Genomic DNA, 104112 nt, shown 5'->3' on the forward strand with positions numbered 1-104112 from the left:
ACTAGACCATTTGTCCACTGAAATAGGAAGATGCTACTCACTAGACCATTTGTCCACTGAAATAGGAAGATGCTACTCACTAGACCATTTGTCCCGTGAAAGAGGAAGTTACTACTCACTAGGAAGTGTGTCCCCTGAAAGAGGAAGCTACTACTCACTAGACCATTTGTCCCGTGAAAGAGGAAGTTAATACTCACCAGGAAGGGTGTCCCCTGAAAGAGAAAGTTACTACTCACTAGGGATTTCTGCAGGAGGAAATAGAAATTACAATAACGCTACATCGAGGAGTTCAGACAGAGAATCAGGGTCAGAATTCAATCAGCACTTAGTGAAGTCTGCCACTTTTACTGTCAAATGTACAGTACTGAGTCAGGTAACCAACTGTACAGTACTGAGTCAGGTAACCAACTGTACAGTACTGAGTCAGGTAAACCACCAAATGTACAGTACTGAGTCAGGTAACCAACTGTACCGTACTGAGTCAGGTAACCAACTGTACAGTACTGAGTCAGGTAACCAACTGTACAGTATTGAGTCAGGTAACCAACTGTACAGTACTGAGTCAGGTAACCAACTGTACAGTACTGAGTCAGGTAACCAACTGTACAGTATTGAGTCAGGTAACCAACTGTACAGTACTGAGTCAGGTAACCAACTGTACAGTACTGAGTAAGGTAACCAACTGTACAGTATTGAGTCAGGTAACCAACTGTACAGTACTGAGTCAGGTAAACAACTCTACAGTACTGAGTCAGGTAACCAACTGTACAGTACTGAGTCAGGTAAACAACTCTACAGTACTGAGTCAGGTAACCAACTGTACAGTAATGAGTCAGGTAACCAACTGTACAGTACTGAGTCAGGTAACCAACTGTACAGTACTGAGTCAGGTAAACAACTGTACAGTACTGAGTCAGGTAACCAACTGTACAGTACTGAGTCAGGTAAACAACTGTACAGTACTGAGTCAGGTAACCAACTGTACAGTATTGAGTCAGGTAACCAACTCTACAGTACTGAGTCAGGTAACCAACTGTACAGTACTGAGTCAGGTAACCAACTGTACAGTACTGAGTCAGGTAACCAACTGTACAGTACTGAGTCAGGTAAACAACTCTACAGTACTGAGTCAGGTAACCAACTGTACAGTACTGAGTCAGGTAACCAACTGTACAGTACTGAGTCAGGTAACCAACTGTACAGTACTGAGTCAGGTAAACAACTCTACAGTACTGAGTCAGGTAACCAACTGTACAGTACTGAGTCAGGTAAACAACTGTACAGTACTGAGTCAGGTAAACAATTGTACAGTACTGAGTCAGGTAAACCACCAACTGTACAGTATTGAGTCAGGTAAACAATTGTACAGTACTGAGTCAGGTAACCAACTGTACAGTACTGAGTCAGGTAACCAACTGTACAGTACTGAGTCAGGTAACCAACTGTACAGTACTGAGTCAGGTAACCAACTGTACAGTACTGAGTCAGGTAACCAACTGTACAGTACTGAGTCAGGTAACCATCTGTACAGTACTGAGTCAGGTAACCAACTGTACAGTACCGAGTCAGGTAAACCACCAACTGTACAGTACTGAGTCAGGTAACCAACTGTACAGTACTGAGTCAGGTAACCAACTGTACAGTATTGAGTCAGGTAACCAACTGTACAGTACTGAGTCAGGTAACCAACTGTACAGTACTGAGTCAGGTAACCAAATGTACAGTACTGAGTCAGGTAACCAACTGTACAGTACCGAGTCAGGTAAACCACCAACTGTACAGTACTGAGTCAGGTAACCAACTGTACAGTACTGAGTCAGGTAACCAACTGTACAGTACTGAGTCAGGTAACCAACTGTACAGTACTGAGTCAAGTAACCATCTGTACAGTACTGAGTCAGGTAACCAACTGTACAGTACCGAGTCAGGTAAACCACCAACTGTACAGTACTGAGTCAGGTAACCAACTGTACAGTACTGAGTCAGGTAACCAACTGTACAGTATTGAGTCAGGTAACCAACTGTACAGTACTGAGTCAGGTAACCAACTGTACAGTACTGAGTCAGGTAACCAAATGTACAGTACTGAGTCAGGTAACCTACTGTACAGTACTGAGTCAGGTAACCAACTGTACAGTACTGAGTCAGGTAAACCACCAACTGTACAGTATTGAGTCAGGTAAACAATTGTACAGTACTGAGTCAGGTAAACAACTGTACAGTACTGAGTCAGGTAAACAACTGTGCAGTACTGAGTCAGGTAAACAACTCTACAGTACTGAGTCAGGTAACCAACTGTACAGTATTGAGTCAGGTAACCAACTGTACAGTATTGAGTCAGGTAAACAATTGTACAGTACTGAGTCAGGTAAACAACTGTACAGTACTGAGTCAGGTAAACAACTGTGCAGTACTGAGTCAGGTAAACAACTGTACAGTACTGAGTCAGGTAAACAACTGTACAGTACTGAGTCAGAGAAACCTCCAACTGTACAGTACTGAGTCAGGTAAACCACCAACTGTATAGTACTGAGTCACGTAAACCTCCAACTGTACAGTACTGAGTCAGGTAAACCACCAACTGTATAGCACTGAGTCAGGTAAACCTCCAACTGTACAGTACTGAGTCAGGTAAACCTCCAACTGTACAGTACTGAGTCAGGTAAACCACCAACAGTACAGTACTGAGTCAGGTAAACCACCAACAGTACAGTACTCCACACGCTCCAGGGGACTCAGGTAAACCACCAAGGCTTTGTGTCATTTAAATTCTGAATGACAGGATGGAGAATGACGACTTCATATTTGAAAACTACGCAAGAAGTAAAAGCCAGGATCATCTGGATCCCCAAGAGGCTTTTGGACCAGGATGTAATGGTGGTGGTTCATGAGGATAGTGATGGTGATAGAGTTTATCTATTTTTGTTTAACTAGTCAAGTCAGTAAAGAACAAATTCTTATTTACAATGACAGCCCCACCCCGGCCAAACCCTAACACTGGGCCAATTGTGCGCGGCCCTATGGGACTCCCAATCACAGACGGATGTGATACAGCTTGGAATCGAACCAAGGTCTGTAGTGATGCCTCAGCACTGAGATGCAGTGCTTTAGAAGTTAATTTGCAATCTGAATTCACTAGAACCATGCATTGTGCCTTAGACCTTTGTGCCACTCGGGAACCCCAGTAGGAGTTGGCTAGACTGTGTCTTGGCTGACAGAGACTCTGGCAACACCTCAGTACCCCTCAACCCTCTAGGTCAAGCTTCATAAAAGTATCATGCTCAACCACTGTCGGGAAGGAGGTCTGGAGAGGTTTTAAGTTTCATGATGCCAACAGAGAGAATCCTGCTGATAATTTTAGCTATGATTCCAGTCTGCAGCTCTTCGTAAAGGATGGAAAGGCCTGCGCTCGCCTGTATGTGACGAAGTCCTTCACTGACTGGAAGGAGAAGTTAAATAACTCCTGGGTGGGGTTCAACTCTTCCCTTAATAAATCCATGCTCTACTATAATACCTGGCAATGGGCAGTGTCTTTTCCGAAAGAAATACAATCAGATTTTGGAGGGCTTAGCTGAATATAACGTCTATATCTAGTATAGTCATCGCTCCTGTGGTCCCGGTCTGATTTATGCTGCAGTGTAGATCCAGTGAAATAGCCCTACTATGCCTTGCGAGAGAGTTGTGCTCAGACAAATCATATCGTAAAGGGATTATAGATGAGCTGTAGTGACAGTAGAAATTGACAGAGAAATCACCCTGTCATGTACAATGCATCAACAATTTACACAATAATATTATTATTATTATAAAAAAAAAATTGTGTTGGCATTGTGTTGTACGTTATTTGGTTCTTAGATGTGCTTCTTCTGCCTTTCAGGTTTATATATTATTACACAGTATCCTGTTTCATATTGATTACGCAACGTTGATAATGTAGCTGATAACGGACTGTGTAAATACCTCTTGTCAGTGTTTGTTTCATTTCTACACCCTGCTTGTACTTTTTATTGATTGATTTTGCTAATCTGTGTGAAATGTGAAAGAAAGAGAGCCAGTTCCCGCTGTCTGGTCAATCAAATTGGGGGAAAAAATAAACACTTGTGAACAGTCAAGTTTGACTCATCCTCAACATAATGAAAAGCTGACAGGTTCTGGAGCTGGTCAATGCAGATTTATTGAATTCAGTCAATGAAATTGTTCAATTTTGAGCTTGACGCTTTTGCCGATGAGTGTCAAGTATTTACATACTGTATCAGACAAGGTTTTGAAAGAAGCCACCCGAAGACAAACAAACAAACAAGTAAACAAACACACACACAGAGCAATGATTACAGCATCAACGGTGGTTATGATTAGCATTAGCATAGCATGCATTAATAATCTAAACGCTGCATTCACCTTTCTAGATCACTTCAGATATTATGATTAGCATTAGCATAGCATGCATTAATAATCTAAACGCTGCATTCACCTTTCTAGATCACTTCAGATATTATGATTAGCATTAGCATAGCATGCATTAATAATCTAAACGCTGCATTCTCCTTTCTAGATCACTTCAGATATTATGATATGTGAATTGAAATAGAATGATTTAACATCTCTGGAGAGACCATTATGGGGGATTGTGTGTAGATTGATTTAAGAAAAAAACAAAGAATTTAATCAATTTTGAGAATAAGTCTGTAACGTAACAACATGTAGAAAAAGTGAAAGGGTCTAAATACTTTCTGAATGCACTGTAACCAGATACATAAACAGCCGTCTATGGTCTAGCTACCGGTATAGGGACCAACCTATTCCACATGGTAGGGTACTAGGGGCCTTTTGGCAGGGCACGCAAACCATAGTTGGCTGTGCATCCTGCTGGAAACATGCATTGTCGAACCAGAGCCAAGTCACGGTCAATCCGTATAGGACCTTTTCAATCTCAAATGGCAGTGATCCTTTGGCACGTGTTGGGGGCGATGAAACAACAAAGCCCCATTCAATGAAAGGAAGTGGAGTGGGCGGCGGAGCGATTTGCATGTCGAGCTTGGCAAAAGGGGGCATGAATTGTTGACATCCAAACTCATTGTGATGCACTCAGGTTACAAACTAGGTTTTAGACGATTCTTCTTGACCAACATTATCAACATTATTATTACAATTTGTAGTCAATTTTGACATTAGAATACATATTTCTGACTCTAATCGATTAGTTGGTTTTTAGCGGCAGTAGTTCATTAAGTGAAATATTAGCTTGATCTGAAGTTCATTACAGTATGGCAAATCTAATCAAGTTCATTTGCGTAAAATATGATGTTTCTGTTTATTATTTTCAATAAATGTGCAAAAATGTCTAAAAACATGTTGTCACTTTGTCATCATGGATGAGAGAAAAAAAATCTGTTTCGTCCGTTTTTAATTCAGGCAACATGTGGAATAAGACAAGGCTATGAATACTTTCTGAACAGAAGGTTCACATGATGGAAGTTAGAAGTAGCCTAAATATTCATTATTTAATATATAGAATAAAATGCACTGACTATTATGTGACAAAAAATACCTGCGACTAAAACTAGACCGAACTGTTCTAGTTTTAGTTGCCTGAAATGTGACTAAGACTAAAATGAAATGACTAAAATGTGACTAAGACTAAAAAGTGTTTTAAGACTATAACTAAATAAAAAAACACTGGCATGTTGATCAGCTAAAATAGTTGAACAATCTTTTATCAATGGCAGTACAACTACATTTGATATGATCACGTATTATCCATTGTGGTCCTCGTGAAATTACACGAAAACAAAATATACACACGGATTATAACACTGAAAAACTAAAACAATTATCTCAAATACATCTCATCAATACGGAGTAAACCGTAGAAGGAATCAAATTGATTACCAAAAGTAACATTCAATAAAACAATTATCCTTTCTCTAAGCCGGTGCAGTTTTAAAGCATTTTGTCCATTAAACACTTCTTATGGTTTATCTTAAAAGTCCATAATGTATGGATGTATCTTTATAAATTGGTATTCTGTTCCTCTGCACCAGTGTTAAAATGTTCTAACAAGGGACACAAAAGGTTATTTGTCATGCTATTTCATTACCAGATCATATCGAGAAGCCCAGTAGACCATGTCATTTGTTGTCATTATATCCAGAAACATTTATGAGTCGGGTGTTGCACAATAGTCTATCCTACACAAACTATGCACAGAAGAGTAGGTCTCCAATCCAAGGCAAGAAAACATATGCAAACTTAGACTCATTACCTTGATGCTTTCTCTGTTAAAATCTAACAAGACCTTGCTGTAAATCAAGCAGGAAACAACAGACTATCAACATCAATTATTAGATTCAACGTGGATCCAGGAAAAACTGGGTAGTGCGTATGGTGCTGAACTTCCTGCCATCCAGGACCTCTATACCAGGTGGTGTCAGAGGAAGGCCCCCAAAAAATTGTCAAGCACTCCAGCCACCCTAGTCATAAACTGTTCTCTCTGCCACCGCACGGCATGCTGTATCGAGCGCCAAGTATGGGACAAAAAGGCTCCAAAACAGCTTATACCGGGAAGAGCAGCTGCTGTTTTGGCAGCAGCTAATAGGGATCTTTAATAAATACAAGTACAAATACCCCCAAGCCATAAGACTGCTGAACAATTGTTATTATTTTACCAGGTAAGTTGACTGAGAGCACATTCTCAGCAACGACCCGGGGGACAGTTACAGTGGAGAGGAGGGGGGATGAATGAGCCGTTTTGAAGTTGGGGATGATTAGGTGACCATGATGGTATGAGGACCAGATTGGGAATTTAGCCAGGACACCGGGGTTAACACCCCTACTCTTACGATAAGTGCCATGGGATCTTCAGTGATGACAGAGAGTCAGGACAGACTTTTAACGTCCCATCCGAAAGAAAACACCTTACACAGGGCAATGTCCCCAATCACTGCCCAGGGGCATTGGCATATACAGTATTTTTTAGACCAAAATAAAGAGTGCCTCCTACTGGCCTTGCAGCAGCATTTCCAGCAGTTACAATCCATTTCTGATATCTGTATAAAGAATAATGTGATACAAAATGAGGCAATGGTGTGCTTTACGACCATGCCGTGTTAATCCGACAGAAAGAATTTTAAAAAATGAAATGATGTCCCCCCCACTTCTAAAACCGAAGTTGCGCCCCTGGATTTAACAACAACTTACACTGCCATAAATACAAGGAAAGAAAAATTATGTTTTATGTAACATGATTTTGGACAAGTACGTCAAGACACCAACCATGAGAAATGGTTAAACTCGTGAATTTGAAATGGTTAAACTCTTGAATATAGCTATGATCCCGTTTATATCTTAATGTAATGACATGACAAAATTTGGCAGATTATTATCAATGACTTGTCAACAGCTGTAACAAGTTGTCCAGTGTAGGAAATCCTCACTGGTATGCTTGTATATAGAAAGACCCCAGTCCTTAATGATTACAAGAATAGCCATAACATGATTCAGCAACCATGCTAAGAATAGTAGTACTCAGTGATGTCTTCAGTTGGATTTGCCCCAAACATAATGCTTTCTATTCAGTACAAAAAAAATACAATTTCTTAGATTTTTTTTTTTGCAATTTTACTTTAGTGCAAACAGGATGCATGTTATGGAATATGTTGTATTCAGTACTGGCTTCCTTCTTTTCACTCTGTCATTTAGGTCAGTATTGTGGAGTAACTACAATGTTGTTGATCCATCCCCAGCTTTTTCTTATAACATTAAACTCTGTAGCTGTAATAAAGTCATAAATTGGCTTCATGGTGAAATCCCAGAAGGTTTTCCTTCCTCTCCGGCCAATAAGAGAGAAGGACGACTGTATCTCTCTAGTGACTGGGTGTATTGATACACCATCCAAAGTGTAATTATTAACTTCACCATGCTCAAAGGGATATTCAATGTCTGTTATATATATATTTTTTAACAATCTACCAACAGGTGCCCTTCGTTGCGAGGCATTGGAAAATCTCCCTGGTCTTTGTGGTTGAAACTGTGTTTGAAATTCACTACTTGACTGAGGGACCTTACAGATACTTGTATGTGTTGGGGTATATGGAGATGAGGTAGTCATTCAAAAATCACGTGAAACACTATTATTGCAAATGAACTTAATTAGATTTGCCATACTGTAATAAACTCTAGATCAAGCTAATATTTCACTTAATGAACTGCTGCCCCTAAAAATCAAATAATCGATATGAGTCAGAAACATGTATTCTAATGTCAAAATTGACTACAAATTGTATTAATAATGTTGATAATGTTGGTCAAGAAGTCTCGTCTAAAACCTAGTTTGTAACCTGAGTGCATCACAATGAGTTTGGATGTCAACAATTCATGCCCCCTTTTGCCAAGCTCGACATGCAAATGGCTCCGCCGCCCACTCCACTTCCTTTCATTGAATGGGGCTTTGTTGTTTCATCGCCCCCAACACGTGCCAAAGGATCACTGCCATTTGAGATTGAAAAGGTCCTATACGGATTGACCATGCCTTGGCTCTGGTTCGACAATGCATGTTTCCAGCAGGATGCACAGCCAACTATGGTTTGCGTGCCCTGCCAAAAGGACCCTAGTACCCTACCATGTGGAAAAGGTTGGTCCCTATACCGGTAGCTAGACCATAGATGGCTGTTTATGTATCTGGTTACAGTGCATTCAGAAAGTATTCAGACCCTTTCACTTTTTCTACATGTTGTTACGTTACAGACTTATTCTCAAAATTGATTAAATTCTTTGTTTTTTTCTTAAATCAATCTACACACAATCCCCCATAATGGTCTCTCCAGAGATGTTATATCATTCTATTTCACTTCACATATCATAATATCTGAAGTGATCTAGAAAGGTGAATGCAGCGTTTAGACTATTAATGCATGCTATGCTAATGCTAATCATAATATCTGAAGTGATCTAGAAAGGTGAATGCAGCGTTTAGATTATTAATGCATGCTATGCTAATGCTAATCAAAACCACCGTTGATGCTGTAATCATTGCTCTGTGTGTGTGTTTGTTTACTTGTTTGTTTGTTTGTCTTCAGGTGGCTTCTTTCAAAACCTTGTCTGATACAGTATGTAAATACTTGACACTCATCGGCAAAAGCGTCAAGCTCAAAATTGAACAATTTCATTGACTGAATTCAATAAATCTGCATTGACCAGCTCCAGAACCTGTCAGCTTTTCATTATGTTGAGGATGAGTCAAACTTGACTGTTCACAAGTGTTTATTTTTTCCCCCATTTGATTGACCAGATGGCGAGAACTGGCTCTCTTTCTTTCACATTTCACACAGATTAGCAAAATCAATCAATAAAAAGTACAAGCAGGGTGTAGAAATGAAACAAACACTGACAAGAGGTATTTACACAGTCCGTTATCAGCTACATTATCAACGTTGCGTAATCAATATGAAACAGGATACTGTGTAATAATATATAAACCTGAAAGGCAGAAGAAGCACATCTAAGAACCAAATAACGTACAACACAATGCCAACACAATTTTTTTTTTATAATAATAATAATATTATTGTGTAAATTGTTGATGCATTGTACATGACAGGGTGATTTCTCTGTCAATTTCTACTGTCACTACAGCTCATCTATAATCCCTTTACGATATGATTTGTCTGAGCACAACTCTCTCGCAAGGCATAGTAGGGCTATTTCACTGGATCTACACTGCAGCATAAATCAGACCGGGACCACAGGAGCGATGACTATACTAGATATAGACGTTATATTCAGCTAAGCCCTCCAAAATCTGATTGTATTTCTTTCGGAAAAGACACTGCCCATTGCCAGGTATTATAGTAGAGCATGGATTTATTAAGGGAAGAGTTGAACCCCACCCAGGAGTTATTTAACTTCTCCTTCCAGTCAGTGAAGGACTTCGTCACATACAGGCGAGTGCAGGCCTTTCCATCCTTTACGAAGAGCTGCAGACTGGAATCATAGCTAAAATTATCAGCAGGATTCTCTCTGTTGGCATCATGAAACTTAAAACCTCTCCAGACCTCCTTCCCGACAGTGGTTGAGCATGATACTTTTATGAAGCCTGACCTAGAGGGTTGAGGGGTACTGAGGTGTTGCCAGAGTCTCTGTCAGCCAAGACACAGTCTAGCTCACTCCTACTGGGGTTCCCGAGTGGCACAAAGGTCTAAGGCACAATGCATGGTTCTAGTGAATTCAGATTGCAAATTAACTTCTAAAGCACTGCATCTCAGTGCTGAGGCATCACTACAGACCTTGGTTCGATTCCAAGCTGTATCACATCCGTCTGTGATTGGGAGTCCCATAGGGCGGCGCACAATTGGCCCAGTGTTAGGGTTTGGCCGGGGTGGGGCTGTCATTGTAAATAAGAATTTGTTCTTTACTGACTTGACTAGTTAAACAAAAATAGCCTAGTTGCCTAGTTAATTGCCTAGTTAAACATCACCATCACTATCCTCATGAAGCACCACCATTACATCCTGGTCCAAAAGCCTCTTGGGGATCCAGATGATCCTGGCTTTTACTTCTTGCGTAGTTTTCAAATATGAAGTCGTCATTCTCCATCCTGTCATTCAGAATTTAAATGACACAAAGCCTTGGTGGTTTACCTGAGTCCCCTCGAGCGTGTGGAGTACTGTACAGTTGGTGGTTTAGTTGGTGGTTTACCTGACTCAGTACTGTACAGTTGGAGGTTTACCTGACTCAGTACTGTACAGTTGGAGGTTTACCTGACTCAGTGCTATACAGTTGGTGGTTTACCTGACTCAGTACTGTACAGTTGGAGGTTTACCTGACTCAGTACTATACAGTTGGTGGTTTACCTGACTCAGTACTGTACAGTTGGAGGTTTACCTGACTCAGTACTGTACAGTTGGTGGTTTCTCTGACTCAGTACTGTACAGTTGTTTACCTGACTCAGTACTGTACAGTTGGAGGTTTACCTGACTCAGTGCTATACAGTTGGTGGTTTACCTGACTCAGTACTGTACAGTTGGAGGTTTACCTGACTCAGTACTGTACAGTTGGAGGTTTACCTGACTCAGTGCTATACAGTTGGTGGTTTACCTGACTCAGTACTGTACAGTTGGAGGTTTACGTGACTCAGTACTATACAGTTGGTGGTTTACCTGACTCAGTACTGTACAGTTGGAGGTTTACCTGACTCAGTACTGTACAGTTGGTGGTTTCTCTGACTCAGTACTGTACAGTTGTTTACCTGACTCAGTACTGTACAGTTGGAGGTTTACCTGACTCAGTACTGTACAGTTGGAGGTTTACCTGACTCAGTGCTATACAGTTGGTGGTTTACCTGACTCAGTACTGTACAGTTGGAGGTTTACCTGACTCAGTACTATACAGTTGGTGGTTTACCTGACTCAGTACTGTACATTTGGAGGTTTACCTGACTCAGTACTGTACAGTTGGTGGTTTCTCTGACTCAGTACTCTACAGTTGTTTACCTGACTCAGTACTGTACAGTTGTTTACCTGACTCAGTACTGTACAGTTGTTTACCTGACTCAGTACTGCACAGTTGTTTACCTGACTCAGTACTGTACAGTTGTTTACCTGACTCAGTACTGTACAATTGTTTACCTGACTCAATACTGTACAGTTGGTGGTTTCTCTGACTCAGTACTGTACAGTTGTTTACCTGACTCAGTACTGTACAGTTGTTTACCTGACTCAGTACTGTACAGTTGTTTACCTGACTCAGTACTGCACAGTTGTTTACCTGACTCAGTACTGTACAGTTGTTTACCTGACTCAGTACTGTACAATTGTTTACCTGACTCAATACTGTACAGTTGGTGGTTTACCTGACTCAGTACTGTACAGTTGTTTACCAGACTCAATACTGTACAGTTGGTGGTTTACCTGACTCAGTACTGTACAGTTGGTTACCTGACTCAGTACTGTACAGTTGGTTACCTGACTCAGTACTGTACAGTTGGTTACCTGACTCAGTACTGTACAGTTGGTTACCTGACTCAGTACTGTACAGTTGGTTACCTGACTCGGTACTGTAGAGTTGTTTACCTGACTCAGTACTGTACAGTTGGTTACCTGACTCAGTACTGTACAGTTGTTTACCTGACTCAGTACTGTACAGTTGGTTACCTGACTCAATACTGTAGAGTTGGTTACCTGACTCAGTACTGTACAGTTGGTTACCTGACTCAGTACTGTACAGTTGGTTACCTGACTCAGTACTGTACAGTTGGTTACCTGACTCAGTACTGTACAGTTGTTTACCTGACTCAGTACTGTACAGTAGGTTACCTAACTCAGTACTGTACATTTGGTTACCTGACTCAGTACTGTACAGTTGGGTACCTGACTCAGTACAGTACAGTTGGTTACCTGACTCAGTACTGTACAGTTGTTTACCTGACTCAGTACTGTACAGTTGGTGGTTTACCTGACTCAGTACTGTACAGTTGGTTACCTGACTCAGTACTGTACAGTTGGTGGTTTACCTGACTCAGTACTGTACAGTTGGTTACCTGACTCAGTACTGTACAGTTGGTTACCTGACTCAGTACTGTAAAGTTTGTTACCTGACTCAGTACTGTAGAGTTGTTTACCTGACTCAGTACTGTACAGTTGGTTACCTGACTCAGTACTGTAGAGTTGTTTACCTGACTCAGTACTGTACAGTTGTGTACCTGACTCAGTACTGTACAGTTGGTGGTTTACCCGACTCAGTACTGTACAGTTGGTTACCTGACTCAGTACTGTACAGTTGGTTACCTGACTCAGTACTGTACAGTTGGTTACCTGACTCAGTACTGTACAGTTTGTTACCTGACTCAATACTGTACAGTTGTTTACCTGACTCAGTACTGTACAGTTGGTTACCTGACTCAGTACTGTAGAGTTGTTTACCTGACTCAGTACTGTACAGTTGGTTATCTGACTCAGTACTGTACAGTTGGTTACCTGACTCAGTACTGTACAGTTGGTTACCTGACTCAGTACTGTAGAGTTGTTTACCTGACTCAGTACTATACAGTTGGTGGTTTACCTGACTCAGTACTGTACAGTTGGAGGTTTACCTGACTCAGTACTGTACAGTTGGTGGTTTCTCTGACTCAGTACTGTACAGTTGTTTACCTGACTCAGTACTGTACAGTTGGAGGTTTACCTGACTCAGTACTATACAGTTGGTGGTTTACCTGACTCAGTACTGTACAGTTGGAGGTTTACCTGACTCAGTACTGTACAGTTGGTGGTTTCTCTGACTCAGTACTGTACAGTTGTTTACCTGACTCAGTACTGTACAGTTGGAGGTTTACCTGACTCAGTGCTATACAGTTGGTGGTTTACCTGACTCAGTACTGTACAGTTGGAGGTTTACCTGACTCAGTACTGTACAGTTGGAGGTTTACCTGACTCAGTGCTATACAGTTGGTGGTTTACCTGACTCAGTACTGTACAGTTGGAGGTTTACCTGACTCAGTACTATACAGTTGGTGGTTTACCTGACTCAGTACTGTACAGTTGGAGGTTTACCTGACTCAGTACTGTACAGTTGGTGGTTTCTCTGACTCAGTACTGTACAGTTGTTTACCTGACTCAGTACTGTACAGTTGGAGGTTTACCTGACTCAGTACTGTACAGTTGGAGGTTTACCTGACTCAGTGCTATACAGTTGGTGGTTTACCTGACTCAGTACTGTACAGTTGGAGGTTTACCTGACTCAGTACTATACAGTTGGTGGTTTACCTGACTCAGTACTGTACATTTGGAGGTTTACCTGACTCAGTACTGTACAGTTGGTGGTTTCTCTGACTCAGTACTGTACAGTTGTTTACCTGACTCAGTACTGTACAGTTGTTTACCTGACTCAGTACTGTACAGTTGTTTACCTGACTCAGTACTGCACAGTTGTTTACCTGACTCAGTACTGTACAGTTGTTTACCTGACTCAGTACTGTACAATTGTTTACCTGACTCAATACTGTACAGTTGGTGGTTTCTCTGACTCAGTACTGTACAGTTGTTTACCTGACTCAGTACTGTACAGTTGTTTACCTGACTCAGTACTGTACAGTTGTTTACCTGACTCAGTACTGCACAGTTGTTTACCTGACTCAGTACTGTACAGTTGTTTACCTGACTCAGTACTGTACAATTGTTTACCTGACTCAATACTGTACAGTTGGTGGTTTACCTGACTCAGTACTGTACAGTTGTTTACCAGACTCAATACTGTACAGTTGGTGGTTTACCTGACTCAGTACTGTACAGTTGGTTACCTGACTCAGTACTGTACAGTTGGTTACCTGACTCAGTACTGTACAGTTGGTTACCTGACTCAGTACTGTACAGTTGGTTACCTGACTCAGTACTGTACAGTTGGTTACCTGACTCGGTACTGTAGAGTTGTTTACCTGACTCAGTACTGTACAGTTGGTTACCTGACTCAGTACTGTACAGTTGTTTACCTGACTCAGTACTGTACAGTTGGTTACCTGACTCAATACTGTAGAGTTGGTTACCTGACTCAGTACTGTACAGTTGGTTACCTGACTCAGTACTGTACAGTTGGTTACCTGACTCAGTACTGTACAGTTGGTTACCTGACTCAGTACTGTACAGTTGTTTACCTGACTCAGTACTGTACAGTAGGTTACCTAACTCAGTACTGTACATTTGGTTACCTGACTCAGTACTGTACAGTTGGGTACCTGACTCAGTACAGTACAGTTGGTTACCTGACTCAGTACTGTACAGTTGTTTACCTGACTCAGTACTGTACAGTTGGTGGTTTACCTGACTCAGTACTGTACAGTTGGTTACCTGACTCAGTACCGTACAGTTAGTGGTTTACCTGACTCAGTACTGTACAGTTGGTTACCTGACTCAGTACTGTACAGTTGGTTACCTGACTCAGTACTGTAAAGTTTGTTACCTGACTCAGTACTGTAGAGTTGTTTACCTGACTCAGTACTGTACAGTTGGTTACCTGACTCAGTACTGTAGAGTTGTTTACCTGACTCAGTACTGTACAGTTGTGTACCTGACTCAGTACTGTACAGTTGGTGGTTTACCCGACTCAGTACTGTACAGTTGGTTACCTGACTCAGTACTGTACAGTTGGTTACCTGACTCAGTACTGTACAGTTGGTTACCTGACTCAGTACTGTACAGTTTGTTACCTGACTCAATACTGTACAGTTGTTTACCTGACTCAGTACTGTACAGTTGGTTACCTGACTCAGTACTGTAGAGTTGTTTACCTGACTCAGTACTGTACAGTTGGTTATCTGACTCAGTACTGTACAGTTGGTTACCTGACTCAGTACTGTACAGTTGGTTACCTGACTCAGTACTGTAGAGTTGTTTACCTGACTCAGTACTGTACAGTTGGTTACCTGACTCAATAGTGTACAGTTGGTTACCTGACTCAGTACTGTACAGTTGGTTACCTGACTCAGTACTGTACAGTTGGTTACCTGACTCAGTACTGTACAGTTGGTTACCTGACTCAGTACTGTAGAGTTGTTTACCTGACTCAGTACTGTACAGTTGGTTACCTGACTCAGTACTGTAGAGTTGTTTACCTGACTCAGTACTGTACAGTTGGTTACCTGACTCAATAGTGTACAGTTGGTTACCTGACTCAGTACTGTACAGTTGGTTACCTGACTCAGTACTGTAGAGTTGTTTACCTGACTCAGTACTGTACAGTTGGTTACCTGACTCAATAGTGTACAGTTGGTTACCTGACTCAGTACTGTACAGTTGGTTACCTGACTCAGCACTGTACAGTTGGTTACCTGACTCAATACTGTACAGTTGGTTACCTGACTCAGTACTGTACAGTTGGTTACCTGACTCAGTACTGTACAGTTGGTTACCTGACTCAGTACTGTACAGTTGGTTACCTGACTCAGTACTGTACAGTTGGTTACCTGACTCAGTACTGTACAGTTGGTTACCTGACTCAGTACTGTACAGTTGGTTACCTGACTCAGTACTGTACAGTTGGTTACCTGACTCAGTACTGTACAGTTGGTTACCTGACTCAGTACTGTACAGTTGGTTACCTGACTCAGTACTGTACAGTTGGTTACCTGACTCAATACTGTACAGTTGGTTACCTGACTCAGTACTGTACAGTTGGTTACCTGACTCAGTACTGTACAGTTGGTTACCTGACTCAGTACTGTACAGTTGGTTACCTGACTCAGTACTGTACAGTTGGTTACCTGACTCAGTACTGTACAGTTGGTTACCTGACTCAATACTGTACAGTTGGTTACCTGACTCAGTACTGTACAGTTGGTTACCTGACTCAGTACTGTACAGTTGGTTACCTGACTCAGTACTGTACAGTTGGTTACCTGACTCAGTACGGTACAGTTGGTTACCTGACTCAGTACTGTATAGTTGGTTACCTGACTCAGTACTGTACAGTTGGTTACCTGACTCAGTACTGTACAGTTGGTTACCTGACTCAGTACTGTACAGTTGGTTACCTGACTCAGTACTGTACAGTTGGTTACCTGACTCAGTACTGTACAGTTGGTTACCTGACTCAGTACTGTACAGTTGGTTACCTGACTCAATACGGTACAGTTGGTTACCTGACTCAGTACTGTACATTTGACAGTAAAAGTGGCAGACCAGGTGTCCTCCAGGTTTTTACAAGATGCTTCAGACTTTTTTTCATGAATCACGTCTTTATATGGAGTTTCACCTCAGGTAAAGGAGCATTTTAATTTCTATTAGGAGGTTGACATCCACACAGTATGTATAGCTTGGATCACAGCTTCTCCCTCCTGTACTCATCTGGGTGATAATGCTGTGTGATGTAGACCTCACTATGTACTGATTGACCTCTGACCCTGTTACTTTGTAGTCATCTGGGTGATAATACTGTGTGATGAGACTTCACTAAGTGCTGACTGAACTCTGACCCTGTTACTCTGTAGTCATCTGGGTGATAATGCTGTGTGATGCAGACCTCACTATGTGCTGATTGAACTCTGACCCTGTTACTCTGTAGTCATCTGGGTGATAATGCTGTGTGATGTAGACCTCACTATGTGCTGATTGAACTCTGACCCTGTTACTCTGTAGTCATCTGGGTGATAATGCTGTGTGATGTAGACCTCACTATGTGCTGATTGAACTCTGACCCTGTTACTCTGTAGTCATCTGGGTGATAATGCTGTGTGATGTAGACCTCACTATGTGCTGATTGACCTCTGACCCTGTTACTCTGTAGTCATCTGGGTGATAATGCTGTGTGATGTAGACTTCACTAAGTGCTGATTGAACTCTGACCCTGTTTCTCTGTCTGAACTCCTCGATGTCGCCATGAGGTGAAGAACATTCCAGTGACATCTTCAGGATGTAGCGTTATTGTGATTTCTATTCCCTCCTGCAGAAATCCCTAGTGAGTAGTAACTTTCTCTTTCAGGGGACACCCTTCCTGGTGAGTAGTAACTTCCTCTTTCACGGGACAAATGGTCTAGTGAGTAGTAGCTTCCTCTTTCAGGGGACACACTTCCTAGTGAGTAGTAACTTCCTCTTTCACGGGACAAATGGTCTAGTGAGTAGCATCTTCCTATTTCAGTGGACAAATGGTCTAGTGAGTAGCATCTTCCTCTTTCAGTGGACAAATGGTCTAGTGAGTAGTAACTTCCTCTCTCAGTGGACAAATGGTCTAGTGAGGAGTAACTTCCTCTTTCGGAGGACAAATTATCCACTGAGTAGTAACTTCCTCTTCCAGCGGACACATTCCTTAGAGAATAGTAACTTCCGTTTTCACAGGACAAATGATCTAGTGAGTAGTAGCTTCCTCTTTCAGGGGACAAGTTCTCTAGTGAGTCGTAACTTCAGCTTTCTGGCAACAGAAAAGGTAACAGAAGGGATCTTTCAGGGCAATAATTTCCATATAAATAAATGCCATAGTCTCCCCTAGTTGGATCAAAATCAATTCTCATATTGCCATTGTTTTCAATATTCATGTTGTTGGCTAGCCACTGGAGCCTCATCAGTTCATGTTGTGGAGAGGTGTGGCCAAACTCTGTCTTTGAGATCATTTATTGAGGTAATGGTTACAGTGTATTGGCATTTATAGGGCATAATGAGGCCAGAGACAAAAGCAGGATGAAACAACGTAGGAAACCTTTTCCACTTATGGCCAACCGAAGTCAGAGCAACAATTGTGTCAATGTTTGTACCTTCAGAAATGTTTAAATTTTTTGATCTGTAATTGCTTTCTAGTGTTTGACAATACATTAAAAGTGTTCAGGAACATAGTTAAACCACTAGATATGAAAACGTTAGGTCTAAAAATGTCAGAAAAGTTCTGACAACTTTGAATTTGGAGTGAACTGTCACTTTAATCCTTCACAATATGTACCATAAGGTCTTCCAAAATAACATTTGGAAATTTGTTAATTGATCGATACTGTAGTATGATGTATTATTGTCCTCACATCAAAATAAAACTAATGAGTAACCAAAAAATATATAATCTTCCTGTGCAGCCTACCACCAGAATCAAATTTTGACTGTGTTTGTCTCTCTCCTCTGTCTAAAATATGCCTCTGGTAGTCTACATACACAACCAGTAGACAGGGCAGATACGAGACAAGGGTCAGTAAAACTGAGTTTTAAAAAGGCTGATCTACAACACCACTGTTTAACACATGTTTCAAAATAAATTACATTTATCCCTAGAGAGTAATAACTACTTATTTCAGAGGGCAGAGAATGTTATCGGCAGGGTATGTCAGCGTTGAAGCCTACAGTACATACCATGTGCGGACAAACCCACTGGTCGGGAATGGAGGAAGACAGGTTTGTGTCATCGAGGATGTGAGGCCCATTGTTAACCTTAGTACTTCCTGGTTTGGGGGCTTATCTAAACTTATGAAGGGGAAGCTCCAGATAGCCCAGAATAAGTTGATCAGGGTAGTTTTGAAGGTGAGTCCATGCACTCACATAGGCAGCAGCCAGCTGCTTTCAGGAACTAAACTGGCTGCCTGTTGAGCCTAGGGTGTCCCAGATTAAACTAGGTTTGGTTTACAGGAGTATTTATGGTCCTGCGCCCAGATATTTAAGTGATTACTTTCCTCGTGTTAGGGATGCACACAATCACAGCACCAGATCAGGTCATCAGATCAGCTTATACAGGTTCAGGAGTAATACTGGAAAAGGTCATTTCTTGTATACTGGAGCCTCAGAATGGAATGAGTTGCCTATAAAAACAACGTCATCTCTGGACAGCTTTAAAAATAAAGCAAAAGTATGTTTGATGTCTTCTGTGCCCATATGAATAACCCCTATTATGTAACTGGAATGATGAGATATATGTTCTTCTCTGTTTTTGATGAGATAGATGTTCTTATTCTCTGTTTTTGATGAGAGAGATGTTCTTCTTCTCTGTTTTTGATGAGAGAGATGTTCTTCTTCCCTGTTTTTGATGAGAGAGATGTTCTTCTTCTCTGTTTTTGATGAGAGAGATGTTCTTCTTCTCTGTTTTTGATGAGAGAGATGTTCTTCTTCTCTGTTTTTGATGAGAGAGATGTTCTTCTTCTCTGTTTTTGATGAGAGAGATGTTCTTCTTCTCTGTTTTTGATGAGAGAGATGTTCTTCTTCTCTGTTTTTGATGAGATAGATGTTCTTCTTCTCTGTTTTTGATGAGATAGATGTTCTTCTCTGTTTTTGATGAGATAGATGTTCTTCTTCTCTGTTTTTGATGAGAGAGATGTTCTTCTCTGTTTTTGATGAGAGAGATGTTCTTCTTCTCTGTTTTTGATGAGATAGATGTTCTTCTTCTCTGTTTTTGATGAGATAGATGTTCTTCTTCTCTGTTTTGGTTGTATTATTTCTCTGCCATACTGTGTTTGATCCTGTCCAGCCATCTTGTCTCAAGAGGACCACGATGGAAATAAGTCCCAGACTTTATTGTTTATGTGTGCTTGTTTTTTTTAAATGGTTGAATTAATAAACTAAACTAACCGAGCACGAAGGGTAAAGAAAGCTTCATAAAGTTGGAAAACCAATTCACTTACACATGCTTTTCTTGAAATGAAGATGTTATATTTTTAGGTTTAAAACGTCTTCATGCAGTCCTGTGTGTGTGTTTGTGTATGTGTATAGTATATTTGGCAGTTCACAGATGGTTCCATCCTTCATAATACCTTACATTAATATGAAAACTGACTGACTATGGACATTAGTCAACAATCAGCGTGACCAGCTAGCATTATCTCACCCTTGCACTCAGACCATCTTCTAAGTGCTCAAGATTATTTGGTTTTCACAGCTTTTTATTGTGTTTTCACTTCAATTTCATCAATAGTTTATTGAGGACAGATTCTTTATATTTTTATTTTTACACTCTGCACAGATTAGCAATTCAAATCAATCAATAAAAAGGACAAGCAGGGTTCAGAAATGACAAACAAAAATGAACGGAGACAATTACACAATTAGATATCAATGATAATATCAATGGCATATGTAATCAATACGAAACAGGATGAAAAATCCCATAAATAATAATCCATTAACAATAAGCAGAGGATGGGCATGTAAGAACCCGGCTAAACACAATGGACAAAAGCACGTACCAGTAAAAAGTTGTGTGCTTTAAATTGCTGATGTATGTACCTCCCAGGGTGGAGTGCGTGCCTTTTCACCCCCAGATTTCTCCAGCATGAATCGGGCCTGGACCCCAGGAGACATGGGCATACTAGACCTGTACACATAGACGTCATACTCAGGTATATCTTTCCAATCTGAGCGGCTTTCCTCAGAAAACTTCACAGCCCATTGCCATTGGTAGGTATTATATTCATTGGTGTTGTTTTTTTCTGAAGAGTAAAACCCAACCCAGGAGTTATTAAACTTCTCCTTCCAGTCAGTGAAGGACTTTTTCACATACAGGCGAGCGCAGGCCTTTCCATCCTTTACGAAGAGCTGCAGACTGGCGTTAGACTTATAGCCGCTTATATCAACAGGAATCTCTCTGTTGGAATCATGAAACTCAGAACTCCTACGTATTTCCTCCTCAGATGTGTTGTAATTCCCGCATAATTTAAAAAGCCACATTGATTTGTGCGGATGAAGCCTGGCCTGGAGACCAGGGTTGAGGGGTACTGAGGTGTCAAAGGACCCAGAGGCACCGTCTATGACTGAGGAAGAGTCTAGCATGTCCATACTGTCATTGTTCTTATAAAGCGCACAAATCACACCCTTGTCCAAAAGGCTCTTGGGGATACCACTGAAGGTGATCCTGGCACCTCCTCTATTTGTGGTTTTCACCTCAAGCTTTATCGATTTAGTTTCATCATCCTGCATGCGATGCTGGCTTTCCATGGTAATAAACACTTGCTGTATAAATGAGACCTTGGGACGTGCCAAGTACAATGCAATTGCCAAAAGAAGTGCCAGCCCAGGTGTGTGTGTCCAGATGTTCTCCACACTGTTGTCGTTGATCTCTACATTGTGTATTCGTTGAATTACATCTCGTGTAATGGTTGGGAGAACTTGGATTTGTGTTAAGAGGCTGAAACTGACAGGGTATGTATTGTCTGGATCATAGACACTTTCTCTGTTTTCATTTGGCGGGTAATGCTGTGTCATGTAGACCTCATCTACTATGAGCTGATTGGATCCTTCCTCCCTAACTCTGATAATGACTCTGTCTCTGTTTCTCTCAGGTATCCATGAGTTGTAGAAGCTTTGAGTGACATAATCAGGAAGTGCCGTAGCGCCATTATAGTTGTAATTTCCATCAATATTCCCTAATGAGTAGTAACTTCCACTTTCAGAGGGCAGAAAAGGTAATGGGCGGGGTCTGTCAGCGTTTCCATAGAAATTAAAGCCATAGTCTCCCCTAGTTGGGTTGAAATTGAGTCTCATGTTGCCGTTGTTGTCAGTGTGAATGTTGTTGGCTAGCCAGTGGAGCAGCATCAGGCCATGTCGAGGAAAAGTGTGGCCAAACTCTATGCCCCTGAGGTCATGTATTGAAATAAGGGTTTGTTTGATAGTGGATACTGAAGCCAGAGACATAAACAGGATGAAACATCCTAGGAAGCCCTTTCCACCCATGGCCAACCTAAGACAAAGAGAAAGACAAACATGTGCATCTTTAGTAAAAATATTTGTTTTTGTAAGACAACTGGACACATTAATTCAGAAATAGATGCCCATTTCTAGTGGTTGGCAATAAGTTAAATGTTTTCAGCATCCAAAAAACAAAATATTTCCCGTGAACAGCAATGACAGGGGTTCACAGGATGACAGAAAAGACAAAAGATCAGATGATAACAAAGCAAGCACTCTATCATGTAGGAATGATCTTCCTTTACATGCAATCAGTGAAAGCATTGCCATGTTTACCTCTCAATACCACAAGGATGATGCAAGTGGAGTGTAGTATACTGCTATAGGTTGGTTCTCTTTGAATGCAGTAGGTAATCATTGTTAAAGTCATTACTTAATGGTTTCAGTTCATACAGAAATATAAATATTTATAAATACACTGACTGCACAAGAGGCAGGCCTTCCGGTTTCTCATTTTCCTGAATAAAAAGTCACTATGTTCAGAACACATAATAAGGGCAACATTGTATGATTTTATGTGATGATAAAGATACTCTAATCAAAATATTTCACACTGTCTGCATAATTTTAATCAAACATTCATTTGCATGAGACAAAGTCCACTAAAAGTTCTAGAGCTGCTCCATGGAATGCATCTTGACTGGCTGCATTACCACTTGGTATGGCAAACGCACCGCTCTTGACCACAAAGCGCTACAGACGGTGGTGCTGACAGCCCAGTACATCACCAGGGTCGAGCTCCCTGCCATCCAGGACCACTATATCAGGCGGTATCAGGCTGGTGTACAGCAATCTTAGGTCATTCGACAGATTCTCAATTGGGTTTGGGCTTTGACTCGGCCATTCCAAGACATTGAAAATGTTCCCCTTAAACCACTCAAGCGTTGCTTTAGCAGTATGCTTAGCGTCATTGTCCTGCTGGAAGGTGAACCTCCGTCCCAGTCTCAAATCTCTGGAAGGCGGAAGCATTTTCCCTCAAGGATATCCCTGTATTTAGCAGAATCCATCATTCCTTCAATTCTGACCAGTTTCCCAGGCCCTGCCAATGAAAAACATCCACACAGCATGATGCTGCCACCACCATTCTTCACTGTTGGGATGGTATTCTCGGGGTGATGAGAGGTTTTGGGTTTGCACCAGACATAATGTTTTCCTTGATGGCCACAAAGCTACATTTTAGTCTCATCTGACCAGACTACCTAATTCCATATGTTTGAGGAGTCTCCCAAATGCCTTTTGGTGAACACCAAAATTGTTTGCCTATTTACTTCTTTAAGCAATGGCTTTTTTCTGGCCACTCTTCTGTAAAGCCCAGCTCTGTGGAGTGTACGTCTTAAAGTGGTCCTATGGACAGATACTCCAATCTCCACTGTGGAGCTTTGCAGCTCCTTCAGAGTTATCTTTGGTCTCTTGTTGCCTCTCTGATTAATTCCCTCCTCCTTGGTCCATGAGTTTTGGTGGGCAGAACCATGAGCCTCCTATGAATTGTATTGAAGTCATTGTACCCTGAGGAGGACTGAAGCTAGCTGTCCTCCGGCTACACCATGGTGCTACCCTACAGAGTGCTGTTGATGCTACTGTAGATCTTCATTGCAAAACAGCGTGTTCTAATCAATTATTTGGTGACGTGAATATAATTAATAGAGTTTTATCTAATCAATGTTTTAAAAAAATTTATTTTTATGAAATTCACTGAGGAGGATGGTTCTCTGCTTCCTCCTCTGAGGAGTCTCCACTGCTGTCTACAGTACCTAGATGTAGAACCAAGGTGTCTGTCTGCTTACTGTACCTAGATGTAGAACCAAGGAGCAAGGCCTGCTTATAGGGTCAGGGGGGGGGGTGTCAGAAATATTTTCTCTATGTTCACCGTCACAATTATCAACACACTTGCTGATGTTGGCATGAAATTAATGGGTTTTGATGAATAAACAAGTTGTTGGTGTGTCGAGGCTTGGCCCCTCACTGGCCAATCAGAATATTCTCCATTGCGAAACACGTGGTTGCTTCAAGTTGTGTATTTACATTATTGTATGTATTGCCTTGGAATCAACACCAATTCCAATGTTAGTCCTTTATAGATTGCTAAATGGCTTACAGAAATGAAATAACAAAACGTAAACCTATCTTTGCTAAATACGTTAAATTGAATTCATTTGCAGTCCACGTTGTTCTAATAAATGACATGGCTTCAATAGCATTCAAACTGATATAAGGGCTAAGCCTACTGTAAATTGCAGCTGAGCATGGACATAACAAACATTGTTAATAAGCAAGATTAAAGAATACAGAGAGTTTTTTCATCACATTTGGAAACTTGTAAAAAATGATCAATACTGTAAATGATGTAATACATCCTGAAAATAAATATACATATCAATTTAAGAAAATTAGTTCTTAAAGTTCTTAACCCCCCGAAAAAATCTCACCTTCTTGTGCAGGCTACCACCAGATTGTAGTCTTGACTGTGTTTGTCTTGCTCCTCTGTCAACAGAACCCAAGATTGGAACAGGCTAAAATATGCTTCTGGATTCCTACATACACGTAAACAGTGCAGATACAAGCCAGCAAAGCTGAGTTTTAAAAAGGCTGATCTACAATGTCACTGGGTGACTCATGTTTCATCAGAAACGAAACTTATCCCTTGTTAGTGCTCACTTTCAGAGGGCAGACAAAGTAATGTGCTTGTGTTGGGATAGAAATGAAAGCCATGCTTCTCGTAAACACATACCAGGCAGTGGTGGAAAAAGGGCCCAATTGTCATACTTGAGTAAAAGGAAAGATAATAACTCAACTGAAAGTGAAAGTCATCCAGTAAAATACTACTTGAGTAAAAGTCTAAAAGCATTTGGTTTCATGTGTACTTAAGTATCAAAAGTAAAAGCATACATCATTTCACATGCTTTATGTTAAGCAAACCAGACGGCATAATTTCCTTGTTTTTCTTCAGTTGTGGAAAAAGTACCCAATTGTCATACTGAGACATAATTTACAAACAAAGCATTTGTGTTTAGTGAATCTGTCAGATCAGGTAGTAGGGGTGACCATGGATGTTCTCTTGATAAGTTTGTGAATTGGACCATTTTCCTGTCCTGCTAAGCATTCAACATGTACAACTAGTACTTTTGGGTGTCAGGGAAAATGTTTGAAGTAAAAGTACAAGTTGACCAAAATATAAATAGTAAAGTAATGTACAGATACCCAAAACAACTACTTATGTCGTACTTTACAGTATTTTTTACTTAACTACCGATACCTGGTGCGGCCACACCCACTGGTCTGAGCACCTTGGAAGTTCAGATGGGTTAAATGGAATAGTAACTGCAATCTGAACCCTGAATGTAGGTATGTAACCTCTCGCATGTAACCTAATATAATATTAACTGTAGGCCTGTAACCTCTCACATGTAACCTAATATAAAATTATCTGTAGTTCTATAACCTCTCACATGTAGAGTAATATAATACTATACTGTAGTTCTATAACCTCTCACATGTAGAGTAATATAATACTATACTGTAGTTCTACACTGTAAAGTAAAGCATTTACATGTTTTTCTGTGTTTATGAACAATGGTAGAATACTGTGAATTTACAGGGATAAACTTTACTTTCGTCGTGTAGAATAATAGGAAATGTCAGAAATAGTAAAATACATGAAACTTCCTGTATTTTTACAGACATTGCATCCCTTTTTCACAACAATAAGCTCTCGGAATACAGCAATATACATTATGAAGAAAACACAAAATGTAACATTTGTTTATGGATATTTACTTTCGTTTTACGTTCTAAATGCAGATAATTATTGTAAAAAACAACAACATTTCTGATGTTTATAAACAGTATAAAACTATGCAAGAGAATGTAAAAAGAATGCTGTCGTCTGTGATTGTACTGATATTGATCACTACATTACAAACATGAATTCCCTCAATCACTTTCATGTCTGTCAGCCACAATGCAAATAGTCTGGGTAGCCATTTGATTACATGTTCAGGAGTCTTATGGCTTGGGGGGTAAAAATTGTTGAGGAGCCTTTTGGTCCTAAGCTTGGCGCTCCTGCACCGCTTGCCATGCGGTAGCAGAGAGAACAGTCTATGACTTGGGTGACTGGGGTCTTTGACAATGTTTAGGGCCTTCCTGTGACACCGCCCGGTGTAGAGGTCCTGGATGGCAGGCAGCTTTGCCACGGTGATGTACTGGGCCTTACGCACTGCCCTCTGTAGTGCCTTGTGGTCGGAGGCCAAACATTTGCCGTACCAGGCTGTGATGCAACCAGTCAGGATGCTCTCGATGTTGCAGTCGTAGAACCTTTTTAGGATCTGAGAACCCATGCCAAATCTTTCAGTCTCCTGAGGGAGAATAGGTTTTGTCGTGCCCTCTTCACGACTGTCTTGGTGTGTTTGGACCATTCTAGTTTGTTGGTGATGTGTACACCAAGTAGCTTGAAGCTCTCAACCTGCATCATGTACTTTGTTAAAGTAAAGAAATTATTTACTTCCTCAGAGCTTAACCACAGGATCAGGCAGTTTAGCTACCAAGGATCTGATGTGAATTCCACACCCTCAGAAGTTGATGAAAAGGGAATTAAACTAGGTGGCCAGGCAACAGAAAACTGGCCTCATTTGAGGCTCCTCCCTGTGATAATAGGCAAAAAGATTACTGATAAAAAAGATTCTATATGGCAACTAACAATCCTACTTAAATAGCCTGTGGAATTAATCTGTACCCCTCCATTTCTGTGGCTCAAGTTCATTTGCTCAATGTTCTGATTCCTGAGTATCTACAGACAAGAAAATACTGTTTGCCTTCTCAAAAACTGAAACTAAAGCACCACTATCTGATCTACTATCCTGCTTTGATACTAAAGTTTGGCCTAACTTATAAGGCTGTGGACAGCGAGGTTCGAAAGTTAACATTCATATTTCAAAAGATGTGTCCGGAGAGTGCAACATTTAAAAAACGTGTGTCAAACGCTTGCCAATAATCACCAACTTCTGCAAACCGATCTGTACTCAAGTTCCTTTTTTTGCAAGTAAAAGATTAATTCCCTTTTCAATGCTGAGTTATACAATGATGCTTTACACAATGCAGTGGAGGCAAGCTTGCTTAGGAGACCGGATATTGTGGTGTCCACTGAGATACATTTCAAGGGCACCTTTTACAGAAAGGGCCTCTTTCTATGCCTTTGTAATCGTGTGTCATAAGAATTCGAACAGATAGAGCTTCTGTTGATAAAGGAGAACAAGAATGTCTACTTTCCTGTTACACGTCATAGGACTGTATGAAGATCAAAGTGCTGTTGACGGCATGATGTGTCTAAACGCAGAAGTTTGGCTCACTACACCACAGTATGTATTCTACAGAACTAGAGTCATTTCACTGGAACACGGCATAGTAGATGTCATGTATTGTCATGTTGTGTGTTTCTGTCCTTTCCCTTCACCCTGTCTCCCTCTGCTGGTCGTTGTTAGGTTACCTTTTCTCCCCCTCTTTCCCCCAGCTGTGCCTTGTCTCCTCCTAACTACCCATTCACCCCGTTTCCCACCTGTTCCCTTTTTCCCTCTGATTAGGTCCCTATATCTCTCTCTGTTTTTGTTCCTGTCCTTGTCGGATTCTTGTTTGTTGTGTTTCATGCCTGAACCAGACTATCGTCATGTTTGCTGTAACCTTGTCCTGTCCTGTCGGAATCTGCCGGTCTATCTGAGCCTACCTATGTTTGGTTATTAAAGAAGCTCTGTTTAAGTTAGTTCGCTTTTGGGTCCTCATTCACTCACCGTAACAGAAGAATCCGACCAAGAATGGACCCAGCGACTTCGGATCCTCTCCACTCAGCCGTCGAGATCCAGGGAGCGATGCTAGGCAGACACGAGCAGGAATTGTCTGCTGCTCGACATGCCGTTGAGACCCTGGCCACCCAAGTCTCCAACCTCACAGAACAGGTTCACCATCTCCGCCTCGATCCACCGGCCACTTCCAGGGCTTTCGAATCTCCGGAGCCCAGAATCAATAACCCGCCGTGTTACTCTGGGGAGCCCACTGAATGCCGCTCGTTCCTCACCCAGTGTGATATTGTGTTTTCTCTCCAGCCCAACACTTACGCCAGGAGCACTGCTCGTGTCGCCTACGTCATATCTCTCCTTACTGGACGGGCTCGTGAGTGGGGCACGGCAATCTGGGAGGCAAGGGCTGAGTGTACTAACCAGTATCAGGACTTTAAGGAGGAGATGATACGGGTTTTTGATCGATCTGTTTTTGGGGAGGAGGCTTCCAGGGCCCTGTCTTCCCTATGTCAGGGTAATCGATCCATAACAGACTACTCTATTGAGTTTCGCACTCTTGCTGCCTCCAGTGGCTGGAACGAGCCGGCTTTGCTCGCTCGTCTTCTGGAGGGTCTCCGCGCAGAGGTAAAGGATGAGATTCTCTCCCGGGAGGTTCCTTCCAGCGTGGATTCCTTGATTGAACTCGCTATTCGCATTGAGCGACGGGTTGATCTTCGTCACCGAGCTCGTGGAAAGGAGCTCGCGTTCTCCGTTGCCCCCCTCTCCGCATCACTACCATCTTCCTCTGCCGGCTCGGGAGCTGAGCCTATGCAGCTGGGAGGTATCCGCGTCTCGACTAAGGAGAGGGAACGGAGAATCACCAACCGCCTCTGTCTCTATTGCGGTTCTGCTGGTCATTTTGTCACTTCATGTCCAGTAAAAGCCAGAGCTCATCAGTAAGCGGAGGGCTACTGGTGAGCGCTACTACTCCTGTCTCTCCTTCAAGATCCTGCACTACCTTGTCGGTCCATCTACGCTGGACCGGTTCGTCAGCTTCCTGCAGTGCCTTAATAGACTCTGGGGCGGAGGGCTGTTTTATGGACGAGACCTGGGCTCGGGAACATGACATTCCTCTCAGACAGTTAAGGGAGTCCACGGCCTTGTTCGCCCTGGATGGTAGTCCTCTCCCCAGGATTCAGCGTGAGACGCTACCTTTAACCCTCACTGTTTCTGGTAATCATAGCGAAACCATTTCTTTTTTGATTTTTCGTTCACCTTTTACACCTGTTGTTTTGGGCCATCCCTGGCTAGTTTGTCATAATCCTTCCATTAATTGGTCTAGTAATTCTATCCTCTCCTGGAACGTCTCTTGTCATGTGAAATGTTTAATGTCTGCTACCCCTCCTGTTTCCTCTGTCTCTTCTTCACAGGAGGAGCCTGGTGATTTGACAGGGGTGCCGGAGGAATATCACGATCTGCGCACGGTGTTCAGTCGGTCCAGGGCCACCTCTCTTCCTCCTCACCGGTCGTATGATTGTAGTATTGATCTCCTTCCGGGAACCACTCCCCCCCGGGGTAGACTATACTCTCTGTCGGCTCCCGAACGTAAGGCTCTCGAGGATTATTTGTCTGTAGCTCTTGACGCCGGTACCATAGTCCCCTCCTCCTCTCCCGCCGGAGCGGGGTTTTTTTTTGTCAAGAAGAAGGACGGGTCTCTGCGCCCCTGCATAGATTATCGAGGGCTGAATGACATAACAGTTAAGAATCGTTATCCGCTTCCTCTTATGTCTTCAGCCTTCGAGATCCTGCAGGGAGCCAGGTTTTTCACTAAGTTGGACCTTCGTAACGCTTACCATCTCGTGCGCATCAGGGAGGGGGACGAGTGGAAGACGGCGTTTAACACTCCGTTAGGGCACTTTGAATACCGGGTTCTTCCTTTCGGCCTCGCTAACGCTCCAGCTGTCTTTCAGGCATTAGTCAATGATGTCCTGAGAGACATGCTGAACATCTTTGTTTTCGTTTACCTTGACGATATCCTGATTTTTTCACCGTCACTCCAGATTCATCTTCAGCACGTTCGACGTGTCCTCCAGCGCCTTTTAGAGAATTGTCTTTTTGTGAAGGCTGAGAAGTGCACTTTTCATGCCTCCTCCGTCACATTTCTCGGTTCTGTTATTTCCGCTGAAGGCATTAAGATGGATCCCGCTAAGGTCCAAGCTGTCATTGATTGGCCCGCCCCTAAGTCACGCGTCGAGCTGCAGCGCTTTCTCGGCTTCGCGAACTTCTATCGTCGTTTCATCCGTAATTTCGGTCAGGTGGCAGCTCCTCTCACAGCCCTTACTTCTGTCAAGATGTGCTTTAAGTGGTCCGTTTCCGCCCAGGGAGCTTTTGATCTCCTCAAGAATCGTTTTACATCCGCTCCTATCCTTGTTACACCTGACGTCTCTAGACAGTTCGTTGTCGAGGTTGACGCGTCAGAGGTGGGCGTGGGAGCCATTCTTTCTCAGCGCTCCCTCTCTGACGACAAGGTCCACCCATGCGCGTATTTTTCTCATCGCCTGTCGCCGTCGGAACGTAACTATGATGTGGGAAACCGCGAACTGCTCGCCATCCGGTTAGCCCTAGGCGAATGGCGACAGTGGTTGGAGGGTGCGACCGTTCCTTTTGTCGTTTGGACTGACCATAGGAACCTTGAGTACATCCGTTCTGCCAAACGACTTAATGCGCGTCAGGCGCGTTGGGCGCTGTTTTACGCTCGTTTCGAGTTCGTGATTTCTTATCGTCCGGGCTCTAAGAACACCAAGCCTGATGCTTTATCTCGTCTCTTCAGTTCTTCAGTAGCCTCCACTGACCCCGAGGGGATTCTCCCTGAGGGGCGTGTTGTCGGGTTGACTGTCTGGGGAATTGAGAGGCAGGTAAAGCAAGCGCTCACTCACACTCCGTCGCCGCGCGCTTGTCCTAGGAACCTTCTTTTCGTTCCCGTTCCTACTCGTCTGGCCGTTCTTCAGTGGGCTCACTCTGCCAAGTTAGCCGGCCACCCTGGCGTTCGGGGTACGCTTGCTTCCATTCGCCAGCGTTTTTGATGGCCCACCCGGGAGCATGACACGCGTCGTTTCGTGGCTGCTTGTTCGGTCTGCGCGCAGACTAAGTCCGGTAACTCCCCTCCTGCCGGCCGTCTCAGGCCGCTTCCCATTCCCTCTCGACCGTGGTCTCACATCGCCTTAGATTTTGTCACCGGACTGCCTTCGTCAGCGGGGAAGACTGTTATTCTTACGGTTGTCGATAGGTTCTCTAAGGCGGCTCATTTCATTCCCCTTGCTAAGCTTCCTTCTGCTAAAGAGACGGCACAAATCATCATCGAGAATGTTTTCAGAATTCATGGCCTTCCGTCAGACGTCGTTTCGGACAGAGGTCCGCAATTCACGTCTCAATTTTGGAGGGAGTTTTGCAGTTTGATTGGGGCTTCCGTCAGTCTCTCTTCCGGCTTTCACCCCCAGTCTAACGGTCAAGCAGAACGGGCCAATCAGACTATTGGTCGCATCTTACGCAGTCTTTCTTTTCGCAACCCTGCGTCTTGGTCAGAACAGCTCCCCTGGGCAGAATACACCCACAACTCGCTTCCTTCGTCTGCGACCGGGCTATCTCCTTTTCAGAGTAGCCTCGGGTACCAGCCTCCGCTGTTCTCATCTCAGTTCGCCGAGTCCAGCGTCCCCTCCGCTCAGGCTTTTGTCCAACGTTGCGAGCGCACCTGGAAGAGGGTCAGGTCTGCACTTTGCCGTTATAGGACGCAGACTGTGAGGGCTGCTAATAAGCGTAGAACTAAGAGTCCTAGATATTGTCGCGGTCAGAGAGTTTGGCTCTCCACTCAGAACCTTCCCCTTAAGACGGCTTCTCGCAAGTTGACCCCGCGGTTCATTGGTCCGTTCCGTATTTCTCGGGTCATTAATCCTGTCGCAGTTCGACTTCTTCTTCCGCGATACCTTCGTCGCGTCCACCCGGTCTTCCATGTCTCCTGTATTAAGCCCGTTCTTCGCGCCCCCGCTCGTCTTCCCCCCCCCCCCCCCCATCCTTGTCGAGGGCGCACCCATCTACAGGGTCCGCAGGATTTTGGACATGCGTCCTCGGGGCCGTGGTCACCAGTACCTCGTTGATTGGGAGGGGTACGGTCCTGAGGAGAGGAGTTGGGTTCCCTCTCGGGACGTGCTGGACCGTGCGCTGATCGAGGATTTCCTCCGTTGCCGCCAGGTTTCCTCCTCGAGTGCGCCAGGAGGCGCTCGGTGAGTGGGGGGGTACTGTCATGTATTGTCATGTTGTGTGTTTCTGTCCTTTCCCTTCACCCTGTCTCCCTCTGCTGGTCGTTGTTAGGTTACCTTTTCTCCCCCTCTTTCCCCCAGCTGTGCCTTGTCTCCTCCTAACTACCCATTCACCCCGTTTCCCACCTGTTCCCTTTTTCCCTCTGATTAGGTCCCTATATCTCTCTCTGTTTTTGTTCCTGTCCTTGTCGGATTCTTGTTTGTTGTGTTTCATGCCTGAACCAGACTATCGTCATGTTTGCTGTAACCTTGTCCTGTCCTGTCGGAATCTGCCGTTCTATCTGAGCCTACCTATGTTTGGTTATTAAAGAAGCTCTGTTTAAGTTAGTTCGCTTTTGGGTCCTCATTCACTCACCGTAACAGTAGATGCTGAATAGGAAATCAATTTGTATTTTACCTTTATTTAACTAGGCAAGTCAGTTAAGAACACATTCTTATTTGCAATGACGGCCTAGGAACAGTGGGTGAACTGCCTGTTCAGGGGCAGAATGACAGATTTGTACCCTGTCAGCTCGGGGGTTTGAATTTGCAACCTTGCGGTTACTAGTCCAACGCTCTAACCACTAGGCTACCCTGCCGCCCCAATTAAGTGTTGGAAGTGGTAGAAGTAGATAGGTCAAATAACACGAGTTTGGACAAAAATACATTTGAATAGAGACCGTGTGAACAATTTGTATTGAGCGGTAGTCTTTACTTTTTTTTCTTTAGTAGACATGGATGAGCAAGACATTGCTCTTGCATCATTTATATGTTCTTTGCTGCCAAACTCAAGTGGACATCAATCAGTGCTGGATTCTCTTAAGACAGTGGGTGTGGAAGAGCTGGAAGACATGAAGTATGTCCAAGAGGCAGATCTTCTCCATGTCCTGAGGCAAGCAGAAACAAGGAAGCTAATAGCCCAAATGAACACTACGTGTGTGTCAGTTTGTTGCTTAATAAACTCATGATAACTGTCGTTTAAAACATGGTATTGTCACTATGTAAAATGTGTTAAACCTCCTGTTGTGTTCGTTTCATGTTAATTAATACTGTGTTCCCGGTCCAAAATGACCGCCCCGTTATAGCTGGTTATAAATCCATAATAATACATATATCATCACCTAATGTTGTGGTGGATATTTTTATCAACCTAATTAAGTTCTTGTGAACATTATAAGTTTTGAACTTCTATTTGCTATTGATGGCCTGTAGGCCTCATTGACCTGAGCTCATACAACTCATTTTTGAGTAAAAAAAAAGCATAATGTATGGATTATTTTGACTATAACAAATACTCAGATGAAACATATTGTGCTACTTATCACAGACTACTTTGTGTCAAAGTTTAACAAGGACTGTCTCCTCCTCACCATGATATGATCAAGAGCCTCACATACAGTAAAACCTTTGGTCATTGTGCAGCCACAGAATGAATTGTGAGCAAGGCCTCAAAAAAGCTTTGTATACCAGAGCTGTTAGAAAAGTTCTATATATTATTGAAACAATGGTGCGATGAGGTTCCCGTGGGGAAAGATTCCCGTGGGGGTTGGCATGGAAGCCAAGAAGGGGAGTGAGGTGTGTGTGTGTGCTCAAACACACATGTGCATGGGGTCTGGGAGAGGAAGTGTGTCCATCTGATGAATGGGCATGTGCCTGAACTAAATTTTATACACGAATTGTAGTCTCACCCATTAATTTCTAATGACCTGTCATTTTTGACAGGAAACATCACGTGTACAAAAGTTCTTATGGCTTGAATCCCGCTAACGGGAACGATATGACAACAGCCAGTGAAAGTGCAGGACGCTAAATTCAAACAACAGAAATCTCATAATTAAAATTCCTCAAACATATAGTCAAAAAGTTCCATTACAGTTCATAGAAACATGTCAATATAGAATCAAACTTTGGGATGTTTTTATCTTAAATCTTTAACCTCTAGCGACGAGCAATCCCATATCCGGGACCTTAAGTATAGCCTCAAGCTCATTAGCATAACGCAACATTAACTATTCATGAAAATCGCAAATGAAATGAAATAAATATATTGGCTCTCAAGCTTAGCCTTTTGTTAACAACACTGTCATCTCAGATTTTCAAAATATGCTTTTCAACCATAGCTAAACAAGCATTTGTGTAAGAGTATTGATAGCTAGCATAGCATTAAGCCTAGCATTCAGCAGGCAACATTTTCACAAAAACAAGAAAAGCATTCAAATAAAATAATTTACCTTTGAAGAACTTCAGATGTTTTCAATGAGGAGACTCAGTTAGATTGCAAATGTTCAGTTTTTCCCAAAATATTATTTGTTTAGGAGAAACCGCTCCGTTTTGTTCATCACGTTTGGCTAAGAAAAAACCCGAAAATTCAGTCATTATAACGTCAAACTTTTTTCCAAATTAACTCCATAATATCGACCTGAAGCATCAGTTCTGTGGCACTCACAGATAATATCTTTGCAGATTTGGAAACATCAGAGTGTTTTCTTTCCAAAGCTGTCAATTATATGCATAGTCAAGCACCTTTTCGTGACAAAATATCTTTGTTACGGTGCGTGAATGAGGACCCAAAAGCGAATCAACTTAAACAGAGCTTCTTTAATTACCAAACATAGGTAGGCTCAGATGGACCGGCAGATTCCGACAGGACAGGACAAGGTTACAGCAAACATGACGGCAGTCTGGTTCAGGCATGAATGACACAAACAAACAAGAATCCGACAAGGACAGGAGCAGAAACAGAGAGAGATATAGGGACCTAATCAGAGGGAAAAAGGGAACAGGTGGGGAACGGGGTGAATGGGTAATTAGAGGAGACAAGGGACAGCTGGGGGAAAGCGGGGGAGAAAAGGTAACCTAACACGACCAGCAGAGGGAGACAGGGTGAAGGGAAAGGACAGAGACAAGACAACATGACAGTACATGACAGTACCCCCCCACTCACCGAGCGCCTCCTGGCGCACTCGAGGAGGAAACCTGGCGGCAACGGAGGAAATCATCAATCAGCGCACGGTCCAGCACGTCCCGAGAGGGAACCCAACTCCTCTCCTCAGGACCGTACCCCTCCCAGTCAACTAGGTACTGATGACCACGGCCCCGAGGACGCATGTCCAAGATTTTACGGACCCTGTAGATAGGTGCGCCCTCGACAAGGATGGGGGGGGGGGGGGGAAGACGAGCGGGGGCGCGAAGAACGGGCTTAACACAGGAGACATGGAAGACCGGGTGGACGCGACGAAGATATCGCGGAAGAAGAAGTCGCACTGCGACAGGATTAATGACCTGAGAGATACGGAATGGACCAATGAACCGCGGGGTCAACTTGCGAGAAGCCGTCTTAAGGGGAAGGTTCTGAGTGGAGAGCCAAACTCTCTGACCGCGACAATATCTAGGGCTCTTCGTTCTACGCTTATTAGCAGCTCTCACAGTCTGCGCCCTATAACGGCAAAGTGCAGACCTGACCCTCTTCCAGGTGCGCTCGCAACGTTGGACAAAAGCCTGAGCGGAGGGGACGCTGGACTCGGCGAACTGAGATGAGAACAACGGAGGCTGGTACCCGAGGCTACTCTGAAAAGGAGATAGCCCGGTCGCAGACGAAGGAAGCGAGTTGTGGGCGTATTCTGCCCAGGGGAGCTGTTCTGACCAAGACGCAGGGTTGCGAAAAGAAAGACTGCGTAAGATGCGACCAATAGTCTGATTGGCCCGTTCTGCTTGACCGTTAGACTGGGGGTGAAAGCCGGAAGAGAGACTGACGGAAGCCCCAAGCAAACGGCAAAACTCCCTCCAAAATTGAGACGTGAATTGCGGACCTCTGTCCGAAACGACGTCTGACGGAAGGCCATGAATTCTGAAAACATTCTCGATGATGATTTGTGCCGTCTCTTTAGCAGAAGGAAGCTTAGCAAGGGGAATGAAATGAGCCGCCTTAGAGAACCTATCGACAACCGTAAGAATAACAGTCTTCCCCGCTGACGAAGGCAGTCCGGTGACAAAATCTAAGGCGATGTGAGACCACGGTCGAGAGGGAATAGGAAGCGGCCTGAGACGGCCGGCAGGAGGAGAGTTACCGGACTTAGTCTGCGCGCAGACCGAACAAGCAGCCACGAAACGACGCGTGTCATGCTCCCGGGTGGGCCACCAGAAACGCTGGCGAATGGAAGCAAGCGTACCCCGAACGCCAGGGTGGCCGGCTAACTTGGCAGAGTGAGCCCACTGAAGAACGGCCAGACGAGTAGGAACGGGAACGAAAAGAAGGTTCCTAGGACAAGCGCGCGGCGACGGAGTTTGAGTGAGTGCTTGCTTTACCTGCCTCTCAATTCCCCAGACAGTCAACCCGACAACACGCCCCTCAGGGAGAATCCCCTCGGGGTCAGTGGAGGCTACTGAAGAACTGAAGAGACGAGACAAAGCATCAGGCTTGGTGTTCTTAGAACCCGGACGATAAGAAATCACGAACTCGAAACGAGCGAAAAACAGCGCCCAACGCGCCTGACGCGCATTAAGTCGTTTGGCAGAACGGATGTACTCAAGGTTCCTATGGTCAGTCCAAACGACAAAAGGAACGGTCGCCCCCTCCAACCACTGTCGCCATTCGCCTAGGGCTAACCGGATGGCGAGCAGTTCGCGGTTACCCACATCATAGTTACGTTCCGACGGCGACAGGCGATGAGAAAAATACGCGCATGGGTGGACCTTGTCGTCAGAGAGGGAGCGCTGAGAAAGGATGGCTCCCACTCCCACCTCTGACGCGTCAACCTCGACAACGAACTGTCTAGAGACGTCAGGTGTAACAAGGATAGGAGCGGATGTAAAACGATTCTTGAGGAGATCAAAAGCTCCCTGGGCGGAAACGGACCACTTAAAGCACGTCTTGACAGAAGTAAGGGCTGTGAGAGGAGCTGCCACCTGACCGAAATTACGGATGAAACGACGATAGAAGTTCGCGAAGCCGAGAAAGCGCTGCAGCTCGACGCGTGACTTAGGGACGGGCCAATCAATGACAGCTTGGACCTTAGCGGGATCCATCTTAATGCCTTCAGCGGAAATAACAGAACCGAGAAATGTGACGGAGGAGGCATGAAAAGTGCACTTCTCAGCCTTCACAAAAAGACAATTCTCTAAAAGGCGCTGGAGGACACGTCGAACGTGCTGAACATGAATCTGGAGTGACGGTGAAAAAATCAGGATATCGTCAAGGTAAACGAAAACAAAGATGTTCAGCATGTCTCTCAGGACATCATTGACTAATGCCTGAAAGACAGCTGGAGCGTTAGCGAGGCCGAAAGGAAGAACCCGGTATTCAAAGTGCCCTAACGGAGTGTTAAACGCCGTCTTCCACTCGTCCCCCTCCCTGATGCGCACGAGATGGTAAGCGTTACGAAGGTCCAACTTAGTGAAAAACCTGGCTCCCTGCAGGATCTCGAAGGCTGAAGACATAAGAGGAAGCGGATAACGATTCTTCACTGTTATGTCATTCAGCCCGCGATAATCTATGCAGGGGCGCAGAGACCCGTCCTTCTTCTTGACAAAAAAAAACCCCGCTCCGGCGGGAGAGGAGGAGGGGACTATGGTACCGGCGTCAAGAGCTACAGACAAATAATCCTCGAGAGCCTTACGTTCGGGAGCCGACAGAGAGTATAGTCTACCCCGGGGGGGGGGTGGTTCCCGGAAGGAGATCAATACTACAATCATACGACCGGTGTGGAGGAAGAGAGGTGGCCCTGGACCGACTGAACACCGTGCGCAGATCGTGATATTCCTCCGGCACCCCTGTCAAATCACCAGGCTCCTCCTGTGAAGAAGAGACAGAGGAAACAGGAGGGATAGCAGACATTAAACATTTCACATGACAAGAGACGTTCCAGGAGAGGATAGAATTACTAGACCAATTAATGGAAGGATTATGACAAACTAGCCAGGGATGGCCCAAAACAACAGGTGTAAAAGGTGAACGAAAAATTAAAAAAGAAATGGTTTCACTATGATTACCAGAAACAGTGAGGGTTAAAGGTAGCGTCTCACGCTGAATCCTGGGGAGAGGACTACCATCCAGGGCGAACAAGGCCGTGGGCTCCTTTAACTGTCTGAGAGGAATGTCATGTTCCCGAGCCCAGGTCTCGTCCATAAAACAGCCCTCCGCCCCAGAGTCTATTAAGGCACTGCAGGAAGCTGACGAACCGGTCCAGCGTAGATGGACCGACAAGGTAGTGCAGGATCTTGAAGGAGAGACAGGAGTAGTAGCGCTCACCAGTAGCCCTCCGCTTACTGACGAGCTCTGGCCTTTTACTGGACATGAAGTGACAAAATGACCAGCGGCACCGCAATAGAGACAGAGGCGGTTGGTGATTCTCCGTTCCCTCTCCTTAGTCGAGATGCGGATACCTCCCAGCTGCATGGGCTCAGCACCCGAGCCGGCAGAGGAAGATGGTAGTGATGCGGAGAGGGAGGCGACGGAGAGCGCGAGCTCCTTTCCACGAGCTCGGTGACGAAGATCAACCCGTCGCTCAATGCGAATAGCGAGTTCAATCAAGGAATCCACGCTGGAAGGAACCTCCCGGGAGAGAATCTCATCCTTTACCTCTGCGCGGAAACCCTCCAGAAGACGAGCGAGCAAGGCTGGCTCGTTCCAGCCACTGGAGACAGCAAGAGTGCGAAACTCAATAGAGTAGTCTGTTATGGATCGATTGCCTTGACATAGGGAAGACAGGGCCCTGGAAGCCTCCTCCCCAAAAACAGATCGATCAAAAACCCGTATCATCTCCTCCTTAAAGTCTTGATACTGGTTAGTACACTCAGCCCTTGCCTCCCAGATTGCCGTGCCCCACTCACGAGCCCGTCCAATAAGGAGAGATATGACGTAGGCGACACGAGCAGTGCTCCTGGAGTAAGTGTTGGGCTGGAGAGAAAACACAATATCACACTGGGTGAGGAACGAGCGGCATTCAGTGGGCTCCCCAGAGTAACACGGCGGGTTATTGATTCTGGGCTCCGGAGATTCGAAAGCCCTGGAAGTGGCCGGTGGATCGAGGCAGAGATGGTGAACCTGTTCTGTGAGGTTGGAGACTTGGGTGGCCAGGGTCTCAACGGCATGTCGAGCAGCAGACAATTCCTGCTTGTGTCTGCCTAGCATCGCTCCCTGGATCTCGACGGCTGAGTGGAGAGGATCCGAAGTCGCTGGGTCCATTCTTGGTCGGATTCTTCTGTTACGGTGCGTGAATGAGGACCCAAAAGCGAATCAACTTAAACAGAGCTTCTTTAATTACCAAACATAGGTAGGCTCAGATGGACCGGCAGATTCCGACAGGACAGGACAAGGTTACAGCAAACATGACGGCAGTCTGGTTCAGGCATGAATGACACAAACAAACAAGAATCCGACAAGGACAGGAGCAGAAACAGAGAGAGATATAGGGACCTAATCAGAGGGAAAAAGGGAACAGGTGGGGAACGGGGTGAATGGGTAATTAGAGGAGACAAGGGACAGCTGGGGGAAAGCGGGGGAGAAAAGGTAACCTAACACGACCAGCAGAGGGAGACAGGGTGAAGGGAAAGGACAGAGACAAGACAACATGACAGTACATGACAATCTTGTTTAAAACGGAACGTTTTTCATCCAAACATTTTAATAGCGCCCCCTATGCATAACTGGTTAATAATGTTCCAACCGGAGAATTCCTTTGTCTGTAGAAATGCAATGGAACGGAAGCTAACTCTCGCGTGAACAAGTGTGACAAGCTCATGCCACTGGCAGACCTCTGACTCATTCAGCTCCCATTCCCCCCCTTCACAGTAGAAGCATCAAACAAGGTTCTAAAGACTGTTGACATCTAGTGGAAGCCGTAGGAAGTGCAATATGACCCCATAGACACTGTATATTCGATTGGCAATGAGTTGAAAAACTACAAACCTCAGATTTCCCACTTCATGGTTGGATTTTTTCTCAGGTTTGTGCCTGCCATATGAGTTCTGTTATACTCACATACATCTTCCAAACAGTTTTAGAAACTCCAGAGTGTTTTCTATCCAAATCTACTAATAATATGCATATCTTAGCTTCTGGGACTGAGTAGCAGGCAGTTTACTCTAGGCATCTTATTCATCCAAGCTACTCATTACTGCCCCCAGCCATAATGAAGTTAGGGTTCGGTGTGTCCCCCACCGGACAGTTAAGCTAACATAGGATAATATGATTAGCATGAGGTTGGGCAGAAAGCTTAAATTCCTGTTAATATAACTGCACTGTCCAATTTACAGTAGCTATTACAGTGAAATAATACCATGCTATTGTTTGAGGAGAGAGCAAAACATTGCACATGCACTGCTGCCATCTAGTGGCCAAAATCTACATTGCGTCTGGGCTGGAAAAATACATTAGGGCCTTTCTCTTGCATTTCAAAGTTGATGGTACAACTATTATCTTATACCAGATGTAATTTGTTATAATCTCCTACATTACTTTCACATTTCCACAAACTTCAAAGTCTTTCCTTTCAAATGGTATCAAGAATATGCATATCCTTGCTTCAGGTCCTGAGCTGAAGGTTAGATTTGGGTATGTCATTTTAGGTGAAAATTGAAAAAAAGGGGTGGATCCTTAAGAGGAAAGAGCTTTTTCCATGACACAATGTCCCAAGAATGTCCTCTGGGACAAACCGGGGACTATACTAAACCTCCAAGGGATCATGACGCAACATCCCAAGAATGTCCTAGAAATGTCCTCAGGGATATCCCGGGACAAACCGGGAACTAGACAAAACCTCCAGCGGACTATGACACAATGTCCTAAAAACGTCCTCAGGGACGTCCTGGAACTAGACAAAACCTCTAGATGACCATGACAGAACATCCTTAAAACATCCTTGGGGATGTTCTCGGGAATTAGACAAAACCTCCAGGGTACCATGACACAATGCCTTGATAACGTTAGGCGACAATTTCGTGACTTCCTAATGACTAGGCTAACATATAGAATTGTTTTAAGGTTGTCGTACCATGGATCATTAAGCTATTTGATTTTGAATTTAGGACCCCTTCAGGTATAGAATAAATCAAATGTAGAATTTTTCCTTTTCTGCTAACGCCCATAGAAACGCATTAGATAGCACATTCATAAAATGAAAAAATTCTGGGAAAAAAAATATCAAAAGGAATAAGGTTTTGATGTGTCTGTCCTATTTCTAGGAGATATAAGAAAGCTCAGGAAATATTTTAGATTTTTTCGTACACATATTTAACACCTTATTTTTGTTGGCACAAAACTACCTCCATACTTCCATTCATGTTATGAGTCACCTTCAGACAAGTCCTGTGAAATATTAGTTTGTAAGCCACACAGTTTTCGAGAGAAGGTCTGATTTTTCGGGATGTCTCAAGCTTGGCCACCTTCCACCACAGATAAGGAAGGCCGACATAGGAGGATGGATTGGATTGAGACACAGCAACAACAAAAAATACCTCTAATTTAAAGGTACAGATTATTTTATTACATTACTTAGATTGAAGCACGGGTGCGTCAATAGACTCTTATTAATGTAATATCTTTTATTACGCTTAGAGGAAATAATTTTTCTATTAACCGCTCAACATTTTATTACATTTACCGGGTTTGTTTTGTTTTCCAAAAGATTGAATACCGAAATATCTCAAAAGCTTTTAGGTTAGTCAGTCCCACTAACCCTAATCCTTGAGTGGCATTAACATATGGTGGCATAATAGGTATGTACATATCACATTTTAATATAAAGTGGTTCCTCTTAGTTATAGTGCTATAGAAATACATCCGGTAGAATGCATTTATCATCGTGTGGTGCTCCCTTTGCATCATACCGGCTATAAAACTATACCAAAATATAGTTTTTAGGTGGAATTGTCCTTTAACAAGCAGGCCACTTTGTTAGAGTGAGGGCTGTTCGTGGCTAATTAGAGCGGCCCTGGGTGTGTGTGTGTGTGTGTGTGTGTGTGTGTGTGTGTGTGTGTGTGTGTGTGTGTGTGTGTGTGTGTGTGTGTGTGTGTGTGTGTGTGTGTGTGTGTGTGTGTGTGAGTGTGTGTGTGTGTACGTGTGTGTGTGTGTGTGTGTGTGTGTGTGTGTGCTCCAGGGAACAGGGAAGGTAGAGTACAGCAGGTCATTCCTCTCCTACAGCTGCCCTGCCTGTTGGGTTCTGTTCTGTCCTCACTGTACTGTCCCCTACCCTTTCCCCAGCACTACAACCCACTATGAGCCGGCCTCTTGACACGCTTCTGACAAATGGAATGGTCGTATCATAAAAAGGGATGTTCATGCAATCATATGGAATGTTCATAAGATCAAATGGAATGGCCATATGAGGAAATGGAACGGTCATAGTGTGAAATGGAATGGTCATATGATGAAATGGAATGGTCATAAGCTCAAATGGAATGGTCAAAATATCAAATGGAATGGCCATATGAGGAAATGGAATGGCCATATGAGGAAATGGAATGGCCATATGAGGAAATGGAATGGCCATATGAGGAAATGGAATGGCCATATGAGGAAATGGAAAGGTCATACAATGAAATATTGATACCATACAATAACAGCGAATGTCGATACATTGTATTGACCCCCTCATTTTTTGATGTCCTTCAGCTAATTAACCCCCTTTCACTTACTGCAGGAGTAAATCGCAGCATTAGAAGCAGTGGAATATTTTCTTGAAAACGGTGATAATGTGACTCGCTGTGCACCTCTCCCAATCAGAACAATTTCATCATAGCAAACAACATAGCAATGAATGCTCTATTTTAAAAAAAATATATATAGAATTATTTAGGCAAATGGACACCTGTATGTGAGTGGAGTGGAGTTGTAGTATAGTGACGAGTGGAGTACACATCATTTGACTGAAACACAGAGTGGATAATATTTGTATTTATCTCCCACTCCCATTTTCGCTCCACTGTCACTCAGCCACGAGTTCTGCTCTGCGCAAGCATTTCTTGTTTCCTTCATCAATATTATTTTAATTACACCTATTACGTTGTGTTGATCTAACTCACTGCCAGTGATGTGCAAAGATGTTGAGTTCACCAATAAATTGGTAACTGACAGCCTGTGTAATTGCAAGACAAAACGAATTTGCGCTTGCTGACGTTTTGATTTCAACAAGGCTATTGTTAAAAAAAAGATGATAGTCAGTCTATGTTTGTAACAGTGCTAAAGTCAACAGCTACCTGGCTGGCTTGTTCCTCCTGATTGATTTAGAGTTAGCATGTTGTTTAATAGCCTGTACCGAGGGTTCCCAAGCCTCTTCTTGGGGACTGGATAGAGAGTCTGTTGTGATGAGGAGACTCAGCAACGATGTGTAGTAGGGCTGGATAGAGAGTCTGTTGTGATGAGGAGACTCAGCAGTGATGTACAGTAGGGCTGGATAGAGAGTCTGTTGTGATGAGGAGACTCAGCAGTGATGTACAGTAGAGCTGGATAGAGAGTCTGTTGTGATGAGGAGACTCAGCAGTGATGTACAGTAGAGCTGGATAGAGAGTCTGTTATGATGAGGAGACTCAGCAGTGATGTACAGTAGGGCTGGATAGAGAGTCTGTTGTGATGAGGAGACTCAGCAGTGATGTACAGTAGGGCTGGATAGAGAATCTGTTGTGAGGAGGAGTAGTTAACTATGGTGTAAAGTACTTAAATAAAACTACTTTAAAGGACTACTTAAGGCTGAGGCGAGGGAGCCCAAAGAGCCGGCCGAGGCGCGGAAGGTTGACAAGCTGGCTGAGACGCGGGAGCCTGACGAGCCGGCTGAGGTATGGGAGCCTGACGAGCCCGGCTGAGGCATGGTGTGGGAGCCTGCAGTGCCAACCGAGGCTTGTTAGCCTCTCGAGCCAGCTGAGGCATGGGAGCCTGACGAGACCGGCTGAGGCATGGTGTGGGAGCCTGCAGTGCCAACCGAGGCTTGCATGGCCTGCAGTGCCAACCGAGGCTTGTTAGCCTCTCGAGCCAGCTGAGGCATGGGAGCCTGACGAGCCCGGCTGAGGCATGGTGTGGGAGCCTGCAGTGCCAACCGAGGCTTGTTAGCCTCTCGAGCCAGCTGAGGCATGGGAGCCTGACGAGCCCGGCTGAGGCATACCGGTTGCTTTTGAAGCGGCACCTGGACCCAACATCACCAACAGAAATATTTAAAAAACTCCCTGATAATTCCAATTGTGGTGTCTGCATTCTATAACTGTTCCGTAACTACAGACGCTGGGAGACGGGAAGCAAGTACAGGGTGAGGATTTAACAATAAATAGACAAGGAACTGAACAAGAACAGCGTCTGGACAAGAGAAACAAATCAACATCAATGCAGACACGGGGATGAAACTGAGGAACTGACAGATATAGGGGAGGCAATCAATGATGTGACTCTTATTATCAAGAGAACATCCCTGGTAATCCTTAACGGCTCTGGTCTGGCGGACTCACTAAACACAAATCATTTTTCTGTAATTGTTGTGCTGGAGTGTGCCCCTGTCTATCGGTAGTAAATCTGGTTAAATTAATATAAGGCATTTTAAATTATTTATAATCTTCATTTTAATTCTGATACATAAGTATATTTTAGCAATTACAATACCTTTTGAGACGTACCTATACTTAAACCAAATACTTTTAGATTTTTACTTAAGTAGTATTTTACTAGGTGACTTTCACTTTTACTTGAGTAACTTTCTATTAAGGTACAGTATATTTACTTTTGATATTTGGGTACTTTTTCCACCACTGGTTGTTGATACAGGGACATCAATTTAGATTGACACACATATTATTTCAATCGTATTTACCTCCACAGAAAGTATACGCACCAAGTACTTTGAGGGAGCTCAATGGAAATACAATACATGACCAACAGGATGTGGACACCTGCGCATCCAACATCTCATTTCAAAATCATGGGCATTAATATGGAGTTGGTCCCCCTTTTGCTACTATAACAGCCTCCACTCTTCTGGGAAGGCTTTCCACTAGATGTTGGAACATTGCTGCTATAACAGCCTCTACTCTTCTTGGATGACTTTCCACTAGATGTTGGAACATTGCTGCAGGGACTTGCTTCCATTCAGCCACTAAAAGTATTAGTGAGGTCAGGCACTAACGTTAAGAAAAATATATATTTTGATTTGTTTAACAATTGTTTGCTTCCTACATGAATCCACATGTGTTATTTCAATGTTGTAATGTCTTCACTATTATTCTACAATGTAGAAAATAGTACACATTTTTACAAAAAAATGAAATTAGTAGGTGTGTCCAAACTTTACACTGCTACTGTATATTTCTTAATTAGCAAATAAAATAAATCAATCTAATCTGCGTGTTAAACATCCTACTCCTCACGCTCTGACTCCACTTGTTTGACATGTGAAAGGCTGCAAGTCGATGGCTGTTTCTGAAAAGGCACAAATGTCCCAATATTTTGCACTTTTTTTTTTTTTTACCAGGGCACTGCTGCTACTCACTGTTTATTATCTTATTATCTGTGCATAGTCACTTCACCCCCACCTACATGTAAAAATGACCTTAACAAACCTGTACCCCGCACACTGACTCGGTACCGGTGCCCCCTGTATATAGCCTCCACACTGACTCGGTACCGGTGCCCCCTGTATATAGCCTCCACACTGACTCGGTACCGGTGCCCCCTGTATATAGCCTCCACACTGACTCTGTACCGGTGCCCCCTGTAAATAGCCTCCACACTGACTCAGGAACCAGTGCCCCTGTACATAGCCTCGTTATTGTTACTTAAATTATTATTTTATTATAGTCTATTTTCTTAACTCTCCTTGAACTGCACTGTTGGTTAAGGGCTCGTAAGTAAGCATTTCACTGTTGTATTCGGCGCATGTGACGAATACAGTTTGATTTGATTTGATTAGTGCAAGGCCGATTTGTTTTAAGACCGGTTCGTTTCTACTTTACCTGAGATGCTTTGGAGTCACAGGCAACGTATGACTTCAATTAGGTACAGTGAAAATCAATATTACACAGAATGTGATCAAGCCTAACTATAAAAAACATATTTTTTTCAGAGAGTGAGATATTTTCTTGTAAAATCAATAAATGTTTCAGATTATTTTAGTAAAAAGAAGAGGAACGATAGTCTCAGCACTGGCAAGATGGCCCAAGGAACTTAACAAGAGACATTTTGAGAACTTTTGAGAAATTTTGAGAAATTCCACAAATTATTTAAAATGTAGATGAGGCTATGATTAATATTCTGGAAGTCTACATCCCGCGTGGCACCCTATTACCTATATACTGGAGACAGAGAGGAGACAGAGAGGAGACAGAGAGGAGACAGAGAGGAGACAGAGAGGAGACAAAGAGGAGACTGAGATGAGAGAGAGGAGACTGAGAGGGGACAGAGAGGAGACAGAGAGGGGACAGAGAGGAGACTGAGATGAGATAGAGGAGACAGAGAGGGGACAGAGAGGAGACGAGTCAAAACCGAGAACGAGAAGAGACCGAGACGAGACCGAGAGGAGACAGGAGACATGGAGGGGTGAGATGAGAGAGAGGAGACAAAGAGGGGACAAAGAGGAGACTGAGGTGAGAGAGAGGAGACAGAGAGGGGACAAAGAGGAGACTGAGATGAGAGAGAGGAGACTGAGAGAGGACAGAGAGGAGACAGAGGAGACAGAGAGGAGGCAGAGAGGGGACAGAGAGGAGACAGAGAGGGGACAGAGAGGAGACTGAGATGAGATAGAGGAGACAGAGAGGGGACAGAGAGGAGACGAGTCAAAACCGAGAACGAGAAGAGACCGAGACGAGACCGAGAGGAGACAGGAGACATGGAGGAGTGAGATGAGAGAGAGGAGACAAAGAGGGGACAAAGAGGAGACTGAGATGAGAGAGAGGAGACAGAGAGGAGACAGAGAGGGGACAGAGACGAGACCGAGACGAGACCGAGACGAGACCGAGACGAGACAGGAGACATGGAGGAGACAGAGAGGGGACAGAGAGGAGACAGAGAGGAGACAGAGAGGGGACAGAGAGGAGACAGAGAGGAGACTGAGAGGAGACAGAGAGGGGACAGAGAGGAGACAGAGAGGAGACAGAGAGGGGACAGAGAGGAGACAGAGAGGGTACAGAGAGGAGACTGAGAGCGGACAAAGAGGAGACTGAGATGAGAGAGAGGAGACTGAGAGGGGACAAAGAGGAGACAGAGAGGAGACAGAGAAGTCAGAGAGGGGGCAAAGAGGAGACTGAGAGGGGGCAAAGAGGAGACTGAGAGGGGACAAAGAGGAGACAGAGAGGAGACAGAGAGAAGACAGAGAGTAATGTTTACTGTTAATTTTTGTTGTTTTTCACTTTATATATTCACTTTGTATGTTGTCTACCTCACTTGCTTTGGCAATGTTAACACATGTTTCCCATGCCAATAAAGCCCTTGAGTTGAATTGAATTGAGAAGACAGAGAGGAGACAGAGAGGGGACAGAGAGGAGACAGAGAGGGGACAGAGAGGAGACTGAGATGAGAGAGAGGAGACAGAGAGGAGACAGAGAGGGGACAAAGAAGAGACTGAGATGAGAGAGAGGAGACAGAGAGGAGACAGAGAGGAGACAGAGAGGAGACAGAGAGGGGACAGAGAGTGGACAGAGAGGAGACAGAGAGGGGACAGAGAGGAGACTGAGAGGAGACAGAGAGGAGACAGAGAGGGGACAGAGAGGAGACAGAGAGGAGACAGAGAGCGACAGAGATGAGACAGAGAGGAGACAGAGAGGGGACAGAGAGGAGACAGAGAGGGGACAGAGAGGAGACTGAGAGGGGACAAAGAGGAGACTGAGATGAGAGAGAGGAGACTGAGAGGGGACAAAGAGGAGACAGAGAGGAGACAGAGAAGTCAGAGAGGGGGCAAAGAGGAGACTGAGTGGGGGCAAAGAGGAGACTGAGAGGGCACAAAGAGGAGACAGAGAGGAGACAGAGAGGAGACAGAGAGGAGACAGAGAGGGGACAGAGAGGAGACAGAGAGGGGACAGAGAGGAGACTGAGATGAGAGAGAGGAGACAGAGAGGGGACAGAGAGGAGACAGAGACGAGTCAAAAACGAGACCGAGACCGAGACGAGACCGAGACGAGACCGAGAGGAGACAGGAGACATGGAGGAGACTGCGATGAGAGAGAGGAGACCGAGAGGAGACAGAGAGGGGACAAAGAGGAGACTGAGATGAGAGAGAGGAGACAGAGAGGAGACAGAGAGTCGACAGATACGAGACCGAGAGGAGACAGGAGACATGGAGGAGACAGAGAGGAGTCAGAGAGGAGACAGAGAGGATTATAATCACAGTCGTGTATATCGCCCCCCAAGCAGACACATTGACGGCCCTGAAAGAACTTCATTGGACTCTATGTAAACTGGAAACCACATATCCTGAGGCTGCATTTATTGTACCTGGGGAATTTAACAAGGCTAATCTGAAAACAAGGCTCCCTAATTTTATTAGCATATCGATTGCGCAACTCAGGCTGGCAAAACCCTGGATCAGTGTTATTCTAACTTCCACGAAGCATACAAAGCCCTCCCCCGCCCTCCTTTCGGAATATCTGACCATGACTCCATTCTGTTGCTCCCAGCCTACAGACAGAAACTAAAACAGGAAACACCGGTGCTCAGGTCTGTTCAATGCTGGTCCGACCAATCAGATTCCACGCTTCAAGATTACTTCGATCACGTGGACTGGGATATGTTCCGCATAGCGTCGGACAGCAACATTGATGAATACCCTGATTAGGTGAGCGAGTTTATTAGCAAGTGCATCGGTGATGTTGCAACCAAACCTTCCCATATCCAGAAACCGTGAATTGACGGCAGCATTCGCACAAAACTGAAAACGCAAACCACTGCTTTTAATCTGGGCAAGGCGACCGGAAACATGACCTAATACAAACAGTGTAGATATTCCCTCAGCAAAACCATCAAACAAGCTAAGCGTTAGTAGAGAGACAAATTAGTCACAATTCAACGGCTCAGACACGAGAGGTATGTGGCATGTGACTACAAAAAGAAAACCAGCCCCTTCGCGGCCCACTACCAAAACCTGTGGACTATCCTTCACTGCAGCCAACGTGAGTAAAACATTTAAATGTGTTAACCCTCGCAAGGCTACCGGCCCAGATGGCATCCCTAGCCGCGTCCTCAGAGCATGCGCAGAACAGCTGGCTGGTGTGTTTACGGACATATTCAATCAATCCTTATCCCAGTCTGCTGTTCCCACATGCTTCAAAGGGACACCGTTGTTACTGTTCCCAAGAAAGCTAAGGTAACTGATCTAAATGACTATCGCCCCGTAGCACTCACTTCCATCATCATGAAGTGCTTTGAGAGACTAGTCAAGGACCATATCACCTCCACCCTACCTGACATCCTAGACCCACTCCAATTTGCTTACCACCCCAATAGGTCCACAGACGACGCAATCACACTGCACACTGCACACTGCCCTAACCCATGTGGACAAGAGGAATACCTATGTGAGAATGCTGTTCAACGATTACAGCTCAGCATTCAACACCTTCCAAACTTGTCATTAAGCCTGAGACACTGGGTCTCGACCCCGCCCTGTGCAACTGGGTCCTGGACTTTCTGACGTGCCGCACCCAGATGGTGAGGGTAGGAAACAACATCTCCACCCCGCTGATCCTCAACACTGGGGCCCCACAAGGGTGCGTTCTCAGCCCTCTCCTGTACTCCCTGTTCACCCATGACTGCGTGGACAAGCATGCTTCCAACTCAATCATCAAGTTTGCAGACGACACTACTGTGTTAGGCTTGATTACCAACATTGATAAGACGGCCAACAAGAAGGATGTGAGGGCCCTCGGAGTGTGGTGTCAGGAACATAACCTAACACTCAATGTCAACAAAACAAAGGAGATGATCGTGGATTCAGGAAACAGCAGAGGGAGCACCCCCCTATCCACATCGACAGGACAGTAGTGGAGAGGGTGGAAAGTTTTAAGTTCCTCGGCGTACACATCACGGACAAACTGAATTTGTCCACCCACACAAACAGCTTGGGGAAGAAGGCGCAGCAGGGCCTCTTCAACCTCAGGAGAATGAAAAATGTATCTTGTCACCAAAAACACTCACAAACTTCTACAGATGCGCAATTGAGAGCATCCTGTTGGCTGTATCACCGCCAGGTACGGCAACTGCTCTGCCCACATTCGTAAGGCTCTCCAGAGGGTAGTGAGGTCTGAACAAAGCATCACTGGGGGCAAACTACCTGCCCTCCAGGGCATCTACACCACCTGATGTCACAGAAAGGCCTAAAAGATCATCAAGGACAACAACCACCCGAGCCACTGCCTGTTCACCCCGCTATCATCCAGAAAGCGAGGTCAGTACAGGTGCATCAAAGCAGGGACCGAGAGATGGAAAAACAGCTTCTATCTCAAGGCCATCAGACTGTTAAACAGCCACCACTAATATTGAGTGGCTACTGCCAACATACTGACTCAACTCCATCCACTTTAATAATAAAACATTGGATGTAATAAATGTATCACTAGTCATTTTAAACAATGACACTTCATTTAATGTTTACATACCCTACATTACTCATCTCATATGTATGTACTGTACTCCATGCCATCTACTGCATCTTGCCTATGCCGTTCGGCCATCGCTCATCAATATATTTTTATGTACATATTCTTATTCATTCCTTTACACTTGCGTGTTTAAGGTAGTTGTTGGGAAATTGTTAGATTACTTGTTAGATATTATTTCATGGTCGGAACTAGAAGCACAAGCATTTAGCTACACTCGCATTAACATCTGCTAACCATGTGTATGTGACAAATAAATAAATAGAATATCAAAATTTGAGATAAGACAGAGAGGAGACAGAGAAGCCCCCAAAGCAGAGATTTTCATTACCCTGCTTTAAAATTAACAACTGTCTTTTTAATTGAACTCCCTGTTCTCCTCAAGCTTTGAACAACAAATGAAATTTTCTTGGCTACATTGTTCCTGTCTTGTGAGTAGCCCAACCTAAAGAAAAGCCAATAGATGTAGCCGTAGAGTTATTGTGGTCTACAGGGATGTAAATTCTCTTCTCAGGCTGTCACATTTTTATCTGTGGTAGATGGCTGACTTTAGCAATGTAATCAGGGACATTTTACAGCACCTTCCTGCCAAATTGACTATAAAAGTATGGTTATAATTCATTAACAATAGCCCCTGTGGATATCTTCCTTAGAATAGGATACCTGCTGTGGACCTGAATAGTTGCTGCTATATACAGAGTCCCTTAATGAACCACTTCCTGAATTGCATGAAGCCATAAAGAGAGAGAAAAGAGGACGATGGTAATCTTTTAAGGACATTCTATCTTCTTTGACCCAATCTATAATGAATGATAAAACAGCTGACGTATGCACATGTCTATCAAGTTCAGATTGGTTCCTTGAGTTGAACATTTTTACTCAGATTCCAACACATCACTAATAATAAATGTGTTTTACAGTTTTACAGAATGAAAAGTGTGATTTATAAATTTATGAACATCATCTGAGCAGATGATAATGTCTGTGTGTGTGTGTGTGTGTGTGTGTGTGTGTGTGTTCGTACGTGCGTGCATGTGTGCGTGCGTGCGTGTGTGTGTGTGTGTGTGTGAGTGAGCAGATGATTAATCTGCAGTAGCACCTTATCCTGTTCTCAGCTGTTCTTCTGCATCATGCTTATATAAAGACCATACCAGCTGATGTCTGCGTATATAGAGTATATAAAATAAATATCCGTCTCTCTTTCTCTCTCTGCCTCCCTCTCTCTCTGCCTCCCTCTCTCTCTCTGCCTCCCTCTCTCTCTCTGCCTCCCTCCCTCTCTCTGCCTCCCACTCTCTCTCTGCCTCCCTCTCTCTCTCTCCTCCCTCTCTCTCTCCTCCCTCCCTCTCTCTCCTCCCTCCCTCCCTCTCTCTCTCTCCTCTCTCCGTCTGAATGTTTTTTCTTCTGCAGCTGCATGATGTAGATTGGTGAAATAAACCAGTCATTATGACTGTAATTATAATGTAAAAGGGAATGCATCAGTAACTCACTGCATAACTCAACAGGCCAGTGCCTCATCATCTTAGTACTTCCTCAACTGAAGCATGGGGAATCCCAGGTGTGGAATCTCAGGTGTGGAATCTCAGGTGTGGAAACCTCAGGTGTGGAATCATGGGGAATCCCAGGTGGGGAATCCCAGGTGTGGAATCTCAGGTGTGGAAACCTCAGGTGTGGAATCATGGGGAATCCCAGGTGTGGAATCTCAGGTGTGGAATCTCAGGTGTGGAAACCTCAGATGTGGAATCATGGGGAATCCCAGGTGTGGAATCTCAGGTGTGGAATCTCAGGTGTGGAAACCTCAGGTGTGGAATCATGGAGCATCCCAGGTGGGGAATCCCAGGTGTGGAATCTCAGGTGTGGAAGCATGGGGAATCTCAGGTGTGGAATAATGGGGAATCTCAGGTGTGGAATCATGGGGAATCCCAGGTGGGGAATCCCAGGTGTGGAATCCCAGGTGTGGAAACCTCAGGTGTGGAATCATGCGGAATCCCAGGTGTGGAATCTCAGGTGTGGAATCTCAGGTGTGGAAGCATGGGGAATCTCAAGTGTGGAATAATGGGGAATCTCAGGTGTGGAATCATGGGGAATCCCAGGTGTGGAATCTCAGGTGTGGAATCTCAGGTGTGGAATCTCAGGTGTGGAAGCATGGGGAATCTCAGGTGTGGAATCATGGGGAATCACAGGTGTGGAATCATGGAGAATCCCACATGTGGAATCTCAGGTGTGGAATCATGGGGAATCCTAGGTGTGGAATCTCAGGTGTGGAATCTTAGGTGTGGAATCTCAGGTGTGGAATCATGGGGAATCATGGGGAATCTCAGATGTGAAATCATGGGGAATCCATGTGTGGAATCTCAGGTGTGGAATCATGGGGAATTATGGGGAATCTCAGGTGTGGAATCATGGGGAATCTCAGGTGTGGAATCATGGGGAATCCCATGTGTGGAATCCCAGGTGTGGAATCATGGGGAATCATGGGGAATCCCACGTGTGGAATCTCAGGTGTGGAATCATAGGGAATCATGGAGAATCATGGGGGATCCCAGGTGTGGAATCATGGGGAATCCCATGTGTGCAATCCCAGGTGTGGAATCCCCAGAGTGGAATCATGGGGAATCCCACATGTGGAATCATGGGGAATCCCATGTGTGCAATCCCAGGTGTGGAATCACGGGAATCATGGGGAATCCCAAATGTGGAATCTCAGGCGTGGAATCATATGGAATCATGGGGAATCCCACGTCTGGAATCATGGGGAATCACGGGGAATCCCAGGTGTGGAAACTCAGGTGTGGAATCATGGGGAATCCCAGGTGTGGAATCATGGGGAATCATGGGGAATCATGGGGGATCCCAGGTGTGGAATCTCAGATGTGGAATCATGGGGAATCCCAGGTGTGGAATCATGGGGAATCACGAGGAATCCCAGGTGTGGAATCTCAGGTATGAAAATCATGGGGAATCCAATGTGTGGAATCATGGGGAATCACGGGGAATCCCAGGTATGGAATCTCAGGTGTGGGATCACGGGGAATCCCAGGTGTGGAATCCCAGGTGTGGAATCATGGGGAATCCCGGGTGTGGAATCTCTGGGAATCATGGAGAATCATGGGGAATCCCACGTGTGGAATCATGGGGAATCCCAGGTGTGGAATCCCAGGTGTGGAATCCCAGGGCTGGAATCTCAGGTTTGAAAATCATGGGGAATCCCATGTGTGGAATCATGGGGAATCACGGGGAATCCCAGGTATGGAATCTCAGGTGTGGAATCACGGGGAATCCCAGGTGTGGAATCCCAGGTGTGGAATCATGGGGAATCCCGGGTGTGGAATCTCTGGGAATCATGGGGAATCTCAGATGTGGAATCATGGGGAATCCATGTGTGGAATCTCAGGTGTGGAATCATGGGGAATCATGGGGAATCTCAGGTGTGGAATCATGGGGAATCTCAGGTGTGGAATCATGGGGAATCCCATGTGTGGAATCCCAGGTGTGGAATCATGGGGAATCCTGGGGAATCTCAGGTGTGGAATCGTGGGGAATCATGGGGAATCCCACATGTGGAATCTCAGGTGTGGAATCATAGGGAATCCCACATGTGGAATCATGGGGAATCATGGAGAATCATGGGGGATCCCAGGTGTGGAATCATGGGGAATCCCATGTGTGCAATCCCAGGTGTTGAATCCCCAGAGTGGAATCATGGGGAATCCCACGTGTGGAATCATGGGGAATCCCATGTGTGCAATCCCAGGTGTGGAATCACGGGGAATCATGGGGAATCCCACATGTGGAATCTCAGGCGTGGAATCATATGGAATCATGGGGAATCCCACGTCTGGAATCATGGGGAATCACGGGGAATCCCAGGTGTGGAAACTCAGGTGTGGAATCACGGGGAATCCCAGGTATGGAATCTCAGGTGTGGAATCACGGGGAATCCCAGGTGTGGAATCCCAGGTGTGGAATCATGGGGAATCCCGGGTGTGGAATCTCTGGGAATCATGGAGAATCATGGGGAATCCCACGTGTGGAATCATGGGGAATCCCAGGTGTGGAATCCCAGGTGTGGAATCTCAGGTGTGGAATCATGGGGAGTCACGGGGAATCCCAGGTGTGGAATCTCAGGGAATCACTGGGAATCACGGGGAATCACGGGGAATCACGGGGAATCTCAGGTGTGCTAAGTTGCTACACAACAAAAGTGTTTTTAAACTGAATAATTCATCATAAAAAGTCTGATCCTATAGGCGTATCATTTTCAATTGTGATCACCATTTATAGCAGTGTGTTCCTAGACTTCTTACCTGGTAAAGTAATGGTTAAAGACAGGAGACGTGTCAGTGGAACATCTGCAGTGAGGGCCTACTACGCAAACTCATTAGTGAACAAGCACTTCTAAGGAGACATTGGATGCACTATACTATACCATACTATTCTCTCCTGTGCTGTATTGTACTATACTGTACTTGACTATACTGTACTATACTATACTATAGTGTACTATACTATACTGTACTACACTGTACTGTACTCTATTATACTGTACTGTATTATATTGTACTCTACTGTACTATACTATACTGTACTATACTATATTGTACTATACTGTACAGTACTATAATATATTATACTGTACTATGCTGTACTGTATTATACTGTACTCTACTGTACTATACCGTACTATACTATGTTCTACTATACTGTACTGTATTATACTGTACTATACTGTACTATACCGTACTATACTATATTGTACTATACCAAACTATACTATACTGTACTATACTGTACTATACTGTACTGTACTATACTATAATATACTGTACGATGTTGTACTGTATTATACTGTACTCTACTGTACTATACCATACTATACTATATTGTACTATACGGTACTATACTATACTATACTATACTATACTATACTATACTACACTACACTGTGTTTTTAAACTGCGAGCAGGTGATGCATCTGCAGCAGCACCTCACACTGTACTATACTATACTGTACTGTAGTGTACTATAATATAGTGTACTATAGTGTACTATACCGTACTATACTATGTCAATGGTAAATAATGATTAAAGTGCCAGTGTACTTAGCTGTGCAAGGAGTAGCATAGTTACGGTAGCCGGGGAACAGCAGTCGTACCAGATGAGTTATTAAGACCTTCTGAGTTGTACCAACAGTCTTTCAGATTATTCAGTTGGCCTGAGTCTGGGCTAGAGTCTCCGAGCACCTTGGTCTGTAATCCAAAACAACATCCAAACAACATCCAAATCCAGCAATGTGTCTGATTAAAAATATAATCAAACAAGAAAGAAAATCTGATGCCGTCAATAAAAATCAAATCATTTTCAATTTCCGGGTGCTATTTAACTGTGTCATATGATCTCGGGCTGATTTACCTGGGATTATAGGCATTAAAATTAACAGTTGACATAGCCTTAAGTATCAGTGGAACATCTGGTGTGAGGGCTGGTGAGGGTCTCAGTCTGCCTGTATCTAAAGATAGACCAGTCTGCTGACTGCTGTATCTGTGCTGTAGTCTCCAGACATATTGGCCCTTATTTGTACTGTTAAAAGTAGTATGTAATCTCCAAACACCGACCTTGTTTCTATGTAATCTCCAAACACCGACCTTGTTTCTATGTCATTTCCAAGCACCGACCTTGTTTCTATATAATCTCCTAACACCGACCTTGTTTCTATGTAATCTCCAAACACCGACCTTGTTTCTATATTATCTCCAAACACCGACCTTGTTTCTATATAATCTCCAAGCACCAACCTTGTTTCTATGTAGTCTCCAAGCACCGACCTTGTTTCTATGTAATCTCCAAACACCGACCTTGTTTCTATGTAATCTCCAAACACCGACCTTGTTTCTATGTAATCTCCAAACACCGACCTTGTTTCTATGTAATCTCCAAGCACCAACTTTGTCTCTATGTAGTCTCGAAGCATCTGTAAACCAACATCATCAGCATTCGTCAGGCTTTGCCAGGGGGTTATTGCAATTCTCCAACCATGTCTAACATCTGTTTGATTTAGGAAGAGTGCATCTCTCTCACACAAGACACACTGGTAAAGGTCAACGGAAGGTAATGACGGTCGAGCTTGAGAGAGCAGAGGGAAACAGATAATGCACAATGCACCGTAACCACGGCTGGGGTTCCATTTTAATAATTCAGCCAATTCAGGAAGTGAAATTCACATTTCAATTCCAATTTTGATCAATGCTTTCCTATGAGAGTTTTTTTTGTTTGTTGACGGGATTCAAAATGGATTTCGATCCGTGCCCTGACCGTAACCAAATCAACCGTATATCTCCTTGTTCCGTTCAAAGTGATCCCGTCTTAACACAGATGACGAGAGGCTCAGTTTGTGCTATACGGTACCTCAAAATGAGTCTTCAGTACACTTTGAAATGACCTACATAAAATATGCTGAATTTTCTTTGCCACACAAAAAGCTATCTATTATTCATAGGCTGTGCCTCATCTTAAACTGTATGTGTGTGTGTGTGTGTGTGTGTGTGTGACAAGTGCGCAATATCTAGAACAAAAATAAGCCTGGTCCTGTTTTAGGAATGTTTTCCATATCCTCATGATACACCTGCTGTAAACACAATGGCTTCAATGGTTTCAAGTTCCTTGATGTCCACATCACCAACAAACTATCACGGTCCAAGCACACCAAGATGGTCGTGAAGAGGACACGATAACACCTTTCCCCCTCAGGAGACTGCAACGATTTGGCATGGGTCCCCAGATCCTCATGTGGCAGGACTTGTAACATGGCTCATATAGAGAGGTTTGCTACAATATCATTAGTTGAAGTGATTATTGAATGGCAGTAACTATTGTCGATTGCAATTAAGGAAATGTGGAAATACAGATATTTAAAACTTGGGCTCATCAAGTAATTCAAAATAGGCCAATCAAGGTCAGGAGTACAGAAGCCAGAAACCTGGAGATTTTACAATATTTGAAGAGTGAAGCAAACTAATTTCGAGACATCTCTTGAAGACTGTAAATTCAAATTGCTTTACTTTTCCTATTTAATAAAATATACTTAATTTTTCCATATATGATGGAAATGTGTGTTCTGTCTTCCAACCCCTCCGATATACACATATACAGTACACACACTGTACTGGTGCCTCTGATATATAGCCAAGTAACCATTACTCTGTACTGGTACTTCTGGTACCTCTCATATATAGCCAAGTTACCATTACTCTGTACTGGTATCTCTCATATATAGCCAAGTTACCATTACTCTGTACTGGTGGTACCTCTAATATATAGCCAAGTTACCATTACACTGTACTGGTACCTCTCATATATAGCCAAGTCACTCATTGTCTATTTATGATTACTTTACTTTAACGTGGTAATACTTGTCTATTGTTTATCTATTTTCTTTCTCTCTGCATTGTTGGGAAGGGTCTGTAAGTAAGCATTTCACTGTTAGTCAACACCTGTTGTTTACGAAACATGTGACAAATACAATTTGATTTGACAAACAAAAACACAGTCTGGTCATTCCTCTGAGGTGTCCCTCTCAGCGGGTGTTCCTAGCAGGGCTGTGTTCAGCATCACAGGGAAGTGTCTCTCTCTCCCTCCCTTCCTCTCTCTTTCTCCCTCCCTTCCTCTCTCTGTCTCTCTCTCTCTCTAGGGGTGCTCTGCTATCATACATCCCCTGCTCTGCTTGGCTTTGTTCTGCCTGTTGTAAAACACACTGTGATCTGCTGCCTACTTTGATGACAGAGAAAGAGGAGAGGAGAGGAGAGCGAGAGGAGAGACCGAGAGTAGAAAGAGAAGAGAGGGAGAGGGGAATGAGGAGAGGTTGTCCTCTCCATGCTGCTGAGGCATAAATGTGTGGCTCTAAGATAAAACGGGTAGCTAGGCCCAGAAGACATCCCTCAGCCTTCACCATCTGGGAAGTATTGTTGTTTTACTGTAGTTGAGGTTCCAAGGTTCCAAGGTTCCAAGGTATTAAAGAAAGACCTGCTTTTGAAATGCTCCCCTCTGAACAATAAACGACATGCATGACCAGAATGTATGATAGTGTACCATCAGAGAGAGAGGGGATGAAATAGAGTGAGTTAGAGAGATAGAGAGGGGAAGAAGCAAGAGAAAGAACCACATCGAAACAAGCTGAATTCAAACCATGGAGCAATGCCGCCCCCTGCCTGTGCTATCTGGGTGCTCTTCTAAATACACAGTGCATCAATTTCATATTTCCTTCACTCACAGTATAGCCTAATCAACCCCTAAACTGGCTCTAATTTCTAAGCAAGTGCTATGGATAAATGCTAGGGAAGATGAAAGCCCACTGCTGATTGCTTCAGTTTCACACCTGTTACACCTACATCTAGTCTAGTTATTACCAACCCAAGATGGAGCTCTGCAGGGCCATTTATCTGTATTTGTATTGAAACCATGGGTGATCAGATATCATTGGCACGTCATGGATACATTTTGCAGTCTCAACTTTGCGATTGATTTAGCCAATTGTGGGGACGTCATCCCATATCTCCGTTTTTTTTTTTGTTGCTGTGACGCTGTTCCTTTAAATATCTGGAGTCGCCATAGTTACACATTCAGGAAATGGTAAATTCATTGGCAGCATGCCCACTGCTAGGCCTACGGCGACGTCTAGAACTGTTTTTACAGTCATTTCGCCGTCTGTAACCGAGGGGAAAACAGTGCACACACAACACAGTAAGCTAGGACATCGATATCTAGCAACCCTTGCTGTTCTATATTGACATCCGAGGGGAAGGAAAACGGTCCAACTGGTTGCTAGTTTGGTGGTTAGCTAGCTACCGCTAACTCCACAATCAGCGGTGAGTAGCTAACGTTAGCTAGCTTGCTAGCGTATATAGCAAACGTTAGCTGGCTTGTCAGCTTTCTTTACATTCGCCTTTTTCCTCCCAACCTGTCTCACCCAATAATGATTTATTTGAATGAGCTCAATTCAGTGATCATTGCAATCTGAGTGTTATGTAACTGTCTTTTAGCTTTGCCGCAGCCACACAGACGGGGCTAGTTCGCTGTCCAAGGTGCTGAAGTTGATCATATTTGCGTTGCAGCCATAAACCAAGGTTAGTGTTGTATGATTTTCATAAAGCCATCAAAATGTAAATATCAGTTGAGTTTGGTGATGTTTGAAAAAATTGTGTTAGATTTGAGTGCTGTCAGTGCTGTGTGTAAATTGACTATGCAAACAATTAAGCATTTCTAGCACATTACTGTTTCTTATAAAAACAAGAAGGGATGTAGTCAGTCTTTCCTCAACTCAAGAGAGACTGGAATGCATGGTGTTAATATTAGCGCTCTGATTACAATACTTGACTAGGGCCTTCTTTGCAGCACTTAACTATATGACTGGACAATAATCAACATAATATAAAACTAGAACCTGTGTGATGTAAAAAAAAAATACAGAGCATATTTTTTTATCACGGACAGACCTCTCCCCATCTCTTTATTACAGACAGACCTCTCCCCATCTCTTTATTACTGACAGACCTCTCCCCATCTCTTTATTACAGACAGACCTCTCCCCATCTCTTTATTACAGACAGACCTCTCCCCATCTCTTTATTACAGACAGACCTCTCCCCATCTCTTTATTACAGACAGACCTCTCCCCATCTCTTTATTACGGACAGACCTCTCCCCATCTCTTTATTACTGACAGACCTCTCCCCATCTCTTTATTACTGACAGACCTCTCCCCATCTCTTTATTACAGACAGACCTCTCCCCATCTCTTTATTACGGACAGACCTCTCCCCATCTCTTTATTACTGACAGACCTCTCCCCATCTCTTTATTACAGACAGACCTCTCCCCATCTCTTTATTACAGACAGACCTCTCCCCATCTCTTTATTACAGACAGACCTCTCCCCATCTCTTTATTACAGACAGACCTCTCCCCATCTCTTTATTACAGACAGACCTCTCCCCATCTCTTTATTACAGACAGACCTCTCCCCATCTCTTTATTACTGACAGACCTCTCCCCATCTCTTTATTACAGACAGACCTCTCCCCATCTCTTTATTACAGACAGACCTCTCCCCATCTCTTTATTACAGACAGACCTCTCCCCATCTCTTTATTACAGACAGACCTCTCCCCATCTCTTTATTACAGACAGACCTCTCCCCATCTCTTTATTACAGACAGTCCTCTCCCCATCTCTTTATTACAGACAGACCTCTCCCCATCTCTTTATTACAGACAGACCTCTCCCCATCTCTTTATTACAGACAGACCTCTCCCCATCTCTTTATTACTGACAGACCTCTCCCCATCTCTTTATTACTGACAGACCTCTCCCCATCTCTTTATTACAGACAGACCTCTCCCCATCTCTTTATTACTGACAGACCTCTCCCCTTCTCTTTATTACTGACAGACCTCTCCCCATTTCTTTATTACAGACAGACCTCTCCTCATCTCTTTATTATGACAGACCTCTCCTCATCTCTTTATTACAGACAGACCTCCCCTCATCTCTTTATTATGACAGACCTCTCCCCATCTCTTTATTACAGACAGACCTCTCCCCTTCTTTTTATTACAGACAGACCTCTCCCCATCTCTTTATTACGGACAGACCTCTCCCCATCTCTTTATTACAGACAGACCTCTCCCCATCTCTATATTACAGACAGACCTCTCCCCATATCTTTATTACAGACAGACCTCTCCCCATCTCTTTATTACTGACAGACCTCTCCCCATTTCTTTATTACAGACAGACCTCTCCCCTTCTCTTTATTACAGACAGACCTCTCCCCATCTCTTTATTACTGACAGACCTCTCCCCATTTCTTTATTACAGACAGACCTCTCCCCATCTCTTTATTACTGACAGACCTCTCCCCATCTCTTTATTACTGACAGACCTCTCCCCATCTCTATATTACAGACAGACCTCTCCCCATCTCTTTATTATGACAGACCCCCCTTCATCTCTTTATTACTGACAGACCTCTCCCCATCTCTTTATTACAGACAGACCTCTCCCCATCTCTTTATTACGGACAGACCTCTCCCCATCTCTTTATTACAGACAGACCTCTCCCCATCTCTTTATTACAGACAGACCTCTCCCCATCTCTTTATTACTGACAGACCTCTCCCCATCTCTTTATTACAGACAGACCTCTCCCCATCTCTTTATTACGGACAGACCTCTCCCCATCTCTTTATTACTGACAGACCTCTCCCCATCTCTTTATTACAGACAGACCTCTCCCCATCTCTTTATTACAGACAGACCTCTCCCCATCTCTTTATTACAGACAGACCTCTCCCCATCTCTTTATTACAGACAGACCTCTCCCCATCTCTTTATTACAGACAGACCTCTCCCCATCTCTTTATTACAGACAGACCTCTCCCCATCTCTTTATTACTGACAGACCTCTCCCCATCTCTTTATTACAGACAGACCTCTCCCCATCTCTTTATTACAGACAGACCTCTCCCCATCTCTTTATTACAGACAGACCTCTCCCCATCTCTTTATTACAGACAGACCTCTCCCCATCTCTTTATTACAGACAGACCTCTCCCCATCTCTTTATTACAGACAGTCCTCTCCCCATCTCTTTATTACAGACAGACCTCTCCCCATCTCTTTATTACAGACAGACCTCTCCCCATCTCTTTATTACAGACAGACCTCTCCCCATCTCTTTATTACTGACAGACCTCTCCCCATCTCTTTATTACAGACAGACCTCTCCCCATCTCTTTATTACGGACAGACCTCTCCCCATCTCTTTATTACAGACAGACCTCTCCCCATCTCTTTATTACAGACAGACCTCTCCCCATCTCTTTATTACAGACAGACCTCTCCCCATCTCTTTATTACTGACAGACCTCTCCCCATCTCTTTATTACTGACAGACCTCTCCCCATCTCTTTATTACAGACAGACCTCTCACCATCTCTTTATTACGGACAGACCTCTCCCCATCTCTTTATTACAGACAGACCTCTCCCCATCTCTATATTACAGACAGACCTCTCCCCATCTCTTTATTACAGACAGACCTCTCCCCATCTCTTTATTACTGACATACCTCTCCCCATCTCTTTATTACAGACAGACCTCTCCCCATCTCTATATTACAGACAGACCTCTCCCCATCTCTTTATTACAGACAGACCTCTCCCCATCTCTTTATTACAGACAGACCTCACCCCATCTCTTTATTACAGACAGACCTCTCCCCATCTCTTTATTACAGACAGACCTCTCCCCTTCTCTCTATTACAGACAGACCTCTCCCCATCTCTTTATTACAGACAGACCTCTCCCCATCTCTTTATTACAGACAGACCTCTCCCCATCTCTTTATTACAGACAGACCTCTCCCCATCTCTTTATTACTGACAGACCTCTCCCCATCTCTTTATTACTGACAGACCTCTCCCCATTTCTTTATTACAGACAGACCTCTCCCCATCTCTTTATTATGACAGACCTCCATTCATCTCTTTATTACAGACAGACCTCTCCCCATCTCTTTATTACAGACAGACCTCTCCCCATCTCTTTATTATGACAGACCTCCATTCATCTCTTTATTACAGACAGACCTCTCCCCATCTCTTTATTACAGACAGACCTCTCCCCATCTCTTTATTACAGACAGACCTCTCCCCATCTCTTTATTACAGACAGACCTCTCCCCATCTCTTTATTATGACAGACCTCTCCCCATCTCTTTATTACTGACAGACCTCTCCCCATCTCTATATTACAGACAGACCTCTCCCCATCTCTTTATTATGACAGACCTCTCCCCATCTCTTTATTACAGACAGACCTCTCCCCATCTCTTTATTACGGACAGACCTCTCCCCATCTCTTTATTACAGACAGACCTCTCCCCATTTCTTTATTACAGACAGACCTCTCCCCATCTCTTTATTACTGACAGACCTCTCCCCATCTCTATATTACAGACAGACCTCTCCCCATCTCTTTATTATGACAGACCTCCATTCATCTCTTTATTACAGACAGACCTCTCCCCATCTCTTTATTACAGACAGACCTCTCCCCATCTCTTTATTACAGACAGACCTCTCCCCATCTCTTTATTACAGACAGACCTCTCCCCATCTCTTTATTACTGACAGACCTCTCCCCATCTCTATATTACAGACAGACCTCTCCCCATCTCTTTATTATGACAGACCTCCATTCATCTCTTTATTACTGACAGACCTCTCCCCATCTCTTTATTACAGACAGACCTCTCCCCATCTCTTTATTACAGACAGACCTCTCCCCTTCTCTTTATTACAGACAGACCTCTCCCCATCTCTTTATTACAGACAGACCTCTCCCCATCTCTTTATTACTGACAGACCTCTCCCCATCTCTTTATTACTGACAGACCTCTCCCCATCTCTTTATTACAGACAGACCTCTCACCATCTCTTTATTACGGACAGACCTCTCCCCATCTCTTTATTACAGACAGACCTCTCCCCATCTCTATATTACAGACAGACCTCTCCCCATCTCTTTATTACAGACAGACCTCTCCCCATCTCTTTATTACTGACATACCTCTCGCCATCTCTTTATTACAGACAGACCTCTCCCCATCTCTATATTACAGACAGACCTCTCCCCATCTCTTTATTACAGACAGACCTCTCCCCATCTCTTTATTACAGACAGACCTCACCCCATCTCTTTATTACAGACAGACCTCTCCCCATCTCTTTATTACAGACAGACCTCTCCCCTTCTCTCTATTACAGACAGACCTCTCCCCATCTCTTTATTACAGACAGACCTCTCCCCATCTCTTTATTACAGACAGACCTCTCCCCATCTCTTTATTACAGACAGACCTCTCCCCATCTCTTTATTACTGACAGACCTCTCCCCATCTCTTTATTACTGACAGACCTCTCCCCATTTCTTTATTACAGACAGACCTCTCCCCATCTCTTTATTATGACAGACCTCCATTCATCTCTTTATTACAGACAGACCTCTCCCCATCTCTTTATTACAGACAGACCTCTCCCCATCTCTTTATTATGACAGACCTCCATTCATCTCTTTATTACAGACAGACCTCTCCCCATCTCTTTATTACAGACAGACCTCTCCCCATCTCTTTATTACAGACAGACCTCTCCCCATCTCTTTATTACAGACAGACCTCTCCCCATCTCTTTATTATGACAGACCTCTCCCCATCTCTTTATTACTGACAGACCTCTCCCCATCTCTATATTACAGACAGACCTCTCCCCATCTCTTTATTATGACAGACCTCTCCCCATCTCTTTATTACAGACAGACCTCTCCCCATTTCTTTATTACAGACAGACCTCTCCCCATCTCTTTATTACTGACAGACCTCTCCCCATCTCTATATTACAGACAGACCTCTCCCCATCTCTTTATTATGACAGACCTCCATTCATCTCTTTATTACAGACAGACCTCTCCCCATCTCTTTATTACAGACAGACCTCTCCCCATCTCTTTATTACAGACAGACCTCTCCCCATCTCTTTATTACAGACAGACCTCTCCCCATCTCTTTATTACTGACAGACCTCTCCCCATCTCTATATTACAGACAGACCTCTCCCCATCTCTTTATTATGACAGACCTCCATTCATCTCTTTATTACTGACAGACCTCTCCCCATCTCTTTATTACAGACAGACCTCTCCCCATCTCTTTATTACAGACAGACCTCTCCCCTTCTCTTTATTACAGACAGACCTCTCCCCATCTCTTTATTATGACAGACCTCTCCCCATCTCTTTATTACAGACAGACCTCTCCCCATCTCTTTATTACAGACAGACCTCTCCCCATCTCTTTATTACAGACAGACCTCTCCCCATCTCTATATTACAGACAGACCTCTCCCCATCTCTATATTACAGACAGACCTCTCCCCATCTCTTTATTACAGACAGACCTCTCCCCATCTCTTTATTACTGACAGACCTCTCCCCATCTCTTTATTACTGACAGACCTCTCCCCATCTCTTTATTACAGACAGACCTCTCCCCATCGCTTTATTACGGACAGACCTCTCCCCATCTCTTTATTACAGACAGACCTCTCCCCATCTCTTTATTACAGACAGACCTCTCCCCTTCTCTATATTACAGACAGACCTCTCCCCATCTCTTTATTACAGACAGACCTCTCCCCATCTCTTTATTACGGACAGACCTCTCCACCATCTCTTTATTACTGACAGACCTCTCCCCTTCTCTCTATTACAGACAGACCTCTCCCCATCTCTTTATTACAGACAGACCTCTCCCCATCTCTTTATTACTGACAGACCTCTCCCCTTCTCTCTATTACAGACAGACCTCTCCCCATCTTTACAACCATGTAATCTATATGTTTTGACCATGTCAGTTTACAATCTAAGGTAACGCCAAGTAATTTAGTCTCCTCAACTTGTTCAACAACCACATCATTCATTACCAGATTCAGCTGAGGTCTAGATATTAGGCAATGATTTGTATCAGAAACAATGCTCTTAGTTTTAGAGATGTTCAGGACCAGTTTATTACTGGCCATCCATTCTAAAAACGGATTGCAACTCTTTATTTAGGGTTTCAGTGACTTCACTAGCTGTGATAGGGTTGAATCATTAACGTAAATAGACACGCTTGCTTTATTTTAATGCCAGTGGCAGGTCATTGGTAAAAATAGAAAAGAGTAGAGGGCCTAGAGAGCTGCCCTGCTGTACACCACACTTAACATATTTAACATTAGAGAAGCTTCCATTAAAGAAAACCCTCTCTCAGTTCTATTAGATAGATACTGTAGCTCTGAATCCATGATATGGCAGAGGTTGAAAAGCCATAACCCGTGACTTTTTTTCAACAAGAGATTTTGGTCAATAATATCAAAGGCTGCACTGAAAACAGTACAGCCCCACACAATCTTCTTATTATCAATTTCTTTCAACCAATCATCAGTCATTTGTGTCAGTGCAGTACATGTTGGGTGCCCCTCTCTATAATTGTGCTGAAAGTGTGTTGTTAATTTGTTTACAGAGAAATAGCATTGTATTTGGTCAAACACCATTTCCCCCCCCCAACAGTTTGCTTGGAGCTGGCAGCAAGCTGATAGGTCTGCTGTTAGAACCAGTAAAGGCCACTTTACCACTCTTTGGTAGTGGAATGACTTTGGCTTCCCTCCAGGCCTGAGGACAAAGACTTTCCTCTAGGCTCACATTAAAGGTATGACAGATAGGAGTGGCTATAGAGTCAGCTACCCTTCTCAGTAGCTTTCCATCTATGTTGTCAGTGCCAGGAAGTTTGTCTTTATTGATCAATAACAACCATTTTTCCACCTCTCCCACACTAACTTTACAAAATTCAAACATAAAATTGGAATTATTATTTTGCTATGCATGAATACGACGGCTCACTGTTCGTTGTTGGCATTTCCTGCCTACGTTAGCCCACTTTGCCAGTGAAGTAGTCATTCAAATAATTGGCAACATCAACTGGTTTTGTGTTGAATAAGCCAACTGATTTGATGAAAGATGGAACTTGAGTTGAATTTGTCTTTCTGCCCAATAATTTCAGTCAAAGTACTCAAGTGTTTTTCCCATCATTCTTTATATCATCGATCTTGGCTTCTTAATACATGTTTTTTGTTATTTTTCTTGAGTTTAGTCTCATCATTGATCAGTTTGCAGTAAGTCAGCCAGTCAGATGTGCAGCCAGACTTATTAGCCACTCCCTTTTGCAGCATCTCTTTCAACCATACCGTTTTTCAATTCCTCATCAATCCAGCCTTAACAGTTCTAACAGTCAGTTTCTTAACAGGTGTATGTTTGTCAATAATTGGAAGTAGCACTTCAATAAATGAATAATGTGCAGCGTCCGGATGCTCCTCCTTGAACACATCAGACCAACAATCATTTTTAACATCATCCTTATAAGAGTCACTTCAAGATCTCTTATACTCTATTTTAGGCCCAGCTTCGGAAAACTTTGTCTTTCCTGGATATAGCCACTATATTGTGATCACTGCATCCAATGGGTACAAGGCTCTAAAAATGTGATCAATACATGTAGATGATCTTGTTCCCGTAGTGTTTGTAAACACCCTGGTAGGTTGATTTAATAACCTGGACCAGATTACAGGCTGTGGTTACAGTGAGAAGCTTCGTCTTGAGCGGACAGCTTGATGAAAACCAGTCAATATTCAGGTCCCCAAGAAAGTAGACCTCTCTGTTTACATCATATACACTATCAATCATTTCACACACATTATTTAGATACTGGCTGTTAACACTTGGTGGTCTATAGCAACACCCCAAAATAATAGGCTTCAGATGAGGCCTGTGATCCTGCAACCACAACACTTCAATTACACGTGACATAAGAGCTTCTCTGCATAACAGAGAAATGGCTCTGAATATATATATATATATATATATATACAGCAACACCTCCCCCATAAATATTTCTGTCTCTTCTATTGTAGTTATATCCTTCTATTGCTACTGCTGTATTATCTAAGTGAGTCTCAGAAATGGTTAATATACTATCTGAGATTTCATGAAGCCTTTTTTCAAAAGCGACATACACAGAGTGGACAAAATATTAGGAACACCTGCTCTTTCCACGACGCAGACTGACCAGGTGAATCCAGATGGAAGCTATGATCCCTAATTTAATCCACTTCAATCAGTGTAGATGAAAGGGAGGAGACAGGTTAAAGAAGGATATTTAACTCAATATTAGGAGTGTGTTATTAGTGTTTTATAAACTTATTATTATTATTTAACCCTTTCCTGGGTAGTATATCAAAGATGGACATAATATGGAAAAGTACAAACAAAGAAAGTGTGTGTGTGTGTGTGCGCGCTGCGGGGTTGAAGCTACTAACCCATAGGCTATGCCCTCTCATCCCCTCAAGGCTTTTGAGAGGGTTGAAGCTACTAACCCATAGGCTATGCCCTCATCCTCTCAAGGCTTTTGGGAGGGTTGAAACTACGAACCCATAGGCTATGCCCTCTCATCCCCTCAAGGCTTTTGGGAGGGTTGAAGCTACTAACCCATAGGCTATGCCCTCTCATCCCCTCAAGGCTTTTGGGAGGGTTGAAGCTACGAACCCATAGGCTATGCCCTCTCATCCCCTCAAGGCTTTTGGGAGGGTTGAAGCTACGAACCCATAGGCTATGCCCTCTCATCCCCTCAAGGCTTTTGGGAGGGTTGAAGTTACTAACCGATAGGCTATGCCCTCTCATCCTCTCAAGGCTTTTGGGAGGGTTGAAGCTACGAACCCATAGGCTATGCCCTCTCATCCCCTCAAGGCTTTTGGGAGGGTGGGCAATGAGCATGTCATAGCAGATGTAAGCATGATTCTCCTGCTCAATCATCACATGATATGTCCTGATTTATCTGGAATTCAATTATTATAATTTTTTTTTTTAAATTACATTTATCCAAATAGAAACAGATCAGGTTTCCCAAAAATCATCTTAGGGCTAAGTTCATCCTTAGAACTTGCGTGGGAGCATCGTTAAATCTCATAAGTTGTTTCCCAAATCCATCGTTCTTAACGTTGCACTTGACAACGGTGGTAATGTAGCGCCACCCTCAGACCACCTCTAGAACAGTTAACGCGCGTCGCCAGATGCTTTTAAACCACCGGAGATCTCCGTTAAATATAAAATCACTTGGGTTTTATCCATCTCTCTGTGACCGCCAAATAACTTCAGAACAAAGTTGACTACAAATAAAAAGTTTTCTTTGCGGTTGATACAAACCAGCAACGTATAAAATAAAATATGCTTCATATGAGATGACTGCAGTAAAATAGTAAGCGGAAGTCTAGGCTATAGGCCTATTTCAAACATATTTAAATAGCCTACATTTCATGTTCAACCAACTTAGTTATATTTTGCTACTTGTAGGCTACTGTCTGTAATTTGTCTCTATATATGTCATGATGTGTAGCCTAACATGCGTACAATGATTTGCCAAATCGGTGATTTTGTGGATTTTTATGAGGAAAAGCAGTAGAATAAGATCCCTCAATATTTGCAGCCGTAGGTGGTAAATACAATAATCCAAGAGTATTGGGACAGTGACACAACAGTATTGGGATAGTGACACAACAGTATTGGGATAGTGACACAACAGTATTGGGACAGTGACACAACAGTATTGGGACAGTGACACATCAGTATTGGGATAGTGACACAACAGTATTGGGACAGTGACACAACAGTATTGGGACAGTGACACAACAGTATTGGGACAGTGACACATCAGTATTTGGATAGTGACACAACAGTATTGGGACAGTGACACAACAGTATTGGGACAGTGACACATCAGTATTGGGATAGTGACACAACAGTATTGGGACAGTGACACATCAGTATTGGGATAGTGACACAACAGTATTGGGACAGTGACACATCAGTATTGGGATAGTGACACAACAGTATTGGGACAGTGACACAACAGTATTGGGATAGTGACACAACAGTATTGGGACAGTGACACAACAGTATTGGGATAGTGACACAACAGAATTGGGATAGTGACACAACAGTATTGGGACAGTGACACATTTTGTGTTGTTTTGGTTCTGTAGTCCAGCACTTTGGATTTGAAATGATACTATGAGGTTACCGTGACGACTGTCAGCTTTAAATCTGAGGGTATTTTCATCCATGTCGGGCGAAACTTTTAGAAATTACAACACTTTTTGTACATAGTCCCCCCCCCCATTTAAGGCCGTTTTTTGAGGACAAAAAAGTATTGGGAGAAATTCACTCATGTGGATTGAAGTAGTGAAAAGTATTTGGTCCCATATTCCTAGCATGCAATGGTTACATCAAGCTTGAGCAAACTTGTTGGATGCATTTGCTGTTTTGTTGTGGTTGTGTTTCAGATTATTTTGTGCCCAATAGTAATGAAAAAAATAGAGGGTGAATTAGCCCAATAGCAATGAATGGTGAATTATTTATTGTTACGTTTTGGAGTCACTGTTACTGTAAATAAGAATAGAATATGTTTATAAAAACTTCTACATTAATGTGGATGCTACCATGATTACAGATCATCCCTAAACATTGTGAACGATGATGAGTGAGAAAGTTACAGACACACAAATATCATACCCCCCCCAAAAATGCTAACCTCCCCGGTCCCAAACACAAAATCTTGGGGTGTAGGAACCACTAGGAACCAAACGGAGCCAAACTTGGAGGGACCTACGTACCTTGAATTTATCCAATAGATACTCTCACTTTCGTTGCAAAACTTTTTCATTACAGTGTTCGACTAATGAATACACCCATGATTTCCCTGTTTTTTATAGCTTGTCCTCCTCATCACATCCCAGATTTATATTGTAACAAATTCAGGGAGGCCAGGTCCAGTGGCAGTCGACCACCTTAGCCGTTACGCCAAGAGATCCACACGTGTTGGATTAAGGTCTCTGCAGTATGTTGCTTGATTCTGCTGCTGACTCCTTTCTCAACAGGAGTATTAAGATGAGTGTCAACACTGTTCCCTGTACTGATCACATCCCTAATCTTTCAACAGGAGTAGCTAATAATATGAGCGTAAACACCGTCCCTTGTACCGTGAAGCCTACTGTCACCTTGCAGATTGGAGATGCTGAGACTGATTCATCTCGTCCCGGTGTCTATGTCATAGACGTTACACTTCCTATAGGACAGACTGTCAACGTGAGTCAATAAAACCTGACGGTCATTTTACTATTTTTTCTTTTTTCTTTTCTACACTGTGTTTTCCTCCACACACTTGGTCAAATGATAGGCTATGTGAAGTAGGCTATTTTTCTTTCAAACTGAGTCACTTCGAAATCTCCTCTGAAGCTCAAAGTGGCTTCCTTCGAGGCCGGGCTTTTCTACAACTTTCAAGCTAGACATCATTGCAACTCAACCATTGTCCACATGCTGTAACATACAGCACCAGTACAGAGTTTGGACACGCCTACTCATTCCAGGGTTTTTCCATATTTTTACTTTTTTTCTACATAAAACTATGACATGAAAACTATGAAATATCACATATGGAATCATGTAGTAGCCCAAAAAAAGTGTTAAACAAATCTAAATATATTTTATATCTGAGATTCTTCAAAGTAGCCACCCTTTGCCTTGCCTTACAACTTTGTACACTCTTTGCATTCTCTCAACCAGCTTTATGAGGTAGTCACCTGGAATGCATTTCAATTAACAGGAGTGCCTTGTTAAAAGTACATTTGTGGAATTTATTTCCTTAAAATGTTTGAGCCAATCAGTTGTGTTGTGTCAAGATAGGGCTATCTTCTGTATACCACCCCTATTTGGTAAAATACCAAGTCCATATTGTGGCAAGAACAGCTACAAATAAGCAAAGAGAAACAACAATCCATCATTACTTTAATACATGATGGTCAGTCAATCTAGAGAATTTCAAGAACTTTGAAAGTTTCTTCAAGAGCATTCGCAAACACCATCAAGCGCTATGATGAAACTGGCTCTCATGAGGACAGCCACAGGAAAGGAAGATCCAGAGTTACCTCTGCTGCAGAAGATACGTTCATTAGAGTTACCAGCCTCAGAAAAATTAGCCCAAGTAAATGCTTCACAGAGTTTGTGTGTGAATCAGGCCTTCATGGTCGAATTGCTGCAAAGAAACCACTACTAAAGGACACTAATAAGAAGAAGAGACTTGCTTGGGCCAAGAAACACAAGCAATGGACATTAGACCGGTGGAAATTTGACATGTATTGAAAATTCAAGGCACACTTAACCAGCATGGCTACCACATCATTCTGCAGTGATACGCCATCCCATCTGGTTTGCGCTTAGTGGGTCTATCATTTGTTTTTCAACAGGACAATGACCCAACACACCTCCAGGCAGTGTAAGGGCTATTTGACCAAGAAGGAGAGTGATGGAGTGCTGCATCAGATGGCCTGGCCTCCACAATCACCCCAATCACCCGACCTCAACCCAATTGAGATGTTTTGGGATAAGTATGACCGCAGAGTGAAGGAAAAGCAGCCAACAAGTGCTCAGCATATGTGGGAACTCCTCCAAGACTGTTGGAAAAGCATTCCAGGTGAACCTGGTTGAGAGAATACCAAGAGTGTGCAAAGCTGTCATCAAGGCAAAGGGTGACTGATTCCATCTGTGTTATTTCATAGTTGTGATGTCTTCAATATTATTCTACAATGTAGAAAATAGGAAAACATTAAGAAAAACCTTGGAATGAGTAGGTGTGTCAAAAACATTTTTTTTTTCTGGTACTGTATATATAATCTGTGTCTTATTCACTCCTAGATCCAGGAGATCTCCTTTAAGAACTACTACACAGCATACGTGTCTGTGCGTCTACTGAGGAGAGATGGGGAGGGGGCTGCTAAATGGACCACATGTCTGAGGAACCACTGTCTGATGCCCAGCCCACATACTGAAGAGGGTTCACAAGACTACTGCTCTGTCTACCGTCAACAGGTTAGGGGAGAGAGAGAGAGAGAGAAAGGGGAGAGGGAGACAGAGAGAGAGGGGGAGAGGGAGACAGAGAGAGAGGGGGTGAGGGAGAGAGAGAGGGGGTGAGAGAGAGAGGGGGTGAGGGAGAGAGAGGGGGTGAGGGGGTGAGGGAGAGAGAGGGTTTTGAGGGAGAGAGAGAGATGGTTTTGAGGGAGAGAGAGAGGGGGTGAGGGAGGGAGGGAGAGAGAGGGGGTGAGGAAGAGAGAGAGAGGGGGTGAGGAAGAGAGAGAGAGGGTGTGAGGGAGGGAGAGAGAGGGGGTGAGAGAGAGGGTGAGGGAGAGAGGGTGAAAGAGAGAGGGAGAGAGAGAGAGAGTGGGAGAGAGGGTGAGGGAGAGAGAGGGTGAGGGGGAGAGAGAGGGTGAGGGGGCTGCTAAATGGACCACATGTCTGAGGAACCACTGTCTGATGCCCAGCCCACATACTGAAGAGGGTTCACAAGACTACTGCTCTGTCTACCGTCAACAGGTTAGGGGAGAGAGAGAGAGAGAGAGAGAGGGGGAGAGGGTGAGGGAGAGAGGGGGTGAGGGAGAGCGAGAGAGGGTGAGGGAGAGAGAGGGTGTGAGGGACAGAGAGAGAGGGTGAGGGAGAGAGGGAGAGAGAGGGGGTGAGGGAGAGAGAGAGAGGGTGAGGGAGGGAGAGAGAGGGGGTGAGGGAGAGAGGCTGAGGGAAGGAGGGAGAGAGAGGGTGAGGGGGGGAGAGAGAGGGGGTGAGGGAGGGAGGGAGAGAGAGGGGGTGAGGGAGAGAGAGAGGGTGTGAGGGAAGGAGAGAAAGGGTGTGAGGGAAGGAGAGAGAGGGGGTGAGGGAGAGAGAGAGAGGGTGAGGGAGAGAGAGGGTGAGGGAGGGAGGGAGAGAGAGGGTGAGGGAGAGAGAGGGTGAGGGAGGGAGAGAGGGTGTGAGGGAGAGAGGTTGAGGGAGGGAGGGAGAGAGAGGGGGTGAGGGAGAGAGAGAGAGGGTGAGGGAGGGAGGGAGAGAGGGGGTGAGGGAGGGGGAGAGGGAGAGAGAAAGGGAGAGAGGGCGAGCGAGAGAGAGGGGGTGAGGGAGGGAGATAGTGAGGGGGGAGAGAGAGGATGGGGGAAGAGGGTGAGGACGGAGGGAGAGGGTGAGGACGGAGGGAGAGGGTGAGGACGGAGAGAGAGGGTGAGGACGGAGAGAGAGGATGGGGGAGAGAGAGGGTGAGGACGGAGAGAGAGGGTAAGGACGGAGAGAGAGGGTGAGGACGGAGAGAGAGGATGGGGGGAGAGGGTGACGACGGAGGGAGAGGGTGAGGACGGAGAGAGGGTGAGGACGGAGAGAGAGGGTGAGGACGGAGAGAGAGGGTAAGGACGGAGAGAGAGGGTGAGGACGGAGAGAGAGGACGGGGGGAGAGGGTGAGGACGGAGGGAGAGGGTGAGGACGGAGAGAGGGTGAGGACGGAGGGAGAGGGTGAGGACGGAGAGAGGGTGAGGACGGAGAGAGAGGGTAAGGACGGAGAGAGAGGGTGAGGACGGAGAGAGAGGATGGGGGAGAGAGAGGGTGAGGACGGAGAGAGAGGGTGAGGACGGAGAGAGAGGGTAAGGACGGAGAGAGAGGGTGAGGACGGAGAGAGAGGGTGAGGACGGAGAGAGAGGGTGAGGACGGAGAGAGAGGGTGAGGACGGAGAGAGAGGGTAAGGACGGAGAGAGAGGGTAAGGACGGAGAGAGAGGGTGAGGACGGAGAGAGAGGATGGGGGAGAGAGAGGGTGAGGACGGAGAGAGAGGGTGAGGACGGAGAGAGAGGGTAAGGACGGAGAGAGAGGGTGAGGACGGAGAGAGAGGGTGAGGACGGAGAGAGAGGGTAAGGACGGAGAGAGAGGGTAAGGACGGAGAGAGAGGGTGAGGACGGAGAGAGAGGGTGAGGACGGAGAGAGAGGGTGAGGACGGAGAGAGAGGGTGAGGACGGAGAGAGAGGGTGAGGACGGAGAGAGAGGGTGAGGACGGAGAGAGAGGGTGAGGACGGAGAGAGAGGATGGGGACGGAGAGAGAGGGTGAGGACGGAGAGAGAGAGTAAGGACGGAGAGAGAGGGTAAGGACGGAGAGAGAGGGTGAGGACGGAGAGAGAGGGTGAGGACGGAGAGAGAGGGTGAGGACGGAGAGAGAGGATGGGGGAGAGAGAGGGTGAGGACGGAGAGAGAGGGTGAGGACGGAGAGAGAGGGTGAGGACGGAGAGAGAGGGTGAGGACGGAGAGAGAGGGTGAGGACGGAGAGAGAGGGTGGGGGAGAGAGAGGGTGAGGACGGAGAGAGAGGGTGAGGACGGAGAGAGAGGGTGAGGACGGAGAGAGAGGGTGAGGACGGAGAGAGAGGATGGGGACGGAGAGAGAGGGTGAGGACGGAGAGAGAGGGTGAGGACGGAGAGAGAGGGTAAGGATGGAGAGAGAGGGTAAGGACGGAGAGAGAGGGTGAGGACGGAGAGAGAGGGTGAGGACGGAGAGAGAGGGTGAGGACGGAGAGAGAGGATGGGGGAGAGAGAGGGTGAGGACGGAGAGAGAGGGTGAGGACGGAGAGAGAGGGTGAGGACGGAGAGAGAGGGTGAGGACGGAGAGAGAGGGTGAGGACGGAGAGAGAGGGTGGGGGAGAGAGAGGGTGATAGGGGGTGGGGGGGTAGTTTAATTATAAAAGGTGGTAAAGGTCATATAATATGGAAAGAGGAAGGGTGAAGAGCTATAGCAGAACAGGTCAAGACATTAGGAGGTATATTCTGATGAAGGCTTTATTTGTACTGTACATCAGGCTAAAATATTCATCACCAAATGCTCCTGAGCCATTTCATTATGAACCTTAAGAAACCTTGCTGTGATATGAGTAACACAAAGCCAATGCATTCACATTCTGTAAATGTATCTTGCTTTTTTTTTTTTTTTAAGCATCACAGCTCAGGTTTGCTTAGTTTTTGGTAAGCTGATCTTGGAGGTTAACCAAATTATAGTTTGGCTTAATTCAAGTAGCAATTAAGCTCATTTACATAATTTGTGGAAGTCGTATTTCCTGATTGGTTCAGTATGTGTGTTATGGTTGTTAGATGCTGATTGAACCAGACAATGTGACTTCAGTGAGACTGATCCTACGACAGCCGTCATCAGCCTGGCTGAATTTCAGCGTGGAGGACATCAAAATACACCCCTGTTTAAACGAGGTAAGTTTCTTAAAAATGTATAGAGGGGGTTGTACTGTATGATCAAATAGAAAGAAACCACAATCATTGTGCCTCTGATCACCAGGACTGCAGCATAACTGGCTAAGGTTGGGGGTGTTACCTGAGTTGTGGAGTTGAGAAACACTGCCAATTAAGATATTTCCACAATTTTAAAGTGCATTCATTCACTCTTCTTCCAGGATTCAGAGTGGGACATTCCTGATTGGTTGTCAGACCTCACACAGGTGGACCAACTGTGTGATTTACAGGTATGGCTCTTATCAACCAGTTGGTTCTCTTCAGTAGAACTATCAGCCCTTATAGACTGTATTCCAGTGTTCAGTATCATTTCCCCCTTAGGGATCCCTCGTAGTCCAGTATCATTTCCCCCTTAGAGATCCCTCGTAGTCCAGTATCATTTCCCTCTTAGGGATCCCTCGTAGTCCAGTATCATTTCCCTCTTAGGGATCCCTCGTAGTCCAGTATCATTTCCCTCTTAGGGATCCCTCGTAGTCCAGTATCAATTCCCTCTTAGGGATCCCTCGTAGTCCAGTATCAATTCCCCCTTAGGGATCCCTCGTAGTCCAGTATCATTTCCCTCTTAGGGATCCCTCGTAGTCCAGTATCAATTCCCTCTTAGGGATCCCTCGTAGTCCAGTATCAATTCCCCCTTAGGGATCCCTCGTAGTCCAGTATCATTTCCCTCTTAGGGATCCCTCGTAGTCCAGTATCATTTCACCCTTAGTGATCCCTCGTAGTCCAGTATCATTTCCCTCTTAGGGATCCCTCGTAGTCCAGTATCATTTCCCTCTTAGTGATCCCTCGTAGTCCAGTATCATTTCCCTCTTAGGAATCCCTCGTAGTCCAGTATCATTTCCCTCTTAGGGATCCCTCGTAGTCCAGTATCATTTCCCTCTTAGGGATCCCTCGTAGTTCAATATAATTTCCCCCTTAGTGATCCCTCGTAGTCCAGTATAATTTCCTTCTTAGGGATCCCTCTTAGTCCAGTATCATTTCCCTCTTAGGGATCCCTCGTAGTCCAATATAATTTCCCCCTTAGTGATCCCTCGTAGTCCAGTATCATTTCCCCCTTAGGGATCCCTCATAGTCCAATATTGTTTCCCTCTTAGGGATCCCTCGTAGTCCAGCATCATTTCCCTCTTAGGGATCCCTCGTAGTCCAGTATCATTTCCCTCTTAGGGATCCCTCGTAGTCCAGTATAATTTCCCTCTTAGGGATCCCTCGTAGTCCAGTATCATTTCCCCCTTAGGGATCCCTCATAGTCCAATATTGTTTCCCTCTTAGGGATCCCTCGTAGTCCATTATCATTTCCCTCTTAGGGATCCCTCCAGGTCATCTATAAGTCTTAGCTAGGTAAAGCCCCGCCTTATCTCAGCTCACTGGTCACCATAGGAGCACCCACCTGTAGCACGCGCTCCAGCAGGTAGATTTCACTGGTCACCCCCAAAGCCAATTCCTCCTTTGGCCACCTTTCCTTCCAGTTTAGTTTAGTTTAGTTTATTTTTTATTTTTACAGGGACAGTGCACATTAATCAACGTTTCAGTAAAAGTGCCGGTTTTAGCCAGCCGGCTAATTTTCAACCGCAGTCCCTGGGCAGGTTATTAAAAACAATTACAATATAGACAATAGCAACATAGAACAAGCAAGACATAGCAACATAGGACAAGCAAGACATAGCATACAGACAGAGCAACATAGGACAAGCAAGACGTAGCATACAGACAGAGCAACATAAAACAAAAAGCAGTTGCTGCTGCTGCCAATGACTGGAGCGAATTGCAAAAATCACTGAAGCCGGAGACGTATATCTCCCTCACTAACTTTAAGCATTAGCTTTCAGAGCATCTCATAGATCACTGCACCTGTACATAGCCTATCTGTAAATAGCCCATCTGTAAATAACCCATCCAACTACCTCATCCCCATACTGTTATTTATTTATTTTGTTGCTCCTTTGCACCGCAGTATCTCTACTTTCACATTCATCTTCTGCACATCTATCACTCCAGTGTTTAATTGCTCATTTGTAATTATTTTGCCACTATGGCCTATTTATTGCCTTACCTCCCTAATCTTACCTCATTTGCACATACTGTATATATACTTTTGTATTGTGTTAATGACTGTACATTTGTTTATGTGTAACACTGTGTTGTTGTTTTTGTTGCACTGCTTTGCTTTATCTTGGCCAGGTTGCAGTTGTAAATGAGAACTTGTTCTCAACTGGCCTACCTGGTTAAAGAAAGGTGAAATCAATAAATTGCGTCTCAGTGTAGGCAGCAGCCTCCTCTGAGTTAGTGATTGCCATAGTCTCTGCTCCTGGAGCTTCTCTTGGAGTCAACGGGCTGAGAATATCAAGTCTGAAGTTCCTCTGCCGGGTTGAAATCCACTGTTCTTTGGGATAGGAGTCTGTTTATCCTGCGGTGGCAAGAAGGGGAACGCGCTGTAGTTGCCACAGTCCAACCTGTCCCCTTTCTTGAAGATGGTGACGATGATGGCATCTTTCAGGTCACTGGGAAGATCTTCATGACTTCATCATTCCAAATCCTGACCATAAGGGAGTGCAGGGGCTGTATTAGGCATTCTCCTCCACACACAAAAACTGTCTTCTTCTGGGAGAAGTTCTCCGTTTTACTGGTCAAAGACCTTTTATAAAACACATCATAAAAGAGAATATGGAAACACAGTATGTATTATGTTGTTGTGTCTCTAGGGTCATCCAGATCCTCAGACGAACACGGATAGCCATCTTCCTGGTCAATTACTTTTAGAAAAACACTAGCCCTTTATACAACATGGCTACATAAAAGAGAAAATAATATCCGTTACAATATTTTTTGTTTTGTTGTATCTCTAGGGTCTTCCAGATCCTCAGACGGTATCTTCCAGTATTCAGCAGATGTGGGCGTTAACAGAGGTCATGCAGACCAACCAGACCACTGCTTCCATAGGCCGCTTCGATGTAAGACGTGTTCGTATTGTTTATTTACACATGGAGTCAAACGTGCACATCACTTTTCCTGAGGTGGTGGGAGAGAAAGATCTAGAAAGTAAAAGAAGGGACCTGTATGCTTCACCACTTTTTTTAATTTATTGGTTAAACAATGTTTCAATCCAAACATCTCTGCATTAGTATCCTGGACCCAAGTCTTTGTCCGTTGGTATCGACTCCATTTTGTTTTCAGCTGGTTTACGGTCGACTCGTTTAATGTTCATTCTTTCTTCTGTGTTTCTGGGCAGGTTGATGGCTGCTACGATATCAACTTGTTGTCCTTCACTTAACAAGGACTTGACTGGAGGTTAATTTTACATGGTGTTGGTCAAATGTGAAGATCACCATTGTTATCTCTCCCAACGTGTATTTGATTAATTGCCTGACGATGTTATATTTAAGTTTTCTGAAAAGTATAAAAAAAAGTATATTTATTTGTGATTTTTTTTTTTTTTTAACACCTAGGCCACCTTTGCCACTCATGATTGTAACTTTGTTTATTATACAAGTCCAATGGAAGTGAGATGCATGGTGGCCTTCAGCCAGATGAGGACAGTAGTGCTTCTTGAATGAGACCAAGGAGCCACTGTTAACTAACTATCTGAGATGTGGATATATCATACTGGCTGGGGTTCTGGGTGGTTTCCAATTCTCTTTTTTTCGATAAAAAAAAAAAACAAGTGACCTTTTTATTTAACTAGGCAAGTCAGTTATTCTTATTTACAATGACGGCCAACCCCTAACCGGGATGACACGGGGACTCCCGATCACGGCCGGTTGTGATACAGCCAGGAATCTAACCAGGGTCTGTAGTGACGCCTCTAGCACTGAGATACAGTCCCTTAGACCGCTGCGCCACTCTGGAGGATAGGATATAGCATGCTGGCTGGGGTTCTGTCTACAATTCTCTTATTGTAAGTTATTCATGAATAATTATGAATGTCTCATTTCCCTTCAATGCAAACAATTTACATCAACGTTGTACTTATGAAAGAAGTGAAGGAATCGTTATGCTATGTATTAGTGGCTGTATAAGATGACATCATTCATGCTCATATAGCAAGTCATTCATTCAACACATAGGCTCTGTTATTATATCCCAATGATATTCCTGTATCCTGCAAGCAACCAACTGTTAGAGCGTTAGGTCGGTCTTTTACGGAACTAATTAAATAAATGTCAATTCCAAAAAAGCAAAGTTCAAAAGATTCTCTTGTTTTGCTCCAATCGGAATCGCCCCCCCAGGGGGTAAGAGAGAGACATTGACTCAGAGGGGATTTACACCAGAAATGGCCACCTATCCTCGACATAGTGTACTACTTTTGACCAGAGCCTTATGGGTTCTGGTCCAAAGAAGTGCACTATGTAGGGAAATATAGTGCCATTTGGGACACATGGGTAGACTGATGTAGGGCTTGACTTTTCTCTCTAATAGACTGCAGTACGAATCTCTCTCCCAACTCCTGGTAATATATCAAGTAGAAAGCTCTCTCCTCCCCTCTGTTTTTGTGTCTTTTCGACTGACGACCTTTAGAGAAAGTAGAAATCTCTTGAAGACACCCCATACAGTGCATCTCTTTCAACCAGGGCCTTTATCTTTCCAGGGTGTGTCAGTGGCAGTATCTATGACATTTTTGAGGTCTCTGTTCTGCAGTCTGTCTGTCCTGGATGTAAAATATTGGAGGTCTCTGATCTGCAGTCTCTCTGTCCTGGATATAAAATATTGGAGGTCCCTGTTCTGCAGTCTGTCTGTCCTGGATGTACAGATTCCTTTCGAAGATACACTACCTTACCAAAAATATGTGGACACATGCTCGTCGAACATCTCATTCCAAAATCATGGGCATTAATATGTAGTTGGTCCATCCTTTGCTGCTACAACGCCTCCACTCTTCTGGGAAGGCTTTCCACTAGGTGTTGGAACATTGCTGCGGGGACTTGCTTCAATTCAGCCACGAGTATTAGTGCCGGGCGATTAGGCCTGGCTCGCAGTCGGTGTTCCAATTTATCCCAAAGTTGTTTTATGGGGTTGAGGTCAGAACTCTGCGCATGCCAGTCAAGTTCTTCCACACGAACTCGACAAAAAATGCCTGTATGGACCTTGCTGTCATGCTGAAACAGAAAATGGCCACAAAGATTGAAGCACAGAATTGTCTAAGATGTAATTGCGTTCTGTAGAAATTTCCCTTAGCCCAGTCTAGGCTAAGGGGCCTAGACTGAATCATGAAAAACATCCCCAGATCATTATTCCTCCTCCACAAAACTTGTCTAATGGAGAGAGAGAGAGAGAGCAGTTATTTATGGACAGATGGCACATTTCCGGGTCATGAATCTGCACTGCAATCCTTAATTCAGATGACTAGACCTGGAAAGACCTCTCTCCCAAATGTCGCCCTTATTCCCCTATATCAGTGGTTCTCAATCCTTGTCCCGGGGACCCAAAGAGGTGCCCATTTTAGTTTTTCTTCTAGCACTACACACCTGATTCAAGTCAACAACTCCCAGGACCAGGATTGAGAACCACTGCCCTATATAGTGCACACTTATTTTTTTTATTTTTTTACCAAGGTCCCATAGTGCTCTGATCAAAAGTAATGTACTATATAGAAAATAGGGCACCATTTGTGAAGCACCCCTGATAAGTTATTAGAATGGCCTTGATGTACTACATGTAGACTAGTGGGTAGTAACCGAAAGGTTACTGGATCAAATCCCCGAAGCTGACAAGGTTAAAAAAATAGTAATATTTCATGCAATTCTTTCTACCTTTTTTTTTCTTCCAGTAGGTGAAACAAGAAAGGTTGAATGGATCTATATTACACAGAGAGAGGCTACGGTATTACACATAGAGAGGCTACGGTATTACACAGAGAGAGGCTACGGTATTACACAGAGAGAGGCTATGGTATTACACAGAGAGAGGCTACGGTATTACACAGAGAGAGGCTACGGTATTACACAGAGAGAGGCTACGGTATTACACAGAGAGAGGCTACGGTATTACACAGAGAGAGGCTACGGTATTACACAGAGAGAGGCTACGGTATTACACAGAGAGAGGCTACGGTATTACACATAGAGAGGCTACAGTATTACACAGAGAGAGGCTACAGTATTACACAGAGAGAGGCTACGGTATTACACAGAGAGAGGCTACGGTATTACACATAGAGAGGCTACAGTATTACACAGAGAGAGGCTACGGTATTACACAGAGAGAGGCTACAGTATTACACAGAGAGAGGCTACGGTATTACACAGAGGCTACGGTATTACACAGAGGCTACGGTATTACACAGAGAGAGGCTACGGTATTACACAGAGAGAGGCTACGGTATTACACAGAGAGAGGCTACGGTATTACACAGAGAGAGGCTACGGTATTACACAGAGAGAGGCTACAGTATTACACAGAGAGAGGCTACGGTATTACAGGGGAGAAGCATCTAAGCAAAATAAACTAAGGCTTTAAAGAACCAGAAAATCTTAAGGTTTAACAGAACAGGAGTTGATTTATGAAAGGTGAGGTCACTCCTTTGTTAATGTTGAAAATTACAAATTGTTTATCATATAATAAAGTTAGTTCGTAGATCACAGAGCAACTTTGCATTTGATTCTCTCTGTGACAAACTTACATACCCGGTGAGCACAGGATGTTGAAAATAGGTATTTTCAACATCTTTTGCTCAAAGGGTAGGACTTAGTTGGCTTAATATATTATAAACTGGGTTGTTCGAGCCCTGAATGCTGACGGTCTTGGTATATCAGACTGTATACCACGGGTATGACAAAACACTTATTTTTACTGCTCTAATTACATTGGTAACCAGTTTATAATAGCAATAAGGCACCTCAGGGGGTTTGTAGTGTAAGTGTGTGTGTATGTATGTATATTTGTATATACTGTGCTGTGAAAAAGTATATGCCCCCATCTTGATTTCTTATTTTTTTGCACATTTGTCACACTTAAACGTTTCAGATCATCAATCAAATGTTAATATTACACAAAGATAACTCAAGTAAACACAAAATACAGTTAAGTGATAATTTTATTTATTAAGGGAAAAAAGCTATCCGGACCTTCATGGCCCTACGTGACAAAGTAAGGTCAGTGTTCATGACTCAACCATAAGAAAGAGACTGGCCAAAAAAGGCATCCATGGCAGATTTCCAAGGTGAAAACCACTGCTGACCAAAAATAACACAAAAATAACATAAAAATAACACAAAAATAACACAAAAATAACACAAAAATAACATATAGGCTCGTCTCACTTTCGTCAAAAAAACATATTGATGATCTCCAAGACTTCTGGGAAAATATTCTGTGGACTGACGAGACAAAGGTTTGACTTTTTGGAAGGTGTGTGTCCCGTTACATCTGGTTTAAAAGTAACACAGCATTTCAGAAAAAGAACATCGTACCAACAGTCAAACATGGTGGTGGAAGTGTGATGGTCTGGGGCTGCTTTGCTGCTTCAGGACCTGAACAACTGGCTGTGATTGATGGAACCATGAATTCTGCTCTCTTCCAAAAAATCCTGAAGGAGAATGTCCGGCCATCCGGAATGAAGTGCACTTGGGATCTGCAGCAGGACAATGATCCAAAACACACCAGCAAGTTTACCTCTGATTGGCTTAAAAAAAAACAAAATGAAGGTTTTGGAGTGGTAGTCAAAGTCCGGACTTGAATCCGATTGAAATGCTGTGGCGGGACCTTAAAAAGGAGGTTCATGCTCGAAAACCCTCCAATGTGACCGAATTAAAACAATTCTGCCAAGAAGAGTGGGCCAAAATTCCTCCACAGCGATCGATGTGAAATACTCATTGCCAGTTATCACAAACGCTTGATTGCAATTGTTGCTGCTGAGAGTGGCACAACCAGTTATTAGGTTTAGGGGGCAATTACTTTTTCACGTAGGGCCATAAAGATTCGGCTAGCTTTTTTCCCCTAAATAAATCAAATCATCACTTAACCCAAGTACACACAAAATGCAGTTATCTTTGTGTAATATTTAAATCTGTTTGATCTGAAACAGTTTGATGTGACAAATGTGCAAATAAATACATCAGAAAGAGGGCGAATACTTTTTCACAGCACTGTGTATATATATATACATATACAGTGCCTTGCGAAAGTATTCGGCCCCCTTGAACTTTGCGACCTTCTGCCACATTTCAGGCTTCAAACATAAAGACATAAAACTGTATTTTTTTGTGAAGAATCAACAACAAGTGGGACGCAATCATGAAGTGGAACGACATTTATTGGATATTTCAAACTTTGTTAACAAATCAAAAACTGAAAAAATTGGGCGTGCAAAATTATTCAGCCCCCTTAAGTTAATACTTTGTAGCGCCACCTTTTGCTGCGATTACAGCTGTAAATCGCTTGGGGTATGTCTCTATCAGTTTTGCACATCGAGAGACTGAAATGTTTTCCCATTCCTCCTTGCAAAACAGCTCGAGCTCAGTGAGGTTGGATGGAGAGCATTTGTGAACAGCAGTTTTCAGTTCTTTCCACAGATTCTCGATTGGATTCAGGTCTGGACTTTGACTTGGCCATTCTAACACCTGGATATGTTTATTTTTGAACCATTCCATTGTAGATTTTGCTTTATGTTTTGGATCATTGTCTTGTTGGAAGACAAATCTCCGTCCCAGTCTCAGGTCTTTTGCAGACTCCATCAGGTTTTCTTCCAGAATGGTCCTGTATTTGGCTCCATCCATCTTCCCATCAATTTTAACCATCTTCCCTGTCCCTGCTGAAGAAAAGCAGGCCCAAACCATGATGCTGCCACCACCATGTTTGACAGTGGGGATGGTGTGTTCAGCTGTGTTGCTTTTACGCCAAACATAACGTTTTGCATTGTTGCCAAAAAGTTCAATTTTGGTTTCATCTGACCAGAGCACCTTCTTCCACATGTTTGGTGTGTCTCCCAGGTGGCTTGTGGCAAACTTTAAACGACACGTTTTATGGATATCTTTAAGAAATGGCTTTCTTCTTGCCACGCTTCCATAAAGGCCAGATTTGTGCAATATACGACTGATTGTTGTCCTATGGACAGAGTCTCCCACCTCAGCTGTAGATCTCTGCAGTTCATCCAGAGTGATCATGGGCCTCCTGGCTGCATCTTTGATCATTCTTCTCCTTGTATGAGCTGAAAGTTTAGAGGGACGGCCAGGTCTTGGTAGATTTGCAGTGGTCTGATACTCCTTCCATTTCAATATTATCGCTTGCACAGTGCTCCTTGGGATGTTTAAAGCTTGGGAAATCTTTTTGTATCCAAATCCGACTTTAAACTTCTTCACAACAGTATCTCGGACCTGCCTGGTGTGTTCCTTGTTCTTCATGATGCTCTCTGCGCTTTTAACGGACCTCTGAGACTATCACAGTGCAGGTGCATTTATACGGAGACTTGATTACACACAGGTGGATTGTATTTATCATCATTAGTCATTTAGGTCAACATTGGATCATTCAGAGATCCTCACTGAACTTCTGGAGAGAGTTTGCTGCACTGAAAGTAAAGGGGCTGAATAATTTTGCACGCCCAATATTTAAGTTTTTGAGTTGTTAAAAAAGTTTGAAATATCCAATAAATGTCGTTCCACTTCATGATTGTGTCCCACTTGTTGTTGATTCTTCACAAAAAAATACAGTTTTATATCTTTATGTTTGAAGCCTGAAATGTGGCAAAAGGTCGCAAAGTTCAAGGGGGCCGAATACTTTCGCAAGGCACTGTATATATGTATTTTTTTTAACCTTTTATTTAACTAGGCAAGTCATTTAACAACACATTCTTATTTACAATGACAGCCTACCACAGCTAAAGGCTGTATCCAGTCACTCCACGTTGTGTCGTGCTTAAGAACAGCCCTTAGCTGTGGTATATTGGCTGTATACCACACCTCCTTGTGCCTTAAAGTAGAAATGTGAATGAAAAATATGAACAATGAAATAATTTCTCCTTTCAGGAAATCCTGAAACGCTATATTCATAAGAGTGTTGACTATTATAGATTCTCTGGGGCTATCCATATACTACTAAATATGAAATATCCAGGACAGAATGACACCTTGAGTAGCTTCTTCTGACTCACTGATTGGTATTGTGGAATAACATAAACAGCATTCAGTCAGATATCAGCTGCAGAAATAAATTATTTCTGTTTGTCTTGTACCATCTGCTAATATTGAATTATAATGGTCGACATGCATTTTGATGACATTAAAATACATCAATGATCATTTATTATTTATCCATGTCTTGGAGAATCTCTTAGCATTTGTGTGTATATAATATCCCCAACATAATTGTCTCAGGGATGGTTAACTCTGGAAACTCCTTCGGTCTCTACTGAGTTAGGTATATCCGTTTTAAGTTTTCTTGCACTTTATTTGGGGAGCAATCTTCAAAAATGTTCTTACATGTGATGTTCTGGTGCCTCTTGGGTAATTGAGACAGCTGATTGAGGACCTTATTACTGATGAATGTGATGTTCTGGTGCATCTTGGGTCATTCAGACAGCTGGTTGAGGACCTTATTACTGATGAATGTGATGTTCTGGTGCATCTTGGGTCATTCAGACAGCTGATTGAGGACCTTATTACTGATGAATGTGATGTTCTGGTGCATCTTGGGTAATTCAGACAGCTGATTGAGGACCTTATTACTGATGAATGTGATGTTCTGGTGCATCTTGGGTCATTCAGACAGCTGGTTGAGGACCTTATTACTGATGAATGTGATGTTCTGGTGCATCTTGGGTAATTTAGACAGCTGACTGAGGACCTTATTACTGATGAATGTGATGTTCTGGTGCATCTTGGGTAATTCAGACAGCTGACTGAGGACCTTATTACTGATGAATGTGATGTTCTGGTGCCTCTTGGGTAATTCAGACAGCTGATTGAGGACCTTATTACTGATGAATGTGATGTTCTGGTGCATCTTGGGTAATTCAGACAGCTGACTGAGGACCTTATTACTGATGAATGTGATGTTCTGGTGCATCTTGGGTAATTCAGACAGCTGGTTGAGGACCTTATTACAGATGAATGTGATGTTCTGGTGCATCTTGGGTAATTCAGACAGCTGATTGAGGACCTTATTACTGATGAATGTGATGTTCTGGTGCATCTTGGGTAATTCAGACAGCTGGTTGAGGACCTTATTACTGATGAATGTGATGTTCTGGTGCATCTTGGGTCATTCAGACAGCTGGTTGAGGACCTTATTACTGATGAATGTGTTTGTTTTTTATGACCATGTTGTTCTTTCTGTTTGCGTTTTGGATTTATATCGATGTGTGTATTTTCTGTAATTTCTGTAATTCAGGGATGATCTGGAAAATAGACCGTGATCTCAGTGTGACTCCCTGATAAAATAAAGGTAACAATAAAAAAATCCAGTTTTCTATCCAAGATGAAGTTGATGGGGATGATTTGCATATCAACCACTTGTAGGGAATGAATCAAGTCAGCCATTTTACTTTACTGTGTGTGTGTGTGTGTGTGTGTGTGTGTGTGTGTGTGTGTGTGTGTGTGTGTGTGTGTGTGTGTGTGTGGTTGTGTGTGTGTGTGTGTGTGGACAGGTCTGATGATGAGCAGACTAACAGTCTCAACACCAGATAGTAGACACATCTTAAATGAGACAGAAAAAGTGGCAAAGAAAGTTTTGAGGAAATGGACGGTTGTCGAAGTTGAAGAGATGAGAGGAAGGATAAAGGGCTGATATTGTGCAGTACTGCTAGCAGGAGTTGGCTGGTGTCCATGTTTCAATTCCCACAACCGTTTAGCCACCCCTACACAGTGTGTAATCTTTGGGTACTGTGTGTGTGTGTGTGTGTGTGTGTGTGTGCGTGCGTGCGTGCGTGCGTGCGTGCGTGCGTGCGTATTAAACACAGGTTCCCTGGGCTGTAGTCAGGAGAGGAGCCTCTTAGTAAACAGACTACAGGAAAACTCTTGATAGATTCTCTACTGGTGGGGGTGACAATAACACAACATTCTACTGGTGGGGTGACAATAACACAACATTCTACTAGTGGGGTGACAGTAACACAACATTCTACTGGTGGGGTGACAGTAACAAAACATTCTACTGGTGGGGGTGACAGTAACACAACATTCTACTGGTGGGGTGACAGTAACAAAACATTCTACTGGTGGGGTGACAGCAAAACAACATTCTAATGGGGGGGTGACAGTAACACAACATTCTACTGGTGGGGTGTAAATAACACAACATTCTACTGGTGGGAGTGACAGTAACACAACATTCTACTGGTGGGGTGACAGTAACAAAACGTTCTACTGGTGGGGTGACAGTAACACAACATTTTACTGGTGGGGTGTAAATAACAAAACATTCTACTGGTGGGGTGACAGTAACACAACATTCTAATGGTTGGGTGACAGTAACACAACATTCTACTGTTGGGATGACAAAAACACAACATTCTACTGGTGGGAGTGACAGTAACAAAACATTCTACTGGTGGGGTGACAGTAACACAACATTCTACTCGTGGGGGTGACAGTAACACAACATTCTACTGGTGGGGTGACAGTAACACAACATTCTACTGGTATGGGGTGACAGTAACACAACATTCTACTGGTATGGGGTGACAGTAACACAACATTCTACTGGTGGGGTGACACTAACACAACCTTCTACTGGTGGGGGTGACAGTAACACAACATTCTACTGGTGGGGTGACACTAACACAACATTCTACTGGTGGGGGTGACAGTAACACAACATTCTACTGCTGAAGGGGTGACAAAACACAACATTCTACTGGTGGGGTGACAGTTACACAACATTCTACTGGTGGGGTGACAGTTACACAACATTCTACTGGTGGGGTGACAGTTACACAACATTCTACTGGTGGGGTGACAGTTAAACAACATTCTACTGGTGGGGTGGCAGTTACACAACATTCTACTGGTGGGGTGACAGTAACACAACATTCTACTGGTGGGGTGACAGTAACACAACATTCTACTGGTGGGGTGACAGTAACACAACATTCTACTGGTGGGGTGACAGTTACACCACATTCTACTGGTGGGGTGACTGTAACACAACATTATACTGCTGAAGGGGTGACAAAACACAACATTCTACTGGTGTGGTGACAGTTACACAACATTCTACTGGTGGGGTGACAGTAACACAACATTCTACTGGTGGCGGTGACAGTCAAACACAACATTCTACTAGTTGTTTGACAGTAAAACACAACATTCTACTGGTGGGGTGACAGTAACACAACATTCTACTGGTGGGGTGACAGTAACACAACATTCTACTGGTGGGGTGACAGTTACACAACATTCCGCTGGTGGGGTGACAGTTATACAACATTCTACTGGTTGGGTGACAGTTACACATCATTCTTCTGGTGGGCTGACACTAACACAACATTCTTCTTTTGGCGTGACACTAACACAACATTATACTGCTGAAGGGGTGACAAAACACAACATTCTACTGGTGGGGTGACAGTTACACAACATTCTACTGGTGGGGTGACAGTTACACAACATTCTACTGGTGGGGGTGACAGTAACACAACATTCTACTGGTGAGGTGACAGTAACACAACATTCTACTGCTGAAGGGGTGACAAAACACAACATTCTAATGGTGGGGTGACAGTTACATAACATTCTACTGGTGGGGTGACAGTTACACAACATTCTACTGGTGGGGGTGACAGTAACACAACATTCTACTGGTGGGGTGACAGTTACACAACATTCTACTGCTGAGGGTGACAGTAACACAACATTCTACTGGTGGGGTGACAGTAACACAACATTCTACTGCTTAAGGGGTGACAAAACACAACATTCTACTGGTGGGGTGACAGTTACACAACATTCTACTGGTGGGGTGACAGTTACACAACATTCTACTGGTGGGGGTGACAGTACACAACATTCTACTTGTGGGCTGACAGTAACACAACATTCTACTGGTGGGGTGACAGTTATACAACATTCTACTGGTGGAGTGAGAGTAACACAACATTCTACTGGTGGGGTGACAGTTACACAACATTCAACTGGTGGGGTGACAGTAACACAACATTCTAATGGTGTGGGTGACAGTAACACAACATTCTACCGGTGGGGTTTCAGTAACACAACATTCTACTGGTGGGGTGACAGTAACACAACATTCTGATGGTGGGGGTGACAGTCAAACACAACATTCTACTAGTTGTTTGACAGTAAAACACAACATTCTACTGGTGGGGTGACAGTAACACAACATTCTACTGGTGGGGTGACAGTAACACAACATTCTACTGGTGGGGTGACATTTATACAACATTCTACTGGTGGGGTTATAGTAACACAACATTGAACTGGTGTGGTGACAGTTATGCAACATTCTAATGGGGGGTGACAGTAACACAACATTCTACTGGTGGGGTGACAGTAACACAACATTCTACTGGTGGGGTGACAGTAACACAACATTCTACTGGTGGGGTGACAGTTACACCACATTCTACTGGTGGGGTGACTGTAACACAACATTATACTGCTGAAGGGGTGACAAAACACAACATTCTACTGGTGTGGTGACAGTTACACAACATTCTACTGGTGGGGTGACAGTAACACAACATTCTACTGGTGGGGGTGACAGTCAAACACAACATTCTACTAGTTGTTAGACAGTAAAACACAACATTCTACTGGTGGGGTGACAGTAACACAACATTCTACTGGTGGGGTGACAGTAACACAACATTCTACTCGTGGGGTGACAGTTACACAACATTCCGCTGGTGGGTTGACAGTTATACAACATTCTACTGGTTGGGTGACAGTTACACATCATTCTTCTGGTGGGCTGACACTAACACAACATTCTTCTTTTGGCGTGACACTAACACAACATTATACTGCTGAAGGGCTGACAAAACACAACATTCTACTGGTGGGGTGACAGTTACACAACATTCTACTGGTGGGGTGACAGTTACACAACATTCTACTGGTGGGGGTGACAGTAACACAACATTCTACTGGTGAGGTGACAGTAACACAACATTCTACTGCTGAAGGGGTGACAAAACACAACATTCTAATGGTGGGGTGACAGTTACATAACATTCTACTGGTGGGGTGACAGTTACACAACATTCTACTGGTGGGGGTGACAGTAACACAACATTCTACTGGTGGGGTGACAGTTACACAACATTCTACTGCTGAGGGTGACAGTAACACAACATTCTACTGGTGGGGTGACAGTAACACAACATTCTACTGCTTAAGGGGTGACAAAACACAACATTCTACTGGTGGGGTGACAGTTACACAACATTCTACTGGTGGGGTGACAGTTACACAACATTCTACTGGTGGGGGTGACAGTACACAACATTCTACTTGTGGGGTGACAGTAACACAACATTCTACTGGTGGGGTGACAGTTATACAACATTCTACTGGTGGAGTGAGAGTAACACAACATTCTACTGGTGGGGTGACAGTTACACAACATTCAACTGGTGGGGTGACAGTAACACAACATTCTAATTGTGTGGGTGACAGTAACACAACATTCTACCGGTGGGGTTTCAGTAACACAACATTCTACTGGTGGGGTGACAGTAACACAACATTCTACTGCTTAAGGGGTGACAAAACACAACATTCTACTGGTGGGATGACAGTTACACAACATTCTACTGGTGGGGTGACAGTTACACAACATTCTACTGGTGGGGGTGACAGTACACAACATTCTACTTGTGGGGTGACAGTAACACAACATTCTACTGGTGGGGTGACAGTTATACAACATTCTACTGGTGGAGTGAGAGTAACACAACATTCTACTGGTGGGGTGACAGTTACACAACATTCAACTGGTGGGGTGACAGTAACACAACATTCTAATTGTGTGGGTGACAGTAACACAACATTCTACCGGTGGGGTTTCAGTAACACAACATTCTACTGGTGGGGTGACAGTAACACAACATTCTGATGGTGGGGGTGACAGTCAAACACAACATTCTACTAGTTGTTTGACAGTAAAACACAACATTCTACTGGTGGGGTGACAGTAACACAACATTCTACTGGTGGGGTGACAGTAACACAACATTCTACTGGTGGGGTGACATTTATACAACATTCTACTGGTGGGGTTATAGTAACACAACATTCTACTGGTGGGGTGACAGTTACACCACATTCTACTGGTGGGCTGACACTAACACAACATTATACTGCTGAAGGGGTGTCAAAACACAACATTCTACTGGTGGGGTGACAGTTACACAACATTATACTGCTGAAGGGGTGACAAAACACAACATTCTACTGGTGGGGTGACAGTTACACAACATTCTACTGGTGGGGTGACAGTAACACAACATTCTACTGGTGGGGTGACAGTAACACAACATTCTACTGGTGGGGTGACAATAACACAACATTCTACTGTCGGGGTTGACAGTCAAACACAACATTCTACTGGTGGCGTGACAGTAACACAACATTCTACTGGTGGGGTTACAGTAACACAACATTCTACTGGTGGGGTGACAGTAACACAACATTCTACTGGTGGGGTGACAATAACACAACATTCTACTGGTGGGGTTGACAGTCAAACACAACATTCTGCTGGTGGCGTGACAGTAACGCAACATTCTAATGGTGGGGTTGACAGTCAAACACAACATTCTACTAGTTGTTTGACAGTAAAACACAACATTCTACTGGTGGTAGTGACAGTAACACAACATTCTACTGGTGGCGTGACAGTAACTAAACATTCTACTGGTGGGGTTTACAGTTACAACACATTCTACTGTTGTGGTAACTGTAACACAGCAATATACTGCTGAAGAGGTGACAAAACACAACATTATACTGGTGGGGTGACAGTTACACAGCATTCTACTGGTAGGGGTGACATTTACACAACATTCTACTGGTGGGGTGACAGTTACACAACATTCTAATGGTGAGGTGACAGTAACACAACATTCTAATTTTGGGGTGACAGTTATACAACATTTTACTGGTGTGGGTGACAGTTACACAACATTCTGCTGGTGGGGTGACAGTTACACAACATGCTAATGGTGGGGTGACAGTTACACAACATTCTACTGGTGGGGTGACTGTAACACAACATTATACTGCTGAAGTGGTGACAAAATACAACATTCTACTGGTGGGGTGATAGTTACACAACATTCTACTGGTGGGGGTGACAGTTACACAACATTCTACTGGTGGGGTGACACTAACACAACATTCTACTGGTGGGGTGACAGTAACACAAAGTTCTACTGGTGGGGTGACAGTTACACAACATTCTACTGGTGGGGTGACTGTAACACAACATTATACTGCTGAAGTGGTGACAAAATACAACATTCTACTGGTGGGGTGACAGTTACACAACATTCTACTGGTGGGGGTGACAGTTACACAACATTCTACTGGTGGGGTGACAGTTACACAACATTCTAATTGGTGGGGTGACAGTTACACAACATTCTAATGGTGAGGTGACAGTAACACAACATTCTACTGGTGGGGTGACAGTAACACAACATTCTACTGGTGGGGTGACAGTTATACAACATTCTACTGGTGGGGTGACAGTTACACAACATTCTACTGGTGGGGGTGACAGTTACACAACATTCTACTGGTTGGTGACAGTTACACAACATTCTACTGGTGGGTGACAGTTACACAACATTCTAATGGTGGGGTGACAGTTATACAACATTCTACTGGTGGGGTGACACTAACACAACATTCTACTTTTGGGGTGACTGTAACACAACATTATACTGCTGAAGGGGTGACAAAACACAACATTCTAATGGTGGGGTGACAGTTACACAACATTCTACTGGTGGGGTGACAGATATAAAACATTCTATTGGTTGCGGTGACAGTTACACAACATTCTACTGGTGGGGTGACAGTAACACAACATTCTACTGGTGGGGTGACAGTAACACAACATTCTAATGGTGGGGTGACAGTAACACAACATTCTACTGGTGGGGTGACAGATATACAACATTCTATTGGTTGCGGTGACAGTTACACAACATTCTACTGGTGGGGTGACAGTAACACAACATTCTAATGGTGGGGTGACAAAACACAACATTCTACTGGTGGGGTGACAGTAACACAACATTCTAATGGTGGGGTGACAGTAACACAACATTCTACTGGTGGGGTGACAAAACACAACATTCTACTGGTGGGGTGACAGTAACACAACATTCTAATGGTGGGGTGACAGTAACACAACATTCTACTGGTGGGGTGACAGTAACACAACATTCTACTGGTTTGGTTACAGTTATACAACATTCTACTTGTGGGGTGACACAAGGTGACACACAAAGCAGGGCATCATACATTTTATGTGCATGTTTATATGCATGCACACACACACACACACACACACACACACACACACACACACACACACACACACTGGAGAATGTATTTATTGATACTGTAAATTACAGATGTACCATTTACCACCAGCAGGTGGAGCATACGTTCCACTTCTCTCTCTCTTTCTCTTGCTCTCTCACTATCCTCTCTCTCTCTTTCTCTTGCTCTCTCACTATCCTCTCTCTCTTTATCTTGCTCTCTCTCACTATCCTCTCTCTCTATCCTCTCTCTCTTTCTCTTGCTCTCTCTCACTATCCTCTCTCTCTTTCTCTTGCTCTCTCACTATCCTCTCTCTCTCTTTCTCTTGCTCTCTCACTATCCTCTCTCTCTTTCTCTTGCTCTCTCTCACTATCCTCTCTCTCTTTCTCTTGCTCTCTCTCACTATCTTCTCTCTCTCTTTCTCTTGCTCTCTCACTATCCTCTCTCTCTTTCTCTTGCTCTCTCTCACTATCCTCTCTCTTTCTCTTGCTCTCTCTCACTATCCTCTCTCTCTTTCTCTTGCTCTCTCTCACTATCCTCTCTCTCTTTCTCTTGCTCTCTCTCACTATCCTCTTTCTCTTGCTCTCTCACTATCCTCTCTCTCTTTCTCTTGCTCTCTCTCACTATCCTCTCTCTCTTTCTCTTGCTCTCTCTCACTATCCTCTCTCTCTTTCTCTTGCTCTCTCTCACTATCCTCTCTCTCTCTTTCTCTTGCTCTCTCACTATCCTCTCTCTCTTTCTCTTGCTCTCTCTCACTATCCTCTCTCTCTTTCTCTTGCTCTCTCTCACTATTGCTCTCTAAATTCAATTCAAAGGGCTTCATTGGCATGGGAAACATATGTTTACATTGACAAAGCAAATTAAATAGATAATATACCTAAGTTTACCTAATAATCTACCAAAAATGCACAGTAAACTTTACACTCACAAAACTTTCATAGGAATAGAGACATTTCAAATGTCATATGTACAGTGTCTCCTCTGTTTTCACAGTGGAAAGAGCATGTCCTTCAAATGCTTGACTTTAGCGTGATCATTAACCTGTTAACTAGCCATTTGATTCAGTTGAAGTTATGAAGCAGCTCAGTCCTAACATACATGCAGAAAGTGTGTGTGTGTGTTTGTTCTTGACATATAATTCTAGGTTGTGATTTTTTTTGCCTGGTACAAGGGAACTAATTGACGAGTTTAACCTCCAAGATAGACAATGCATTCAACTAAACCGACTAGCTGACAGAGTCATGTGTTTATCTTCCCCAAAAATACACACTTGTGGGGCATTGTGGGGGCACAGTCCCATGCTGTTAGACATAGAAACAGTCTACAACACAGTCATTTCAAACAAACCCACATTGCAATATTGAACTCACAGACTGGTCATAGTACTATCAGAGCGACCCCCCTCACAGGAATGTTTTAACTTTTCAGAATTATAAGTGTGTGGGCCCGGGATGAATATTGTAAATTAAAGTACCGCGTAAACATTGCTATTGTGGGTTTGAAAATGATCCCAGCCTTGTTTAATCAGATGTTAGTTGTTGTTAGCTGATGAGTGTTGAACCATCCCATTCATCTGGCTCTAGTGTTGTCTTTCGGGAATTGTAATGTTGTGAGGACCTAGTAACGGTTTGTAGATGATCACTCGTTTGATTTACTTCCTGTTTTTAACATATTCCGTAAGGATCCTCTTTCAATCGAACATAATTTATATTCCTGCTCCCAGCTAATTATTTTTATATCATGCTAATGTAACCGATGTGAAATGGCTAGCTAGTTAGCGGTGGTGCGTGCTAATAGCGTTTCAATTGGTGAAGTCACTCGCTCTGAGTAGTTGTTCCCCTTGCTCTGCAAGGGCCGCGGCTTTTGTGGAGCGATGGGTAACGATGCTTTGAGGGTGGCTGTTGTCTACGTTTGCAGAGAGTCCCTGGTTCGAGCCCAGGTAGGGGATAGGAGAGGGACATAAGCTAAACTGTTACACTAAGTACAAGAAAGGTACAGCATCATTCAACATCTAGTAGTTACAGTATGTATGGCTAGTTACGCCTGGTTAATTACGTATGGTCAGTTTCAAATGGTTAGTTACGAGACAAAAATGGCGTCGACAGAGAGGGCGGCTTCTAGCTCTTATTTCGTACATTATTTGCCCAGATGTTTTGGGGTGTTATTACATACAGCTGGGAAGAACTATTGGATATCAGAGTGTTGCTAACTCACCAGCACTACCAGCATTACAACCTGGAATACAACTTTCCCGAGGTGTACCCTTTGTTCGCACCCCACAGGGCAATGGAACTGATTCCAGAGGCCGACCCAAAACAACACTGGCGGAGGAGAGGTACTCGGTACTTCTAGTCCAACTTAGGAGGCGCGCCCACCACCCACCGCTTCTGAGTATATTACTCGCTAATGTTCAGTCTCTGGATAATAAAGTTGACGAGCTCTGGGCGAGAGTTTCTGTCCAGGGAGACATCAGGGATTGTAATATACTCTGTTTCACGGAAACATGGCTCTTTCAGGATATACTGTCTGAGTCGATCCAACCAGTTGGGTTCTCAGTTAAGTTTGCGGACAGGAATAAATATCTCTCCGGGAAAAAGAAGGTCGGGGGTGTATGTTTAATGACTAACGACTCATTGTGTAACTGTGATAACATACAGGAACTCAAGTTCTTTTGTTCGCCCGTCCTAGAGTACCTCACAATCAAATGCCGGCTGTATTATCTCCCAAAACAATTTTCTTCGGTTAGAGTCATGGCCGTGTATATCCCCCCTCAAGCCGATACCAGAGTTGCTAAGGGAGGCGTTTAGTGATGAGCTTTGTGGGCACTACGGTGTTGAACGCTGAGCTGCAGTCAATGAACAGCATTCTCACGTAGGTGTTTCTTTTGTCCAGGGGAAAGGGCAGTGTGGAGTGCGATTGCGTCATCTGTGGATCTGCTGGGGCGGTACGTGAATTGGAGTGGGTCTAGGCTATCTGGGAGGATGCTGTTGATTATGAGCCTTGACCAGCCTTTCAAAGCACTTCATGGCTAACGACGTGAGTGCTACTTAGATTGACACGCGTGCGTCAATAGACTCTTAAGGATATTAATCATCGGGTTATGTTTCTGCATGCACACATTAATCTCCCTGAAGTAAACACAGAAATTAATTGCTTTTAATTTCAAATGATACACATGGCAGGTTTCAGAATCATTTCAACCCTGGAGTTGTTTACCAATTCCACTGACTTGAGTCAACCCCTCCGGTTTCCAAAGCTGATACTTCACTGTTTATTTACCAATACGCATTCAACTGAGTCAAGTAACAGTAAATTAAGCAACAGAAAACAAGAAAACAAACCCAAATTTAGATATTTTTTTCTTCTTGAAAATAATTCTGAATTACCGGTGCCTTGAATATGATGCCTGTCAAAGTAATACACAAAGTCAAACACATATCTGTATTTAACAGGGATAATGAACAGGAATAATGAACAGGAATAATGCACTGGAATAATGCACTGGAATAATGCACTGGAACAGTGTATGTTGATTCCTCTGCAGACTGATTTGATTGAATTCTTCCATCAGGCTTTTTTGTACCAAAGTGATTAACTGTAGTGTTCCTTATGGTCAGCTCAATAGAGAGATAATGTATATTGAGGATTCATGATTATGTATCTGACATTTAAGGAAGTCAGATGCAGACAAGAACCATTCAATGCGTTACGGAGAGAGTATGAACGCTTCAATATGTCAGGAAAGAATATGTTGGCAGATTGTCAACACAAATCTAAGAATAAAGTCAAGAACCGTTGCGAACTGTGTCTGTCATTGCAGACCCGTGTGTGTGTGTGTGTGTGTGTGTGTGTGTGTGTGTGTGTGTGTGTGTGTGTGTGTGTGTGTGTCTCTAAATAATCCGTCACTTTCATTGCCATCACCCATCATGGTGCCCAGCTAAATTGATTTGTTGTATCAATCCCACCAAAACCTAATTGACCTACAGGCAGCTGAGCTCTGAAATCGTCTCTCACAGAAAATCCCCAGCAAGCGTTTGAGACTGGAGTGGAAATCCAATAATAGGTTGAAACAGTATCGTTCAGCAACACCATGTTAGCCAAAGATTGGAGAGAAGTGAGCCCTATTTCAAGTCTCAAGGTACAGTACCTTCAGAAAGTATTCAAACCCCTTGACTTTTTCCACCTTTTGTTGTGTTACAGCCTGAATTTAAAATGGATTACGTTTCGATTTTGCCTACACAAAATACCCCATAATATCAAAGTGTAATTATGTTTTGGGATTTTTTTAAACAAATTAATACAAAATTAAAATCTGAAAAGTATTGAGTCAATAAGTATTTAACTAAGTAAGTTCAGGGTTAAAAATGTGCTTAACAAATCACATAAAAAGTTGTGTGGACTCACTCTGTGTGCAATAATAGTGTTTAAGATGTACTCCTTCACATACAATTATCTGTCCCTCAGGTCCCTCAGTCAAGCAGTGAATTTTAAACACAGATTCAACCACAAAGACCCGGGAGGCTTTTAAATGCCTCGTAAAAGAAGGGATGCTTAAAAATTAATTCAAAAAAATATATACTTTTGAATATCAGACATTGAATATCCGTTTGAGCATGGTGAAGTCATCGATTACACTTTGGACGGTGTATCAATGCACCCAGACACCCAGATACTTCTATCATGTATTGACTCGGGGTGTGAATACTAATGTAAATGAGATATTTCTGTATTTCATTTTCAACACATTTGCAAACATTTTTGAAAACACGTTTTCAACTTTGTCATTATGAGGTATTGTGTGTAGATGGGTGAGGCAAAAAAAAAACAACAACAACAACAACATATATTTAATCCATTTAGAATGCAAGCTGTAACACAACAAAATGCGAACGCTTTATGAAGACAAAATGGGGAAATTTTCGGGAAATACTGTGGTTTGTGGTCCAACAAAGTGACTTGGGGTATGGAGTTTCTGAGTGCTAGCTGTTTGTTTGTTTGATACATGTAGAACCCATTCTCCCCATCCACCTCTCCCTCCATACTCTGACAAATCTGGTGCCAACTGCTTCATAAGGCATTACAATGGATCAAACTGACCTTCAGGATTGTCATACTTATAAACAGTACTGAGTACTCCAGTTGATACAGTTAGTTGTTCAACCTCACATCAACGGCTACAAATTCAATTTTATTACCATTAGTGGTGGATTTTTTTTTTAAAACTCAAATGTGTCCATCAGATAATCACATATATTATGACCTGATAGAATCCCCGGAGGAATCAATTCCAATTAAAAAGTCCACATTAGAGTTAATGAGATAAAGATCTTCTAAGGATCCTCTGCTTCAGGTCATGTTCCTGTTCCAGACCTGGTCCCAAATGGCACCCTATTCATTATTTAGTGCACTATTTTTGACCAGGGCCCTTATAGGGAATAGGGTGCCATTTTGGAAAGCACATTAGTCTTCTTATCAGCTGCTTTGGTTCAGCTCTGCCAATTTAAATAATATTAATGATACTCCGTTTTTGTTGGCATCTTTTTTAGAAAGTCCCTTCTAGCAAAGCTTTTCTGTTTTTAACCTGTTGAGTGTAGACTACTCAGAGTAAATGACTAACAAAAGGCTAAGAATTAACGTTGTTACACGTGTCTTCAATTCAACATAATGTCCACCTCTGGAACTCTGCGTTTGATACACACAGCAGCTTGGTAGCAAGTTGTGAACAAAGTATGAACAAAATTCATTGTCCTTGTAATGACATTCTAGTAGGAACTCACCCCCAACCTGAATAACTTTATTTGCGATTTGTTCTATGGTGACCGTTATCTATTGCTCTATGGTGACTGGTATATACTGCTCTACGGTGACTGTTATCTACTGCTCTATGGTGACTGTTATCTACTGCTCTATGGTGACTGGTATCTACTGCTCTATGGTGACTGGTATATACTGCTCTATGATGACTGTTATCTACTGCTCTATGATGACTGTTATCTACTGCTCTATGGTGACTGTTATCTACTGCTCTATGATGACTGTTATCTACTGCTCTATGGTGACTGGTATCTACTGCTCTATGGTGACTGGTATCTACTGCTCTACGGTGACTGTTATCTACTGCTCTATGGTGACTGTTATCTACTGCTCTATGGTGACTGTTATCTACTGCTCTATGGTGACTGTTATCTACTGCTCTATGGTGACTGTTATCTACTGCTCTATGGTGACTGGTATCTACTGCTCAATGGTGACTGGTATATACTGCTCTATGATGACTTATCTACTGCTCTATGGTGACTGTTATCTACTGCTCTATGGTGACTTTTATCTAATACTCTATGGTGACTGTTATCTACTGCTCTATAGTGACTGTTATCTACTGCTCTATGGTGACTGGTATCTACTGCTCTACGGTGACTGTTATCTACTGCTCTATGGTGACTGTTATCTACTGCTCTATGGTGACTGTTATCTACTGCTCTATGGTGACTGTTATCTACAGCTCTACGGTGACTGTTATCTACAGCTCTATGGTGACTGTTATCTACTGCTCTATGGTGACTGTTATCTACTGCTCTATGGTGACTGGTATCTACTGCTCTATGGTGACTGTTATCTACTGCTCTATGGTGACTGTTGGGTGTGGCTATGATCTGTAAATTGAAAGCAGACCACAACCTGAAATCTACTTCACAAAATTTAAATAATCAATCCAAATTTTGGCAAATAGTGAAAGGTTTGGAGTGCAGAAAAGATGCACAGCTTCCTAAACAATTGTTGTTCAACACACAGATTGTAACTGAGAGAACCTGCATTCTGAAAGCCTTGAACCAGCATTTTTTAGATGCAGGCAGTTAATTTGAAAAGGTCAAAGGTATAATTGACCCCCTATAAATTTACCTGACACCCCTGTGCACTCCTTCACTAGGTTCTCCTTTTCATCCTTCTCTGTTTCAGAAGTGTGTAAAGCCCCGAAAGAAATTGATTAAAAAAACATCCCCTGGCCCTGATGAACTAGACCCCCGCCTCCTACACCTAGCTGCAGACATCATTGCTCCCCCTTAATTACATGTATTTTTAAGCTTACGCTTGATGTTAAGGAAATCCCCAAATTATGGAAATCTACTTTTGTACTGCCTCCTGAAAGGTGGAGATCCCTCGCTCCTTGACAACTATCGACCCATATCAAAATTGTCTGTACTGTCAAAGGTACTGGAGTCCTTAGTTAGTAGGCAGCTAAAGACCAACTTCCAAGGAAACAACATCCTAAATGGAATGCAATCAGGTTTTAGGTCTGGCCACAGCACTATTTCAGCAACATTGAAGGTTTTAAATGACGTTCACTGTGCTCTTGATAAGAAGTTACATTGTGTGTCTATTTTTATTGATTTGTCAAAGGCTTTTGACACCGTGGACCATGCTCTGTTAGTGCAAAGGTAAAAATGTTGTGGAATTACTGGTCATGCTCTAGATTGGTTTATAAATTACCTATCAAATCGTACAAAATGGCATGGTGACTGTTATCTACAGCTCTATGGTGACTGTTATCTACAGCTCTATGGTGACTGTTATCTACTATTCTATGGTGACTGTTATATACTGCTCTATGGTGACTGTTATCTACTATTCTATGGTGACTGTTATCTACTGCTCTATGGTGACTGTTATCTACAGCTCTATGGTGACTGTTATCTACTATTCTATGGTGACTGTTATATACTGCTCTATGGTGACTGTTATCTACTATTCTATGGTGACTGTTATCTACTGCTCTATGGTGACTGTTATCTACTATTCTATGGTGACTGTTATCTACTGCTCTATGGTGACTGTTATCTACTATTCTATGGTGACTGTTATCTACTGCTCTATGATGACTGTTATCTACAGCTCTATGGTGACTGTTATCTACAGCTCTATGGTGACTGTTATCTACAGCTCTATGGTGACTGTTATCTACTATTCTATGGTGACTGTTATCTACAGCTCTATGGTGACTGTTATCTACTATTCTATGGTGACTGTTATCTACTGCTCTATGGTGACTGTTATCTACTGCTCTATGGTGACTGTTATCTACAGCTATATGGTGACTGTTATCTACTATTCTATGGTGACTGTTATATACTGCTCTATGGTGACTGTTATCTACAGCTCTATGGTGACTGTTATCTACAGCTCTATGGTGACTGTTATCTACTATTCTATGGTGACTGTTATATACTGCTCTATGGTGACTGTTATCTACTATTCTATGGTGACTGTTATCTACTGCTCTATGGTGACTGTTATCTACAGCTCTATGGTGACTGTTATCTACTATTCTATGGTGACTGTTATATACTGCTCTATGGTGACTGTTATCTACTATTCTATGGTGACTGTTATCTACTGCTCTATGGTGACTGTTATCTACTATTCTATGGTGACTGTTATCTACTGCTCTATGGTGACTGTTATCTACTATTCTATGGTGACTGTTATCTACTGCTCTATGATGACTGTTATCTACAGCTCTATGGTGACTGTTATCTACAGCTCTATGGTGACTGTTATCTACAGCTCTATGGTGACTGTTATCTACTATTCTATGGTGACTGTTATCTACAGCTCTATGGTGACTGTTATCTACTATTCTATGGTGACTGTTATCTACTGCTCTATGGTGACTGTTATCTACTGCTCTATGGTGACTGTTATCTACAGCTATATGGTGACTGTTATCTACTATTCTATGGTGACTGTTATATACTGCTCTATGGTGACTGTTATCTACAGCTCTATGGTGACTGTTATCTACAGCTCTATGGTGACTGTTATCTACTATTCTATGGTGACTGTTATATACTGCTCTATGGTGACTGTTATCTACTATTCTATGGTGACTGTTATCTACTGCTCTATGGTGACTGTTATCTACAGCTCTATGGTGACTGTTATCTACTATTCTATGGTGACTGTTATATACTGCTCTATGGTGACTGTTATCTACTATTCTATGGTGACTGTTATCTACTGCTCTATGGTGACTGTTATCTACTATTCTATGGTGACTGTTATCTACTGCTCTATGGTGACTGTTATCTACTATTCTATGGTGACTGTTATCTACTGCTCTATGATGACTGTTATCTACAGCTCTATGGTGACTG

At 43.6% G+C, this 104112-nt stretch overlaps 2 protein-coding genes across 3 annotated transcripts; one reads left to right on the top strand and one right to left on the bottom strand.

Moving 5' to 3' along the window:
- Positions 1 to 20305: 20305 nt before the first annotated feature.
- Positions 20306 to 24679, bottom strand: LOC110528625 (uncharacterized). The gene is made up of 2 exons (XM_036984239.2): positions 24551 to 24679; positions 20306 to 22116 (listed from the first exon to the last, which is right to left on the bottom strand). Exon 2 carries the CDS (start codon positions 22107 to 22109, stop codon positions 20646 to 20648), a length of 1464 nt encoding a protein of 487 aa, XP_036840134.2. The 5' UTR covers positions 22110 to 22116; positions 24551 to 24679; the 3' UTR covers positions 20306 to 20645.
- Positions 24680 to 59141: 34462 nt separating this feature from the next.
- nicn1 (nicolin 1) lies at positions 59142 to 80688 on the top strand. Of its 2 annotated transcripts, XM_036984241.2 has the most exons (8): positions 59142 to 59594; positions 59769 to 59852; positions 71372 to 71517; positions 73123 to 73296; positions 76368 to 76481; positions 76682 to 76750; positions 79361 to 79465; positions 79744 to 80688. In XM_036984241.2, the coding sequence occupies exons 3-8, from the start codon at positions 71386 to 71388 to the stop codon at positions 79783 to 79785; spliced, it is 636 nt and encodes a 211-aa protein (XP_036840136.1). In that variant the 5' UTR covers positions 59142 to 59594; positions 59769 to 59852; positions 71372 to 71385; the 3' UTR covers positions 79786 to 80688. The 2 variants fall into 2 exon arrangements, with proteins under 2 accessions (XP_036840136.1, XP_036840135.2); XM_036984240.2 differs by lacking the exons at positions 59142 to 59594; positions 59769 to 59852; positions 71372 to 71517; positions 73123 to 73296 and adding an exon at positions 73659 to 73797.
- The last annotated feature ends 23424 nt before the right edge of the window (positions 80689 to 104112 follow it).

This window comes from Oncorhynchus mykiss, chromosome 7 (assembly GCF_057628025.1).
Source record: "Oncorhynchus mykiss isolate SJ-2025 chromosome 7, ASM5762802v1, whole genome shotgun sequence".
Classification (NCBI taxonomy): Eukaryota; Metazoa; Chordata; class Actinopteri; order Salmoniformes; family Salmonidae; genus Oncorhynchus; species Oncorhynchus mykiss.

Bases quoted from the DNA above. Each gene is read 5' to 3' on its own strand.
- LOC110528625 (XM_036984239.2), bottom strand. From the start codon at position 22,109: ATGGGTGGAAAGGGCTTCCTAGGATGTTTCATCCTGTTTATGTCTCTG.
- nicn1 (XM_036984241.2), top strand. From the start codon at position 71,386: ATGAGCGTAAACACCGTCCCTTGTACCGTGAAGCCTACTGTCACCTTG. The intron at 73,297-76,367 runs GTTAGGGGAGAG...TATGGTTGTTAG, and splicing joins GCTCTGTCTACCGTCAACAG to ATGCTGATTGAACCAGACAA. The intron at 79,466-79,743 runs GTAAGACGTGTT...GTTTCTGGGCAG, and splicing joins CTTCCATAGGCCGCTTCGAT to GTTGATGGCTGCTACGATAT.